General features: G+C 38.0%; 1 protein-coding gene across 4 annotated transcripts; it reads right to left on the bottom strand.

Moving 5' to 3' along the window:
* Positions 1-45,360: 45,360 nt before the first annotated feature.
* On the bottom strand, positions 45,361-109,410 carry LOC117411476 (SPARC-related modular calcium-binding protein 2-like). 4 transcript variants are annotated; one of them, XM_034019059.3, is made up of 14 exons: positions 108,640-109,408; positions 98,933-99,098; positions 86,443-86,549; positions 85,815-85,914; positions 83,898-83,942; positions 81,696-81,779; positions 79,467-79,541; positions 68,844-69,030; positions 65,080-65,162; positions 52,342-52,441; positions 50,882-51,129; positions 48,430-48,484; positions 47,158-47,198; positions 45,361-45,850 (listed from the first exon to the last, which is right to left on the bottom strand). In XM_034019059.3, exons 1-12 carry the CDS (start codon positions 108,715-108,717, stop codon positions 48,435-48,437), a joined length of 1,323 nt encoding a protein of 440 aa, XP_033874950.1. In that variant the 5' UTR covers positions 108,718-109,408; the 3' UTR covers positions 45,361-45,850; positions 47,158-47,198; positions 48,430-48,434. The 4 variants fall into 4 exon arrangements, with proteins under 4 accessions (XP_033874950.1, XP_033874949.1, XP_033874951.1 ...); XM_034019058.3 differs by lacking the exon at positions 48,430-48,484 and having other exon boundaries at positions 108,640-109,410; XM_034019060.3 differs by lacking the exon at positions 48,430-48,484 and having other exon boundaries at positions 81,696-81,746.
* Between the last annotated feature and the right edge of the window lie 34,769 nt (positions 109,411-144,179).

Genomic DNA, 144,179 nt, shown 5'->3' with positions numbered 1-144,179 from the left:
AACGGATCATAGAATAGAATGGGAAACTTGACGTACGCAAGTATGGCATGATACTGTAAGTGGGTTTTCATTTGACGTACGTGCGTACGTCATGGTGTTGAAGGGGTTAATAGTACATGATTTAGTCATTCAGTCCTATGTAGATGAGTAAACAAAGAATATATTGCTTTCTTTTCACAGCACATTTCTATACATGTGATACAATACACATTCAGAAAGATAATAAACAGGGCAAGCGTTTAGTCATAGTCAGTTAAGGATTATTTTCCCACATCTGACATTTCTTACATTGAACACTTCCCTATGTATCCTCCAGTCTTCCCCTGGAGTTGGGCTATAATAATTTAAGATATTGAATAGACCACTGAAGTCATAAGCTCTTCAGACTGCAATCAGTGTTGTAGAGAACTGTAATTTGTAATAATTCAGGGGAATGTGATCAAGTAGTTTAAGCTGATGCACTGGGATCCTTCAAGAAGCTGCTTGATGAGATTCTGGGATCAATAAGCTACTAACAACCAAACGAGCAAGATGGGCTGAATGGCCTCCTCTCGTTTGTAAACTTTCTTATGTTCTTATGTTCTTAAGTAGTGAACAATAAAGAAAATGGCATCATGTTTGAATAGAAACAAATGGCATCATGTTTGAATAGAAACAAACATTATTAGAATGAAGAAACATTCAATTGATTTAGCAGATGATAAAGGGTAAGACAGTACATTATGCAAGGCTCAGGTTTTGTTTTCTCTATTGAATATATTTTGCTGAAGAACAACAGGCACATCAAAGATAATAGGCTGATAACAGCTGGAAATGTAAGGTGTATAGTATGTATGGCCTCTTAAACCAACTTTCCTGCCATTGAGTCTCAAACTGAATAAACTTCTAGGTGTTAAATACAATTCCTTTGAGATTGAGTTTGCGCAAGCAGTCCCCTACACATTGTTCAACACCAATTCGGTCTACTGAGACATTGCGTACACAACCCATGTGCATGCTGTACCAGGGATAAAGACCATAGCATTTTCTACATTACATACAGTAACTTATATATTCGTAAACTTGTGTGATATTCGGGGGGCATGAGCGAGGGTTCCTCCCACATGTTACAAATAACATCTGCTAAATCCCCTATTTAAACCCTAAGCTTTGAGTTGCTCTCCATCTTGCATTTTTTGTTTCCTCCATCCTCCATCCTCCCCCACTAAGCTTACTCTTCATTCGGCTACACCACCTCTGCAACTGTGCTTCTCCTCTGCAGAGGTCTCCCTCTTGGGGGTAAGTGGCCAAATTGATCTATCACTGTCAACACCCATTTCTCTCCTCTAGATCTCCTCTAGAATGGTTCGGTCTCACCTCCGCGAGGGCGGCTCTCCGTGAGCCAAGGGGAATCTCCTTACTCTTCTCCAAATTATAAGCACTTATCATCTATTATGAGGTCTCTTCCTCTACGCAGCCCTCGATCATGTCCTGTGAATAGAATGAAACAGTTCATAACATTCTCAAATAATAAAAAAAATGTATAATATAAATGTGAGCAATGACTTACTGGGGATGCTGGTCCTAGGAAGTCAGAGCAAATGCAATAGTGCACAGCATACTTGACAGCTCACTTCCTCATATGAAGATCAAGTTCTTGTAACTTTCAACTTGAAATATTTGGTCTGTTTTGCATTTAATTTGTCTTGTGTTATTTTCATAAAGTGCTTTATGAAATCCTGTTTACAACATTTAAAGGATTTAAAAAGTGTAGCATTTATGAATCTATCACTATGCTTGTTGGAAAGTAATTTATATATATATATGCAGACTGACAGTCTGTCTTGAGAGCGATATACATTATATATGGCAGTCTGGCTCTGGGAGAGAGATGGGATAATTAATAATTTATGAAGATGGCCTCATTTATCATATTTGTTTTTTGATGGAGTGCTACATAAAAAAAAAAAAAAATTAAAAAATAAATGCCCTCATTCAGAAAGTAGACAAACCCAACCTTGCACACCCAACAAAAGATCAGTTACACATCTCTTGACAGAAGCACTTGGAAATGTACCAGCTTTCCCAAACCCAGTACACATGATTTATGATGATATTTAAAAAGAGAACTACCAATATACTGTAATGACATTTACTTTTTAACACGTTCAACAAAGCAAATACAAACACTCATTTGAGAGCTGATTTATACCATTGTACAACCCCATTTGTCATGTATTTAAAAGAAAACATTCTATTATACACTTTTTATGTTTGCCCCATGATGTAAAAGATTGTGTGATGACAGACACAAGCAAATTGCATGATAAAAAAGGTCTTGCTTGCCTAGCTAATTTCTATGCGGCTGGAAGACACTTTTCTGAGTTCCTGCTCTTCTTTCAGCACATCCTAACTACTGATTAAGAGCATGACAAGGAACATCGTGACACAGTGCTGAGCCCTAGAATGCGCTTATGTATATGTACATGTATGTATATGTAGGGCTTAAGTATATGTATATGAGAAAAATTTCAGTAGGCTGTCTGTTGTTTATGCAATATTTTTGCATTACACGAATATGGATGCAACTGGGTTCAAATCAGGAAATAAACCATTGTGGTCGAGATCTTTGTAGCATTGTTTTGTGAAGTTTCTATAAGCTATTCATGTTACATACTGTATGTTGGCAAAAGATCAACTTATTCTGGCTTCTTATTAAACATTTTTGGTGTGTAATAACGTTAAAGCACTGAACAAAAAAGGTCTTCTAATTGTGAATTAACAAGAAGAAATTGTTTAAAAAAAGAGATCAGGGTAGAATTTTTTTGTAATTATTATTTTGGGGTTGACACTTTTGGTTCTGGTATCAACTTCTTTCACATACTAGTCAATATCTACAATAGGGGTGCCAAAGATGTAAGCATTGCACTACTTGTACAAATAACCTAATTTTAGATTAAAATATTGTGACTTTGTAGCTGATGCATAGTTCACACACCCTAGTCTCTGTAAGTCGCCTTGGATAAAGGCGTCTGCTAAATAAACAAATAATATTCCATCAAGAGCAAAACCAACAAAGAAAGAAAGAAATAGAATAAATGTTGAGAATTCTTTCACATTTAAGTAACTGATGCTTCACAAATAGAACACATAGATTGTCAAAAGGTACAGCTATGGCCAAAAAGTTTAGCATCACCCTATAGAATTAACTAATTTTGCTTCATAAAGTCGAATGAAACCTGCTGAATGTTATGTCAAATATATTGAGTTACATACTGCTTTGTAGTTTTCCATATACAGTACAGAACACCCCTCGGGAAACAAGCAAGGTGTTATTATAGCCAAAGTGTTCTCTTAGACAGAGTTAGCCACCAGGCACAATATGAATCATAAATAAATACCTGTGTATTTCTTGTCATGACGCATGTGCATCAACATATAAAATTAACTGAATGAGTAAAACAAAAGCAATAGGCAAGTGCATGTTAATAAAGAAATAAAGCATGACAGGGCGTGTGTTTTGCTGGGATAACATCAAGCCTCGGGTGAGTGCGTCCAAAACCCGAGAAGTGATATTATCTCAGCATAACACACAACCTGGTGTGCATTATTCCTATTATACAATGGCTCAGACTGTAAAAAATAGCAAATAAGACTAATTTCATATTTTTAAAGTGATTTTAAATTAGACAAATGTGGAAATAACATTCCGCCTCATAAAATAGTTCCTGTTTTCGATTTACAACTGTAGTAAAGTATTAACTATGATGTTCTAATAGATATACTAAAGTGTTATTTCTGTTTAAAGTGAGTTAATAACAATAAGACTTCAAGTTTTTTTTATGTATGCCGTGAACATGTTGTTGGCAGAGTTGAACTCTGATTTTGACAGCATATTAATGTTACAGCTCAGGAGCAGTTCATTTAAGTCTCTGTTTAAGCCCGTTCTGAACCCCATATAACTGCTAATGCCATATGGCTCTCTGGAGCTATTTCTGACAGAGGCATACAGTTGTCATAGGTGTTCTATTGTGACAGTTTTCAAAAAATTGTATTACTCTCAATCACCCAGTCATAAAAAACTTTGACTGCCCAGTTGGTTTGTTGTTTCATGGATACTTCATTTCTGTCAGATTCTATCTTGTCTGGTCCCTCAAAGTCGATCTCCAGGTGTCTTTTTTTAAAACGTTTCTTTTTTTCTCTCATTGAGAGGTGCTGTCTGGTCTCCTGGCTGCTTTGTGTTTGAAGGCTCTTTGCCAAATGAGGTTTCAACAGTTGTCAGTTGTCAGTTCTTTAAAGTAAAATTCACTTCAGGAATTGTGTAATTTATTCTGTTTTATTGACAGTTGTGGCAGGTTTGATATGTCTGTGTAGGTTTTTCAGTGAGGAGGTTGCCGGTACTAGATCCGTGATGTTATGCTAGGATAACATCATGGGTCGAGTGCAAGGCTGACCAATCAGAGTTCAAGATTTTTTCTTGCCATTGTATAATAAACTATAATAATAAAGTAACAGAAAAACTAATGTTAATAAACTAACTGTCAAACTAAATTAACACAGCACCATTACACACATTACAAAATACAGCAGCAATATACAAGACATGCACTTTATTTAACAGAATGGTGAAGCAACTCACCAGAACAGGAAAAACCAAATTGCTTAGCGACTTTTTTCAAGAGCTCGAACAATTTCCAACTTTTTGTAGCAAGACAAACAGCTGCATATTTTGTCAATGATGATGTTTGATGATGATGAGTTACAAAACAGTACTGTATCAGTTGTGAACGAATCACTATCAGTGCCAAGAAGGTGTTCTTTTAACTCTTTAGGGTCCACCCAATGTTAAATATCCTGCTGTCGACATGGCCATTTAACTCTTTTTGCTCAGGCACTGTGAGAGACAGCCATGCTTGCAATACGTCATTGGTTTTAAAACGAGGTCTTATTTGTGAATTTTTGGTAGAATACCATATATATATATATATATATATATATATATATATATATATATATATATATATATATATATATACACACAGTGCCGTGAAAAAGTATTTGACCCCTGTCTGATTTTCTGCATTTTTGCATATTTTTGACACTGAATGTTATCAGATCTTCAACCAAAACATAATATTAGATAGAAAGGACCCTGAGTGAACAAATAACACAAAAATTGATACATATTTCATTTATTTATTAAAGAAAGTTATGCAACACCCAATGCCCCCGTGTGAAAAAGTAATCACCCCCTTAGACTCAATAACTGGTTACGCCACCTTTAGCAGCAATGACTGCAACCAAACGCTTCCTGTAGTTATTCATTAGTCTCTCACAGCGCCGTGGAGGAATTTTGGCCCACTCCTCCATGCAGAACTGCTTCAACTCAGTGATATTTGTGGGTTTTTGAGCATGAACTGCTCGTTTCAGGTCCTGCCACAACATCTCAATGGGGTTTAAGTCTGGACATTGACTAGGCCATTCCAAAACTTTAAATTTCTTGTTCTTCAACCATTCTGATGTGGACTTGCTTGTGTGTTTCGGATCATTGTCTTGCTGCATGACCCAGCTACTCTTCAGCTTCAGCTCACGGACGGATGGCCTGACATTCTCCTGTAGAATTCTCTGATACAGAGCAGAATTCATGGTTCTTTCAATGATGGCAAGGCGTCCAGGTCCTGATGCAGCAAAGCATCCCCAAACCATGACACTACCACCACCATGCTTGACCGTTGGTATGAGGTTCTTACTGTGGAATGCAGTGTTTGGTTTTCGCCAGACATAACGGGGTCCATGTCGGCCAAAAAGTTCCACTTTTGACTCATCTGTCCATAGAACAGTGTTCCAGAACTCTTGAGGATCATCCAGGTGCTTTTTGGAAGACTTGAGACGAACATTCATGTTCTTCTTAGTGAGCAATGGTTTCCACCTTGCTACTCTGCCATGAATCCCATTTTTGCCCAGTGTCTTTCTGATGGTCGAGTCATGAACACTGACCTTAGCCGAGGCAAGAGAAACCTGCAGATCCCTTTGTCTAGGGTTCTTTGTGACATCCTGGACGATTTTACGCCTTGCTCTTGGAGAGATTTTGGCAGGACGGCCACTCCTGGGAAGATTCACTACTGTCCCAAACTTTCTCCATTTGGACAATATGGCTCTGACTGTGGTTCAGTGGAGGCCCAGAGCCTTAGAAATGGCTTTGTAACCCTTTTCAGACTGATAGGCATCAACAACTTTTTTCCGGAGGTCTTCAGGAATTTCTTTTGTTCGTGGCATGATGTGCCCCTAGAACCTGTGTGCTGACAACTTCACTCTGATGGTAAGGGCCAAAGTTAGTCAGATTTATATTGGGCAGGGCTGGTCCAAATCAGGCCTGGTTGTTGACCAAAGTACTCAAACAGCTGACCCTAATTATCCCTTTAATTGGGTTGAGTTAACAAGGGGGGGCAATAACTTTTTCACACCTGAAGATTGCATGTTTGATTACCTTGCACACCAAACAAATAAAAGAAACACCAAACTTTGGTGTCATTTTTTCTCTCAGACTCCCTCTACATACTACTACAACCCACAAAAAAATCTGGCCAAATACAATGTGAAAAATGTGCAAAAATGCAGAAAATCAGACAGGGGGCAAATACTTTTTTCACGGCACTGTATATATATATATATATATATATATATATATATATATATATATATATATATATATATATATATATATTTGTTTTCCGTGTTTGTGGATGAGATGCACAAGACCAGAGCTGTTTAGGGTTCTGTTGCCTTGGTCGCCACCTTCCTGGCCATTCAAGCCACAGTGAACAGCCCCATCTTGTGCCACATGATCAAGGTGCCTGGGATGAATATATATATATATATATATATATATATATATATATATATATATATATATATACAGTACTGTGCAAAAGTTTTAGGCAGGTGTGAAAAAATGCTGTAAAGTAAGAATGCTTTAAAAAATAGACATGTTAATAGATTATATTTATTAATTAAATAAATGCAAAGTGAGTGAACAGAAGAAAAATCTAAATCAAATCCATATTTGGTGTGACCACCCTTTGCCTTCAAAACAGCATCAATTCTTCTAGGTACACTTGCACAAAGTCAGGGATTTTGTAGGCATATAGTCAGGTGTATGATTAAACAATTATACCAAACAGGAGTTAATGATCATCAATTCAATATGTAGGTTGAAACACAATCATTAACTGAAACAGAAACAGCTGTGTAGGAGGAATAAAACTGGGTGAGGAACAGCCAAACTCAGCTAACAAGGTGAGGTTGCTGAAGACAGTTTACTGTCAAAAGTCATACACCATGGCAAGACTGAGCACAGCAACAAGACACAAGGTAGTTATACTGCATCAGCAAGGTCTCTCCCAGGCAGAAATTTCAAGGGGTTTCAGGGGTTTCCAGATGTGCTGTCCAAGCTCTTTTGAAGAAGCACAAAGAAACGGGCAACGTTGAGGACCGTAGACGCAGTGGTCGACCAAGGAAACTTACTGCAGCAGATGAAAGACACATCATCCTCACTTCCCTTCGCAATCGGAAGATGTCCAGCAGTGCCATCAGCTCAGAATTGGCAGAAAACAGTGGGACCCTGGTACACCCATCTACTGTCCGGAGAAGTCTGGTCAGAAGTGGCCTTCATGGAAGACTTGTGGCCAAAAAGCCATACCTCCGACGTGGAAACAAGGCCAAGCGACTCAACTATGCATGAAAACACAGGAACTGGGGTGCAGAAAAATGGCAGCAGGTGCTCTGGACTGATGAGTCAAAATTTGAAATATTTGGCTGTAGCAGAAGGCAGTTTGTTCGCCGAAGGGCTGGAGAGCGGTACACGAATGAGTGTCTGCAGGCAACAGTGAAGCATGGTGGCGGTTCCTTGTAAGTTTGGGGCTGTATTTCTGCAAATGGAGTTGGGAATTTGGTCAGAATTAATGGTCTCCTCAATGCTGAGAAGTACAGGCAGATACTTATCCATCATGCAATACCATCAGGGAGGCATCTGATTGGCCCCAAATTTATTCTGCAGCATGACAACGACCCCAAACATACAGCGAAAGTCATTAAGGACTATCTTCAGCGTAAAGAAGAACAAGGAGTCCTGGAAGTGATGGTATGGCCCTCACAGAGCCCTGATCTCAACATCATCGAGTCTGTCTGGGATTACATGAAGAGAGAGAAGCAACTGAGGCTGCCTAAATCCACAGAAGAACTGTGGTTAGTTCTCCAAGATGTTTGGGCCAACCTACCTGCCGAGTTCCTTCAGAAACTGTGTGCAAGTGTTCCTAGAAGAATTGATGCTGAAGGCAATGGGTGGTCACACCAAATATTGATTTGATGTAAATTTTTCTTCTGTTCACTCACTTTGCATTTTGTTAATTGATAAATATAAACTATTAACATGTCTATTTTTGAAAGCATTCTTACTTTACAGCATTTTTTCACACCTGCCTAAAACTTTTGCACAGTACTGTATATATATATTTTTAATTTAGTAGTCACCAATTGATTTTACCCAATTTTTCTCCCACTTTGAAATGCCCAATTGTAGGCTCAGCTCACCACTACCACCCCTGCGCTGACTCTGGAGCACCAGACGAACACACGCTGTCCTCCGAAGCATGTGCTGTCAGCCAACCTCTTCTTTTTACTCTGCAGGCCCACCATGCAGCCAACCCAGAGCTACATTGTTGGAGGACAATGCAGCTCTGGGCAGCTAACAGGCGAGCCCGCATGCGCCCAGCCTGTCTACAGGGGTCGTTGGTGCATGGTGAGCGAGGACACCCTGGCTAAATTAATAAATTAATAAATTGATTAATAAATAAATAAATAAATAAATAAATAAATACAAATTTATAGATGATTTAATTTGCCAGAGAAAGTTTTTTCTTTTTTTTTAAATTTACAGTTTTGTTTGAAAGAAACATTGGACAGACTTTGATGTACCCTTATAACAGAACATAACCCATATACGTATGCATTACTGCAGACTGGTAATATTTCAATGGGTGACAGTGTAAGACTATTCCAGATGTGTGAAATGAAACCTTTTTTTTTAAGTTCATCATAAAAGAAAAAAAAAGAAAAACAATGATCGCTTATTGTCATGTATAGAGCATATCTATCATCATTTATGGCTCCTGTTTTTTTGTTCCCTTATTATATTACAAAAGGCTTTTCTGTCATGTTTCCTAGTATTTCATGGATGGGCAACCGTCACATGGATCATTTATCAGTCTCAGTTCAGCTATAAGTAAGCATGTTCAGGCTGATACAGCAGATATATACATACAATTTAAAAAGACAAATAAAATAAAAAAATAAACTTCAAAGCACTTTCCCATATGCTAACCTACATCAGAAAACAACATCAACAATATGCCTTCCAAATTGGGGAATTGAATGCTCAACATTTTATATCCCCTTCGGTGACACATTTTTGTATTTAACTTTTAGAAATTTTAAAAGTTTTTATGAACTCTATGGAGTTCGAAAGTTGCCCTGCCATGAAAAAACTAAACAAAAAACATATATGCATTATAAAATAGACACATAGACAGAAAACTTAACATGGTACAATTATGCAAGGGGATATGGTAAAATTACCAAACGTGTTGTGAAAACTTGTCAGCCTCACTCAACAACTTACCTGTAATTCCTGTTGGGGCTCAGTTAAGACAACTGAATTTGTTTATTATTATTTTTAATGCCTTGTTTTCACTGAGCCAAATACAATTTCAATGGGTGTGGATGTGTTTTACACAAAGGATGAAAACAATAGAAACACAGGTTTCAACAGTTGTGTCTTTTGCTTTTAAAGCTAACCCTCTTCAGATAATTCAGATATTTGGATTGTTTCTTCTTTTGTGGTGATTAATGTATAAGAATCAGTTTACTCATTGCAGCATCCTTCTCGCTCGTTAATACCTCTGTATAAGTGATAAATTGCAGATCTCTAAATGAAATACCTTTTCTTGATTTACCATCTGGTTTTAAACGAAGCACCAAACTTTTATAACATAGAAAGTGGAAAGGAATGGTTACAAGTCTACAGGGATTTATTTTTAAATCGTCCTTACAAAGAGCTCTCGACAAGCATCACGTTATTCTGTTCTAAGAAGGGCATAGTGCCAGCTACCAACTGACAAACTTAGTTTACCAGAAACTCAACTTTTCAAGCCAGCCATCGGCCAAGATAATACCTTATTAGTTGAGAAATTCATTTTTCCAGCTTGTTAAAACTTATTTTCACAAACCCATTATTAGTTCATTTTCAAACCTGGTCCTGTTTTGTCCTATACGTAATTAAGATGCATTATGGGAGGGAGTAGAAAGTAGAATATCCTAATTCAAACATACGTTCCACAACTCTCACTGTATATTCCTGTGTATTAAGTAAACACGCTGCCACTGGAACTCCACTCAACCATATAGTAGACACACAAGCCCCCACGCAGCGACGGATCAACCTGTCACCAGTTCCAAAAATCTGGCACGGCATTTTTAGTTGTGACTCTATGCTAGTGAATGGAGTCTGGATCGTCTGCTGTTGAACCATAAACCACCAACTGAATCTTTTGTATAAGGTGCCTTTTATTTCTGCTGACATGCATTTGTCATGTAATCGAGTTATATTATGCCTGCACACCTGCAAAACCTTAAGAGCAGTTTATTTTGATGTGCTCAGCTGGCATAACCTAATTAACATGAAAGATGGCTCAGTGACTAAAACTACAATCAGCAAAATCAACTTCAGAGCAACAAATGCTTCTTTTTTTTCAGGATGTGGTAAGAAAGAATGCTAACATATTGCCAAGATACTTTCTCTTGTGCAGGGTCTGTGCATAACCGTACCAGCTGCATGGGCTCCAGAAAAAAACATTATGTATGAGCAACACTCTTGTTTCATGAAGCATTTGATCTATTGACACTGTGAAGTACCAATGAGAGCACAGGTCTTCAGATTCCCCTTCAGTTCAGTGGGCTATACATTGTTATCACTTTATTTTTTGGGGGCTATGCTAGAAGTGTGAAGTATTAGCTATGTGCATCGATAGCTTGAGAGATATGGCACATGCATGGGGCAAGGTTACTGGTTTTAATAATCACCAGGAATGTCTTAGATAGACTTCATTATCAACCTTTCTGAAAGTTTAATATCACACTATGTTATGGTGCCCCTGCCATTAGCTTAAGTGAATGAAACCCAGCTAGATTTTAGCTCGGTTTTGTGTCTTAGTGTAAAATGCTACAGAATCTCCCATGACTTTTTTTTTTTGTTTTTAATATGCTCACTTCCTCCCTGTTTTTGTCTCCAGTGTTCACTTACACAGATGGGCCCTGCAATTTGACATTTGAAAGGCAAAATGGACAGTGAACAATAAAATCTACATTAATAGAGCAATGATTTAAAAAAAAAAACTAAAACTGTTTGTTTGTGGTTTTACTGTAATATTTGAACAGTGGTATTATTTAGATCCTCACTCTTTCAATCATTTTAATAGATCACCATGAATTAGCAACCCCAAATCTTCCACATTCTACAGGGAGACACTTTGGAAATGATCCCTGATCGGACCCGCTCTCTGGGATGTCATGTTCAAATAAACAGTACAAAAGCACTCTGTCATCGTTCTACTTTATAAGAGCAGAAGGATGTCAGTACCACCATGAGGGCTAGGTGAGAGAACAAGGTGTGTCTGACACTTGCAGTGTTGCTGCTGAAACATATTGCAAACCAATGTTGTTTACATTCTTTGACCTGAGAACAGAACTACACTTTTGCTGTTTGCTGAACTCAGTCGAGTGCTCATTGAAACAGTTACATGATTTGTGATTTGTGACTTCTTGGTATAAGTAACAGAACAAACTTAATGCTGGACCCATATTAAACTCATATTTACTGTTTCTATTATTTATTTTTTGTTAACAAAACATTGCTTGGTATTAAACTTGCATAAAGCAAAAAAAAAAAAAAAAAATTGCTTGTAATGACTTCACTACAACTGACACTCGATCCAGAAAGAGGATCCTAAAATAAATAGTTTATATATATATATATAACTTAGTATTAAGTGATTGCAATCAGTATAAAATATGATTTTCTGGGAAAATAATTTGATATTAAAGATATATTTTTTAAAATCTAGCCTCACAAACAGGGTGACCCTCTTTTTCTTACATTTGCACATGTCATCACTTGCAGCTAATCAATCTGTATACTGTGTGTACCTTCCAGAACTGTTTTGATATATTCTGAACACTTAAGTATATGACAGAAAATAAATAAATGCTTATAGCAGTCACCCCTTTCATCCAATTTGTAAGGCATATCTTTTGGGTTAAAGGATGCTTGAAAGGATTTATCTGTAATATGGCAGGATCATACTAGAGAAACACCCTGATACAGTCATTCAAAACTAAGTCAGATTAAGCAGCCCATGACAGAATGTGCAAATATCATTTTACTTCTGAGGTTATCCAAGGAGTGTGGACAACAATAATTCTTTTCATGTTCATTCACCTAGGATTATGCTCCCTAAAGTTTATTTAAGTCTCCATCTCTTAAACAATGTAAATAATACCTTGCTATCTGTAACCCTTTTGTTTTTTTTCAATGATCACAGTAACTCGGTTTTGCAAAAGCCAACATTTCACAACAGAGGAGACATGTATATTTGCCATATGAGCTATTTGTGAGATAAAGCTGGAGAACAAAATCAAACACAGTATGACTCTGAAAAGCTATAGCCTTGCACAGGATTTTAGCAGACCAAACGTATATTTAGGCAGTCTTAAATGTCTGAAAAAGGAGTGGGATTAGCCAAGGCATTGATAGCAAACCGGACATGAAGCAGGAGGTTAAGCCCTTTCAATTTTCTGATTCCTGGAAATGCAATCAATGAACTGAAATTAGATAGTAACATCTTTGTTTCTCACAACAGGAGTGTGATTGCGGGTGTCTGTTTCAAAACTTTGGATTGTATCAGGAGCATGTGCAAAATTCATTTGGCACATGGAACTGCCAGTTTGTACAGAAAACAAATTACCTGCATAATTTACCAACAGAAAATTCCCTTTGTAAATAATCTTCAGCTTGGACAATCTTGCGTTAAATAACCATCTTTATTGAAATACAAATCTTACAGATTTCCCAAAAAAAACTGAACCCAAACAATGGGTGAAGAAAAATAAAATAGAAAAAAAAAAAATAGTTGGAGGACAGCCTCATCTTTTTGAGCATCCTGGTACCGCCTGCTAAAAAAAAAAAATAGAAATGTATGCGACGTGTTCATCCTGGTGAACAAAATATATTAGGCAGAGGAGCATCGTTTATGCCCCCCTCCGGATGATGCTGGTGGTAGTTGGGAAGGATGGTGGTAAATCGAAAGCATGATAGGACTGAGTTTGCCAAGTAGGTTTATATACCTAATAGGTTGATGGGAACTTGCCAGTAATTGGCTTGTAGTTTGACCAATGAATAAATGTGATGTTCTAGGAACTGTATTACTATAGATTTCCTGCCTGAAAACCTTGCAAACTTTATAATATTCATACATTTTAAAGAAATACATTTTTTCTACCCATTTTTCTTTATAATAATAATCAGTCTTGTAGTTGGAACAGAAGTAATCATCCCTGTATGATGAAACTGGCCCCCTGGCAGCATATGTGTCTCTCCCTGCACAGCAGAGCGCCACTTTTTATTTATTTATTTTTTTAAAAATATATATTTTTTCATCCCAAAACCAAGTTGTCAAAAACAAAAATAAAAAGATATGTAAATAGCCACCTACACCACATCACACATTTAGCTGAATGCACAAAAAATCTAAAATAGTGAACTACCCCCCTGTGGGAGGGTAGTGGGTGGAGCTTTAGGGAAGGACCAGAAATGACAGCACACAGGAGCCGGAAGTGTCGTTTAGTCCTTGGAGCCCCGTACCTTCAATGGTACAGGCAGGATTTTATTTTAACAAACAAAAATAGAACAGTCCAGTATTCCAGAAAATAAACAAGAAAACCACCTGGAATACCAGCGATGGTAAACTCAGGTTTCAAATAAAAAGAATAAACAAAAACGTCCCGTTACACACAACAATAAAGGAAGCACTGGGTTTCTCTGTGCTCCTGCAGTGGGTTTCCTCTCACCGCCTCCTGGCCCCCTTCCACGGATACTGGCTTGTCCTGGGTTTCTTCCACTGCGGCAATCCACCAAAGTCCCTTAAGTTTCAAGCTTCTGCGAATTACAGCAGTTTGATAAAACAAAACAACAACAAAGCACAGCACGTGTTTTCAGTTCAGGACAGGGGGCCGAATGGCAAAACCATACTGCTTAAATACTGCCAAGTCCCACCCCTGCAATCAGCACGCTGCCTCACGTCAGCCAATCGATGAGAACAGCACAGCTGATTGCAATGATGGGACCTGACGGCCGCATGGTCCCACCTTGGGCCAAGATGGCCGCCTGACCCGGAACTTCCTGTATGGTCAGAGTTCAGCCTCCTGACCCAATCACGGTCAACCCTACACAGCACTGCCGGTGGTCGGGAGGGCGAATTACAACAGGGACTCCTTTCAATCCTGTCACACCCCCAAAAATAAATAACATCACATAATGTGATATCTAATTTTTAGTGACCAAAGGTAACGGAGGGAAGAAAAAAAAAACCTAAAAGGAAAAAAATCTTCAGGGGCCTTAGACCTTAAGCTGCCTCCCCTCCAGGCCTAACCCTAACCCCCCTAACATAGCATAATGATACATATTAACAGGTGGCATCATATTGGCAAAGGATACGGTAGGGTTGGATCCTGGAATAAAGTCCTTCATTAGTATGCAGGTTCCAGGTGTTGTTGGGCAATGAGAATGTCTTTATTATTGCTCCTTATGTAAATCTCATAAGCATCTGAAGACTACCGACTAAGCTTTTTGATGACATGTGCAGGAATGTACGCTGAGCAGCTGTGGTTGCAGCTCCAATCCTGAAGGAATGGCACAAATAGTTTGATGAAGAAAGGCCACCTTTTTGGAGATCTTAGAGTCTTGAAGAAAACCAGGATCTGGGGACTGGCAGGTTCTAAGATCTAAACTGAAACACATCTAGAAAGTTACATTTTTGCACAAGCGAGGTGTTGCAGTCCTTAACTTGATATCATGCATTTCAAGGAGAAGTAACACTGACTAAATTTACGTTCCTACCTTTGTGAATTGTGAACGTGTTGGAAAGAGGAACGTTCTGCAACAGAGTGACTGGAATGAAGGATTGCTGCAAATGAAACATTGCAGCATTGTGAGATGGATGTAGTTTTGGACTATTCCTGTCAGGATGTTTTCCTGCCGAATCCTGGACCTAGGTATATGATTGGAAAAGTCAAATCCATAATGCTAAGGTAAGAACAACATCGATATGACCGACAGGATACGGAACCAAACAACAGTCGTTCTGGGAACTGCCAAATATAGTTTCTGTTTAAATGTCTTCACCTATAGAGGACTAGTTTACCGCACAGATCCCACCGCTTCCTTGCTCTGATTGGTAGAGGGACTGCACACATCAAATCCAGGGTTCTTTGCTGTGGCTGCCTCACTGGACTACAACTCCCAGCATGCTTCTTGAATTTGTTTTCATTATTCCATATATCTGGAAATAAGCTATATTCGGTAGACTTCTTATGGGCGTGGTTAGCTACTAACACCCAGGGGGATAATTCCTAACAGTACATTAATAGTATTCATTAGAGCAAAACTTCTCAAACTTTTTGGGCCGTGCCCCACTTCCTCTTGTCTGTGGTACTTGACACCCCCCCACAACGCTTCCTAACGTGCACACCACGTACTAAGCCGATAAACAGCATACATTACCAGATGGCAGCGGACTTCATCCAAAAAATGTGCAAACTTAAAACACACCAATCAGATGCACAGCGTCTTCTACAAACTTTGACATGTCTGGAGGTGTCAGCAGAAAGATTTGTTTTAAGTTAATATACACTGTATAACAAGAAATTTTGGCTGGTATTAAATTCGGCAGATTTGCTACCTTGGGGGATTTATTCACTTAGCACGTTCTCAAAAAAAAAAAAAAAAAAGTCCCACAATTTTACATTTATACTTTTAATTTTTAAAAAAACATTCAAATAAATGTTTACTTAATGAAATATGTCTTCTAAAACAGTATCTCCTTTACAGTAACTCGTTATAGCATCTACAATGTAACTGCAGCAACTTGGAGAACAACAAAGAAGGCCTTCTAATCAATGACACTATTTATCGTTCTTATATGGCCCTTAATTTTAAAGTAGCAGTAAACCTTTATGATAAGCATTTGCCATCTCTCAGGTTTAAAACTTAGCTATGGTTCACAACATAACACAGTGGAATGATCACAGTACTATCATGCAGTAATTGTAGGGCAGTATTGCTACGTGTAAAAACTTTAACAATAAAGCCGAAACGAAAATGCTTTTATTTGCTTCGAAATCATGTCAACCTGGTTAATAGCCTAGCAAGCACTGGTAAAATCAGCTCAGTTTTATACGGTGCAGAACTAATTTATTTTAACGTTTTGTTTTGTTTCTGGACTTTGCGATACCTGCACAATGCCTGCACTAATAGTCGTATCAACAATGTATCGACAATAACAATCAACCAGTTTTTTACAGACTTTTTAGCAAGCCTGACACAAACAATTATGGCTGATACTTAATTAAACCCTTATAAAAAAAATAAAACAAAAATGCTTAACATAAAAAAGGACAGTCCTACTACAGTAGCGGCAGAGTTTACAAGGCCTCTGGGTTTCTGATTGCATTAGCAATTCCTGATTTTTCCAGACTGGTATACAGAACAGGTTAAAGAAGTGCTGGACAAGGGGAATAATGTGTCGGATGTCTAAGTGGATATGAGAATGGCAGTGATGAAGCCAATTTGCTTTTGACATTACAAAGCATTCCTGTCTGCTTAAATTAAAGCTCCTATGGCATTTGTCAAACATAAATTGTGTTTATGCATGGGAAATTTTAAAGTAGTCAACATGTCAAGGAGATGTGAACTGATGTATGATGATTAATGTTTAATTACAATGTATAGCACTGAATAAATTGAATATAGTGCTTGTAACTGTTTGCTGGCATAAAACATTTAACAATATAAAAGACAATTATAACTTAATAACACACCATGAACATCTAATGGAAAGCTTAGCTTACATTTCAAGATGTTGATTGCTGTAATTAAAGTGCTTTTTGGAATCAATTCTGCTTTACTCAAATGGTGATGCACGGTGGTCTGAATACATGTGCTGGGACTCACTGAATGTTACTCTTCAAAAAGCATTTTATTTTGTCAACAGAATTCACTTTGAATGCACACCATGAGGCGTGTGTATTCATGTAAACGTTCCCCCACCAATGTTTTTTCTGGCTTTTTTCAACTGTAGAAAACAGTGATCAAGTAGTTACAGGGTTATTTACTATAAATTACACCTGAAATAATATATTTGATTAAAAAATGTTGTCCCCCATGAGTGCATTCTGCCATGTTCTGATCCGTAATGGGTCTGTATGTGGTGTGACAACCTGGTACTTTAGGAACCTCTTTGCATAAAACTTTCCTTTCTATGCCACACCTGTGCTGGTTGTTTATGGGTTGCTAAAACAGAATAAAGACTTGCTCATTCACATTTGAGCAACACGTTTTCACTTAATATCACCAATTTACTGTAAGCCATGACAGACAAAGGTAATTTGCCAGTCATGAATAGTTGATGCCATCATGTCTGAGAGACACAGTAGAATATTAAACTTGATCCTACTCTTTTGTTTATTTTAATTTTAATTTTATTTTTAATTTTTTTTGGGGGGGGGGCACATTTGCCCATTGGCAACATGGACATAAATTTAATTTTTTTTGAGAGAGCTAGTTATGTATTTTTATCCTTTATTTTATTTACGATCTACTCCACAATAGGGTTCATCCAACACATACGCATATTACTGAAAACATGAAAAACTATGTGATTATTGCAATGAAGTTAACAATCACAAGCTATCAAGCTAAACCTGGTTCAGTAATCTATGGGTGCTGGTTTAGCCAGTGCAGAATATCTCAAGTTTCAGTTTTATTTTTTTCACCAGACGGCAACTAGGGAAGATGACATCTATCTAAACCAGCATGACTGTTGTGCAGATCGCCACCGTTTTTGGGCTATAGAAAACGAGGAATGGAATTAGAATGAAATGCAATGCTCTGTTGGTGGGTATGTTGGAACAGGCTTGAAGAGCAATTAATCACATCCCTGGAATAATCACTGCAGTCTATGGTAGTAAGGTAGTCAGCAGTGCTGTTTCCACTGTCCACAAACTGATAGCAATTACAGATTTTCAGAATTCCTTCATGTTTGTATTTACTTTCCACAAGGAAAAAAATATTTAATCTTATTTAATTTTATCCTTGCGGCTTTCCGGAATACTGGAAAAGTTAACAATTGTACTGGTTATATCACTGGGGTTCAATCAGATCCCACTGTTGTGCAAGGTGTCTGTGAAACACGTCCGTTATCCATTTATGCAAATTGACAGATTGTACAACAAGTCAGTACCCGTGTCAGACCTATCTGTCCTGTTTCCCAGTGAATCAGCCTATAGTCCCATTTGAAATTGCAGCTGGAGAGCATTTTTATTTGCCTTAGTTTGAATAGTCAATTGGTCTTATTCATGCAGAACTCTGTTGGTTTAATAATATAAAGTTGACAGTGAACTTCCTTATACAAACAGCTTCTCCACTATTTCATGTCTCATTATGTTATTTCTCATTACTAAATCTAAAAATGAAAGCCTGTCCAACTTTTATAATTCAGTCAGCTTTATTTAATGCTCATGCAACAGGTATGCTTTTGTATTAATGTTTTGGGTTATTTACTGTATGTATCTTGTGTTTTTTTTGTTTCTTTTTAAACATGCACATGCGTTGCTTTGTATTCACTATTTAACTTGCACTGCTACTTTACAAATCGGACAAAGAGGCCACTCATTTAATTCATTGCTGGACAGACAATGAGTGAGAAATGCTGGTTTCAGGCACAGGAAATCTGGGATATTTAATTCACCTGCTTGTGAAAGCCAACATGAAAATGTTCCCAATTAAAACAGAGTAAGGGGTACGCAATGAAACTGATCAGTGACACATGTTTAAAGAATGCAGAGGTTTTCTTCAACAGTGCACCTCTTTTGAAGCACTGAGGGCTAACCCTTTCCATTTTCTTTATCTTCATAAACACTGCCCATACATCAGAGATGCATCACTTATGTCCTTTGTCACTGCTGAAAGAGAGTTTCAGTGCAGGATTAATCCTGTGCTTTAATCCCACAATTCCATAATGACAGATAATCCTGTTTAGCTCTGAGAACCTAATGATCAAGGCTGAGATCTGGACTGAGAATGAGAATTAAAAAGACAGGTTCCTAGTTGACATGATGGCAGCATATGGAATATTACATGATCTTCCAGTAATACAACATTAAAACATACTGTACATGTTATCATAAACCCAAAGTGTAAAACATCATTTAAAAAAGGCTCTTTTCAGCATATGAATTCCAGTTCCATAATTTTACATGGCGTTATCAAAAGGTGGAAAAACAAAACCATTCCCACGAGAGAGATGGTGTATTTATTTAAGACAAAACTCCTGTGAATCTCTTGGTTCAAGTTTAGCAAGCTATAATGTACATAAAATATACAATCAGCCTATAAGTACAGTGTAGAAGGCAATTTGGGGATGCTGTAGGGTGTTTATCATGTCGTGAGGGTTTTCTTCAAGGTGTGAATTATTTGCATTTTAATTTTGCAATGTATCTACATAATTATGTGACTGTGTGGACACAACTCACTAATTGTGTTGTAAGTACATGTATTAAACAATATAACAAAAGTGTAAGTGGTACAGTGTAGTTAACATACCTGCATTGTGAAGTCTATCTGCAATGCTTATTACAGTCAGTGTATTAACATCCTGCCCAGTTTAAATGATAAAACGGGGCGTTCCCCTGTGTTCTGCATCTCTGTACTGAAGAGAATAATTTTAATGAAGATACTTAACCCTTTTTTAGATCATTTAAATAGTGATTACATATTTTAACGCATATAAACAAATACTTAAAAAAACGGTAACACTTTACATTGTGTATGTACACATAATTACAATGTTATTATGCATTGTTACAATATAGTTAATGTGTACATACTATGCTATGAGATAGCTGAGGACCAGACTTTACTTTTTTTTTTTTTAATCTTCTAAAAACATGTCAGTCAGTGAGCTGTCTTCTGTTTCCCAGGCAGGCCCCTTGAATCAAAGACTTCTTGGATCTGAGAAAATATGATACGCACTAAACCCACTGAACCTGAGGCTGTTTGGTGAAAATCACAATCAGATAAGGTGTGATCTGTCTGTTCTTATAAAGTCTGTCTAAAAAGCTTAATTTCACCTGCAGTCTGCAGTGAGAAGCAGACTTACTTGGTCCTGCAGACTGTGGTACTTGAATCTTGTCATCGATCCCAGCTCGAGTGAGCCCCAATATCAATGCAACCACAACGGTCCTGTATGATCATTTTATCATCCCGCTTTCTGAGGCCCTGAATGTGATCATGTTGGGGGTAGTTTTGAACATTGATGATAAATACATCCCATATTCTTCCAGGACAATCATCCGATTGTAATGATTTTATGGTCACTGTGGTCAACACTATAAGTCTGAACGGACAGCCGCTATCCATTCAAATCCAAAATACAGGAATATGATTGAACACATAGGAAAGTTCCCTGTTTTTTTTCAGCTTTCAAGAATATTTTCTCATTGTCTAAAACTGTTGTGAAACTCCCCTAATAGAACAGCTATAACTCTAAGCACCTGTCAGCTTATTCTTCTTCAAAGAGAGATTCATATTTTGTTGCTCTTTGCAACAATGAATGTTGTTCATTTTCAGAAGGGGCCATGCACCTGTCCAAAAGGCCAGATGGCCACACATATTTGTCAGCAGAGCATCCAACAATGCATTCCAGCAAATAGCTGGTCTAATCCCCAGGATTTAAAACCTGCCGGCCAGCCGTGCGGAGAGACTTGAGGGAAATGTTACACCAGTCCTGCTTTTAAATGATAACCAGCTAAAGTTTTGTTATATGAATGGGATGAAAGGACCCCCTCCCTTACCTGTGGAACTAATCCTTGTAAAAATTCAAGTAAGAAAGCCGATATTGTCTCTTTGTAAAGCAGGATGAACTAGACACCTGCTCGTCATTTTCATTAACTTTTTATTTGATTTCTGTTTTCATATATTTTAAATATTTGCTTTCTATTGTCTAAATAAAAACAGGAGTCATAGGACTTCAGGACCACCTTTTAGAAAAGTACCTTCTTTATTCAGCAGCTGAATACCATTTATTTGCTTGTAAAAATAAATCGCTGTGTCCCTTTGTATAGGAATGTACACATTGCTTGTTCATGAAGGAAAGCAACACCTGGTCTTCTTGTCTTGGACTCTCCGACAGTAAAATGAAACCAAACTGTAACATTTTTTCTCTTTAAGTTACTACAAGAGCAGACATAGAATTATACAAGGTTGAAATTCTCCAGTCTGAACACTTCAAACAGTGTGGTTATTTGCTTCTATATGTCTTTCTTAAATAAAGAAAAGAAAGAGAAATCATCTCATTCATACTCTGCAGAAAGACAGACGCCTCTGTTTTGTGGTAAGAGAAGAGATTATGTTAATTGGCCAATATCCTAAAATCTTTTTGCACCTATTTGACTTTTTAATCTGATACAGACAAGAGGCTCTTTTTAAAAAGCAAGAAATGCTGATGCTGGTCCAGATGTTATTTGCTTGCACTCACTTAACTGGAAGTGAAATGGAGCTGCACAAACCTACCAACAAGACGCAGCACAGTTTTGGACAAAGACTTTCTCAGGCTATAATGCAGTTTCTGGGATTGCCTTCAATTAAACAACATCAACAGGATGAAAAGGCTGATGACTTTCTAATTAATTGGGTTATAGTTAGAAAGTATGGCTTTTGGGCAATCAGGTTCACTTTCACTGTGTATTGAAAAATAATAAAATTAGACAGTGTGATAGGATGCGAGTGGTGCAGTGTACAAAGTGAATGTCCAAACAGTACTCTCAATGAAAAACTTCTGTATTTATTAAAGAAGTAAATAATAAATCAGTCGCCCCTTTACCAACAATGGTAAATGGGAAGCCAATACGGCAGGTTACAGTCCCAAACAAAAAGTCCAAAACCACAATCCTCCGTGCACAAAACTGTGCTCTGTAGGTCCCGGGGAAAGCGGTGTTCGTGTCTGTGCTGTGCTTGTGCCATAAAGGATGGTGCTCAGGGTTTCTGTGCTGGCTCTGTGGCTGCAGCTCCTGGGTCGCTCACTCCTCCTCTGCAAAAGAACAATAACAAAACACAGTGCTCCGGCGCTTTAGAATCGTCACCATAAGGGGATGTACTCATGCTGCTGCATCCCCTTTGTACCACCAAACTCCTCCCTGCAACCAGCCTTACACAGCGCCTTTTCTGGTCGGGAGGGAGATTTACAGTTCAAAATACCTTTGTAAATATATTGACACGTGTCTCTGGTGTATAAGGAAGACTTTGTTTTTTTATATGTGTTTTGATATAATTTTTGAGTGTGTTAGAGAAAAGTTGCTCTCCAATTCATGTATTGATTTATGGAGACAGGGATCATGACACACTCCTGGATATGCTTTACAGACACTGTTTACTGATCAAACAAAGGAGTTGGTGTTTCTCGATTGATTAGGTGTCAACGTTTCTCATCGCTTGGATAGGTAGTTGTGGACCTGTGGAATGGCCACCAAGATCATCTGATCTCACTCAGCTTGATTTCTTCCTATATGCCATACTGTATCACTACAGTACATCACAGAACACTGTATCACATTCAGGTTCTACAGGTATCAATTTAAATGCATGATTGTCACAAAGACGGCCGGAGTGGGTGGCGTCAGACCAGAGCCAGGAAATAAAACGAAAGAGAGGTGTGGTTTGGTGGAGCTGAGCGAATGGTTTTGCTCAGCATTTAATAAACAAACAGAACAGAAAATAAAAAGGGTTGAACACAAAACAGGATACGGCACTTCACGCCAAAATAAAGAGACAAACAAAACGGACTACACAGACAAACACGATGAGCTTCTATTTTTCACAATTACCTCCGTCTCCAATCCCGTTCTCCACTCACCGAACACACAACCCTGAGTGAAAGGAATGTGCATCTATATATACTGTTGTGCTGGGATCCAATTATTAATTAATTATTCACTTGAATCCCAGCACGTGAATTAATTCTGTGCAACCCCGTGCTCACATACTATACTTTAACACGTGAAGTGATAGTGCAATCCCGTGCCTAAATATAATTATACAATTTAAATACTCATGCTGCACACACCCATTTATATCCTGTGTACCAACTACAATACACCAACATTTAACACACCACACGCAACATACAACATATAAATGCACACAAGGGCAGGGCACATTGCCACAATGATGAATCGTGCCTAGCAGTCAATGTGTCTCATTTGTAACATATCTATTCACTTGTGGTAGGGGCATTACTTTGATAAAAACACCTGTGTAGCTTATGCAGAGTTCGTTCACAATGGATATAATCCCAGAGTCATTTATATTAAGGCAATCTTTGAATAATAAATCTATAAAGGAATACATAGCTTGCAGACTAATTACTGATGACATACAGTGTATTACAAGTAGAATATTAGATTCAAAAGGGAGGTGCTCAGTAAGCCAGTGGAGTTGGATGAATATCTTACTATTCTGCCAAAAACTATTATGCAGGATACATTTGAGTGTGCCACAGAATTAAGGCACCTCAATTGGAAAAAAGGATGAAAAGAAATTAAGGTATTCCTGTCAGTAATTAGTTGCAGTCATTTTTTTTTAATCTGACAAATGCATGCACCAAGTGTTCTAATTCTGATGTGGTCTGGTTATTTCAGAGCCAAGTCATTCTGGATGACTATTACATGCTGAAGGCTGTGCAGCTCAAGATCTGTCACAACACTGACATTATGTCTGATAGGTTTTGGTTGGAGGTTGTAAGTCTGGCTCAGCTAACTGAATACTATGCCTTCATGCTTGGATCACTGCTCACTTAGATTTCAGTAGGAACCTTTAATGGCTGAGGACAAAACCTTCTATTCAGAATTGTTTCGCGTTGAAAGCTCAGTTTTACAATACCGTAAAAACAGATTGTCCAGGATCATAGTCCATAATAACCCTAATCCAAGAGAATGCACAGGCACATTTTCAACTATAAAATCACGGGTCACATTTTGAAGTGATTACAAAGACCCACATTTTAATATTTTAAAAGAAAAAAATATATATAGCAAGAAAATTGTCCCTCGTCTGACAATTTGAATGCTTGCCGGAGTAATTTAGCTTCATTAACATTCCCACATCTGACCTATGTCTAACACGAGGCAGTGCACAAGTCCACCAGTTAGTTACACATACAAAGTAATTCTAAATGCTTTAGCATCTGAAAAAGGCAACAATGGTAACCAAGAGTTGTTTCTGAGCTTTGTAGTGCCCAATATGAAACTTGAAAATGAGACAGAAATCATCCCAGAAGTATCCCATTTCTACAGGCAGCCTTTTCGTTTGGTATGTTGGATGAGTCTCAATTCATATGAAATACTATCTGCCACATTTTTTTTATTACTATATAAACACCACTTTGTAAATATTTAATCCAGTCAAAATTAGAAAATCTCACCCATAATAATTAAATAAACATTGGTTAAATAAGTATTGTTATTGTATTGTATTTTGAAATGTCTGGTACAAGGACTGAAGCCAAGTCTGCAGCATAATCAATTCGTGCCAATGGTCCGGTCAATTATTTCATGTATTATTATAATTTTTTTGGTCTTGACTTTTTTTTGGCCTTTGTTCAGTATTTTGAACAATCCTCTTTTGTTCACTGTTGAGGCTATTTTTATTTCCTTTGCTTGTAGTTCAAACTGCACTTTTGTTTGTTTATTTGTAAGTGTTTCTATAAACCAGCAGTGTACCATACAGTGTATTTAACCACAGACTTGGAAACACAATTTTTTGTAATTTGTCACATAATTACCCCATCTCCATACCTAGTCCTTCACCATTGAATCAGCTTTTTAATACAATTATATTCCACACCTATAGTGCCATTAGTACAGGTTTGGACAGCGGAATGTCTTGGTTTTCTTACTCTAATGGCTTAATACTGCACTGTAGATTTGGACACAAGGCTCTTGATTCAGAATGATAATCCTTTATTTGTGTTTTTAAATGCCAGATGTTCAAATATATTATTTGGTGCACTTCCCTTCCCAGAATCCTACTGGAAAATGACATTGTAGTGCAATCGAGAGTTCACAGGTAAATATACCAGTACGTATGATACAGTCTGTGCCTCAAACCAGGACCAACCACACTGACAGCAGGTGAATTAATGAGAAGGGAACTAAATTAGATTCAAGCGCCCACACAGATTTTAGGAACAAAATACAATTCTTGCTTTTGACTCTTCTCTGGAGGTTTTCCGGGTTTCTATTGCACTGCAATGTCATTTTGCAATGGGAGGGCTCAGTGGCAAAATATAGCAGGTACCTGCAGTACATACAGACAGCTGTAAGAAGTAAAGGCAAGCAGTCATATTTGATTTACTACTGAAAACCAATACATTGTACATTTATAATTGATCTTAGAAATCCCCAAAAAGGCTTCCCTTTTTAGTGCTTCTTACAATTCTTCAAAGAGAATGGTGGAGACCTCGTCATGGTGCTTTAACACAGACTGCAGGATTATCGAGTGATGTGTAAAACCTTTCCTGCAGAAAGACAAAGGAGGTTCAAGCTGGGATATGTGGAGAGACTGAATGATGTTGGAACAGAGAAGGTAGCATTGGGTTATTGATAATAGGTATCTGATGCATCCATCTGGCTCTAAACATGGTGTCCGTCAAGTTTATTTGACTCAAAAGGGAATGGCAGAAGCAACAATTACACACAGTGATTTATGTCTGTGGCAAAGTGGTTGCAGTGCGCAGTAATAACAATTCAACAACAGTTCAAAGGTGAAAAACCAGCTTTATTATTTGCTTAAATAATAATACTGGCTATACACAGCGATGTGTAAAGCCAGTCAAAACAATGGGGTTCAACCCTGAAATAATAACAGTAATCACACGAACAAGACACACACAAACACAAACACGGTCACAAGTCCAGGGTGAGTGCTGTTAGTGTAAGTGGTGAATTACAAGTTTAAACGTGCACAATGGTGAAGTGTAGTCAGGGTTTGTTTGCTGGCTGTTTAGCTACAGCTCCCAAAAGTGACACTGTAATAGTTAGACAAAACAAAACACAAACACTCACGGTTTCTTTTTACAACATTACGTCCTTTACAAGTCTTTCCGTAACCATAACAAAGGAACAGATTCCTTGGCCACATCTCCGGATATACCCTCAGTCACGCCCCCGTCGGTAGCAAGTGCAATCACGTATCCTCCAATCCATGACTGACACATCGCCTACCACATTAAGACGATGATCTCTGGTATTGTGACTCTGCCCCCTTTCTGGACCTGGACAAAAAACTGGACCACTAGCACCCGACCAAGTAAACCGCAAGTTACTCTGAAATAATACTTTGCAAACAGAGTGTAAGCTGATATAAAATCAGGTCCATCTACAATAATGGTGAGTTGGTATCACTAAAACTACCAATAATATATAGAATATTCTGTACCAGTATTCTTTTTATGCCTGTTTAATATTGTTATAATAATATTATAACAAAGTAAAAAAAAAATAATTAACTTCCATCTCTCTGAAACAACACATATCTATCACACAACTAGCACACAAAACACATATCTATCTATTTATCTATCTCTCTATCTACACACAGACATATATATATTTCAACAGTATGGGTTATTATTATTATTATTTTTAATATTGAGATATCAGTACGATCTCCATAAATTAAAAAGCCACTTTTGTTCTTCGGGGAAGAAAACCTATGAAATTTTCCACCAGGGGTGAACATATATCCTCTAACATGCCTAGTATTTGAGTATTTGGTGTTTTTTCCCTTTGTTCTTATTTAAATAGCTTTGAGAATCTAGCCCTTACTGGCAGTATACAAATACAGCACCTCCTAGATTCCTATATATGCAAGTGCTCTGGAAATGTCATTACAAAGTAATTTAAAGCTAATGAGAAGCTGTACGCTTGCTGGGGGCTTTTCCCCTATTATTATTATTATTATTATTATTATTATTATTATTATTATTAATAATAATAATTTATTAGCAGATGCCCTTATCCAGGGTGACTTGTTGTTACAAAGTATCACATTACAAAATATCACAATTTAGAATATCACATTACAGATAAGAGCAGTTATAAAATACAATACAATTAGTAGTAAATAAGAGCAAATTCAAATAAGAGAAAATAAAAAGAAATACAGTAAATAAACACATTTGAGGGGGATTTCGACTAAGAGTAGTTAAACTTTCAAATATTTGGTTATAAGAGTAAATTCCATTAAGAGCAAGTAGTAAGTACAATAAATGGATAAGAACGATTTCAAATAAGAGCAATTACCAAAAACGCGAATATGGTTACCTTTAAGAGTAAAATCAAGCACAAGATACAGAAAATATAATTATGATTGAGAGCAGTAGTATAATACAGCAACGTGTGGAGCAGTTAAGTGCAAGTACAAGATGATGCAAGTCCTGATAGTCCAGTGCCATATAATCCAGTATACCAATAAGAGTCTCAGAAACCCCACGGAATAACCCCATAGGCAGTTCAACTGTTTGTATTTCTTTAATTGCTTGATATCAGAGATTAAAAAGCAAGCAACGGCTGGAAATATGGGACCTTTGATGGAGATTTATGATATTTAATACCTACGATTTCAAGACAAAGCGATCGCTGCCAAGATTTTCAACTTTCATATTAATGCCGTGTTTCACATCGCAAATACCTTTGAAAAACACAACATGAGAGTGCTTAAGGGAAATCGGTACTCCTCTGTGCTTAAAACCAAGAAGTGTAAGCCAGGCTGGATGAAGTTATAAAGGCATAACTCGACTTGGATAAACTTAGAAATAAATGTAACTTATACAATTCCAAAAAGACTATGAATTAACTCTCTTAACAATGTGATTTATATTTCAGTTGTTAAGTATCTTAAAAGAATGGATGTTATGTTGCTTCACAGTTAAACATTAAGGCAGATCAAAGTCTGCAGGCTTAAAAAGGGAGTTTATACCTGCATGCTGATTCAGACTTGGAAATTACCTGGTTGCATTAAAAGCTTAGATTTTAAATTCAGGAAAGTACGACGTATTGTTGGTAGTCTGAAGATTATGGTATTGAATAGCACGTTAAATTTCACTTATACAGCATTAGGCATTGTATAATTCATAGTTTACTGTCTATGTTTCCTGTCTCATTTTTTTTGTAATGAGTCCTCATAATTCGTAATGAGGCCCTGATAACAAGATAATACTTATTAAGTGCAAATGGGACTTAAATAACATTTCTTGCATTCTAAGTGGTTGAAGACAATTAAGAGTTTGATAGTATTTCAGACAATGCAGCCCAGCTGTTGCACATTTCACAAATCAATAAGGTTCTAATATGTTCTTAAAAGGATTTAAATAGTCTGGAAACAGACAGAAGGGTATTCTAGCAATTTTATATATCGCAGACGCTACTATAGTTTAATGTACTTTAAATATTAAACATACATTCATACTAATTTCTGGCTCTGAAATAGTGTAATTCTATTTTTTGTTATTGGGATAAACTGTCAGAAAAAAAAAATATATAAAAAAATATATATATATATATTAATAAAGTTAGTCTTCTTCTGTATGGCTGTTATGCTAAAACTGCTTCAGTACAAAGCATCTTCCCATCCCTAAGCATAGTTTACAGTAATGTGCCTCTGAGATTTGTAATGGCTGGCTACAGCCCTGGTCATTAGAAGTGTTTACTGCATGTAGAATGATATGGACCGTGCACTAATTCAGGTTTTATTTCCCTTTTAAGATCCTTGCCGAAATGACATCATGCAGTTAACGGGTGTCATTTTGCCCCATGTCAAAAATACAATTCAAAGAACATGTAATTACAACACTTAGCCACTGAGTGCCACTGGCTGCTATGAAAACATTCCATTAGAAAGAGAAGTGAAAGGTAAAATGATTTTAGCCATAATAATATTTGTATATCGCATACCTTCAAGCATAAACCTGCTTAATTATCTTTATATACCTACAGTTACGTTGCTGGTGGTAATATGATTTTTTTATCAGTCAGCCAGTACATCTACCTTGCAAAAGCTTAATTGTTGTAAAACAGATGATGCATATTTGTGCTTTAGTGTGTGTTTTCCCACAACACTGTGATCTCAATTCTGCTTAGTTTCACTTCGATTCCCCTGAATGTGAGAAGAAGGTACCCCTGCTTGGTGTTGATATACAAATGCGTCAGTGGTCACACACACACACACACCCACCCTCCCCCATATCTTTCCTATTTTGGTGACTGGAGGAGTGCTCTACTTGATCGCTTGGTTCCAGATCATTTGCAAATCTCTCACCCCAAGAAAGTGGAATATGCCTTGACTAATGCTGTTAAGTTTGCAATCTCTCTACTAAAATTTAAGACCAAGCAACTTGCTTTTCTTAGATCCTCTGTTAGTTGCCATTGCTGTTTGTTGTGCATTGTAGAGCACATATTATGGGCATTTATGGATCATTGTTGTAAATTAAGCAAAGCGATGGTTCTGGCAGGGAACTCACTTAACCATAAATCAAATCAATCAAATCAGGAAAACAAGCATATTTTAGGCGCTTCCAATACCAGATCAAATAGTCACTTTATATCTTAACTCAATCCTTTACTTACCTGCTATGTGTCAGAGTTTGACTCTTCTTCCCCAGACTCCACCTGCTTTTTGACTTATTCTATCGGGGCCCCTGCCCATGGCTTCCCTATGGTCAACCTATCCACTTATGCGCAACATAATTCATGGGCAGGGGTACCTTGAAAGGCCAAATAATGTAGTGTGAAATATGTATAATGTAGAGTTGTCTAGCAGAGTTGGAGTCAATTCCGAATTGAATTGCTAAATGCAATAAAAACAGAACTTCTGATGTCTGCGCCCGTTGTGAGAAGGCAGTCTGTGGCAAATGCACTGGTACAGTTGCGGCAGTTGTATGTAGTCCGAAATCTCGGCGGTTCTAGTGTTAAAAAACCTGAGGAATAGTATTCCAAGTGTAGCCCGGCTCAATAGTCAACACACCTGTATGTAATTCACACAATCACAACAACAGGTGTCATGACTGATGAGCTGATTACAGCTTAAGTTTCCACATGGAAGAGGAGCCTGAGAGAGGCAGATCACAAGTAGCTACTTCTATGGATAAATTGCTTGTCTATTAGTATGACAATTGTGATGTGAATGTTAACTCCTGTTCTCAATTCATTGGAACAAGCAAACCTGCCCTACAGCTCTATTTAAGGCCCAGCCTTAAGGCCTTTGTACACTGGATCTGTTCCATCATTTAGAATACGTCATCTGAAAAAGTCGTCCGTCAATCCATTGCACACTAGATGCGTTAATATCGTACTTCAGAGTGCTGATTTGCAGTAGAGACTTTGTAGTAAATATACCCAGTTTCAGTATTGTAATAAAAAATAAATACATTCTGTTAATTCGTACATTTCTGTATTTTTGTTTACGACTGTAAGTCGCCCTGGATAAGGGTGTCTGCTAAGAAATAATAAATAATAACATACTGAAGTCATTCACTATATTCCCACCATTGGATGCCCAAGATGGTGATAAAGACAATGATGAGGCTGTTGATATTGACGTGGTGAGTGTGAGCGACAAACTGGATTATTTTCCACCCGAGCGTAACCCCAGTTTCGCTCATACTCTACAGCTGGTTGTTCGTGATGCTCTGGAGCAGGCTGGCCCTGTAAGACAGGTGATGGCAAAGGTGTCCAGAATAGTATCTAATTGTCATACATCTACCACAGCAAGAGTTACTTGAGGGACACTACAAACTGCAAATTTCAAATGCCACAAGGTGGAATAGCCAGCTGAAGATGCTGAGATCAATTTTGAAAGTTCCTGTAGAGGTCCTATCCGAGCTTCATAGTCCTTGCAAGCTCACACCATACAAATTGAAAATCATTGGGGGACTCTGTGAAATACGGGATCTCTTTTGAAGAGGTCACTGAGAAGGTCCAGGGAGACCAGATAATCACTGCCAGCTATGGCATCGCATGTGTCCGAGGTTTACGTCATGCGATAGCACACATCGGTGAAATCTATAGCAACAAGATGGTGATAACCATGCAGTTATCCTTGGAGATGCAGTGTTTCAAGATGGCTGCAAGTCTGGATCCTTGTTTCAAATTGGACTGGTGCAAGGATGAAGACGTGCACAGCATGAGGGAACTGCTGACTAACAAGGTCATCTCCCTGCTACCAAGGGTTGATGACATGGCTTATTGGAAAGGAAAACATATGGAGTTCCCCCATTTAGCCCAACTAGCCTGCAAGCATCTAGCCATACCCGCTTCATCTGCACCTGTAGAAAGACTCTTTAGTGTGGCAGGCAAAGTTTTCAGGCCTGAGTGGTGCAACCTAAAGGATGCAAAATTTGAAGAGCTTAGAATCAGGTGTAACAGAATTGAGAAGTGATGATAATCTTTATGTCTGTATGCATAAGTTGATACTTTCTTTTTGAGGCAATACACACTACAGTACAACATTGTTTGTCTATGGTTTATTTTCTTTTGTATTTCTTGGATGTGCACATGCATATTATACTGTAATGTAAATTATCATTATTGCTGTTAAAAGTTAAATACACGTGAAAAAAAGTGTATGTTGTGTGAGTGTCCCTTATCTTTTAATACAAAATTATAACATTTCATAGACTAGAGGTAGAATTGGATTTGGAATGACAGAATTGTAAGGGAACTGAATGCATACATGGGTGGAATTGGAATTGACTAGATTGATTTAAAAAAAATGGAATTGGAACTAAAGGAATTGATCTGAAGAGGGAATTGAACTGATGTGGAGAGGGAATTGAATTGATGTGAAGAGGGAATTAAATTGATCAGAAGAGGGAATTGAATTGATCTGGAGAGGGAATTGAATTGAACTGGAGAGGGAATTGAATTGATGTGCAGAGGGAATTGAATTGATCTGGAGAGGGAATTGAATTGATGTGAAGAGGGAATTAAATTGATCAGAAGAGGGAATTGAATTGATCTGGAGAGGGAATTGAATTGAACTGGAGAGGGAATTGAATTGATGTGCAGAGGGAATTGAATTGATGTGGAGAGGGAATTGAATTGATCTGGAGAGGGAATTGAATTGATGTGGAGAGGGAATTTAATTGATGTGGAGAGGGAATTGAATTGGAGTTCAGTTAGTGGAATTGACCCCAACTCTGTTGTCTCGTCTATGTTTTAATAAATAACCCATCACATGAGTTTCCAGACTGAACCCACTGTTCTCCTGAATAGTTTATCCTGGTGAGTAATTTGGGTAAAGTGGTCTTCCTATTCAAAATACATGTTTTTTTCAGTGTTGGGTATACACTGTATCTCTCTAAAACAAATCTGTATATATTTAAAAGTATATGTTTCAGGGATTTTAAATGAATTGTGACGTCATTTTTCCTGTGACATTAATCGGACGTGCCGCATAATCGCTGGTATAGCCTGTGTGGCTTGTTCTAACAACATTATAATTGTTATACAGATGATTTCATTCAAATACAATTTGCTTCAGCTAATAAACTTTCCTAGATCTTGTAATGAATACCACACCGTAAAACTTGATGAAGCCACTTAAATCACCACCCAGGTAATTCAAGAAATGACATAATAGTATTTTCATACTTTTATCCCTCTTTATGCCAAAACTACCACAACTGCTGCGTACATGCCTGTAACAAGATCTAATGACCTTTTGCAACAGTATAAAGGGATGCACATATGACTTGTATTATTAGGATAATTATGCCATTCCGCTGCCAAAATGGATTTAGACCACGGAAATTGAATTGCTAAACTTTACTTTGTTTCACTGTTGCCCTGTTGCTGTATATTGTAGTCAATTGCTGATAAGATCATGTTTTTGGGATTGGGCCACATTTTCTAGTCCTTTTCTACACATATTGTATTCATTATTATTTGGAATTGCAGCAAGCAAGAATAACTAGTTGCCAGTATTAAAAATGAGATATTGTTGATCTTGACCAATCTCTATCTTCTTTAATGGCACGCTGAAATTTGCAAAGACCTATATAATGTAGGTGTGAATAAATGGCTCTAGAGTTGCAAATGCTAGTTTCCAGAAAATAACACATTATAGTAACTTTCTAAAATTTGCTTTAAGACCTTCCTCACCTTTTTTTATTTATTACTTTAAACAATTGCTAAACAGCTGCTAAATTACAGTTGCCTCTTTATTATCCAAAACCTAATTAAATGATGTTCTGTATAAATGTAAATATATACATATATCATATATATCATGTTGCTCCATAAAGTCATCAATGCAACCTTGATTATCCAAACAAAATGTATGTGTGAGAGGTGTTGAGATAATTGCATTTTTTCCTTTCTTTTGGGGTCTTAATGATGACAGCTTTTCATCATTTGAATCATTTACATGTTCTGCAATAAATTAAAGCATTTTGGAAAGCCAGTTGACACGAAAGTTCAGTTGGCAGGAAATCTGGATTGAAACTGGGGGTTGGGCCTACTTTCTAGTCGGGTTATATATTTATTTTTCACATGTGTTGGAATTCTGGGTACTTAGTGAAGAATTTCATCATGTAGGTCTGCCATGAAGCCGTTTCCCTCATCCAAGTTCTGTTTGTTTTTGTTCCAAAGTGTTTTTATAAGTTAACAGTTACTCCACACTGCTCTTTTTATTCTGCAGTTTTAGTCTCTGTTCACTATGTCAGTGGAACTGAGGGGCCCACTGTGCAAGACCTGTTTTACAACTGGACTTTAATGAAGAAAAATAAAAATCACTTAATTACTATAACAGTCTGTTAAAATTAGCTGAACATATCATATAAACATATATGGTAAATGTTTTCTTAAGGTCAGCAATGACCAGCCATCACCTACACCATCAATAACCACTTCAGGATCAATCCCACTGAATGCCTCCTCAATTTGTTGTTTACTTAGCACCTTTCTGTAAACTGTGGATTTGACTCACATGACTAATTTACATATTTAAATAGCAGTGAGTTGTGGGCTAAATAAAAAACCTCAAAGATTGTCATTGTACGATGTTGCTTCTTTTAAAAGTGTATAGTATTTACTAGGTAAGTTTACTTTCTGGAATGTAAATGTTCAGCAGTTTAATCATTTCGTGTTTTATTGCCTGCGTGCAGTACTTTACACTTTTCTCTATTAAATGTCATTTCCCATGTGTCTGCCCAGTTCTGAATGCTGTCTAGATCATTTTGAATGACCTTTGCTGCTGCAACAGTGTTTGCCACTCCTCCTATTTTTGTGTCATCTGCAAATTTAACAAGTTTGCTTACTATACCAGACTCTAAATCATGAATGTAGATTAGGAATAGCAGAGGACTTGATACTGATCCCTGTGGTACACCACTGGTTACCTCGCTCCATTTTGAGGTTTCTCCTCTAATCAGTGCTTTCTGTTTTCTGTATGTTAACCACTCCCTAATCCATGTGCATGTATTTCCTTGACTCCCTACTGCGTTCAGTTTGAGAATTCATCTTATATGCGGGACTTTGTCAAAAGCTTTCTGGAAATCTAAATAAACCATGTCTTATGCTTTGCAATTATCCATTGTTGATGTTGCATCCTCAAAAAAGTCAAGCAGTTTAGTTAGACACGATCTCCCTTTCCTAAAACCATGCTGACTGTCTCCCAGGATATTGTTACCATATAGGTAATTTTCCATTTTGGATCTTATTATAGTTTCCATAAGTTTACATATAATAGAAGTCAGGCTTATTGGTCTGTAGTTACCTGGTTGGGTTTTGTCTCCCTTTTTGTGGATCAGTATTACGGTTGCAATTTTCCAGTCTGTCGGTACAACCCCTGTGTCAAGAGACTGTTGCATGATCTTGGTTAGCGGTTTGTAAATAACTTCTTTCATTTCTTTGAGTACTATTGGGAGGATCTCATCCGGCCCAGGGGATTTGTTTATTTTAAGAGCTCCTAGTCCCTTTAACACTTCTGCCTCTGTTATGCTAAAGTTATTTAAAAGTGGATAGGAACAGGTCGACATGTTTCTCTGCTGGGTAAAGTTTAAAAACAACCCAGGAACTCCTGACTCAGAAGAAAAGGAATCTAGCAAGAGCAGTAGCATCTGCCAATGAAGAAGTTATTGAGGCCACCGAACGACCACGTAAAAGAGGACATAATGGATATAAAATAGCCAGGTACTGTACTTGATTTTGATATATATATATATATATATATATATACAGTACTGTGCAAAAGTTTTAGGCAGGTGTGAAAAAATGCTGTAAAGTAAGAATGCTTTCAAAAATAGACATGTTAATAGTTTATATTTATCAATTAACAAAATGCAAAGTGAGTGAACAAAAGAAAAATCTACATCAAATCAATATTTGGTGTGACCACCCTTTGCCTTCAAAACAGCATCAATTATTCTAGGTACACTTGCACACAGTTTTTGAAGGAACTCGGCAGGTAGGTTGGCCCAAACATCTTGGAGAACTAACCACAGTTCTTCTGTGGATTTAGGCAGCCTCAGTTGCTTCTCTCTCTTCATATAATCCCAGACAGACTCGATGATGTTGAGATCAGGGCTCTGTGGGGGCCATACCATCACTTCCAGGACTCCTTGTTCTTCTTTACGCTGAAGATAGTTATTAATGACTTTCACTGTATGTTTGGGGTCGTTGTCATGCTGCAGAATAAATTTGGGGCCAATCAGATGCCTCCCTGATGGTATTGCATGATGGATAAGTATCTGCCTGTACTTCTCAGCATTGAGGAGACCATTAATTCTGACCAAATCCCCAACTCCATTTGCAGAAATGCAGCCCCAAACTTGCAAGAAACCTCCACCATGCTTCACTGTTGCCTGCAGACACTCATTCGTGTACCGCTCTCCAGCCCTTCGGCGAACAAACTGCCTTCTGCTACAGCCAAATATTTCAAATTTTGACTCATCAGTCCAGAGCACCTGCTGCCATTTTTCTGCACCCCAGTTCCTGTGTTTTCGTGCATAGTTGAGTCGCTTGGCCTTGTTTCCACGTCGGAGGTATGGCTTTTTGGCCGCAAGTCTTCCATGAAGGCCACTTCTGACCAGACTTCTCCGGACAGTAGATGGGTGTACCAGGGTCCCACTGTTTTCTGCCAATTCTGAGCTGATGGCACTGCTGGACATCTTTCGACTGCGAAGGGAAGTAAGCATGATGTGTCTCTCATCTGCTGCTGTAAGTTTCCTTGGCCGACCACTGCGTCTACGGTCCTCAACGTTGCCTGTTTCTTTGAGCTTCTTCAAAAGAGCTTGGACAGCACATCTGGAAACCCCTGAAACCCCTTGAAATTTCTGCCTGGGAGAGACCTTGCTGATGCAGTATAACTACCTTGTGTCTTGTTGCTGTGCTCAGTCTTGCCATGGTGTATGACTTTTGACAGTCAACTGTCTTCAGCAACCTCACCTTGTTAGCTGAGTTTGGCTGTTCCTCACCCAATTTTATTCCTCCTACACAGCTGTTTCTGTTTCAGTTAATGATTGTGTTTCAGCCTACATATTGAATTGATGATCATTAGCACCTGTTTGGTATAATTGTTTAATCATACACCTGACTATATGCCTACAAAATCCCTGACTTTGTGCAAGTGTACCTAGAAGAATTGATGCTGTTTTGAAGGCAAAGGGTGGTCACACCAAATATGGATTTGATTTAGATTTTTCTTCTGTTCACTCACTTTGCATTTAGTTAATTGATAAATATAATCTATTAACATGTCTATTTTTGAAAGCATTCTTACTTTACAGCATTTTTTCACACCTGCCTAAAACTTTTGCACAGTACTGTATATATATATATATATATATATATATATATATATATATATTCTTTTTTTTAAAAAAAACACTAAGATTGTGAATTTGATTCATGTAATCTAGCAGACCAAAAGCGCAAACATTTGTCGCCGCAAAAATGTACCTTGAGGGTCATTTGCGAAATAAAGTGGTACTCAGTACGCTGCACTTGCTCGCGCATTACTAAACAACTTCCGCTAAGAAAGCATGGAAGCGCAAATTCTAATCTGATACGTTATGCTGTTTTCAGTCTTTTACATCTTTTTAAATTTAATTGATCATGTTTTTCCACCATTAAGAAAATAGTGTGAGACTATTTATCATATGCAATACATTGGGTCTCGTACATTTTATTTACTTGTGCAACTTTGCGGTGGACTTCTCGTGAATTGTTTTTTTCTTTTTAGAGAAATTAATTGTCTGATTCCAGTTTAAGTTTGCAAAAAAATAATGTATAATTAATGTAAATGTACCTCTTTTTGACAATAGGAGAACACGCATCAGATCACAATTGATTGCACCTGTACCAAAATCTGACAGCGAACCATTTGCAAACTGACAACGTACCACTTTCTGACATTACACAAGTGAAGTTTTGCTATGCATACTACATTCTGATGATGTACCACTTTCTAACAGTACACGGGCATTATAGTCCAGCTTCTATCAAAGTGGAAAACAACTTGAACATGAAGCTTATCTACAAACTTCAGGTACATTCAAACAGTATTCCAATTCCAATTCCAAAAGAAAGAAGATAGTGACAGACAAGTTGAAAAAGGCGTGCAAATAGAATAATCTCGCTAGAAAAATAAATCCATTTTTTTTTTTTGTATTTTAATTTTTTGTTATTTGTGCATTTTTCCTGAGGGATATCAGACAACGGCCATTAGGGAAACTGTACCATTAGTTGAATGAAAATTGATTTCGAGTTTGTTTCAAGGACTCAGACTCTGACTCTGACTCTGACTCGGACCCTGATGACTCTGACTCGGACTCGAATGATAGTGATTCAGACTCTGACTCGGACTCGAATGATAGTGACTCAGACTCGGACTCGGATTCGGACCCTGATGACTCGGACTCGGACTCGAATGATAGTAACTCAGACTCGGACTCGGACTCGAATGATAGTGACTCAGACTCGGACTCGTATGATAGTGACTCAGACTCGGACTCGGACTCGTATGATAGTGACTCAGACTCGGACTCGGACCCTGATGACTCAGACTTGGACCCTGATGACTCGGACTCGGACCCTGATGACTCGGATTCGGACTCGAATGATAGTGACTCAGACTCGGACTCGAATGATAGTGACTCAGACTCGGACTCGAATGATAGTGACTCAGACTCGGACTCGAATGATAGTGACTCAGACTCGGACTCGAATGATGGTGACTCAGGCTCGGACTCGGACCCTGATGACTCGGACTCGGACTCGAATGATAGTGACTCAGACTTGGACTCGGACTCTGACCCTGATGACTCGGACTCGGACCCTGTTGACTCGGATTCGGACTCGAATGATAGTGACTCAGGCTCTGACTCGGACCCTGTTGACTCAGACTCGGACTCGGACTCGAATGATAGTGACTCAGACTTGGACTCGGACCCTGTTGACTCAGACTCGGACTCGGACTCGAATGATAGTGACTCAGACTTGGACTCGGACCCTGTTGACTCAGACTCGGACTCGAATGATAGTGACTCAGGCTCTGACTCGGACTCGGACCCTGTTGACTCAGACTCGGACTCAAATGATAGTGACTCAGGCTCTGACTCGGACTCGGACCCTGATGACTCGGACTCGGACTCGAATGATAGTGACTCAGACTTGGACTCGGACCCTGTTGACTCGGACTCGGACTCGAATGATAGTGACTCAGGCTCTGACTCGGACTCGGACCCTGTTGACTCAGACTCGGACTCGAATGATAGTGACTCAGACTTGGACTCGGACTCTGACCCTGATGACTTGGACTCGGACTCGGACTCGGACTCGGACTCTGACCCTGATGACTTGGACTCGGACTCGGACTCGAATGATAGTGACTCAGACTTGGACTCGGACTCGGACCCTGATGACTCGGACTCGGACCCTGATGACTCGGACTCGGACTCGGACTCTGACCCTGATGACTTGGACTCGGACTCGGACTCGAATGATAGTGACTCAGACTTGGACTCGGACCCTGTTGACTCAGACTCTGACTCGAATGATAGTGACTCAGACTCTGACTCGGACTCTGACCCTGATGACTTGGACTCAGACTCGAATGACAGTGACTCAGACTCGGACTCGGACTCTGACCCTGATGACTTGGACTCGGACTCGGACTCGAATGATAGTGACTCAGACTTGGACTCGGACCCTGTTGACTCAGACTCTGACTCGAATGATAGTGACTCAGACTCTGACTCGGACTCTGACCCTGATGACTTGGACTCAGACTCGAATGACAGTGACTTAGACTCGGACTCGGACTCAGACTCTGATGACTCTGATGACTCTGACTCGGACTCGAATGATAGTGACTCAGACTTGGACTCGGACCCTGTTGACTCAGACTCGGACTCGGACTCGAATGATAGTGACTCAGACTTGGACTCGGACCCTGTTGACTCAGACTCGGACTCGAATGATGGTGACTCAGGCTCTGACTCGGACTCTGACCCTGATGACTTGGACTCAGACTCGAATGACAGTGACTTAGACTCGGACTCGGACTCAGACTCTGATGACTCTGATGACTCTGACTCGGACTCGAATGATAGTGACTCAGACTTGGACTCGGACCCTGTTGACTCAGACTCGGACTCGGACTCGAATGGTAGTGACTCAGACTTGGACTCGGACCCTGTTGACTCAGACTAGGACTCGAATGATGGTGACTCAGGCTCTGACTCGGACTCTGACCCTGATGACTTGGACTCAGACTCGAATGACAGTGACTCAGACTCGGACTCGGACTCAGACTCTGATGACTCTGATGACTCGGACTCGGACTCGAATGGTAGTGACTCAGACTTGGACTCGGACCCTGTTGACTCAGACTCGGACTCGAATGATAGTGACTCAGACTCTGACTCGGACTCTGACCCTGATGACTTGGACTCAGACTCGAATGACAGTGACTCAGACTCGGACTTGGACTCAGACTCTGATGACTCTGATGACTCGGACTCGGACTCGAATGATAGTGACTCAGACTCTGACTCGGACTCTGACCCTGATGACTCGGACTCAGATTCGAATGATAGTGACTCAGACTTGGACTCGGACTCTGACCCTGATGACTTGGACTCGGACTCGGACTCGAATGATAGTGACTCAGACTTGGACTCGGACCCTGTTGACTCAGACTCGGACTCGAATGATAGTGACTCAGACTCTGACTCGGACTCTGACCCTGATGACTCGGACTCAGACTCGAATGATAGTGACTCAGACTCGGACTCGGACTCAGACTCTGATGACTCTGACTCGGACTCGAATGATAGTGACTCAGACTCGGACTCGGACTCAGACTCTGATGACTTGGACTCGGACTCGGACTCGAATGATAGTGACTCAGACTTGGACTCGGACCCTGTTGACTCAGACTCGGACTCGAATGATAGTGACTCAGACTCTGACTCGGACTCTGACCCTGATGACTTGGACTCAGACTCGAATGACAGTGACTCAGACTCGGACTCGGACTCAGACTCTGATGACTTGGACTCGGACTCGGACTCGAATGATAGTGACTCAGACTTGGACTCTGACCCTGATGACTTGGACTCGGACTCGAATGATAGTGACTCAGACTCTGACTCGGACTCTGACCCTGATGACTCTGACTCGGACTCGAATGATAGTGACTCAGACTTGGACTCGGACCCTGTTGACTCAGACTCGGACTCGGACTCGAATGATAGTGACTCAGACTTGGACTCGGACCCTGTTGACTCAGACTCGGACTCGAATGATAGTGACTCAGACTCTGACTCGGACTCTGACCCTGATGACTCGGACTCAGACTCGAATGATAGTGACTCAGACTCGGACTCGGACTCAGACTCTGATGACTCTGACTCGGACTCGAATGATAGTGACTCAGACTCGGACTCGGACTCAGACTCTGATGACTCTGACTCGGACTCGAATGATAGTGACTCAGACTCGGACTCGGACTCGGACTCGGACTTGACACTTGGGACTCACACACGGACTCAGACTCCAGGTTTGAGGACTTGACTACAAGTCTGATATATATATATATAATGTTAAATGACACATTGGAGAAGGTGCAAAATACCCTTTCCATGCCTTTAACTTTGCTTTAATACCAAATAATTGGGTGTTCTTGTCATGGAAAGTTACGGAAAGTTACAGAAATAAGGAATTTAGTACAAAATCCAGTATTGCCTCAACCCACAACCACATTCAAATCACTGCCCCATAATTTGCTTTTGTTTGTCCGTGTTTTCTGTGCGCTGATTTAGTCAGCCAACTTGTTTACTTACGACCCGCCCCGTTATCTGATACCAGATACCATGTATGACTATTCATGAGATACGCCTTTTTTTTTTTTTTCGACTTGTCTCGGCTCTTGACGCTCCCACTCGGCAATTGAATGGTTTTCTCGGCTTTTTCCGGAGAAAAAACGACTAGAAACCAGTTTTTTGCGTTGCTATAATGATGTCGGACCCAGTCCGACAAAGGACCTGTGAGGAATAATTGCAATGTCGGACCCAGTCCGACAATGGACCGGAAAAGGTTAACACAGCGCACAGGACACTAATTGTGCATGCTAGCAATGTGGATCGTTTCCAGTAGTAGGCTAATTATTTTTATTTTGTTTAGCTAGCTAAGTGAAATAAATGGATGCTTCTAAAAAAGTTAAGTTAGACGTCCGCTCATTTCAGCCGTCTTGGAGAGAGGAATTTGGATTTATTCAACAAAAGGACCGTGCGGTGTGTGCTATATGCTGTGAAAGTGTTGTTTGCAGAACATCAAGTGTACGGCGATATTTTGAGACAAAGCATGAGAAAAACTTCAATGATGAAGCGGACAAGACTGATTCGATCAAAAGGGCACTGTCTAGGTATGAGAAACAAAGCAATCTTTTTAAAAACTTAAGCGTTGGCAAAGATCTAGCCCCAGAGGGAAGTTACAGAATTGCACAGTGCATTGCTAAACATGGAAAACCATTTACTGACGGAGAGTACATCAAAGAGGCTTTCCTTAGCAGTTCGGAGGTTTTGTTTGATGGTCTGCCGAACAAAGACACAATCGTTTAAAGGATAAGGGACTTGCCTGTTTCTACTAGAACTGTTGAACGGCGTGTTACTGAAATGGCTGACAACATAAACGAGCAGTAGACGGTTGCATTAAAAGACGCTGTGGTGTTCAGCATTGCACTTGATGGAAGTGTGGACATTAATGACATTCCACGTTTGGCAATTGTTGCGAGATACTGTGACTGCGGAGATACGTGAGGAGTTATGCTGCTTAAAATCCATGCACGGAACAACTAAGGGAGAGGACATTGCTAAAACATTTGGAAAACATTTTGAAGATCGAGGGGTCGACATCTGAAAAATATTCGCTATCACAACTGATGGAGCTCCTGCTATGGTGGGAAAACAGGGGTTCGTAAAGCTAATCGAAGATCAAATTGGCCACCCCACCGTTAAATTTCACTGTATCATTCACCAGGAAAATTTCTGTGCAAAGATTTCTAACTCCGATCTTAATAATGTGATGGCTACCGTGGTGAAAATTGTCAATTTCCTGGTTGCTCGCTCCGCATTGACACACAGACAGTTTCAATCCCTGCTTGAGGAGATGGACAGTGCATACAAGGACATTCCCCTTCACAGCAATGTGAGATGGCTAAGTTGTGGGAAGGTTTTAGAGCGGTTTGTGAACTGTATTGATGCGATCAAGACCTTTCTAATGGAAAAGGTCCAACAATACCCCAAACTCGAGGACATCAGTTGGCTGGTGAAACTCATGTTTCTGACCTACATTACAGCGCACCTTAACGAGCTCAATATCCGCCTGCAGGGCGCGGGGCAAACAGTCATGGATGTTTTTGAAACTTGGAAGGGGTTTGTCGCGAAACTTGCAGTCTATTCTCGGGACATTCAAACTTCAACTTTCCGCTACTTCGAGACACTTAAAGGAGCTTTCCGCACATTGCACTGTTAATGCTGCTGACATCCAAATGTACATGCGAGAGCTTGAGTCAGAGTTCGCCGTCAGATTTCAAGATTTCCAGAGATTCGGCCCCACGTTTTCTTTTTTAATTAAACCTGACAACTTTGAGGAGAGCAACATGGATATGTCTGTGTTTCAGTGGTTGGAAGTGGAGGAGTTTGAAATGCAGCTGATCGAGTTAAAGAGTTCTGATTTATGGGCATCTAAATTCCTAGAACTGCGGAAGTCGCTTGAATCTGAGGAAGGTAACGGGACCTCCATTCTGACCTGCTGGACATCCCTGCCAGTAAAATTTGACTGTCTGAAGAAAGTTACGTTTGCACTGCTTTCAGCATTTGGATCCACATATCTCTGTGAACAGATATTTTCACACATGTCAATCCTCAGTCCCTCTCGCAGCCGGCTGACAACGGATCACTCGCAGGCCTGTGTGCAACTCAAACTCTCCAAATATGAACCAGAGATTGGGCAGCTCAGCAAAGGAAAGCAGGGGCAGGGATTACACTAAATCAGTAAGATGTGCGTGTTATCTTTACTATATCTTTATTTAATCTATCAGAAAATGTTGGCATTGTGATGTGATGGTAATGTAAAAATGATCAATGGCACGCAGGCCCTTAAAAATAGTTGAAAAATAGTTTACTGGCACACTACTTATGAAAAGTTGCCGACCCCTGATATATAGCATAAAAAATATGTCAAAAGATTCATTTAATCATAAGTACTAGCATTTTCAGACTTAGCAGCGATGGATGTTTGTCTCAGTGAATATGTCCACTAGCAAAGTTATTGGGCTGTGAGATTGCGGGCCTTGTTTCACTTTCTGGAATTAAAAGGCTAAACCACCTTGGTCTGTATTCATGTTTTAGCCGTCCGTCAAATTATAAGCAACTTTCTCAAGTCTTTAAAACATGCTTAGCACAGTAGCTTAAAAACACACACATTGTTAGCACCTGTGCTGTGTTTTATGAATGCACGTAAAGATGACAACATAAAAAAACCTCATCTGGTAATGGGCCAGTATAAACACAACAAAGTGAAACCTAGCCACTCCAGCACCCCTTTGAACCACTGTTTTATATACAGAAAAAAAGCGGCGTTCGATTGCATTGATCATCCTCAGTTGTGTGCTCAGACATCCCCTTGCCTGTGCATTCTCATCCCCGGTGCTCACATCTGCTTATTCCTTTTTGCTTTTTTGTCCTAAAGGCACACTGGACAGGAATGACTGAGAATGTCTTAAAACCTGTACAAACGGCTCCTCGAGTTAAGGGAAGCAGCCCGGGGCAGGGGCTTCACGCACTGACAGAAGAAACAGCTCCTTCTTTAAGCAACTGCTCCCAGTCCATGAAAGTGACCCAGCTTTAGCATGCTGTCGGACCCTAAGCATGTCCTGGGGGAGGGAGTAGCCTCTGCCAGGTGTAAGCAAGAGACAGACAGACAACTCTGTTTAGCCTTCCTCAGCCTTCTCAGTAATTAGATTTACAATACTGAACAAAACTGTCTGTAACTGCTTTTACCTGACTGCAGAAACATGCTCTGGGGCTTGGCACAATACACATTGACAGGATGATGCATACCATTCGCTCTGTGTTTGTGCGTGACTAATCCCACTGTGAGAGGAAATAAAAGCCAAGCTTATAAATAAAAGGCCCTTATAAAACATATTCAGCTGATGAATAGAAAGCAAGTCTTTGAATAGCCAGTGCAGCAGGCTCAAAGTTTTCATATTCAGGTAAGGAATAGAAAACAATTCTTTGAATAGCCAGTGCAGCAGGCTCAAAGTTTTCATATTCAGGTAAGGAATAGAAAACGATTCTTTGAATAGGCAGTGCAGCAGGCTCACATTTTTTTTTAACCCCTTAAAGAATTACACACAGCCAACATTTTGAATCCATTTCTCTTTTTTTTTTTTAATATCAACATTGTGTTTGCAATGTTTCACAGATTTTATTCACACTTTAAAAACACTATGAGTCACCACAGCAAAAGCAGATCATTCTCATGATGCTAAGTTATTGCTTCTGAAATGGTTAAAATCCGGTGTCGAGCGTCAGTGTTTTTGCAAGCAATTTTTAACAAACCATAAAACAAAAATAAACTTACATTAAATGAAACCTTGTACAATTCAGAAAAGTATAGCTTTTAGACAAAGAAGGACACATACATTGTATGTGATAATATTCTTTAAAAAACGACAACAACTTACCTACGTCTTTCACAGAATCAAAAGTCTGTTTAAATATCTTGTTTCTACAAAGTGAATTTACATTTAAAGTACAAAGTGCAAATACTATGGTTTTTATTGCCATTTGGTGAGGAAATCTCCCAGAAACGAAAGAGTTGCCACAAGTAGTTCATCATTTCAGCCTTGCTTCTTTGAGGCATGCTGAAATTAAGAAAAACAGGGGGTTTAAATATATCAAGCTTTAACTCTGTTATCTAATTGAAAAAATCTATTTATACAAATCCTGTCAAATAGTAACTTGAATGGTATTACGTTAAGGGTACTATTTATTTGAATACACAATGATTTTTACATTCAGGAGTGTTTACCCTTAAACCCAAAGTTGCAGTTTCATCCAAACTCTTGCTCAAACCCTGTTACACTATTGATCACAATCCACTACCACATCCAGAGAGACTAATGTATTTGATCCCAGATCTGATCAATCAAGGTGTCAGAAAAGAAAGCTGCAGTAAATCAGATAATAGCTAATGAATTGCCAAAAAGAGTGATGTTGACATGTTTCCTTTTGGCTTTCTTCATTGAGTAACAATAGGAGGTATTCATTCATTATTGTTCAAAAATAAATATTTTTTTCCAATTTTACCTCAGAAAAGTTCTTACTACTATACTAATATAATAGAATATGATAAATAAATATATACATCTATCCATACATATGACCTGTTCATTAGCTTATAATAGCAACAAAACACTCCATTGGAAAGTGTTAGGTATTACAAACCAGTTTAGTATTTAATCCCATGTAATTCCTTCGGTGTTTGGTCTTATTGTTATTTTAAAATCATGATCTAATTTCCTGTTTATGCAACAATAGACCCAAGTAAGAAAATAGGAAGCTGTTGAAAACATTAAGCCAAATAAAACAATTATATCGGGTGTGTAGATCGGCTAGTGAATAGAGGTATTAAAATGATTTTGATTAGAAAAAATGCGCTCAAGCATACCTTTATTCAGGCATACAATTTAGTAAATGTTTTGTTTCCTGAAGAAAATTACATTTTTGAATTTGGCTGAGGTAATTTCAGTGATTGTTTATGATTCACATGCTTAAAATACAAGGCATTTGTAGGATTTAATTTAATAGTGAACACACTGCTTGTTAAAATTCAGTGTAATTTATGTAACAAAATGAGTTGTTAATAAGGTTTTTTTTTTAAAGCCACAGCAGATGCTGTTTGCCTTAGGAAGTATATTCACAACATCAAACACAGAGCTCACCCATTTACAGTTTATCAACAAATGGGAGTGTCTGGACTATGGGTATTACCAGCTAGACATAGTCATCCAAACTCTGTCCTCTCCTTAAAAATGAACACCATCTTATACCCTTTCTCCAAGAGATGAAAGCAAAACCTGGGTGGGTTGAGAAAGCTTTACTCTTCTGAAAGTGGGGTTGGGTGCAGTGAAATCATTATGAAGCTAATTAAAAGCAGACTGGTACATACCTGTTTGTTTGATGAAGTGCTTTCCCCAGTGTTTTTAGGCGCTGAAAAACAGAAAGGAATGCAAATCATATTTAAATGAAAACAGTAAAGAGACTTAAAACCTTTGTACACCCCTGAATAGAAAGAATCAAACCATAGAAAATAGTCTTGAAGTGTGATGATGTGAATTAATTTATATACCAATATAGGACCCTATTAAAAAAAAAAAACTTTAAAGACTGTTATAAAAGGACTGCTTTTTATACACATTCTGTTAACTTCTACACTTAACATCTAGCATACCGAATTGTTGAATGAATTAACAAAACATTCATTAAAACATTCCTTTTGTGAATAGGACTCACAGTATTGATTTCAGAAGTACCATAAGCAAATCAGTGCAGGTTCCCTTCATAGAGTGAAAACGGTGCTCAGAAACAGTCTTGTCCTTTGTCATCAGAATTGGTATAATTTCACATGCCCCTCTGCAGTACAGCCAGCCTTAACATTGATTTGCACGGTTAGTTTATAGGCCCATCTGCAGTGTGCTGTCTGTGTTTGTCTGATTTAATTATACATTTATTTTTAGTTCTACTGAATACCTTTGGAATGCATTTAGAAAGTCAAATGTCTAGTTAAGACAATATCTGCTTCATGCAGTCAAAATGTAATTAAACAATGAATCTGTAAATCAGTGGTGTTATAAGACTTTACATATCAATGTAAAATTAGATTGCAGTTAATACTCTGGTTGGAGTGGCCACATGTCCCTTACAGATTGTCCTCTGCAGGCATTTAGGAAAATACTGAAAAATGTTTTGATAAGTATGTCTCTTTTCCTTCAATCTCATATCCAGTTAAAAAATCCAACTGTTAATTTACGAAATAACTGTTAGAGTGTTTCTCTGGTGTCCTTAAAAGACATGTGTGCTTAATGTTTTTTGTTAAGATGTAATGATTTTAAAAAACATGTCTTTCATTTGCGTAACAACACTGCCTCGGATCCCTTTATTATTTTCACTTAAATCAAAGGCCTGGATTGAATACAAATTAACGTCAGCCATTATAATGTACAGCTATGGCCCAGCCATAAACTTTGATTTACATCACGCCAAAATAAATAGGTTAGGAAAATAAAAAGAGCTAGGGAGCAAAATAAATTCAATATGTGGTGGCTTTTAACAGAGGGCATATATAATTAATCGAGTTGTAACAGAGGGCACATATAATTAATTGAGTTTATTCCCTGTTGCATGATTGCAAACACACTCCTATGAATAACCTTTAAAGTACCTGTTTTAGTGATTTGGTGGGCTAAGTTCCATTTTGAAGGTCTGTGGGTTTCTTTCTGTATTGAAGAAGATATGAAAGCCAAATTAAATGGGTTCCAATAGAATATGGACTATTACATATAGTTTTATATATATATATATATATATATATATATATATATATATATATATATATATATATATATATATATTCATTCATTCATTAATCATAATTATTGTTTTTTTTTGGGGGGGGGATATTTACCTACAGATTCATATGAGAGTAGTAGTAGTTTTTTTTCATAGTTAAATCTGTCCCCTTATTTATTTATTTATGCTTGTTAAATATACAGCACAATGATTTCATTTCCTTATTGGACTGATCTGTTATGCCTCGTTTCCACTGCTTTTCCCCAGGTCTGCTGAGCTGCATGGTCTGGGTGAGGTGTAGCTGGAGGGTGTTTCCACTGATGCTCAGCTATACAGCACCTTAGCTACCCCTCAGACAGTACAGTTTAGTATCTCATACACAACACGGGCAAACTGTGCTGTACGGAAGTACGTCATTGACAGGCATGTGCTAAAGAGACTAACTGTTATGAACAATGGCGGCTCTAAAAGAAGGCTGTGTTGAAAACAAACCCGAATCCACCGCTATTCTCTTACTGTGTGATGAAGACGACTGACAGCTCTTTAAAGACCGAAAATAAAATCAGCCACAAATGATTGTTCAGCTTCATCCATCTTCACTTGTTTGCATATATTCAATCAGTCCCACAGTCCAGTATGACCTTTTACTGCTTCACTACTACTTCCTTGGTCGTGTATACCTGACAAAATTACAATGGAACGCAGACAACCATCTTTAACTACACCTCGTCCAGACTAGCCGGCTCGGCTATACCTAGGGAAAGGCAGTGGAAATTAGTCATTAGCCTGTGGTTGTTCTGTTGCCTGGTACTTAAATATCTGTCCTGATTTGCCAGCTAATCCTTAGCAACCAAAAAAGGTGTAGTTCCAATTAAGTGTAAAACCAGGGATTTAAAAAATGTAAACAATTTCAACCACCATTTCCTTCTGATAGAATGGAGAACTGTCAAAGAAAGCCGTCTCTCTCCAAATTAAACATGTTCTTCAGACTGAATTATTTTGTATCCATAATTAGGTATCTTGGCTGCTTCATATGTACCTGGAAACCACTGTCAAACTGTCTGTTTAAGACATCATGGTTTATTAGAATACATGTTATACTATTACCATATTAGTTGGATTGATATTGATAATAATTATTTCCACCAAATATCAACTGAATGTATTATAAATATATTCATTTGTAAAGCACTTCAGAAAATCAGTAAAGATTGTTTAGTTAATTCTTAAGTCAAGGTTCTGCCTATAGAAAAAACGACCAGTGTTTCAGTGCATTCTGGCGCGTTCCGACTCGACTTCACCACTGCTGTTAAGATTGTAGATTCCAGTAATTAACACTAGCTCAGTATATCTGACACGTGTTCATGGAACTCTACCCACTGGTTGTTGCCACTTGCTTGTTAAAATCAATTGGGTCTTCCATTCACAGTAAGCCACAGAAGCCCTTGACATCGTGCACACTCTCATATCCTGGGTTTAGCTTTATTTATCTGCATTCAAGTTTTTATTTAAGAAAACCCATATGGTTGTTTGGCCTTAAACCAGACTCACAAAGCTAAAATCAGGGATCATTTAAAAAGCGGGTTTAATTAAATAATAAAAGTTTTGAATGGATGGCACAGTTTCATTAATATAAAATATCTTCAAAACATTCTTCAGATAACTCATGAGTTAAGACCTTCAGGGTTTGGCCTAATGTTACAAAATCTTCAACAGTTCAACCAAAAATGAAACAAAAAATAAAACAGTAATGGATGAATAGATGAAGTTTCATTTGAATACAAATCAGTTGTTCTTTTTCTGCATTTTAACTGTTAATAATGTGTCACTGTCACAAGCTGTTAGACATGATTAACAAATGTACATCTACAGTTGATCTGCCCATCTGTGTGTGTATGTTCGTTATTTTGAATTGTAATTGTCAGGTGATGAGGTGATTTAGCATACCCTCCCCCCTCTGTTTAAAATGATTATCGATATTATACTCCATTAGTATATGGATTGTGAAATGTTCTCTATTGAAGTACTATGGGAGGTGTTATTGAAAAGAAAATTTAGCCAAAAAATAGGTTCTAACATTTACCTGGGTTTCAACATACAAGACTGTTAGGGTGTATAGACTCGCACTGTGTAGTTCTGTAAGGGTGCACATCTTCAGTGTTTTCTGACAAGTCTTTTGTAAATTGTTTATGGTATATCGTAACAGTCAGCGCTTTGCCTAAACGATGCAATTGTTACTGTATTTTGTGTCTCTGCTGAACTCCAGTTTATTTTGTCCCTGTTCGAAACACTTCTCTTGTTAGTAGACATGAAAATGCTTGTACCTTCTTCTTTAGTCACTCCTAGGCACCCCATGAGCTCCTGCACCGACAGCGCTTTGTCGTTGTTCACATCGCAGTACTCCACAAACTTCTTCACACATTTCTTGGGTTTGGATTTCTTGCGCAGGAATCGTTTGAAGGGCTTGATCTCTTTCTTGCCGATATCTCCACTGGAGTTCTTGTCCAGCTGGTTGAAGTACCAGTAGACCACCCGCTCTTCCAACGTGTGGTTAGGGTCCGGCTCTGAGATCCTGGAGTTCAAAGTTATTCCAGTTAATATGAAAGCATTACGAGACATGAACAGGATCAGAAATACCTGTCACCATGCAGAGCAAATATCTTTACCTTTTTTTTTACCCCTTCTTCTACCCAGTTTAAAATGCATCTTTTCACCTGCCAAACCTAAGCAATGGCAAGTTGCTGAGCCCTAGAAGCAAACACATTCTGCTTGGATTTGTCAGGTACCTGACCTTTTGGAGCATAAGATAGGGGGTGTAAATTGCATTGAAGATGGTGCAACCATACTTTAGTTACATGGTTAAAAAAAATACTTATGAGTGTATAGTGATTTAACTATTAGTTTTCTGTATTTATTGTAGGATTATTGCTTGTTATGCAACTCAGTTCTGTATTATTATTGCATATTGTGAAAATTATTTGAATGTACAACACAAGTCATTCGAACTACCATTTTTAAATGCGAGCTGCTATTTGTTTTAACTCTGTATACCTTAGGGAAGAACTAACATAACAAATCCCACCCATGTACACTCTCAAAGGATTTTGCAGATATCTTTTTATAACTAGAGGGAAGGTTTTCATAGTTTTTCTTCCAACAGTCTGCAATGCTGTCTTGTTCCCTTTGCACATAGACATATTCAGATCAATACAACTACCTGTTCACTTGTTATTAAAATCACAAGCTTACATAGAAGCAAATATCCATGCAAAAAACAGTATAGAAAAGCTCTCACACATTATGGAAAGATTGTTCAGTAGTATTTCTCAAAATCTTTGCCACATTTTCAAAGCTGGCATAGTCAAACTAAGAACTGGTTAGCAAAATAGTTCAATTTAGTGCTGCACCCTACTAGCCAAGGTAAATGCTTTAAAACTAAAATCCAGGTCTTGAACACAAATAGGTTTATAAACACCACATAGGAAACCTCTTTAAAAAAAAAAAAAAAATCAGTATCAGCAAAGGATTCTAAATGACAGCACTGCTAATTGTGAAATAGCGTAGACCAACCACATTCTGGGTTAAGGAAAGAGTAATTAACCTTATGGCTAGTTTGACCCGTAGGAACCCTCAAATCTAACTAGATTCTCTATCAGTCTCTCTTGTTCTCTCTGTTTATATATTTACCCCCCTTTGGAAATATTTTAGTTTTACTGAACCAGCACTTGTCTTGCATTTTGCCTGTGGGTGTATTAGGGCTCCTTCCAGAAAGCCGATTACCCACCTGCTTGCTGAAGATGGATCAGAGACTGCGTGCACCATGTCTGTTGACAGAGCATCCAAGACGCTGGTAAGAAACTCATTCTTTTTTTCCCCGGGGCAGCCTGAATAGGAAACAGATAAATAATTTGGCCAGGTATCAAATCCGATTTATAAGTCAAATGTCGCTGCTGAAGGGGGAAAAAAGAAGATAATCCATTCATGTTAACACATCAAACATAGCGGCCACGGGTTGCAAAATGAAGAGCACGACTTTGGTTTTAAATTCTTTCTATTGTTACTCAATAAATAAGCATGGTTGTCGGGATTATGAAAACAACTGCCAAGCTGACAGCTCGGCTTTGGGGAACATTAAGGGATGAAGTTTAAAGCACCGTATAATATGAGAAGGCATCTTTCACAAACCCTGCGGCTCTCAGTTGTTCAGTCAGAGACCTCCCCAGCCCTTCAGGGAAAGGGTGAATTTGTCAATCAGTAAGGCTCCATTATCCTATTACACTTTACGATGGCCCCCGTGGGCAGAGGGAGGGATAAGAGCAGACTGAAAGGCCTGTCTGGGAAATTATCACTTAATAGGTCCTCTGATGCAGGGAAACAGTCTGACAAGGGGGAGAGTTGTGCATGATAGGAGCCAGAAGCCACTGAACATTGTTAAAAATCCACACACACACACACACGGATTTTCATAATTCACTTAACAGACATTCACCGTGAGAACGGCACTGGCTGAATCTCTAAGAAAGTTCAGGAGCTTTGAAACAGATGGCCAAGCCAACCCAAGAAACGAAAACACTTCATTTGTTCCCATTTACTTGACAACTTCAATAAGTCATCACATTGACAATAAGTCATCTTACACTGTTTTATTTATGTGGTAATTCACTAAATATTTCAAGGCTACACAAATAATAGCTAAGCAAAACAGTAAGATGCATATATCTGCTTGAAAAAATGTTTACAACAGGAGTTGTTAAGGAGAGTGTAAAATGACACCATATGCATCAGTGTTAACACAGCAGTTAGTATTTTTCAGTCAATATTTGTAAATTTAAAGAAAATTTTGTAGTAAACTGGCAAAGATACAGAAGTTTGTTACAGTTAAACTACATAATTTTATAGATTTTTTTTAACAGTTCAGTAAGTAGTCTTTCAAGATTATTTTGGGCAAGCATGAAGGGCCCCTTACCTATATAAGCTTTGAGTGAATGGGTTTATTTACTTACTTGTCCTCAATTTTTGGATCACTACTGAGCTGTAATAAATTATTTCTCTCAGTTTCCATGGTTTACTGTACCACAGGCATGTGATTATACTTGAAAAAATAAAATAAAACACACATTATGAGTACAGGCCGGTACTTTACTCCAATGCCTGCCGCTTACAATTACACAAGGAACCATGATCCACACACAAACACACTCACACATACTTTGGATACCTTTTGATGGACATTTCTTTATAAACCACAGGGCTTCATGGGTTATTCTAACTTAAAAGACAGCAACTTCGGATTGTGAAAAAAAAAACAGGCACTTAAAAAAGCAAGAGGGCTTATCTAATTTTGCTCTTGTAAAAGCATTAGAAAGTAGTTACTCCTTTCTGTCTTTATGGAGATGCCTAAAGGAAAGATTGCTGCTGTCGCTAACATAATTACATGTTTAAGTTTTTCAACGAAATAAACAGATGTTGACCTATAGCTCCAAGAAACACTGAACAAATATACACTGTTAAAACACAACTACAGGGGAAAAAAGGCAGAATGTTACTTCTTCAGCTAATTATAACCTTAGAGGTTCACACAGATTCCTTGTTTATAAACAGAAAGCACAAAAAACATTATTTATCACCAGGGTCTTGTGTTTTACACAACTTGTCTTTTAACCTGTAATTTTGTCCTACAGCCACAAGATGTCGATATAGCCTCCATAGTAAGCCGCGTAATGAGAAATCATTCAACTCAGAGTTGGGTGGAAGCTGGCGAGCTGCCTAAGCAAAGGGTAGATGGATTATCCTTGAGAAATCATTAAACAATCATCCCATTACATTACTTTAACCATCTGAATTGGTCATCCCATTACAGAAGTGTCTGCATATAGGAACACCTCCTGAGAGAACACTTCGCCTAAGAGAACACCCTTGTGGTGAAACTGATTTTTCCCATTGTAAATGCTCTTCCTAAAGGAAGAGGAACTTCCCTTAAAAGAACACCTTTTTGGCATCGCTAGCGACTCCTTCACAACTGATACAGTACTGTTTTGTAGCCTCACAACTCATCATCATCAAACTTAAATTCAAATGGTTTATTCAATCTTTTCAAATGTGACTTATCATCGCGAGAGTGTCTTGAGGCACACTGATTAGTTTATTCAATCTTTCCAGATTCAGAAATTATATATCAGTTGTAAAACAAATCGCTAGCAGTGCCAATTCTTTTAAGTGCCAATTCTTTTAAGTTTCTTTAGGCAGAGCATTTACAATGGGAAAAATCTGTTTCAACACAAGGGTGTTCACTTAGGCGAAGTGTTCTCTCAGGAGGTGTTCCTATATGCAGACACTACTGTAATGGGATGACCAATTCAGATGGTTAAAGTAACACAATGGGATGATTGTTTAATGATTTCTCATTACATGGCTTACTGTGGAGGCAATTTCGACATATTGTGGCTGTAGGACTAACATTTGAAATGAGGTAGTAGTAGTACATAGTGGTTGCTTAATTATCAGGATGGAGCCGTGGATTCTGGCCCTCAAATTTCATACCAAGGATAATCCATCTACCCTTTGCTTAGGCAGCTCGCCAGCTTCCACCCAACTCTGAGTACTTGTTTTAGGCAGACTAGACTGAGTGACTGCCAGCCAGGCATTAAATCAACACAACAGCCGCCCAGTCCCTATGTCAGTTACTCTGTATGCTTGCCATTGTGCCACTCAGCTATTCAGATGTATGTACAATCTGTACTGCTGCACCATAAATAATGTGGAGAAGTCTGTCAGACCCTGTAACAGGGCGAGATCTGTGCTGGTTATCTGATGCATGCATGAGCCTGCAGGAGGCGCTCAGGAGCCCAGAATGGACAAGACCAAAGCGAGGCTCGTGACACGGTTCTATTGACTGGGGCTGGATGGCGCTGTCAGGCATTTTTGTGAACGCCGCGGGGAGTGTCAGAAGGCCAGCCCTAGAGCCATTCCATGAGCTCCATTGGTCCTGTTGCCACTAGTGGAAGCTCTGTTTGAGCATATTGGGGTAGATATACTGGGACCATTAGAAAGGAGTGCGGCGGGATACACTCACCTACTGGTCATTTTGGATTACGCTACACGTTATCCAGAGGCCCCTCCAATCTGCAGTTGCTGAATCTGTTGCCAACAAGCTTGTGAAGGTTTTCTCCCGAGTTGGGATCCCCAAGGAAATATTGACCGACAAAGGCACCAACTTTATGTCCCGGCTAGTCAGTCTGCGGAATATGTAAACTTTTGGGGATTAAGACCATTAGGACCTCGATTTTTCACCCTCAGACTGATGGTCTTCCTCAAAAACATGTTGCGCAGATCTATTGATAGTGACGTGCTCTACTGGGACCAGTTGATTCCTCCCCTTCTCTTTGCTATCAGAGAAGTACCTCAGGCTTCTATAGGGTTTTCACTATTCGAGTTGGTGTATAGGCGGAAACCCCGAGGTCTGCTGGATTTGGTCAAAGAAATGTGGGAGGATCTGCAGGATAATTCAACCAATACTGTCTGGTATGTGTTGGGTCTGTGCAAACGTCTTGAGTCTATGGGAAAATGGGCACTTGACAATTTGCAGCAGGCTCAATGCAGTACTGGTAGATACCCCTGGCCTCGGAATCCCGAGAGAGGACCGTGCTTTCGACTCCCTTTGGGTTGTACAAATTTAGGACCATGCCCTTTGGGTTGCATGAAGCACCAGTCACTTTCCAGCAGATGATGGATCGAATTTTGTGGCCCCATCAGCAGTACACCGCTGCTTACATAGATGACGTGGTTATCCACAGTGAGGATTGGCCGAGTCATCTGTGTAAGGTAACGGCAGTATTGAAATCCTTGCGGGATGCTGGGCTCACTGCTAACCCAAAGAAATGTGCCATTGGGAAGAGTGAGTCGGAGTATTTAGGGTATCGAGTAGGAAGTGGTCAGGTCAGACTACTAATTGCTAAGGTGAAAGCCTTGGCTGACTGGCCGGTCCCTATGACCAAAACCCAGGTGAGCTCCTTCTTGGGACTAGTGGGCTATTATAGGAAATTAATCCCGAACTTCGCCATGCTCGCTACGTCTTTGACGGACCTCACCCGGAAGGCTACCCCAAATACAGTCCAGTGGACGGAGCCATGTCAGAGGGTCTTTCTTGCTTTGAAACGAAGACTGTGTAGCAAGCCACTGCTATGCAGTCCGGATTGCAGGAGGAGCTTGGGAGCCCTGAAGGGTCCGCCTGTCAATCATGGTAGTGACATGGAGAGGTTAGGTGAGGGCTCTCTCTCTCTCTCTCTCTCTGAGTGGTCGGGAGGCGGGCCTTGAGGTGTGCTCGACCTATAAAAATAATGCTCTGCTATTCCTCAGACCTGCCCATCTAGGAAGAAGGACAGCGGGACCTCTAGTCAAAAACTGCGGCAAATAACAAACCACCAGCGTCTGGAGAAAAGGGAACAGACAGGCAAGCCAGGCTGAGGAAGACAGCCTGAACGGACATTATTGTTATTGTTATTGCTATTGTTAGCGATGGCCCCAAGGGGCACATGAGTAGTTAGCGGGGAAACCCTGGGCAACCCCACAAGTACTGTATGGAAGAGGAATAACAGAGCATAGGCTGAAGACCTGAGCCATATGATTAGCGACGGTGGGGGACGTTGCAAAAGCAGCACCTTTTATTTTGTAGTTTTATTATTGTGTTTTATTTTCCTTTTTGCTTTTGCCTTTTGACGCACGTGTGTGTGTGTGTGTGTGTGTGCACCTGGTAAACTCCTTTACCATCGTTGGTATTGAAACCGTTTTTAAACAATTAACACACAAAAAGGACTATACACAGTACCTTTTCCTCATATGATTGAGCACAGATTCAATCAGCCTTGAGCAGACTGGCTGCTTTCTTTAAGAACATGGCATGTATCGTTGATTACACCTTACTGAATATGACGATATTATTATTATTATTATTATTATTATTATTATTATTATTATTATTATTATTATTATTATTATTTAAAGCAAAAAAAGCAACTACAATATGCAGACTGACATGTCTTTATGGAGCATATAGGATCATACAGCATGCTTGTGCCATAATTATACATTAATGGCTGTTTATCAAATAATTTATAACACATAATTAAAAAGATTCTTTGATGTATACTAGAACCAGTTTTCTGACGTGATGTTCTGCGGTGGAACAGTGGAGGGCAGTCTTCTCTGCAGTAAATCATTGCAATGCCTGTATTTACTGTTTATCGTGTTTAAAATAATATATAAAATAACATTAGGGAGGTGATGATGTCACATTTAATACAGCCCTGATTGGCCAGGAACATCTATCGTTATCATTGTAGCAGGAAAAAATCGCTCTGAAAGTGATCGAAATGATAGCTATCGTTATCATTTACAATGATTGTTATCGTTATCGTTGTGGTGTGGCCACCTCCATTCATTTGAACTGGAACAATTTTTAAAAATCGTTATCGTTATCGTTCCAGGTGTGACTGGGGCTATAGTTTTACAAGGATATTTACATACTAATTTTCAGATGATACATCTCTACCACAAACCATGTGACAAAAATAAACACAACCTGCTTACCAAGCTTGTTTTTATTACTCTTTTAATCTCCTCCAGAACCCACAAGAGAACACATCACCCATGAGGAAAAAAAGGCACCTCCCTCTGTTTGCAGTCATCCACCATAAAGTAAATCAGCCATGTGACAGAGATATTAGAAGGTAATTAATGTATTGATAAAAGAGCTGACATCAATTCTGCAGGAAACACAACCTCTTAATTACGAAATGCTGTGGATATGAATGCCAATTCATAATATAGACGGATGCAAGTGTTTAAATGCACCTGCACATTTTTTATTCAAATCGGTCTTCATTAAAATAAAAACCATGGTAATCCTAACTGAGGTGATTGGTATATCAGGCCAACGTATAAGAAGAGGTAAAAAAACAACAACAAAAAAAACATTCATGAGTAAAATATGTGTTGGACGTTTAGGGCGAGGCCAGAAATTGCCATGTTAAGAACAGTCAAACATTTAGAGTGTAATGTCATAAATATGTCTAGCACTTTATTAAAAATTGAAAGAGAGAGTGTGTATATTACATGCACTACATTCATTATTATATACAAATTGATGTGCTCTGTAATTCATATACCACTGGTAACGCATTCCAACCAAGTGTAACGGGCAGCGATGTGTGATGCTCTGCCATTACAGATTTGGACCCTTCGTTGAAATGAGTTTAAAAGTTCTATAAGCTCACATGCAGATGAGTCTCTTTTGCGCTGTGGTTAAGATGCTCGCTTGCGGTGTGTTTGGTCACTGGTTCACTACCAAACTGACACAAGCACGCAAAAACTGGTGTGCTAACCACAGCAAATAAAAAAGATAACCAACGCACACGTTTCAAGAAGTGCTTTGTTACACAACATCTGCAATTCCAACACCTTCAAGGCTTCCAGAAATCTCTATAAGTGAGCAAATGCCAGCAAATAATACCACAGAGAACACTATGAAGAAATATAAATTTCAAATGAAGAAATGAAGAGAATAACAGCAGACTATCAGCAAAGGTCTTGGAGCTTAACAAGTTAACATCAAACTTCAACAATCAAGTTGCAAAGGAGAGCCTGTAAACATAAAAGCTCCTGGCTTTCAATGCATTTCATTGGAAAAGAAAGACGTAATTTGCCTTGACTAGACCAATTAGGTTGACTATTTTGAGAATGAAAAATTGTATCAATTGGATGCTAAGTAGCTAATTACATTTCATTAAAGTGTCATTCATTATTTTTAATATTACATCTCAATCATTTCAGCTGTCTGTCTTATTTACATTGAACAGCTGAACACCAAAAAAACTTTTCAAACCTTCAAGACGGTCCAACTACATAAGTTGTTAATGGCTCTCTTGGCGCAAAAAAAAAAAAAAAAAAACAGATTTACAAAATGCTCAACAAGTGGTTTATTATGAAAACACAAAATATTATTCAGCCGTAGGGTTTTTTTCTGCATACAGGGAGGATTTTAAAAGAAGTTTTTTTTTTTTTAAAGGAAAAATTCTACATTCCCCTAATAAATCAACACCTCCTGGTTGGACTGGGTTTTTCGCAGACACCTGTGTCTGTCAGACTAAATAACGAGGCAGTTAGATAAATATTACTGGGAACAGTAGACCCTGTGTTCATTAACGCTGTACATGTCTACAGTGCTATTAAAATGTTTACAGGCCATTAAAGGCCACTAAGTAAACATGAAGCAGTTGCGCTGTATGTTTCATTCTGTTCTCTAGCTGTTTGTTTCTTTCTCTACACTGACCGTAATGTTTATATGAACTACCCAACGAAAGTCACAAAGTCATAGACAAGTCCCTATCCAATCCACCACTGTAACAAGTGTCAGTGAATTCAATTCTATTAAAGCATCTAAATGCATTCATCTTCGGTTATATATCAAGAATTCTGTTTGAAAAACAAGGACACCGTATGCAATCTGAAAAGTGTTTCTCGACCACATAAGGACTGTGCTTTCCTCAGACTTGAAAAGAGAGACAATTAAACCGATGCTGCAGCATGCTCACAAGGAACATCATTTCTAAATATATAACTTAGAGTAAAGTTGGCACAATGTTTGCAGCATGTAACTGATAGCAATCATGATTTATAGGCTGAAAGCTCATTTCTTTCTGTAATCTAAATGTACTTCACTGAACAAGGTTAAAGTAAATTAATAGGAAGGGTTATCCAAGGAAATATAAATATACGGTCAGACATCCATAAATGGTAAACTACTAAAACCGAAGTTACTTTGCTCATAAAACACAATACAACGTCAATTAGGCAGAAATTAAGTTTTACTGACAGGGTTAGGACTCTCCTGAGTTAGAAATTAAATGGACTGAAATGAGCCTTGGCAGGAAGGTTACGATTTACTATGTTGTGTTTGGAAGTATTTGTGCAATACTCATATGGTATGCTATTTAGTAGTCTCTTGTATATCTTAGGATCTGGAATTTGGATTTTGCTTATTTGCTTCTTAATTAAATTGTAAAGGTTCCAAACAAGCTTAATTTTAACCCCAAATGCCCAGAACAAGGTGCATGTTTACATGATGCTGTAGATTTTTTTCAAGCACTGGTTCCCCAAAGGTTAATACACTACAATGCTGGACCGACAGGTGTTTACAACTGAGACAAACAGTTGCTTATGTCTGTCGAAAAGTTTTAAGCATTAGATCAAATACATTTTGAAAAGGCTGGTTGCATGTCATTGTATAGCACTGTTAATCAAGTCTTCTAGCTGAGAACCACAACCGACTGAATGGGTTAGAAATTACAAATTAATAAGCTATCTGCTTTACTACCTACAATGTGGTCAGATTTTAGTTTTATACATCAACTGTTATAGAAGAATTGATAATTCAGTGTGTTCCTTTTATGTTTTCTCTTCACTATTTTCATGTGTCAGTCTGTGCTAGTAATAAACCTGGGTTAGAGGTTTCCACAGAGCTGCACTAACAATCATGCCTTATCGCCTTCAGGGTTAAGGAATGTCCTTCCGCATTCCATTGTGTCATTGTCAGGTCTCTCCATGGTTAAAACTGCAGTTCAGCATCATCTGTGCTTGAGATGAACTAGTTGAAATGAAACTGTCATTAAAATGTTTTATCTTTATTTTAATATATTATATGTATTTGTGTGTGTGTGTATATATATATATATATATTGCATATCACATTGGATGTATAGTAATTGTTTGGAATTATTTTATTATCGTAATTTACCGAGTATGGTCTACTTAGGTCTTTGTATTAGTGCTTGCATTATTAAGATGTACCTGTGCTGGCCCTGCGGGCACAAAGTGAATAACCTAAACTAACTTAATAGATCTTGCATTAAAACCATGTTACATTTGCATTTATTAGAAGGTGAAAAGACAGACCTCTTTCCTCTAAAGCAATTCAGTTTGATCTGGACCATCTCAAGAACTGAAAAGGTCAGGAGTCGACCCCTCCTTAAGCCTCTCTCTCTCTCTCTCTCTCTCTCTCTCTCTCTCTAGACATACTAAAAGTTTGTGGAAAAAAAAGCTGGAGCTGATTGAAGAACCCCCTTTCCTCCTTGATATTCTCCTGTCTAGTTGCATTTGGCTAGCATGCATGCGTTTTTTATCTGAGCTATTCCAGAAATGTATTATCTCAACATGTCTCTCTCTCTTTTTTTTTTTTTGCTTTGTTGACTGATGCCTAATTAACCCCTACATAGACTAGTGTACATAAAAAAAGTATATCCAACTATTTCCATTATTTCTGATATACGGAAGTCAGTTCTGTTGGAGTGCCTGGTACAAATACCCACTGCCCCATTTTTGGCAGGATATTTAGACACATGACCTTTAAAACTTGTTTTTGCAACAAGATCCCTGGTTTATGTTGGGATGGAAGAATGCAGTTTTATTGAGCAATGCTGTCAGGATGCAAGTGCAATTGAGGTAATAAAAGTACTATGGAACCTTTATGGTCTACAAAGTATAAATACAGGCATTCATCCATGGGTTAAAGTGCCAAGTCAATCAAACTAGTCATCGTTTCACTAAACCGTAAAAAATAAACAAACATATAAACTGCTTCCAGAAGAGGCTAATCCCATTTATAATATACTAGCCTTCCTGAAAGATCCTGTGGAAACCACGGATGATGGTAGGTAATTATTATTATTATTATTATTATTATTATTATTATTATTTCATATCAAAGTCCTTATCTCCTTATTACATTAAAGGAAGGTAACAACCCTTATAGAATATGCCATCAGTGTTCTTTTACAAAACTGTGATTAATATCTAAGATTTATGTTTAATTCTACAACACAGGATTGGTTGTCGTGGGTTTGTCGTTTAGATTTTTATTTAATGAAGCTTGGTTGAAGCTTGATAAAGGACATTTTGGTTTCCTTTATCTTCTAACATGAGTCACTCCTCTAATAAAGCGGTTGTGATAAAAAACAGATCTTCCATGTAAAATAATTTCCCATTCAGATCCAATTGTGAGGGTTAAGCTCCCACACTCACTGTATATTTAACAATCATTCTGATTTTATTATTATACACAAAATCGCGTGTTTTCCATAACGCCTTAATTTAGGTTCCAAGTCAAACATGTCAGCTGCTCATGTGCACAATGTCCGGACAGAGATAAATAGCCACATGCACTCAGTGAAGTTAAAGAAGGCAACCTCCATTGCTTTCTGTTAGAGCGCACACTCTTTATTCTGTCCTCCTGCTGGGAAAGACCTTGGAGTTGCATTAGGAATTTGCAAAGCAACAGCAGATCCTCTCACTTCTTACTACTAGGGGTGTAAACTATTTGTTGTTGCTCACTCTTGGGTATGTTTTAATTATTTATTTTTTTTAGGATAATTACAGAGGACCTTATCCTCAGGAATGCCCACCACTTTTGGAAATTTATTACAGCAATATGGGATGAAGTTTCAAAGCAATTTCCTACAAATTGTCATTAACATGATTTTTTTTTCTGACAGTCAAAACTTACCAAACCGGAAATAAATAACTTAGACAGGGGCTTGTTACTAGTCTTTTTTGTTTTAAATTGTTTTGGAATTGTTAATGGTGTTTTTCTATGGAGTATGTATGTGTTATTGTATGAAATACATGCAGTGTATTATCGATGCCTTGCCTTCAGTATTAGTAAAAATATAAGAAACAGTGAAAACTGTTTACAGTACAGATAAACTGAGTGTCAGCTATTTACTCAGAATCATCATTAGCACATCTTTTTCAGAAAGAAAAAATGCACCCAATAAAGTTACCAAAGCAGAAATAAATAACCCAGACATTTAATTTGGGGACTTGGTGGTAATCTTATTATAGAATTGTATCACCCACAGATTATGTTTCTGTAATACTATAATTTAACAATGATCATTTACTCAAGCCTTACAATTATAAAGTATTATAATCTGTACTATTTACAAATTAGGTCGAGATCAAACAAAAATAAAAATGTTCTAGAATAATTTACTTATAATTTGCCTAATAATTTACTAAAAGCAGAAAGAAGATTTCAACACATTTCATATTTAAAAGCACATTCCATAACAGCTAATGGCAAATGGCAAAAGTATCTTTCTCAAACCCTATTACAAAAACAAAAGATTTATATTGAGCATTAGGATCAAGAACAGCAGTGTAATCCTGGCCTATTACCTGGCGTTCACATCGCAGAGGCAATAGGCAAAGCTGCATTTAAGGGATTAGAGAAAGAAAAACTTGAAAAGTATAAAAAGAACAGGGCAATTTAAATGAAAATACTCAGAGCATGGAAGAAAATGTGACAGTATGTAAAGGATGTTCAGCAAATACCCTTCAAATCTCTGGTCAATCAAGTTTCAACTCAGTTTCAAAAATACTTTCATGAAACAGGCATCGCTTTTGAAACTCGCCTCAGGGTAAACATTAGTTCATATTGAAATATATTGTATATTATCTACATGTTATATTTTCGGTTCATTTTTTAGTTCATTAACTAAGGTGTCCGTTGATTTGGAATTAGTGCTTTGCAAGGTGTGTTATTAGACACCCTATACATTTGTTACAAATATGTTGGTTAACCCTTTGCTGCCCGGTGTCCAATATATTTGACATTGAGAAAATAGGCATTAAACAGGTATGGGAACCAACCCAGGGCAGTAAAGGGTTATAAGAAAGATAATCCAGGAGCATCCTTAGGAAAGAGTTGTGGCATTTTTGGAAATGACGGGGCAGCAGTGTGGAGTAGTGGTTAGGGATCTGGACTCTTGACCGGAGGGTTGTGGGTTCAATCCCAGGTGGGGGACACTGCTGCTGTACCCTTGAGCAAGGTGCTCTACCTAGATTGCTCCAGTAAAAATCCAACTGTATAAATGGGTAATTGTATGTAAAAATAATAATAATAATAATGTGATTAAAAAAAAAAAAAAATGTAATTGTATGTACAAATAATGTAATATCTTGTAACAATTGTAAGATTCCCTGGATAAGGGCGTCTGCTAATAAATAATAATAATGATCAGATTTACCCTGGTTTGCCCTGGTTTTTTTAATATTCTTTACCATAGCGTATCTATGCGTTACCATTCTTTCACTATGCTTTATTTCACTTTGTTTAAACACTGCCGTGTTCAGCTCCTGATCCCAGAGCATTTCCCAGCAGAATAATTGATAACCTGTGACTTCAGCACACTCAGGTCTTACAACTATTTTCCCCTGGGATCATCAGGAGTCCTTGGGCAGCCACAGACTTTAAAAGTCCCACAGAATAATTGACCAGTAGTCAGTAAAGTATATGAGGACCTTTTCACAAAGCCAAAGTATTTAAAATATTTTTTCAGACTATTCTTATTGGCTTTTTAAACAACAGACATATATTCATAAAGAGACTCTGAAAAAACATTTACTAAAAGTGAGAAAAAAGTTTGTCATGGACCAAGTACTCATTTACACCCTCTTGTGTTGCACTTACCTTGAAGATGTCGGCTTTTGTAATGATCTTTAGGTTTTGTAGGATGCGCTCTTGCATTCCCATCACATTTTGGTTGTTCGTATCTACAAAAAACAAACATATTATTGATTATTATATTAAGTTATGATGTCAAATATATAGTCTTGCATTGAACAATTGAGAATGATACTCAGTTATGTAAGTCTGAACCGTGGGTTAAAACCCCACAATCTTCCTTGCTATTTTGTCAAAGACTTTGATTTAAACAACCGGAACAATATACAAATGGACCATTAAAATATCTAAACATATATGTTTTGATATATGGTATTGCAAGTGGTGTTTGGAAACTGGGTACATGCAATATTTTCCACACTGATTTTTAATATATACCAGGTGTGAAGCACCTAAAAGGAAAAGATACATATACTGCCCAGTCCCTGACCACATTCCGGCGCCTCCTTAAGACTCACCTCTTCAAACAGCACCTGTAGAACTCCTCTGTTTGTATCCTGGGACACTATAACCCTTCATGTAAATGTGCTTTATTTTGCTCTTATCTGCCCCCTATTTTACTGCATTTAATCCTGTACTTCAGAATACTGTAATCTGCCAAGTGTTTAACCTGTAGTACTTTGTATTTAATCACATCCTGATGTAACTATCACTATTTAATCATATCCTGATGTAACTATCACTATTATCTGCTGTATTATTGAATTTTGGTTTGTCACACTTGTACTTTGCTTGAACAAAAGTTATTGTATTTCTTGCTCTTATTGTATTACTTGTATTGTAACACTTGAAATGTATTTGCTTACGATTGTAAGTCGCCCTGGATAAGGGTGTCTGCTAAGAAATAAATAATAATAATAATAATAATAATAATAATAATAATAATAATAATATGTGATGGACAGATTTAAAATCTGATTGCACTGGCTTGAATAAATTAAGTTCCCCTGAAATACAGATAATCTTGGTTTAGGTCAAACCAACTGATATTGAACACAAGCAAGCTCTCCAAACTCTTCTTCCAACACACTGGCTATAGGAGTCTGATTGCACATTAGGCATGACCGGCCGTTTTGTATCTGATTCACAATAATAACAAAGTTTTCTGGCAATAAATCATATGAGATCTGGTGCTAAATGACTTTGCACTTCAGGGGGAAAAATGCTTTTGTTTTGTCCAATATCTGAACAAATTACAGACCTACTTGATTGCTGGGAGACCATCAGATATATATTGATACTTCATGCTCATGTTGGTTAAGTCCAGGCAGTGGGAAAGGCACCCTTGTTTTGGAACAGGGAGGATAGAAGCTGCTTTGATACCCAGTTTGGAAAGGATAGGATTCTGATAGTTGATGGATGACCTCTTAAATCAGCCAAGAAAAGAGTGAAAGAGAAATCTCGGAGCTGCATGCACTAATGTAGCATCTGGCACCCTGCCTGATCTCTGATTAATCTGATACCCTACTCTGCAGTTCTTTCAGTCATTAATAATTGTTCTGCTCATACTCTTTCCTCTTTGGCTACGCTTCCTCTGCCCAGTCCCCTTGGCATACACTGTGCACTAGCTTGTTAACTTGGTAGTTGATCCCTTGCCTAACACATTCTCCTGCTAACAGTACAATTTATAGGATGCCTACAGTATGTGCTTGTGATCCAGACAATGGATGGATATTATAATGACACTGGGTCTAGAGTAAGGGATTGTTACTATTAAAATTTGCACTGGCATGTAAGTTAAAGGTTTCAAAAGAATTCAATGAACAAGAACAAGACTATGTGCAGGGCTAAAACCCTGTCAGGCTTTTTTTTGCATTAAAAAGGAAATTTCTTAGGGGCTCCCGAGTGGCGCATCCAGTAAAAGCACTCGCTAGAGTGCAGGATGCGCTCTATAGCCTGGACGTCGCCGGTTCGAGTCCAGGCTATTCCACAGCCGACCGTGGACGGGAGCTCCAGGGGGCGGCGCTCAATTGGCCGAGCGTCGTCTGGGGGGAGGGAGGGTTAGGTTGGCCAGGGTGTCCTCTGCTCACCGCGCACCAGCGACCCCTGTAGTCTGGCTGGGCGCCTGCGGGCTTGCCTGTAAGCTGCCCAGAGCTGCGTTGTCCTCCGACGCTGTAGCTCTGAGGCGGCTGCACGGTGAGTCTGCAGAGTGTAAAGAAGCGGGCGGCTGACGGCACACGCTTCGGAGGACAGCGTGTGTTCATCTTCACCCCTCCCGAGTCAGCGCAGAGGTGGTAGCGGTGAGCTGAGCCTAAAAAATAATTGGGCATTTCAAATTGGGGAGAAAATAATAAAAACTAAATGGCAACGACTAAATTTTTTTTTTAAAAAAAAAGGAAACTTCTTAATGCATGCATTTATTAAACTTTTAACAAGGAAACAAATATATGAAATTTAGACGGGAGGGGTTATCAAATTAAATATGAAAAGCCATGGTTACTATGTAATGCTTTACTTTAACTTCCTCCTTTTAAACAGAGACAAGAGATACTTACATTTTAAACTTAAATTAAAAAATGTCCATTTAAATAACTAGGCTATTTTATAGCGATAGCCCCCAGCTATACTGTTATAATAAAGAGAAACTGCTATATATAACCCATGAACTCATTGATATGGGCTTTAAAAAGTTAGCTTCCAGTTAAATACCTGTAACTTCTAGTATTACAGAACACCCTGCAACGTTTAAAGAAACACATTACATTACCTTTGTCCATTCCCAACGTTATATTTTTAAGCATATTGCCGACTCTTCATTAATTTTGAGTCACACATCATGGGTCATAAAGAAACAGGGCAATACATTTCTCAGCAGTGCTCACCAGGATAAAAAAAACAAAAAAAAACAATGTCTTCTAAGGATCACAGTGTATTCAGATCCTGCAAAAATGCTGTTTTTCTGTTCCCAAAATACACCACTCATTTCAATCAGACCACCAGCATTGCTGCAGGAGGGAGCATGAACTGGATACACTGCGATGTTTAGAAGAAAAATGATCTTTCTCCTGGCGATTGTTTCTAAGTAAATGTTGAAAAAAATAATTCCCTATTTTATTTACTCTTAATGTATGAGTACAAAAAAAAAATCTAAACTATCTGGAAAATGTTGAAAAATGATGTGATGCATTATGAGAGCCTGAGTTGCAAATGTATTTTGTATTAGTGGGATATGATTGCATCCCTGTGGAGAGAAAACCAACAAAAATATTTGTGTCTTTTTTGGTAAAAAGACAAACAGATTATTTAGGATATGGTTGAAACAAAGGCATAGTGCTCTTGTTACACATCTCAGATTACTAGATTTACTCCATTACTGATGCCTGCTTGTTCCTCAGAAACACTTCCATCTGACTTGGACATGTTTGGGCATGCAGGTCCAACATACAGCACAAGCAGCATAGGCCAACAAGCAGGGGACACACACTTTGAATAGAGCCATGCACAAAGCATGAAGAACACGGCTTCTGACAGCATCACTATGTGAAATACACCACAAAGCTTGAGGGGGCTTCAGATCTTCCTGAGAACCTTATCATATCTGCCACGGCTTGATTTATAACTGCAGCTGAACTCTTTATTATTAAATGCAGGTTTCTTGGGAATCCTTGAGCGTGCCTCGTCTCAGTATCAGGGCAGAGCCCTGTGATCGCTGGGAATCAGAAGCAGCTGATAGGTAAAGCGAGAGGCTGTTGAGAAGCGGAGTGGGAGGAAATGCGAGTAAAAAGCAGATGTTTCGTAGTGTGTAAATGTACAGCAGGGCTCGTTGTTACCTCGTGGATGTGCCAGGGATGGGGCGCCCCGTGTCTACCAGCACACACCAGCAGTAACCGGTGGAGGGGTGGCACTGCACCGGCTTGTACAGGCCACCGTTGGCGCATTCTGGAATGAAGATGGCTTCGTTCTTGTGCTGCCGTGCGTCCTCCTGAGCCGACTGGTGCTCCTGATCACACGAGGACGCTGAAAAAAAAAACATTGAAAAGACACCAACTTTAGTGTCAATGTGTGGCACCAGTATACTTACCGGCAATGGGATTGCACCGAAACTTTTTTATTTTAATGATCTACTGTTGTCCTTTAACTCTGTGTGAATGTATATTTTACCCGAGGCAATTTATTCAATCATTACCATTAATAAATACAACATGAATACAGTGAAAAGAGGTCTGTGTTAAAGCAGGAGCCGTTTTTTAAGGTGCCTGCATTAGGTTTCACTAGTTTAAAACAATAAAATAGACCCCATGCACTATTATGCAGTATCGAGCAGCTACAACTTCTAAGAGGGTGCTGTTTTTTTTCCAGGAAGAAAAGAAAGAATCATTAAACATGAACTCATGTTTAGCTTTGCTTTTATTTTTTATGCTTTGTACTTCTTTAGCTCTCACTTCAGCCAACAAAACATAAGACAACCATGTATACAAATATTGCATGAGTATCAGGAAGAAAACCATTAGCACATTGTGCCTGGGAAAAGGGCAGTGTATTTCTCCAGGGGAACATACTGATTATCTTTCAATCTGGTGCACACAGGAGAAATACATTGCTTCCTAGGTTTGCACTTAGCGCCTGTTTTACCATCTGTTTGATAGCGATGGTAAGAAGGCTATACTGTATTTGATTTAAACATTTTGCAAATTCTTTACCCCTCCACCACCTCTCCTGCATGATCTCTCTAGTGATTACTGTTGGCAAAATCTTTGCTTTTTACGTCACCACATTTCAAAAACACATATTGACCAGATTAGGACTGACTCAAATTTGTGAAGAAACTATGAAAATCCTGTTGTTCTCTATTGTTACTCAAGGCCGCATTTCTTTGATCATCAAGTAGGGCTTTTTTTTTTTGTTTCTGTAGAAAGATTAGTCGGTTGACAAAAAATGTGTATGTGTGCAATACTATAGTTCTTAAACCATACTTAAACAATTAGATCATTTAAGATAATGGAAGAAAAAAAAAAAACTGTAGGCCAACTGGATAAACATGAAAGCTTTGCAGGAGGGGGTTGGGGGTTCCACATAACAAAACCACAACACAATTCAGCACAGCTGGCACATGGCAGTCTCAAAGGAAGCCAAGGATTGAATTGGAATAAGGTATTGAGGCTGAACAGATTCTGCTGGATGCTTGCAGGGTAATGTAGGGAAGCTAATGCTGATACTGAAAGTGCCATGTGGACAAATGGGCATGAGCAGAAACTGGTATACAGTATACAAAAACAAAATAGCAGTTTTAAATGATAGTCTGCATGTGATCTTCTGTTAACTGGCTAAGAATTACCAGTTATTATGATTGCAATAATATATTTGCATGTAATAAAGTTTGTGTCATTTATTACCAACACCCTAAAACTAATACTTATTAATAGTTATTATTATTGGAAACTGAGAAGATTATAGACAAGTCACTTATTAAGTTTTCAAAGTCCTGTTTATTCTGGCCCAGTGAACATAAAGTGTGTTTAGTCCCTACATTTAAATATGGTTCAACATTTAGGGAAATGTTTCAATAAGAAGCCTTGTGATATACAAAGCTACTGATATAAAAACCTTCCCCTCGAAAGGTGTTGTTTTAAAACAAACCGGTCTGTTCAATAATAACACTGAGAAAAAACATTTAATAATAGGGTACTCAGACCCAGACAGGTTTATGAAGCATTAGCTTGTGAGAGAATATTCACTTATTAAGTCACTTATTGTTTCAAAGCACTTAGTAAAAACATCGCAGTGTTTATTTCACTCCTCAAGTGTGCGTGCACCTAACTGATTCTTTGCAATTTTTGTTCATGATTTATTTTATAGAAAAAAAAGGCAGCACACATTGATTGCATTTGACAAAAATCTGGACCTTTTATATGTCCCTCCATTAGGATCAAAACTATGATCTGACAGCTGACAGGAGCACACTTACATTCTCCTCCTCACTGAACAGAGTTCAAGTGCTCTTAACTTTGTTGACAAGGGCATACTTCACTCGTTCTGATGGGCAAAATACCCCAAAAAGAAGATACAATGCTGCATTCGCCAGTGCTGTCAAATCATAATGACAGCTTTTCCTTTGCGTCAGGTAAAGGAATCAATGTTCCGTGAAGAATATGTTTTAGCAATCTCGGCTAATGTTAATCTATGACTTTCGTGGTCCAAACAGGATTCCTAGAAGCAGCGCTCCAGATAAGGTTTTGGGTCTGGGAGTAACCTACTTTCTAATTTTAACACTGAGAGATTAAAATGTATTTTCAAGGGGTAAAATGCAACATTACCTTGAAGTCATGAGTAATCTCGATAAATACTGTACAATCTTTAATGGTAATGGGCAGGCATTAAAAAAGAGCCTTCCATTTTAACTGCAATGTTACTTTGAGCTACTGTACAACCACGTGTGTGTTCTACAAGGTTCTTTATTGGCTCAGCATATTTTTTTCGAGGTATCACACTGACTCTGCTAATTAATTATTTTACTTTTTACATTTTAACATTCAATTCTTAAACTCAGTGAACATGTCAAAACTTCAATATAAAGCCACACAGATAAATAAAATAAGGAAATGCATTAATAAGTTATAAAGCAGTTTGTTTAACATTATAAGCCCCCTTTTTAAGCGGTTGTCGCTGACGATGTTTCCAGTTGGATTTGCAGCTGGACTGGGGTGTTTACGCTTCAACCTGTGTAGCTTTGAATTTCTTATTCTTACTGTGGCTGCAAAGAAAACAGGACTAGCCAGATATTGGATAATGTTTTTTTTTTGGGAGATGTAGTTATTAAACAGAGTTTTAGGGGAGGCGGGAGGGGAGGCAGACAAGCTGTGCAGCAAAATTGCTATGCATATTTTTACGCATAAAATTTAAATTTAGTGCGTATTTTGGATTTTTTAATGTGTAAAAACGGCAGGTACAGAGCTTATCTGGACTGCTGTCTAGAAGAGCTGTTTTGCCATCCAATAACAAATGAGGGGTAATGAATTCAAATCAGGGCCGTAGCCAGCCTGTATGGTGTCGCTGTAGTCTGCAATGACAGTAAAATATTTTGTAGAGCACAGAGGCTATAGATATCAGTGGGACTTTTAATGTATGCACACAGCAAGGGATGAAATGCATTTTATTTTGCAGCAAAGCAACGTGTAAAGCCTGAATAAATATTTAACTGAGGCCCGTGCCTCGGGTGCCTCATAGCTTGTAAATGGTTGTTCTTAAATTAAGACTGACAAGTTTAAAATGACACTATCCCAGCATGGAGTTATGCCATTATCTGAGTAAATTGATTGAATTAACCTTTGGCTTGGTTCTACATGTAGGTTGTAAATATGTAATTCCTGCCTATGGGTGGAATATCTTTGAATGTACTGTAAGAAGTACTGATATTTGAATATTATTTATTGCTACAAACAGAATAGAAAGAAATACAAGAATTTCTTTTAACATCAATTCAAAAGCCTCTCTTTGGCATTTTCTCAGTACTATGTGACCTTGAAGGTGGTTCACAGTCATATTCAGTAAAATGTCCAGAAATATGAACACCACTAATATTATTTCTTGTCTTGTGCTTGGAGTTTTAGCAAATTCAGCATGGCTGTGTTAGAAGGACTTTGACTTGCAACTGATTAACCGTTCTGCATTTCTCTACATGTTTCCCAGATTCAAATCCTTGAAATGAACACAGAATGGGGTCTATTCAATTGAACTTAACAATAGCAGGTCTGAATACTACCACTGTTTTGAGATTATTAATACAGGGTCCTTTGTGTGTAAAGGCTCTGAAAACCAAACATCAATTGTAACTAAGCATGTGCGTCTCTTCAGTGTATTTTTGGTAATAAAAATGTATAAAATTACTTAAACAACGGCGGTATTTATATCTGCCAACATGTAAAGCAATTGAATAGACACCAGCGTGTTTGATCAATACACTTTTTCAACTGGATTCACAAATCCTGTATTCGCACTAGTGTTACCTTGGATTATCAGTGTTAATCACAGGCTGTGAAACCAAATGGTGTTGTCGTATACAAACATTGTGCTGTCCTATAGTTCTGATCAAAGGCCTATTCATTTGAGCTAAATAGATAGTTACCGCTCTAATTGAATATTTTCGTGTCTGATTTTTATTTTTACGCGATCTATGTCAGGTCCCATGAGAATCCTCAAAGCCATGATGACCTGGTTACGTTGTGTGCTAATGGGAAAGCGTAATCAGGAATCAAATCAGACTGTGGGGCACAGGTTAAATAGCTTTGACGGTCTCAATTAATTCCCCTTTGGATAAGTAGCTGTTGCACAAAACCTAAGCATACTGTAACCGGGCACAATTTGACAGTGTTTGTTCAGAAGAGGCCCCATGACTGAAAAGAACACTTGAGACTGAAAAGTCCTGAAAAGTACTGTCATTCAAGATTAGACAATAGAAGAAAAAGATCACCTGCACCTTACCAGTAGTTATTATGATTCAGTAAAATCAATCCCAATGGAAAACGTTGCCCAAAAGATTATTTTACCATGGCAACCCCAATACAAATGAGTTGTAATACTTAATGCCTTACTATTTTCCTAACAGGTCATTATATAATTCTCATAATACTATTAATTCTAATAATACTATAAGTGATCCAAACTGTGTTGGGGTGTATTGAATTGTGAGTTTGATGTAAATTTAGTGTAAAGTAAACCACGATTAGCTTTCTATTGTCCTCTAACTAGGGGGCATATGTGTCAGTTCTGTGGTGTCCTGCACATATATTGAGAGCTATAACCCTGCGATTATTTAGTTTTGAAAAGCATAATCTGCAAACAGGTGTGGTATCTGCTTCTTCCCCTGGCTGGAATTCGCGTTGTTGTTTGAATCTGCGTTGAAATAGGTAAGTGGATTGTAGTTTATTTGTTAGAATCGTTGCTTGCTTAGGTAAGCAGCCTGCATTTAAATTTAAAATTTAAAAAGTCATTAAGTGATCCAAACTGTGTTTGGGGTGTGTTGAATTGTGAGGTTGATGCAAATTCAGTGTTAAGTGCACGGCTCCAGGCTGACAGGATAGTATAAATTGGCAATCAGTGTCTTAGAACACCAGCCATTCTAAGCTCCATCTGTCTAAGGGCCACAAGTCCAAGGGCAGTCTGAGCTGTGGCAGTCCGAGCGAGGACCTGTTGCTTTTCCAAATATCTCCCATTGACTACTAGAGGCCTCACTCCAACTCTTAACATTAGCTATATTTAATTAACATTATTAAGGTGGTGCTTTAATTGGGTGATCCACTGTTGTGCTTAGTACGAGGTGAGTGTGGTTAAATTGAATATAGGTGGATTTCCAATTTGATTGTTTTCCACACAGCTTTTATAGTTGTGTGATCTCATTGAAGTGCATTGAAACTATTGTATTGCTTAAGTATTGTCTTAGCGCAGTTCAGCAGCTGTTATCCAATTCCCTTGCAAAGTGAGGGTGCGAGGACAGGCTGTTGGAGAAAATCTGAACCTAGCAGCACTCTCGAAGAATGCAAAGTACTAGACAGGTCTGTACCCTCCCACTACTACTGCACCCCTCTGTCTCACCTGTCCTGCTATGACTGTCTCTCACATCCCTGTTATTCTGTCCTCTCACACCCGTCCTCTGTCCTCTCTCTGCTGCTGCTCCCCTAACCCTTCTAACCTCATCCCTCTGCCTCCCCCCCCTCCCACTCTCATCCTGCACTCTCTCTGGTGCCCTCTGGAACTGTCACTCTTCTGCTAACAAAGCTGATTTCATCTCTGCCTTTGCCTCCCATCTCTCTCTCGATTTCCTTCACTGAAACCTGGGTCTCTCCTGATAACACTGTAACTCCTGCTGCCCTGTCCGCACTCTACGTCCTGTTCCATACTCCACTCTGTCCAACTAACCTCTCCCTATCAACTCCTGCTAATTGTACTGTACGGTCCCCCTGGACCTCTCGCTCACTTTCTCGATGAACTCGACTATCTCTTCTCCTCTCTCCCCTCTCTGTCTACCCCAACTGTCCTGTTAGGTGACATCAATATCCATCTCTCCAACCCCACCCACTCTGCCGGATTCCTCCCTCTCCTTCACTCCTTCAACTTCTCTCTCTCTCCATCCCCTCCTACCCACAAAGCTGACCGTCAACTGGACCTCACCAGGGCCTGCTGCTCCTTCATCCTCTCTGTGACCCCTCTCTCCCTGGGACCTCTCTGATCATTATTTCATCTCTTTTTCTGTGTCTCTCCCCTCTCTCCCTAATCCACATAGCCCCACTGTCACCCCCCGCCATAACCTCCTCTCGCTCTCTGTCCTTGCCTCCATCACTCTCTCTTACCTCCCTCCTATCGACTCCTTCTCCCAACTCTCTGCAGACTCTGCTACCTCCACCCTCTTCTTCTCCCTCACCTCCTCCCTTGACTCCCTCTTTCCCCTAACCTCCCGACCTGCCTGCCTCTCCCCTCCCCTCCCCAACCCTGGCTCTCCTCTGTGCTCCGCTCGGCAAGAACCAAACTGCGCATGCTGAAAAGAAATGGAAGAGAACCAAACTCCCTGCTGCCCTAGACCTCTACCGCTCCCTCCTCTCCTCCTTCTCCTCTACTCTCTCCTCTGCTAAACGCTTCTAGTTCCAATCTATTATCCATTCCCCTACTAACAACCCTTGGAAACTATTTTCTACCTTCTCCTCCCTCCTCAACCCTCCCCCATCCTCCTCCTCCCTCCTCTATCTACTCTGATGACTTTGCCTCTTTCTCCTAAAATTTCTGATATCCGCAACCTCTTTAACACCTCTCCCTCCCCCCCACCCCCTCCCGCTCCAAGCCCAACACCCTCTGTCTCCCCTAATAACTCACCCTCCTTCTCCTCCTTCTCTCCCCTCCCAGGCTCTGATCTCTCCTCCTTCCTCCAGAGCCACAACCCCACCACGTGCGCCCTGGACCCCCTCCCCACTCACCTTTCAAGCTGTTGCTCCTGATCTACTCCCCTTCATCTCCTCCCTTCTCAACACCTCTCTCCTCTCTGGCTCAACCACACCTCACCCTCTCTCAACAGGAGTCCCCCAAGGATCAGTCTTGGGTCCTTGCCTGTTCTCTCTCTACACCCGCTCCCTGGGCCCCCTCATCGCATCCTATGGTTTCTCATACCATTTCTATGCTGATGATGCTCAGATCTTCCTCTCCTTCACCCCTCTGACCCCACGATCCCCTCCCGTATCTCTACCTGTGTGTCTGCTATCTCCTCCCCCCGATGCACTCGCAGCACCTCAAATTCAACCTCTCTAAATTTGACCTCCTTTTCTTCCCCTCCTCTGATCTCTCTATCTCCATTCCTCTGGAATCTACCACACTCTCCCCCTCCTACTCAGCCAAGAACCTCAGAGTAACCCTGGACCCCTGCTTCTCCTACTCCCAGCACATCTCCACTCTAGCAAGCACCTGCAGTTTCTTCCTGAGCAACATACGAAGAATCCGACCCTTCCTCACCAACTACTCCACGCAACTCCTCGTCCAGGCCCTGGTACAATCCCGCCTAGACCACTGCAACTCCCTCCTGGCCGGCCTCCCAGCATCCGCCACCCATCCGCTCCAGTCATCCAGAACTCCGCTGCTCGCCTGGTGTTCTCTCTGCCTCGCTTCTCCCACGCTACTTCACTGCTCCGCTCACTCCACTGGCTCCCGATCACCGCTCGCATCCAGTTCAAGACTCTTGTACTCGCCTACCGATGCCTTGACCAGACTGCACCCAGCTACCTCCAGACCCTCATCTCTCCCTACAGCTCCACCTGACCCCTCCGCTCCGCCTGCACTAGAAGACTGGCTGTACCTCCTCAATGCTCCCCTGTCTCCAGAGCCCGCTCTTTCTCCAACCTCGCCCGGCAGTGGTGGAACAACTTTCCTACAGATGTAAGGACTGCCCAGTCCCTGACCACCTTCCAGCACCTCCTCAAGACACACCTCTTCAGACAACACCTGTAAAACTCAACTCTTCCATTCTGGACAATTTAGCCTTTAATGCACTTTAACTTGCACTTATCTGCTCCCTATTTTACTGTATTTAATCCTGCACTTAATCCAATCTGTAGTATTTTGTATTTCACTTGCGCTCGTATCTAACCCTGATGTAACTACACTGTTATCTGCTCTTGAATTGCCCCGATATCAAATTGCTCTTATTAGGACTGAAGTCATTGTATTTTGTATCTTGCTCTTAATTACACTGTAATTCTTGATATGCATTTTATTTTGTATACAACTGAAAATCGCCCTGGGTAAGGGGTGTCTGCTAAGAAATAAATAACAATAATAATTCTTATTAAATGTTTCTTTGGTAATGGATCAAAGAGAAAATAATATGTTATGTTAATACTAATATCAGCTATTATTATCACCCAAAAGCTGATGCAAGGTTAAACTTAAGGCATGAATGTTTGACAATATAATCAGTAGTACAGCAATTACTTTGGATCATTTTCACAAAAAAATGTCTGAAAGGATTATTGCAAAAAAAAAAAAACAACATTTCAGGTTCACATACTGGGTTAGTCTGTTTTGGCTGAAAATATCAACCATAGTATTTTGATGACTACAGTATAGTTTTAAAGCAAACAGTTGCAGGGAACTTTGGGAAATTTGTAATTTGGGGAGATCATATTTTATTTCTAAACCAGAGCCTTCCACAAACATTTTTAAACAATTGCTAACAGTGTATAGACAGTGTATTTGATCAAGCAATTATGTTTGGCTGGTATTATCATCCCCACAGAAGTGTTTACATTTATTAAAGATGTTAAAGACTTGTTAATGCCTGGCATGCCAAAGTAAAATAAATATTTAAAAAGTGTAATGTTTTTGAGCGCGTCAATCTAGCTAACACGGACAATGTCACCCTGCCCAGTCGTTTCTCAGGCCTGCTTGTTTACTTGGCAGCCCTTCACGTAACCATACTGGAAGTCCAATGTGCGCGTATTGGCAAGAGAAGTAACAAAAATAAAATTAAATATTTTCCAAGTATGTGAATTTTTGCTGATAACTCACACCACACATAAATAAACAAACCTCCTAAAACGCAATGATTTGTAGAGAGGCTCTATCAAACCACAGTAAGACTGGCACTGTTGAAAAGTAAAAAAAAAAAAAAAAATAGCCTTGGTTTTCACGTAGTTTATGATCTTTTGTCTATGACCCTCAGAATAAATATATCTAGACCAGGCTACACACTCTAATCTACTATACACTACTGGACAAGCAAATAAAAGAACAGTACACAGATGGCTTAATTCCACATCACCTCTGCTAAAACTTGGATTTTTGGATTTGAGTAGTCTTGAATGCAGCATTTTCTTTAGAGTTTGCACAAGGCTGGATTGGGAATATTAGTGGACCTGGAAACCACTACTCAAGTCTTCATCATCTCAGAAGTGACATTTTTATCCCTCATTCCACTTGAACCAGTCACATTACACACCAGCTCAGTTACTGCTATTAAAACACTTTTTTTTTTTTTAATTCCTCATTATTAACTCGGAGAAGATGTTCGTTCAGCACTGTGAAAAAAGTAGCTCAAGCAAAGGAACATTCATTCCTGTTTATGGTTTAGCTTCTACAAATTGAAACAATGTCATAACATGTGTTTGGTCTACAACAATATATTGTATAAGGAAGGGTTGCTTGACTGTAAAAAAATAATAATATTTAGCATAGCTTAGTTTGATATTGCCCTGTCTGTCGTGCTTTCCAAGTAAATGTAAAGGACTTGAAGATTGTAAGAGAGATTTGCTACCATTTGACCACAAGAATGTTGTTTATGTCCATAGACCCTGATGTTGTTTAGTGGGTTTTGTGTGAGGCCTTAAGGAGAAGACGGGTTGGCTCTTTAAAAATCTCCATTTGTCTTGGTTGAGTGCCAGCAGAAAGGCCAAAGTCGCCTAGGGAAGTTTTGCTGATAAAATAGTATATCTTTTTTTTACCATGAATATAGACAGACACAATGTTTAAATGAGGTTATCCCTTTGATTTGACTGGGTAATCCATCAGCCAGTTTTTGTTTTCCTGTTACAAAAAAAAAAAGTTAATTCTTTGTGAATCTGGCCTCATTTGTCCACCCTCAGTACCCCGCTCTGCACTTGGTATCCAAGGAAGCAGTAATGGAATAAGGAGCTTCCTACTTCATCATTCAGCCTTTGGCAAGATGAGAAAGAATGTTGATTCAGAAACAGGAGAAATCAGATGTTCAGACAGGAGAGAAACCTAGAGAAAAAGTAACACAGACAAAAAACAGGACCTGAAAATAAATTCAATCCCAGTGTTGTTGTTTCTTCAGGCTTTACCAGCAATCACCCGCAGTTGTTTTTTTTTTCATGGAAGACAAAAAAAAAAAAAAGATCTCTGACTAGCTTTAAAATAATGCTAACCAAGGTTTTAAAATCCAATTTAAAATCATTTCATACCTGGATTCCTAGTTCTGTTTGTCTGTCTGCTTCTGACTCGTTCAGTCCACAGTGATGGGTAATGAGAGGTTATGTCTAAAAAGTGAAGAAACAATAATTAAGACCAAAAAACAGTGCAATTATTTTATTCTAACACTGTGTATAAGTTTTATTTTTTTGTATTTTTTAAAAATATCTACATTTCTCTTTTGGTGTTGGTGTAAACATAGCATATGTATAGCCCTACCAAACAACACAATTTCAGTCAGTGTTAAATTGTCCTTTGCCAAATGACTGTATAATATACATCTCTCTCTCTCTCTCTCTCTCTCTCTCTCTCTCTCTCTCTCTCTCTCTCTCTCTCTCTATATATATATATATATATATATATATATATATATATATATATAGAGAGAGAGAGAGAGAGAGACTCCTCAGCAGACATACGTATGTATGTCTGTTTATTATTATGAACTTACATTCATGGTTTGCATCAGACTTACTTTTGCTTGTGCATGTGATATATATATATACAGTGCCTTGCGAAAGTATTCGGCCCCCTTGAACTTTGCGACCTTTTGCCACATTTCAGGCTTCAAACATAAAGATATGAAACTGTATTTTTTTGTGAAGAATCAACAACAAGTGGGACACAATCATGAAGTGGAACGAAATTTATTGGATATTTCAAACTTTTTTAACAAATAAAAAACTGAAAAATTGGGCGTGCAAAATTATTCAGCCCCTTTACTTTCAGTGCAGCAAACTCTCTCCAGAAGTTCAGTGAGGATCTCTGAATGATCCAATGTTGACCTAAATGACTAATGATGATAAATAGAATCCACCTGTGTGTAATCAAGTCTCCGTATAAATGCACCTGCACTGTGATAGTCTCAGAGGTCCGTTTAAAGCGCAGAGAGCATCATGAAGAACAAGGAACACACCAGGCAGGTCCGAGATACTGTTGTGGAGAAGTTTAAAGCCGGATTTGGATACAAAAAGATTTCCCAAGCTTTAAACATCCCAAGGAGCACTGTGCAAGCGATAATATTGAAATGGAAGGAGTATCAGACCACTGCAAATCTACCAAGACCTGGCCGTCCCTCTAAACTTTCAGCTCATACAAGGAGAAGACTGATCAGTGATGCAGCCAAGAGGCCCATGATCACTCTGGATGAACTGCAGAGATCTACAGCTGAGGTGGGAGACTCTGTCCATAGGACAACAATCAGTCGTATACTGCACAAATCTGGCCTTTATGGAAGAGTGGCAAGAAGAAAGCCATTTCTTAAAGATATCCATAAAAAGTGTCGTTTACAGTTTGCCACAAGCCACCTGGGAGACACACCAAACATGTGGAAGAAGGTGCTCTGGTCAGATGAAACCAAAATCAAACTTTTTGGCAACAATGCAAAACGTTATGTTTGGCTTAAAAGCAACACAGCTCATCACCCTGAACACACCATCCCCACTGTCAAACATGGTGGTGGCAGCATCATGGTTTGGGCCTGCTTTTCTTCAGCAGGGACAGGGAAGATGGTTAAAATTGATGGGAAGATGGATGGAGCCAAATACAGGACCATTCTGGAAGAAAACCTGATGGAGTCTGCAAAAGACCTGAGACTGGGACGGAGATTTGTCTTCCAACAAGACAATGATCCAAAACATAAAGCAAAATCTACAATGGAATGGTTCACAAATAAACATATCCAGGTGTTAGAATGGCCAAGTCAAAGTCCAGACCTGAATCCAATCGAGAATCTGTGGAAAGAACTGAAAACTGCTGTTCACAAATGCTCTCCATCCAACCTCACTGAGCTCGAGCTGTTTTGCAAGGAGGAATGGGCAAAAATTTCAGTCTCTCAATGTGCAAAACTGATAGAGACATACCCCAAGCGACTTACAGCTGTAATCGCAGCAAAAGGTGGCGCTACAAAGTATTAACTTAAGGGGGCTGAATAATTTTGCACGCCCAATTTTTCAGTTTTTTATTTGTTAAAAAAGTTTGAAATATCCAATAAATTTCGTTCCACTTCATGATTGTGTCCCACTTGTTGTTAATTCTTCACAAAAAATTACAGTTTCATATCTTTATGTTTGAAGCCTGAAATGTGGCAAAAGGTCGCAAAGTTCAAGGGGGCCGAATACTTTCGCAAGGCACTGTATATATATATATATATATATATATATATATATATATATATATATATATATATATATATGTAGATGTAAATAAATAAACAGTCTTACCTTCTTCATCCCCCTGTGGTTGTGGATCCAATGAAGCAGCGGTTGAGTCATCTGAATTCAGAATGGAAAAGATTTGCAAAGAGACTACAATTATAAAAGTAAGCTATATATTTCTGCACTTACAATGAATTACTGGTGATTTGCACATTGCCCGGCCAATAGGAAAGAACAAGAAAGAAATGAGTGCAGTGGTAATACAGTGCATTGTGGCACTGGGTGTGCAGCTACACAAGTTATGGAAACGTGTTCCCATGTCAGATGGTGAAACAGTGCTTTCCAAAGAATGAGGCATCTGAGTCAAAGGGTGTACTTGATTAGCTCCGCTGGTAGCGGCTGGATGTAACAATGTTTGCTTCATTAGCTCAGTTGTACTCTGCTGGCATCAGCCCTGTCTCCTCTTGAACAGACAGAGACAGTGACGTAGCACTGTGGTGTGTCTGACATTCTGAATACGGTGGAAAGCACCACAGCGGTATGTATATATTCAGCAGTGTGCACATGTATTATAACACCCGGCTGCTTCTGTAGTTTTGATTGGTTGTGCATATGAAAGCAAACCATTGCATCTGAAAATCTTAGAAAATTATCAAAATAGGCAAATTAGCGATTGTCTAATTTAATTGATGACTTTAGTAGGCCTCACATGCAATTAATTTAAAATAGTAAGTGAAAATGTCCTGCTTTACCAGCTTTCAGCTTTGGGAAGGTAAAGAAAGGAAAGTGTATTCTGAAAAAACAGAAACCTAGATAAAAGGAAAAAAAAGGTAAAAGAGAAAATGAACAGTGCCTGAAAAAGAAAGACACTGAAGTATGCCAAGAGTACATTAGATAGTTTTCTGGGAACAATAATTCCTTTTTCTTCAGTATTATCAGCAACAAAAAAAAAAACTATTTGTAATAGTAATGCGTGTGTACTTCAGTGTTAATTTAAGTCACAATTGAATATGAGTAACTTCAGCTAGGAGTAAAATGTTGGCTGCAATCTGAAATGTTCAAACACAATGTTGTCCCCAGGAAGTACCTATGGTTAAAAAAAAAAAAAATGAAAAAAAAAGACAGCATTCCCCTCAGTCACAGGAATCTCGTTCAGACATAAAAAGACACCAAGAAACAGACCAGAGTTATTAAGGAAAATCTTCAGGAAATAACAATGTGATCAAGTTTAAATATCTGAAGAAAAGGAATCCTGCACATGGCCAACAAGTCTGTAAATGTACAAAAAAAGAAAAAAAAACACAATGTCGTAGAAATGCCCCTTTACACAATACCAAAATACCTGAATCATAGCAAAAGATACATCTACTTAATTGAATATTGTAGCTGTTGTTATCTTCAGCAACATAAAACATCTGGTAACTATGGACAGAATTCAATAAGAGAAGAAGAATGCTGACTGCAAAACCATGTTTAAATGGAATGCAATCAAGAAATACAATATTACCCATTCTCTTGTTTTCTTTTTTTACTTTGCCCAAGTTCAGGACTATTGGCAACATATGGATACCAACCTGCAATATTGAAAAGTCACTCATTTGACTTGTCTTAACTCCGTAGCAATTGAGGCAAAGCAAACCAACAAGTAAACATAGACACTTTAGCAATGAAAACATACTGCCAGCTATTGAAAAGTTTCTTTGCACACAATTTTGTTAAATCCTAAAAAAAATAAAGTTTATTTTTGAAACATTGAAAATGCATTGTTAATTTACAAATGAACAGGCTATAGAGTTTACAATAAAACATATTGCCATGCTGTGTTGTAAATATTAACAGAATATAATTCTTGACACAATCACAATTGTTTACAATCATATTCTTGATAATAAGTCAGTTTTGATCTGTGATTTTCATTTCAAAATGGGTGACACTTAATGTCATGGCTTTAGTTTAGGGATCAATGGTTGTATACAAACTATACATGTCTTATGAATTTTGCTATACAGGATTTATAATCATTAAAATTATTTTATTTTTAACAAACGTTCCTTGTAACTAGCAGATCCAAGCAGCTAGATGTGAGTACTTTAAAAGCACAACACTGACAGTTATGAACGTTTGTGGTCTGTAAACTCCAAAATAACATCTGACACACATTACAAATAATTGACTCTGTACTATATGTAACTATTGACGATAGAAAAGGTCCAAACAGAGGTTCTTGCATTAAAAAAAAGAAAAAATGTGCATGTTTTAGATATTTACCTGTTTTACCGGCTTCTCTGCGGGGTAACTTTTCAGGTATTGCCCCTGAAGAAAAAAAAAATTGACAATTGTATAGGAACTGAAACTGGTACAGAAGACATTCGTCAGTTACAGAAAGAGAAAAATAAGAAGTCACGCACGGCCAGAAATTAACTTACATTTCTCTATTATTTTTCTTTACTACAGCAGTGAATAAGCCAGTTCATATTTACCAAAAGGTAGATTGTCTGCTAACACTTTACATTAAGTGTCTCTTAATTACTGTGTATTTCCATAGTAGTTACTGGTCTGGAACCAACTTCCCCAGTAATGTTGTTGAAGCTGACACCCTGGGATCCTTCAAGAAGCTGCTTGATGAGATTCTGGGATCAATAAGCTACTAACAACCAAACGAGCAAGATGGGCTGAATGGCCTCCTCTCGTTTGTAAACTTTCTTATGTTCTTATGTTCTTACACATAATTACAATGTTATTATGCATAGCTAAAATGTACTTAATGTGTAAATATATGTAAGTATAGAATTGTATCACAAAAGAGTTACAGTTGGGGTTAGGATTATATCGTGCAAAAATATTACGCATTTCATAATATCATTGTAATTATGCATAAGTATACATGTATTTACAAAGTAACTACTATGTAAATACACAGTAATTAGAGACACTTAATGCAAAGTGTTACCGATTGTTTATATATGGCGATGTATTTTTTGTCAATATACTGTAGTCTACTGTTTTCATTTAGTTCTATACAGCACAGCAAATACATTCACCCCTCACTTCTGTATGTCTCCTCATTTGCATGTTGTAAAGTTGTACTAACACAAACAATAAAATAAAATAAATGAACACCCTCAATTTAATAAAAAAAATAAAAAATCAGTACTGTAGGAGAGTTTAAGCAGTTACTATAATATTTTTCAATATTTTGTTCCCATAAGTTTACGTAACTAGGAATACATTTTTATTTATAGCAGGCCTCTGATCTTCCAAAATCAATGTAATAATTTTCTCCGGTTTATATTTGAAAAATCCCTCAACATGTTTTTGGACCACCTTTTAAACAGATGTTATTGTCTAAGTTGTTGCATGTTACATTGAACAATTCTGTTTTCATGTATTGGATGTAATAGCTTATGCAGGGGCCAAATCTGCTAAAAGAAAAGCTACACTGCAGCACACTTTTAAAACAAAACAATACATTCCCTGGTTCATATTCTCAAACCCAAGTAAGCAAAAAAATCCAGCATGGAATAACCTGCTAGATAATTAACAGCAACAACAGTGAAGTAATACATGCCATAAGCAAGACAGAATTGCTGGTTTAAATATATTATATACAGTAGCCCAGAAAACAGACTGAAAACCGTAAAAAATATATATATATACAGTATATATATTAATGAAGTAACAAAGAAAAACCATGTACTCCAAATGCATAGGTACACATTTAAATCAATATGAGAAACATTACTCACACACTTACGAAACATTTACCTATTTTGTTTTGGGTTACATAAAAATATATTTGTGGCACACATTAAGTAAGTGTGCTAGTGCTTCCTCCTTTGAATGAAATATGTCCTTGTTTGCAAATTCCATTTCCTCCTGCTTTGGTAAATAAATTACACAACAGCGGAATATGGCCAATAGATGTCGCAAAGAATCCCGCAGAATTCAAACTGAGACGTTTTTTATTATTATTATTATTTCGATGTTTCCAGTACTTAAAAAGGATACACGTCTACAGATCTGAAGGGACTAAATGTGTGTGTAATATATAATATTTAAATATGTATCATGCCCTTAAAACATTAATATATGTGATTTTTTAAAAAAAATATTATCCTGGTATTTTTCACAGCGGGTACCCGGTTCTGGATTTTCTGCCGGGGTGGTTGGAAAGGTTCTCCCTACCTGGGCATCGAGGTGTTTTATTGGCTACTGCTGTGCCACTGATGGGTCTTCCATTAGGAGTAACACACCAGCAGTAACCGGTGTAACTGTGGCACTGAACCTGGAAAAGGAACATATTTGAAAATGAAAATGCATTGCATGCACAATAAGTACATTTAAAGTGTTTTATTTCCTATTTTTTTTAAATGGACAGCAGTTACATATGAAACAAAGATGTTTCGAATGCCCTATATTGAATTTGGGTAGCTCTAGCTAATTTGGGGACCATGGCTTGTGGGATAGTGAGTATACATGTATAGTCCAGTGCAGTACCTGCTCCCATGATTCACATCACACAGCTGTGAAGTTGACCTAGTATCTTGAATTTCATGTGACACATGCAATTGCAACCGCAAAGCAGTATCCTAATTGAATATCTCTGTCTGAAAAACGTATCTGCTCTGATAAGCTGTTCCTTTACTCTAAACACAACATAACACACCCTATCTCAAATGGTTTAAGCTGGAGTAAGAGCGTTCTTTTGGCATGCATTCTGACTTGGGTCATCACTGCAGTGTAGTTAAGAACTTTTATGTTCTTTAAAGAAGTCATCCTCTTACATCAAATAATGAATATGTACTGCAGATACCTGACTGTATGTGCCATCTTCATTGCATTCAGGGACAAACACTTGTGGGAAGACTTTCCTTGCCTGCTGTTGGGTGTACTTCCTCTCTGCCACACATCTGGAAACCTCTAAAAGCAAAACAAAATTATAAGACGTAGCTCAGGTTACTCTTCTATGAGCAACTCGGAACAATCCAAAATGTTTCAGATGTGGCTATATTATCCAGTGTCTGGGAAAATACCCAAACACCCTGTTCTTATTTGTGCAGCAGACTTAAAAGCAGTATGTTGTTAACTGCTGAGTGATTAAACAATTAAGACACACACACACACGCACACACACACACACACACAAATTCATTCTGTGTGTTGTATCAACCAAAGAGGCAGATGTGTATAAAAATAAATGAATGTATAACATGGCAGTACATATAAACCGTTGTTGGAGTAATTGCTCTATATTAGAATACTAGTAATATATGGATGTTTGGTATTAAAAAACAAACCAAACAAGTTATTTATTCCCTCATCGCAGCAATCTCCACAACAGCTCAGGAGAAATGGGAATCCTCTGATCCCATTACCAAGCCAATTGCCTCTTTACACCCAGGAATTGCAGCAGATATCAGTGAGCGACTGTCCACTGGCGGATAAAGGCTAGCCCTGCAGGTGTCTGCTTTGAGCTCTCCGGGCGCCTTTCTAGTAGGGGCTGCTGTAACACATGGGACAATATTTCCTCCCAAACCCAGAGGAGCACCTCATCCAATGCGACGCTCTCTATGAAATCCCAATGCAAAATCTGCAAATTCGCTCAGCCAGGATCTGAATCTGCACTATCTGACTGTATGACTCACCCTGCACACCACATTAGCGTGTCTATAACAGGTGAGCCACTCAGGGACCCCCTCTATTGTATGTTTAACACAAAAGAAAAAACAACTTTCCATTTGTGTTCTCCATCATGCGCACAATAACAGTTTCTTCTAAAACAACTTTCCTTTCCACAGGAAAACAGTCACATCCTTTGTGATTGCTGAAACAGTCAAATAAGACTGGATGACTACAACGTAGCATTCTTTTTTTCTTAAATTGCACAGCATTTGCATGTCATTTGGTCTGGATTGAGACCATAAAAAGCTGGAAAAATACTGCTCTGGATTTATGACAATTTCTTTTTTTTTTTTTTTACTACTTACAGTATAAGCATAGTTTAAGCCTCCATTTCCATGTTACATTCTGCTACAATAACTGCTTTTAATTAATCTGCTACTTAAAACAAAATGATGTAACATGTATCTCTGGACTGATCAGCCAAACATCACTTGGAGTTGGGGCATCAAGGTTTGCAGTTCAATGCGTGCTCTGAATTCAGTCAGGAAACTATGCGATAGGTTATTTATTAAAACATAGACTAGGCAACACGACTATACGCATTCTACACTTCATTCTTTGGCTTTTGTCCTCGCCTTTCAAGGTACCCTTGCCCATAAATTAGCTCACAGATAAGTGGAGAGTCTGACCGTAGGGAAGCCATGGTCAGGGGGGCAGGATAGCTGCCCTCCCCGTTAGATGAAGCCAAAAAGCAGATGGAGGATGGGGAGGAGCAGGACAACTCTGGCACACAGCAGGGACGTAATGGATTGAGGTAAGATATAAATAATTTCTTGCCAATCTTTGGACATATTATTTATCAAAGAACTAATAAGATGCTAGCTATTCGATTGGTATTGGAAGCATGTCAAATATGCTTGATGTTTACATGATTTGATCTACAGCGATGGCCAAATGTTTTGCATCACCTAGAATTTTAGGATTCAAACATAATTTAAAAAAATAAACTATATGAGCATAATTTAAATCTTTTATTTAACATCATGTAGTCAAAGAAACTACTAAATGATATTGGAAAAGTCTACCAGAAGCCAGGTTAAGGTTAAAGTGAGTTTCCTGCCAGAATGCGTGAAATTTTTGTGCCCGAGCCCTGTTGTGTTCTCCATTGAGTTCTGCTGCAGCTTGCAACAAATATTGTAAACAAGACAAAACTAATTATGTGGTAAAATAAAATAGCACATTTATCACCACTGATTTTCAAGATATACAGTACGTAAAATACACAAAACCCTTGATTAAAGTAACCATATACAACTTTTTTTCTCATAAAACACATGTAAATAGGTCCAGCGATCTTTGAAAAAATGCAGCTGTGTTAGTGTGGAATCATCAAGGGTACAGAATTCTATAGGGTACAGACATCTACCATATGTAACACCAAAACTTACTTGTATGCCAAAACATTGGCGATTTCTCTGCTCTTGACAAAAGGACATTTTCTCTAATGAAGCAAGTCAAAACCCACCCGATCAACAAAAAAACAAGGAAACATCGACGATTTTGCGTGCAGTAAACTGGAACGTATTTGATTACACAACAGTGTATAGGCATGTTTATTTTATTACTATTTAATTTTGTGGACTATTGTGGAGCTACCGTTAGTGAAACAGTTTGAGCAGCCTTGATATATTACCTTTTTCAACTTCATATGGTGTCCATTGTGTGTTTGAACTGCTGCCTTTTTATTCAGTAAATCAAGAAAAGTCATTGTTGAGCTGTGCTCCAGGATTTAACGCAGGCTTCAGTTTTTTCAGGTTTTATTCTGAAATGTATTTAGCATACTCCCTACAGTTTTCATAACACCCCCCCCCCCCCCCCTTTCAGTCATTCATAATAACTTCAAACTGAGAATTATAGCTGTTGTAAAAGGGTGGAGGGCTAGTTATAAAGGCTATAATGTATATAGAGGTGTGTATGTATGTGTGTGTGGCTGTTCAGGGGTAGGGGGACCGCAAGTGTATGCTTGTCTAGGGCCCAGTGATGGGTTAATCCGGCCCTGAGCAGAGGAGTACTTTTTTCTAAAATGATTAATAAAGTTGTTTCTCTTTAGATGAGATTCATGATCAGTGTCATTTAACATGATCGAATTGGGTTTGTTGTTTTAAGTAGCAGCACAGTGAAGCCTGTATTAGAGACCAGCTTTATAGATATATACCTCATGTAAAGTAAAGTAAAGAGCTAATCTAAGGTCCTCTGTCAAAACAGGAAACCAGATTCTTTCTCATTTTTAAGTCACTTTGTGGGATATTTAGAACAGTATTTTCTTTCATAGTTCCTATCTTGGATTTCAGGCAAACTCGACATCAATATACACCATGGGTTTGGTTTTCCCCTGTGGGCAAATTGCCCATGTAATACATTTAATATGGAGGGGGAAATTTGCCTGCGATTAACCCATAAGGGGAAAATATAGGCCAAGGGCTTTTTTATTGCAAAGCTGGACTTCCAGCTTCAGTGGAAAGTAGAAGTGTCCACTTCCTTCGGAATCCTTAAGCATCAGTGGAAAAAGTTACAAAAAGTTGAATCATCTGACTTATAGCTGTGCAACTTCAGGGATCAACTGGCTACAAAACAAACCTTCTGTGTGCTTTTAACCACTATAACAGTTATAATAATTTGACTTAGGGCTTGCAAAACTCCCATTTTTTCCAAGGATGTGTGTGTGCACTCAAAAATCAGTTATTGGATTAGCAGCCTCCAACAGACGAAATAACTTGTATTCCTTCCTCTACAGCTTCTTAGCTGGAATCTTCAGAACTAGTAAGCACAAGTGCCAGATGATACGAGGGTGTTCCGTTGTCACTATGGTACTTCATTAAGGCATGTAATCTTAGTTTTATACAAAGGAAATTTTTCATGAACAATTATTCTTTTTTTTAAAAGAATATTTCAATGTGTTAACTGGGTGATAGAGCTCATTGTTGTTTCTGGGCAGAGACATGCCAAAGCATCTCCCGGCAGCCTCAGTATCACTGAATGCCCTGACCTTTCTTTATTAACAAGGTCGTCATTTCTCAAAAAATATAAAACAAGCAGCTGCATGGAATCTGACAACATTGTTCATAATTTCACAGCTCCCAAGCCCTTCTATTGTGTAGCATGAATGTGGGATGAAGTTTTGCAATAAAAATGGATTTTTTGTAAATAATAGAACGATGTGAGGTAAAAATCACAGGCTGGGTGAGAATAGTATGCTAATGAATTTTGGGACAATAGAGTTGTACTGAGTGTTTATAGTTATACATTCCCTTTAAATATAGTCAAGACATTCCCTTTAAATATAATAGTTTGACTACAAATTTTCAGCAACTGGTTCATTAAAATATAACATTGATATCAACGGTAAACAATAACTTATTTCTATGCTTTTGATTTATCTATGTATTTAATTTTGTGATAAAAGCAGACACATGTTTCAGCTTATGATAAAGGACCATTTGTGAGTAATTATGGAGGAAATTTTATAACCCTTAGGTGTCTCCAATTACTGTGTATTTACATAGTTATTACTTAGTAAATAAATGTGTGTGCACATAATTACAATGTTATAATGCATGGTTCAATGCACTTAATGTGTAAATTGTTACATTTATGAGCACGTGTTTAAAATTATGGAATATAGATTATTTTGCATATCTGTATCAGAAGTATATAGTTTAAGAGATTTTTTTATTTTTTATTTTTTTTATGTGGGTGACGTAGTTTCAATCAATCCCTCTATTAAGCCAGCTAAACCACTGAGGATAAGTTCTCATTTAGTGGTGGTATGGCCAAGACATTTCCCAAGCTGCAGCAGTACACAAATATGGTTTCAACATTTCAAGGCCATTTGTTAATAAGATTTTAATTGTTTGACAAAACAATCCACACAAAGAAACACACAGCAGAATTCAGATGTGTTCAGATCTGAGCCCTAGTGAAGTGCTTTCCGGGGATCTTGGGCATATTCCTCCTATCAATCAATCAATCAATCAATCTTTATTTTATATAGCGCCTTTCATAGCGGACCACCATCACAAAGCGCTTTACAAGATGCAGTAATAACAAGAAAATCCATAATATTGTAAATACAGAGAAATATATAATACACAATATACAGTAAAAAAAAAAAAAAAGCATAATACATTAAATACAGTGAAAATGCATAATACATGATAATAGCATACTACATGAAATAGTAACAACAACACAGCAGCTAATAGCAGATATCAGGCTTAAAGAGCATGGAAAGCAAGAGAGAACAGGTGGGTCTTGAGAGTTGATTTAAAGCGGGCGACGGTGGGAGCATCACGCACCAAAGCTGGGAGAGAGTTCCAGAGTTGGAGCCATGAAGCTAAACTAGCATTCTCCAAGTGTGGTTGGGGATAACAAGCAGGCCAGAGTCGGAGGACCTGAGCTTGCGGGCAGGGATATAGCGGGTCATCATGTTGAGGAGGTACTCAGGACCTGTGTGATGAAGGGCATTGTAGGTGAGCAGGAGAGTTTTCAAAATAATCCTGAACTTTACAGGTAGCCAGTGCAGCTTGGCAAAACAGGGGGTGAGGTGTTCACGTTTTTTACATCTTGTAAGGATCCTGGCAGCGGCATTCTGAACTAGCTGCAGTCGGTTTATGGTGCGTGCCGGGAGATCACCATATAGAGAGTTGCAGTAATCGAGTCGAGAGGAGACAAATGCATCACAAAGTATCTCCACATCCGGGAGGGAAAGGTAGGGACGGACTTTGGAGATGTTTCGAAGATGGTAGAAGGAAGATTTGACCACAGAGGAGATGTGGGCATCAAAGGAGTGGTTGCTGTCAAAAAGTACACCAAGGCTTTGTACTGTGGGGGAAGGCAGCAACAGACAGTTTCCGAGGTTCAGGGCAGCTGTATTGAGATTTTTATGTTGAGTTTTAGATCCTACTAGAAGGAGTTCAGATTTGATAGTGTTCAGCTGAAGAAAATTGTCAGACATCCAGGCCTCAATGTCTTGAATGCAAACCGAGACCATGGCAGAGGGGCTACCAGGGCCGAGTTTTAAGTAGAGCTGGGTGTCGTCAGCATAGGAGTGAAACACTCCAGGGAGTTTGTAGCACATTTGACTTCTTACAAGCCAGATTCCAAAATTATTTTATAACCCCAAAGAGAACTGCAGAAATATCTGAAGAGGATGGATTTGTATTTTTTCAAGAACACTCAACAAAGCTTCCCAAGGTTTTTTTTTTTTTTTTTTTTAAAACAACCTTAGATTGCTTCTAAGTTTGACATATGGTTTAATGCTATGTGGTTTTAATAGAACAAACTTAAAATTATTATTATTGTTTTTTTAATATTGTTAAATTGCAAATCTATATTCTGCCATAAAAAAATAATAAATCTAATGTAAAATGTCCATATTTACAGTACTGCTATTTTTTAATAACGGTTATTATTTGGAGACGTTACTGGAATTGGAACTACGGTAACCTGTCTGAAAACCGACAGTGGATGTTATCTGCAATAAAAAGGCCTCTAGTTATATTATCGTTCAGTCCTCCCTAGTACACACTATGTATACGAGAGAAACAGAAACGTAAACCTTTTATGACTCATATGAACAAATTAATTTCTCATTTGAGACCACTTGTAAATAAAATTCAAATGAATGGGTTTATCAAATCAAATCAATGTGTTTGTCAAATTGGATACAACTTTTAAATAAACATAAAACTAGTCTATACAGAATGTATATTTCCATTCTGAAGTAGATGATACATGCATGTATTTACCATTTGCTTCTTTACTATACTCATTTAGTTATGTTTCAACACTGTACTGTACGGTAACGCTAATTACCTGTGTGTGATTGGTAATTCCTTGAAGCTTTTTTAGTACGCTGTGACAGAAAGACAATAATTCTTGGTGGTAAATCTCTCTCTAGACCTGTGAGGGCGCTAAGTAACGGGAACAGAATACTCTGGACTACGTGGCCTGACACTTCATTCCGAGGGGTAAAAGGAAGTTGGTCATGTAGAAAAGAGACAGAGCTTCGTTACACTAACTCATTGACCCAGAGGGGAAATGATGTGGCAGCTGCAGATCATAAAAAGCAGCTGCAATCGTCTACCAAGGGGTCATGAGTGACGGTATAAATAGGGGTCAAAGCGATGTTATCTGTTCCTTCGTTTTGGTTATTATAAAGTGACCCGGAAGGACTTGTGTTTGTTGTGGAGATAACCGTGAGTGTTTTGTTTTGTACTGTCTATTTGTTACTTGTATCACTAGAGAGCTAACACGTTCTGGAGCTGTCGCCAGAGGCCAGCACAAACCCGGAACAGCACTTCACTTGTCTCACAGTAACTTGTATTGTACCACAATCACTAATTCATGCACTAAAGGGACTTGTGTATGTGTTTTGTGTTTAATATGAGGATACAATAACGGGACTATTATTTCGGGACCAGCTTGGGGATTATAAACGTAAGTAATACACACCGCTGTATTACTTACCAGCATTATTATTTACTGTTTGTTTCGTCGTCAGGCACTGGATAAAAGAAATAAAAACAAACCTTTGCACCTGGAGTACAATTGTCTGTCTGTTCTTTAATCACCTGCACCTGCACACTATTAACCACTTTGCCACAGACGCCTCAAATACTTGGCCTAAGATAAACCATTAATACCTCACTTTATTTCCTTATATATGTTTTTACACTCCTTCTATTTATTAGGTTCTGTGAGTGGGATACGATGTTTATGTTTATTTTAGGGATTGAGAGCCAGGGTTCTTATGTCATACTTTAAAATCAATCAAGACCATTTAGTGTTTTATAAGGGAGATCCCCGTGGAGGGAATCTGAAAATATAAAACATTTTCAAAATTAAATTATTACTCATGAAGGCAATCCAAAAGAGGTATTTACAGAATTCTAAGCACCGATAATTGTCTCCCTTTCATCTTGTTAAAGTGTTTAACATGCTGTAGGCTTTAAAACACACCACATTACTTAACCTTGATTCCTGCTTTGTTGTGGAGTCGGGAACCAATTAAATGTTTATGATGGAACAGGTTGGGTTCAACTGCAGATTCAGAAGGCATTTTGAAAGAAAGACCCAATGCATAACCAACGTAAAATGAAAATAACTACTCACAACTGATTTATGACCAGGGATATGTTAATACAAATATCAAAACAATCATGAATGTGTTAAAACAGATATTGCAGGAATGTGTACAACAAAGCACGACACTGGGGAGAATAATGCATTATGTTTTAAACCCTACAACCTGTTCAGTAACACTTTAATTATTATTTGACAATTTTGTAATGTCTTACTTAATATCATAAGATGTGTATGATTCTCAATTTTCCTAAGAGCCCTTGTTAATAAAGTGGGGTCTATTAAATTGATCTTAACAAAGGAGGATCCAAATACCACCACTGTTTAAATATTAAACTAGGCATTGTACGTACTTTTAAAGCCAAAATGATACTACTCACACACACTTTTATAGATGTTGTTTTTTAAAAAGTCCCCTCTTTGGATTGTTTATCTGTTCCCATTTAGATCAATTGAATAGACCCATCCAGGACCCTGAGGGATTCATGGAATCAAAGCCCATCCCTGATGTTTTCGCCTTTCTGCAGGCCTTTTTAGTGAATATCGATAGGTTTAAAAAGTTAACTTGCCCTGATTGCTCTGACTGAACAACCAAAGCTAAGGTTTCTAACTTTCTTTTTACAGTCTGAAGGCATTGATCGCGCCTTGGGCAATTAACCACATTAAATAATAAATGTTTCTGAAAGCATGAAAATAAATGTAAAAACGTAGAAAGCGATTTTTCTTTGCACAGAACATTTTTAAGTCCTACGCAGTTACTGATCAAGTCCTTTTGTGCGCAATCAACAGAGTAGCTTTCATGTGGAATTCTTGTCATATTTGAATGTATTTCTGTGCCTAACTTCGACAGTGACAGAAGATAGCGCCTTTGTTATGTCTACAACCTTCTACAACACTGGTGTTTTACACAACACCCAAGTGTCTTTAAGACACACACAGACAAAAAAAATCATTCAGCTGAACACAAGTAGATCATGGTTTGCAACAGAAGAGACAGCTTTATGGAGACCTTCTGGAGTTCTGTTACAATGTTAGCATTTATGTACTGGATTCTGCCACGTCAACGCCCCATTTTAATGCTATAATGCTACTTTGGATCCTATGTAAAGTTATCATTTAGTGTTGTGTTTTCACTCCAATGTCTTACTTAAAGAAATTATGTAAAGCCATTTATTTTAGTGGACAGAACATGTTATATATTTTTTTAAATGTAGCAGCTTTTATTTCAGTGTTATTCATCTACACATTTTCATGATGTGCTTTTGCACTGCACATTGTAGCTTTTTAGTTTAATGTTTGTTTTGTGAAAATATTTGAAATGGCAAAACAGTGGACATACAGCAGCAACTTTTAATTGTATTTCACAAGTCAATAAATATGTTAACTGCACTTGATTCTTTAGCGTGATTGTGTGCTGTGCTCTACTTTGGAATTTTAAGCTATCCGCTGAGTTATAAATGTAATCTGTCTACCTAATGTTAGTAATGCCTGTAATTTCGCCTCTGCCTGAGTCAACCCCCCCCCCCCCCACACACACTTTTGCCTTAATGACAACTTTGCGCCCCCTGGGTAATTTCAAAATTGAGAAACGTCATAACCTTGAGAAAATGTCATAACACTGGGCACAGGCCGATTGCATTGAGTTTGTACAGTATGTGTGTGTGTGTGTGTGTGTGTGTGTGTGTCCATAATTATGTGTAAGTGGGAGTCTTCAAGTATTATGTTCATAAAATTTGAAACTGAGAAATTCATTAAAGATGCAAAGAAATGACTAGATTACCCCAATCTGCATGAGTATCCTTGATTTTGCCCCAAATACAAAATATAAAAATCCAACATTTATCAAACCATTCTAAAAGCCATATACACATATATATGGTGCTAGCAATCACATAACCACAATCACATAATCATAACATTAGATAATCTTAACAGTTTCTACATCTTTTGTCATTACCTCTTATAGCTCAGTTACAGTCCTACATTTAGTAAATACCTGGAGGCAAAACAGATGAGATCCTTAAAAAAAAAAACCTCAGCATGAAAAAGTATTAAAACCACATGGAATACCTCCCTATGCAAAAAAATGACACAATATCTCACTCATTATATTTTATATAAGACAGCATTGAGAAGAAATAAAACACATTGTGGTATTTTGTCTCTGGTATCCTATGGTAAGGATTAAACAGAAACAGACCTTCATTTGGAATAACACAAAGAATTATCTTGGCAACTGAAATATATAATAGGTTAAACCAAATTATGTAAATTCTGGTTTGGTCTAACCCTGGTTTTGGTTTTAAATTAAAAAATGCTATTGATATGAAATAAATTAAATTGTCCTCGTGCAAGAGTATTTCGGTTTTGTATCGGACGATGCTCAAACAGCACTGAAAGTTGCAAATGAATTCTTTTTCATGTCTATTTCAAATCTCCACAACATGAATGGTGTCCATGATATGTAGGCCTTTTCCAGTCCATTCAAAGAGTAGTCAATGTGATGCTCAATTTGAACTTAAATCTAGGTGCCTTCCAGATACTTCCAGAGACATTGATTAAACTATATTATTGGCTACTGTCCTGTGAGAACATAATACCAAAAACCTCCAAAAGCTTGCATGTGTTATGAAGGGCTTTATTACTGCACACCATTAAGGAGATTGCTACCAATATGGTGAAAGCCATGCATAACGACAGACCAAGATCCCTAGATTATCAGCATAGAAACTCTTTTGATCCTAGTTTCAATCTTGTTGATATTTAACAAACAATTATGTGACCAAATACAATATAATTGATGTCACTATGTCTGAACCCACGGAGCGCTGCTAACATTCTTTAGCAGGTTCAATTTGTGCTTCACATTCAGTTTTAGGGATTAGTTTTTGTCTGCCTGCGGTCATTGCTGTATAGTTGCAGTATATGTGCTAATGGTGGCCAAACGAGTGAGCCATTGGAGGAAATGCAAATGCAAATATTCTGCTCTAGACATACTCAGGCAGTCAGTTAAATGTGCCTCATATTTATATGACAGGCATAATAAATCTGTATGCAATAGAGCCATCTGAGGTATTTGGATGGGGTTCCTGTCTGTCATTAGCAGACTCTTAAAAGTAGCTTCATGGACTCTGTGGTGGGGAGTGTGTTTTTTGTTTGCTGGTACTTTTTAAATCAGCAAGATCCACTGTTATCTCAAATGTTCATCGGTTTATTTCAGACCCCACACAGATATGTAATTATCATTTAAACCATCGTACTGAATGGAGGAAGTCTGTGGCTTTGATTCTGTTTATTTTTTTGGCAAGTGGAGGAACTGTATTTACGACAGCAGTTTAATGGTTAAAACAGAAAGTGGTTCTTCTATCCCAGCTTTTTAAGCAAGCACCTTTGATGTGCTGTAGGTACCATTCGAGATGCAGTAGAAGTAGTATAATTGGTTTAATTTTTTTAATATTAATTGCCCATGAAAAATCTATTTCATGACCATGAGGATGGGTGTGTTTTCGGGTTCATGTTTTAGTAAGCTGAAAAAATTAGACATGTTAGTTTAGCCTAAAATTCTTCAGAAAGTGGAACATTAGTGTCGAGAAGGTATCACTGTATTCATTAATACAAACTCATTAAAAAGTTTTCTGTGCAAAGTTTTTTAAGCTGATCCCACGATTGTATGTCAACACTTTTTCAGATGAATGACAAAACAGACCACAGGAATCACATGTGGAAGAATACCAGCATACAATTGCATTACAATCGTCATGATGTCTACAGTATTCACACAGACACACACACACAGCCACTAACATGACCTAATTCCTTGGAGAGTTATCCATCCAACTACTGACAAGACTCAACTTTGCTTTGTCTGTGAGAGCTGACAAAATCAAGTATACTCCACTCATGGCACATCAAACTGAAACATGTTGACAAGTTTGTATTGTGTGTTCTGTCAGCGTGTAAGAGTTAATTACAATGTAAATTACAAAACTAAAATAGTGATTAACTGTTCCTAGTTTCTGTAGCATTCAAACCCAATACATGTTGAAGGTGGGAAAAAAACCTTGATGACTTACTGTCTGCATAGATTCTTGAGGGCCTCTGAAGACACATATATTTCTAGGAAGAATTCCACAGTTTAACATTTGAAATACGTTTCATTGTTCTCAAAAAAAGGCTCTGTTCTAAGACCATGAGCTGTCACTATTTCTGTCTTTCTCCCAACCTCTCCGAGCTTTCTCTGCCCAAGCTTGTGGATTTGTCTCAGTAATGAAAACCAGTCGAGTGGGATGGAGGCTGGGGTTGCCCCTTCTTTATGCTTTCACTTTTATCAAGGCTTTTATCCCTGTAAGTTTGTTTTTCAATTCCAGTAAGTTTTACTTTTTGTCATTTTTAAATACTTATTTTATGGATGTATTTATATGTTTCCTGTCATGATCAATGATGTATCAGAGTCCCTACTTGCAAAAGAAGCACTTACCTGGGTAGCTGCAACAATTTACAGAGATATATCAACAACAGTATCTCTCTAGCACTCTTACCTTTGCAGCTGCCTCTGTACGCTATCTCTAGCTGAGGGTCTCTGCACTTGGCTCTCTGAAATTCACACCGAGTCATGAATGTCCTTCCATCCGAGGCGCAGAGTGTCTTCTGTGGTGAGCCCGTGCACTCCACATTGCATTCCTTATCTTGGTCAACTCGTAAGAACTGTGAAGGGAGGTGGAGGGCGAGAAATAATTTGTTAAGCTGAAAACATAAACAAACCATAATCCTACCATAATCAAACAGCATTTATTATAATTTGTCACCTGTTAAATGTATACTATGGAGTGTTTCATTGCCCTGTTGTTGAAATTCTTAACAATAGTAAAACAAAATCGACTGCAATGATATTATAGTGATGGTGTAGCTTTAGGAGCGGGCTTAGTAACTTAGTAACTTAGTAACTGCTAAGAACCAGTGTAATAAATAATTGTCTCCGGTGCTTGCTTTTATTATAAATATCAATGGTACTGCTGCAGCAGACATTCCCAGATGGTGACCAGTGTTAACCATATAGAATAGATTTTTGTCTGACAAAAGCTGGCTTTTATATGTGACTAAAGAGCTACAAATATGCCTTTGATAGGACACTTGCCAATACATCTAAGAAGTAAATGAAACACTAAATGTGTGACCAAAATCTGGATGATTTCCAAATTATTTTATTATGAATAAATTCTAAATAAATAGCAGATATATATGACAATTCTGCAATCTTAAGACTATTTAAAAAAAAAAGACCACTCATTATTATTATTATTATTATTATTATTATTATTATTATTATTATTATTATTATTATTATTAATCAATTTTGGACAAAATTGTCTACCTCTCACTGTAGTCGAGAGAACTTTACATACTAAGTCCTATCTTTTTTCTTTTTTTACATAGTCATTCAACATACTGTAATATATGACTCTTACAAAAGATTTATGTTAGTTTCTGGGTCACTTTGAGATGGCCCATTAAGATATTGTTTTGGAATCAAGAAATATATGAAAACCCAATCGACACGCTACAGTATGCTTGTGGAATACCATCAAACACTTTTTTTGGATGTATCACACTGCTAGGATATAGGCCAAAATATGTTTCCAGTTTTGTAACATGTACTTGGTTTCTGGAAATGTCTTCATCTCAATAAAGATATCTAAATGACAACTGTTAAATTTGGTATTACCAAATGCATTCTCATGTTGGTCATTTTCCCGAACATTCTTATTTGATCGGTTCGTATTTCTAGCTATTTTTTTCTGAGAATTTAAACAATACAATTGCATAAGCTATTCTAAAAAAAAAAACTAAAAAAAAACTTCTGTTTAATCTAAAACATTTCCAACCAAGACCCGGACATTGTAATCCCCTGTTCCCTTTCATTTGGTAATGTATAATAGCATCAACAGTCACAACATAGCATTACAGCACCGAAGCATGAATGCTTTTATTCTTTATCTCTGCACCTGGATTGCATTACATCAGACACTTGGTAGTGTATATTACCCATTTAAAATGAATAAAATAGGAAAGTCCCTATTTAAATCTTTTAATTATATCTTTACTTCCCTCCCTCTAAATTAGTGGTTTTATTTATTTACAGAGTTGGTTTTTCTATGACAAAACCATATAAATCTGCATTTGAAATGCAGGGGCTGAAGCAAGGCTAAACCTTAACTATGTGTAACAAGCCCTATTGTACCCCTTTAAGAGACACTTAATGTTCCCCATTTAGGAGACGCCAAAGATTGGCAGTTGTGGAATGATAACATATGAAGTAGATTAAATTAAAAATTACAAATTATAATATATGGACAGGAATATTCGTCATTTATAAGTACTGCACATGGATAATTTTGTCTATCAAACTACAGGCGTACTTTACATGTCCCCCTTACTTTTTTAATGACGGGGAAATGTAGCAGTACTAAAACTTTAATTTCTCAAAAATTTATTCAGATAATCACTAGTCAGTACAGAAGTCTCCACTAGTACCCAATGGAAACACCAATCAACTGAGGTAGAGTTGGCGCAATGCATTATGGGTGATATCAAGCAGAGAGGAGAAAGCAGAGCCTGATTGTAAAGAACAGTTTTCTTGTCCTCCAAAGAGGGAGTCCACAACCGCAAAGGCGCCAGTCTGAATATAATAAACGTTTATTTTTAATTGTTTTAATATATGTACCAGCTACAGAAACTGCCCCCCCCCCCACCCCACGCACACACTTTTGAAACCAAAGTTATGCCACTGTATCAAACGTTCAAAATAATCTGAAAGCAGTTCTGTGCTCACCGTCAGTATAGAGCTTGAAAAGCTTGAAATTCCGTAATTTCTTAAATTATGTTATTACATTATATGACTTTATCAAACCTATTATATAATAATGAACATTCAAAGTATGGGTTGACTTGTGAACCGACCTGCAAATTGATGGGTTTTCCCCTGGTAAAGTATGTTTTGCTGTATAAAATTAGAACGGCAATTGTACAAAATTACAAAGTTCTTTAAAAGGCAAACAAATCAGCATGGCAAAATGTGCTCTTACAAATTAAAAAGCATTGACGTCAATAATGTCTATTGAGATCTGGAACAAGAGTACACTATCTACACCTGGAGAGGTACGATTCAAATGGCCTACAGCTACTAAAGTAGAACCTTCTCCTCAACTGTCATCATAAATCTTTAAAAGGAATAGCCACTTGGAACATATAAAGGGATGTAGCCAGCAGGGAAATTGGTTGAACTAATGGCCTCTGAATTCTAGATGTTTTAGTTGAATTGGACTTTAAAGTAAAAATATATTTTCACACAGTGGATTTTCTGGGCACGGAAGCTCAGTGAGACCGTACTCCTCTACCCTGGGCGACAAAAGAGTTTCCTTTAGGAAATACCCCTCTAGCTTTCCACGAAGCACATCAGAACATATCTACTTTCTCATTGGAATGAAGGTTGCAGCTGTTGTATTTGTACTGCTCCTGGTAGGAGAAAGTAAGTACCAAGAATAATTGCTGGTCTACCCCAGTCAATCCCGAAAACTGTTGCACTATACATTGTAATGAAAAATCATGTCTGACTAATTTTGGGGTTTCTCTTTTATTCTATAAACTCGGCACATTGTTTTTTTTTGCCATCCACTTGAACCAAGAATGAGCCCCAAATTCAGTATAGTTCAGGGTTTTGTAAAAATATCTATACAGTACTGTATTGTGTTATTCATGGATATATCCTTTTAAAAGGCATGTTATTATGATGATGCCCTCCTTCTTAGATAAACTGCTGTAGTAAGCATGAATCCAGCTACTGGAGAACAGATAAGTATAAGTTACATCTCTGGCTTTTTTTATGAATACAATACAATTAGGGTTTCACTTTTTATGCTTTATCTTACGATTATGAGATTGTATATATAACAATATCGTATCCATCTCTCTCTCTCTCTCTCACTGTCTTATATTGTAATTAAAACATGCAATCCACCGTAACAACATGATAAATACAAGTTGAAATAGTTTACCAGGTGAGATTGCAACAGCCTAAACGGGATCAATTAAATACTGCCCTGGGGCAGCGTGCTAGTCTCAATGGGCCGAACAGCGTCTTCCCATTACCAACATTTCTTATGTACCTGTGAGATTAATTAAAAAATGAAAACATGTTTTGGTAAAATCTTTTTTTTTTTTCTTAAACTGAATTGCACACAATTGTATTTATTTGTTAAAAACAGGACTAGAAAAAAACAAAGAAAGAAATTATTAAATACATAAATAACACACCTGCCTATCTATTAATAATTAAAAGGGAGAAAGCATTCTCTGTATAGCAGTTGATACAATTGTGCAGGAACGCCACATTTTTGGGCAAAGGGGTATGAAGTAAAAAGAGAATGTGTTGATGTCAAGACTAGCCTACACTTCAGTATTCAGACTTTACATCCTTTGTTTTAATATGCCAAGATTTGCTTTCGGAATGCTGGTGCAGGACAACTAAACAGATTAGATGTTCTTTATACCTGAATAGACTTTTTTTGTTTTGTTTTTGTTCTCATATGATAGACTGAAACAGATTGGTGTAAGAGAACATCCAGTATTGGCGAGTTAAAATATTCCTTTATCTACCACCACTCCTAAAAAAAAAAAGTTGGATCAGACTGTAAAACAATAAAAGGCTGAAGTTAGTTATTAGTCATTAATATTTGGCAGGTGGTAATGACAAGATTTCATGCCAAGATCAAGCCAAACTGCTGTTGCTAAATGAAGACATGGTCTGGCTGAAACACAACCCCGTGTTAATTGACAATTTTGAAATGTGTCACATTTTCTTTTAATTCTGCGCAATTCTGGGACACTGGCCACCAATATCCTCTGAAGTCCTCAGAGCTGCCTGGACTCTTCTTCTGCAGCTGTGACCCCTGTGCTCACACCCTTCTTCGTTCACAACTCGCTTCAGAAGGAATGAAAGACCTGTCAGAAATCTGGGGCTCAGCTCAACCTAACTGGGCCAACATCTTGCCAGGCCAAACTCATTCACTTCAGCCGCTGCACCGCCCAGCAAATCCATACTAAGCTGTCTGAAAGTCAGTGTTTTTCAGAGGAGGGAAATAAGGTAAGAGAGAATGTATTTGTTACACGATCATTTATGTTTTTAAACATGCAAGCACATACCACTATAGAACAATACTATTCTTTAAAAATGTCTAAATAAGGTACTATTCAAAATACAACATAAAAATGCACAATATAGCTGTTTAAGAAGACCGGTTTAAAACAGATACATTTTAGGATAGGTAGAGGACTAAAAGCTAAGACATTTCGCTGACATTAAGTGAACCTCTGTTCTAAGCTCCCAACCTTTCTTTTCCCTTTATCCTGTGTCATTCTCTACAAACTCTGTTATTTTAACTCAAGTTTGAGGATAAATGTGTGGGGATAATTGTACCTTTAATGAGTTTATTCCCAACGGAATCATAACATCTGGGTTCAGAATTTACATTTTTTGTTCCCATTTTAATTTACTTAAAACTGGGCTTGGTTCAACTCTCAAAACCAACTGTGGCTAAGCTACTAATTAGAAGTCAAGACAACCTTTGAATTGGATTTCGAATTGGAGAAATTTCTAAAGAATTATTGAATTTAATTCAGTTAGTGGGCTTGTAGCTCCTAGATTTCACAAAGTTATTCCACTCCACGCTTAACGGAAAAAAAAAAATCCTCTCAAAAATGCAGTTATAACCAGGGCAATACCCAAGTTGCTGCACACTGAGGCATTTTGAGACCCACACAACTTTGCTGTGCACAAAACAATGCAATACAATACTTCCTGTGTTTCAAATGAATCTTGATCCAGACACATCTGCCCTTCTGTCTTTCATATAGCCCTTCTTCCTTCCCTTCGGGAATTCAGCTGAAAACACTAAATAATAGCTATTAAACAATTCCACATCAGTGCCTACTAACTCTGTGAAGGGACGTGGAACCTCCTTGAGCAAATGAATTGTACCACCCACATATTTAGATGGAATTCTTGAGGCGTTAAGAAACTGTAAGGAATTCCTCACTGAAGCTGAGCTGAATTAAGGTCTTCAATTGAAATACTAACAGGCAGTAGTTAAAGTGTCTTACCAGTATGTGCTGGTATGCATACTGGCAAGAGAAAAACGGACGGTATGACATAACGGCAAAGAAAAAAAAAATCATAGAGGGAAAAAAGAATATAAATGTTACACTGCTGCAAAACACCCTACCCGCTCCTTAGTTTCGCACAAAAATACGGTTTTAGTATCTACAATTATATAGCACGAGTATATTTCACCTCAGGTTACTGCCCTTATTCTCCAGTAGCACTTCCCCTGTATCTGCAGATCTTACACATTACTGGTGTGTGCTACAACGGTCTTCCTCTTTTTGGAAATCGTACCAGTCAAATCCTGTTGAATTTCGTCTGTGTTTTGTTTTTGTTTACTAGTCGTTAAAATGAAAAGAGCATCACAAACTAATATAAGTTCATTTTTCGGCTCGCCAAAGCAATCTTAGAGTAGTAAGACTGAGCAAAAGCAATCACAGAGAGACGAATCCGACAGTTTGGACAAAACAAAATCATCAGACCTACAAAAAGGCACCAAGCCCGAACCAAATCAGAAATTGTTTTAAGTTTTCATTGTAGAACATTAAAACAATAACAAGTCATTTAAAAAAGCTAAATAATAAAATATTGTAGATGACATTTAAAAATGAAACATGATCTGTAATCCTTATCAAACAACCCTCCCTCCCCCCCTTCATAGACTTAAGTACTTGGCCCCCACGCCCCAACAAACAGACTCTGTATTTATAAAGCATGCATGTGTGAATATAATCTTTTATGAATATCGGTCAGTGATGTTTTAGAAATCAATATCCAGATTTATTTTTAAAACACGGTAGATTCTCTGGGATCCAAAGACCATGTTTTTGCAACCATTTTTGCAAAGAAAACATATGGAAATAAAGTTAGAAGGACTCTGAAAAAAGTAGAGATAAAACACAGTGAATTTCAGTAGCCAATCATTAGTCACTGCACTTACCACATTGTCTTTAATGAAGTATTGTCCATATCATAAAGCCCCAATACAGTATGGCACAATTGTTAAGCTTCACTCAAGCATCAGTATATTCACAGTGGACCCAGGGCCATGCATAATTAAGCAACCTTCTTTCTTATTTCACAGGCCTGTTACTTTCAGACATGCTAATTAAAATCTCTTAAATCAGCTTTTAAGCTTCTGCCATATTGATTAAACTCTCTCTTTTTTAATACACACTGGGAATATATTGTGTTGTATTATAAAAATGCAAAGCAAAAGCCATGATGAGTATAGGGCTAGGAATAATGGTGAACCTTTCAATAGCACACCAGTGGAGCTGGAGAGATGGAGCGTGAAATTTTCACCCCATGAATTTCCTGCTGTGGCTGTGTGATTCGTTGGTTTCCAGCTTGATACAAGGAAAACACTGACAGGCCTTAACCAATCTATTAACTCAATCAAAGGGAGAAGCATAATAAATAATTGCTTTGAATAATAGGACTGAGCTTTGAGATTTGTGTGAAAAAATAACAGGACATTATTGGACATTAAAGGTGTATGGTGTTTTTCTTGCTTGAATGAAATGTACTTAGGAAGGATGTTTTAAACACACCCTAATAAATAATACTTATTTTTAAATACCAAAATGTGGTAAAGTGACTCACAAAGTAAAAAGAAACTTTTCTGCATCTGTTTTTTTTCCAGGTATGGCTAATGAGGGCTTACTGCAGATCCATGTGCTGCCTGCTTTACTGAACTGCATTACCCTGTCTTACTTAACGAAGATCAGAGTGTGTACAGACAGAAAGAAATGAGTAAAATACAAAATATAAACAGATTCAGTAATCAATGGTTTGTATGTGTAATGCAGTCTTTCCCTACATTTAATTGTATATAGAGAAAAACTTGGTAATTGATCTCTCTCTCTCTCTCTCTCTCTCTCTCTCTCTCTCTCTCTCTCTCTCTCTCTCTTTCTCTCTAATGGTTATCTATTACCATTAGGGTAACTCTTTCCAATACTTCCTGCATTCCATAGTGTGAATGTGAAAAGCCACCCTGACCTTCAGTTAACAACTTTAGCAATTGGTTCCCATTTGGGTGTCAAGACTTCTGGATCATCACATAAATAACGTCCACGGGTACGGCAGCTGTCACTCTCGCTACTAAATCATCAAAGGCCCACACAAACTGGGTGCATGCCACAAAACAATCTTTAGAACTGCTTTCATTCTGAAAATCTCACTGTAGTTTTCCAGTCTGTTTTCATTATTTCAAGTTTGGTATTCTTTAATCTTGTTTTTGTTTGTTTGTTTGTTAAATAATGTACTCCAGCATTACACAGAGTTTCAAACAACCTTCAAATGAAGTACTGTTATACAGAAGTGACATTATTCTCTGTATCTGGAAACATATTACTATGTCTTATTTATTCATTGTGAAAGGAAAAAGCTTTGTTATTTAAAGTCTGGTTATTTAATTCAGTAAACTTTTCTCTTGAGTAGAGATGTAGTCATGCATAAAGATGCAAGTTTGCCGTCACTTTGTAGTGTTAGTAATACAAAAACAACACAAAACAAAAAACAAATACATTCTGTCTGACCAATAACCTGAACAGCAGGGTTTTAAATATACTTTGGCTGTTAGTGGGGACAGCCATGTGTACATATAATTTTAAATGTATTGATTAATTAAAAGCACAAGACCGGTGTGTGAGAAAAAAGAATAATGTCAATGATTTGTTTTTCATTTGGAACAAAAATAATCTTATACACTTAGCACAGGAGAAAAGCTGGCCCTAAAACAATTATTTAAAAAAAAAAAAAGAAAAAAGAAAAAAGAAAATCGGACTCAGTGTAATATTACTCAAGCTAAAACAGGCGGACAGAACTGTGCTGCCTACATGAGTCCGCACATGACTCTCTGGCTTCCACACCATAATCCTCTAGTTAGTTTATTTTGCTGGTGCATTTAGCACTTGGTAGAATTATAGCTTCTGCAAGCAGTACAGAATGAATAATGTAATTTGTCATTGCAGCTTAGCGACTGTGGCGCTGGCACAGATTGGGGTTTGGAGTTTAGCCTGGGGCACAATTGAACACATTTTGTTTTTGTATCCCTAAACTGTCAAAAGCATATGTATTGGGTTTTTATGCTGCTCTTTAGAACATCTAAATATTTTATATACCCCAGCCCCACACCAAGCTTTAACTGAAGAACATGGAAAATAATAACTTATTTAGGAGTTTGAACTATGGTATGTAAATGTAGACGACTAGATTTAAATCAAATTGGACTCACAATGCTACAGCAATGAAGAATAGAAATATATGTACTTAATCCCCCCCCCCCCCAAAATGCAAACTGTATTACATTTTTTTTTTTGTAATCCTTTTTTTTCACAATATTGTTTATTATAAAGAGCCCTGCTGCACAGAATAGTGACACAAAGAACTGTGGAAGGTTTTAACTTCCATGTGCCAAAATATCTTTCTATTCCTAACTTCATCTTTTATTCTTAATTCTTTTATTTTTCATTTTATTCTTAATTCCAGAGTATTGGATCATTATCTAAAATGATTAACATCAAACCCTTCTCGAGTCAAAAGTAGTTGGAAGTCCAAATGAAACACTACCAAAGCACTGTCTGAATATGTATGATCAATAAAGACAAAACTGTGAGTATCACATGTGTGAGCTACTTCGCATAGCACATAAAATACATAATATGTTAAATACCCCCAAATCATAATCGAATAATCCTTTCTGGCTGACTTTTTCAACATCAGTCCCTCTCCCATTCCTTCTCCCCTCTCCGTTCTACTGAAGAATGTGTCAGCTTTTTAAATGTTTAAGCTCTCCAGCTTTCCAGTTGACTTCTTTATTTAGGCACTACATAAATCCCTCACTCTGCCTACTCCTTTTTCTATGTATCATTTTAAATGTGTCAGCTTTTAAGAAATGTAATATAAGAAACAAAAAGTCACACAAAAGAATCAAACAAACAAGTTGTTTAACCCACAGAATAATGTAAACACAGTGTAAATAGTAAACCCCCCCCCCCCATAACAAACCACATTAAAGCAGTTATACTATACATGAACAAACACGTATACATGTGTGCAATAATGAATATCAGGATGTTTTCTTACCGTGAGTGCTGAGAATTTCTGTGGATATACTGTGGGGGCATGCTGGATCATTAGCAGGAAAAGCCACTGAAGTAGCATCCTGATAGCACTAGAAATGCTAAACTTGTCAGGTTCCTCTCCAGGGTTTTCCCCGATTAGTTTTCCTCTGTGAGCTTTTCTTTCTCAGAGAGAGACCCTAAATCCTCGGATCCGTTGACTGGATTGGTGGTAGGTAGCTCTCAGAAACTCAAAATAAAATAATTAGGCTCTCTTCCTTCTTGCTCTGCCAAAATCAGCTTCTTTTTTTCTCTCTTCCAGCTTCTTCTTCTTTGGCGTGTCACTCCAGATTGCTCCCCCACCCTCTGCTCTTCTGACTTTTCTGAGCTTTTCTGTGACCTCTTTCTTCTTCTTCTTCTTCTTCTTCTTCTTCTTCTTCTTCTTCTTCTTCTTCTTCTTCTCTCCCACCCCCCTATGTGTCAGTCAGATCTCTTATCAGATGCTGGCTCTCTCCTCTCTTCTAGGTAGGTAGGTTTTGTAGAGATCTCTCATCTGCTGGTAGCTAGCTTAAAGGATTCTTGTGTGTGTGTGTGTCTGTGTGTGTGATGAAGTACCGCAGGCAATGCTTGTTTTATATATATATATATATATATTTTCAATAAAAATGAAGGTAGATAAAAGAGTTCCACGGCGTGCACTTGTGTGTTTGTGTGAAAATGAAGTGCATGCCACAGATCCTCCAAGCATTGACTGAAGTCTTTCTCTGTTTCACTGCCCCACTCACTCACTCACTCTCTCCAAGCTCTGTCATTCCAGCCAGCCTCCAAAGCATTTCTCCTCCCAGACTTGCTGATACTCTGTTGATTGATTGATTAACCCCTTGACACTAGATTTACTCTCCTAAAATTACTATCCCGAAAAGAAAAAAAAAAGATGAGAAAGATTTACAACCCAAGTCTGGTCTGCCTTTAAGAAAAAAAGAAAAACTTAAGAAGAAGAAAAAATATCCACGGAAAAGTTTGCTACTGTTGTACTACTCGTGACAAGTTAAAAGTATTGCTTTGTGTAATAGAGGCAATACTGCTATCATGTTATGTAACATCTTATTTGTATGAAATAACAAAGGTGGCATTCCTTTAATTAAACTGTATTTATCGAAGTACAGGGAGATGGACACACTTTATTTGCCATTGTTTTTGTAATTCTCTTTGAGAGGGAGGCAGTGTAACCTAGTGGTGAAAGTTTGGGATAAACTGTAGCTTTCCTGTTTTCAAATCCCAGCACAACTGCCAGCTTCTTGCATGACCCATGGAAAATCAGTCTACCCAACTGTGAAATTGGGTACATGGAGAATCCTAGCAGTAAGTAAACAGTATCTGATTTTTTTATCACCCTAACAAAAAACAAACAAAATCACTTTGACCTCACGACTAGACACTATAAACAAGTGTCGGATTTCAAGATATATGATCTATAAAAAAGTGTAGCTTTTGTTTAAAGCATTCACCGTTTTCAGTAGCATGAATATTTGTTACCTCTTTCAGAACTGTTGTGGTATTACGTATGGCAGATTTAAATGAAAGTGGACTTTTTGTTGGTGTCTCCAATTCCTTTTATCCATGAACCTAATCCAAAACTCTTTCTAGTGGCTAGTTTAACCCATGTCATTTCCAGAGACAGTCCTATAAGCCAGGACTGTCCAAAGTCGGCCTTTCCACTCTTGTTCTTGTTCCAACCTTGTTCTAAATTGTTTAATTGAACCAATTAGATCTCCATCCAGACCCTGACGTTGTTCATTATATCATTGTACCTGTTAAACCTGGAGTGGAATGGCCCTCCAGGACTGCAATTGGACATTCCTGCAATAGGCCCTGTACTTTAGCTTAATGGATTTAGATGTAACATAAAAATTAACTTCAAGTGAAAAAAAACAGACACTCATATTTGTTTTTAATACCCTCAAAATAATGTAATATAGGTACAGCAAGGTATTAAAACATTCCCAAAAGTGTTTGCTTATACAGTACAATCAGTTGTTTTGGCACAAAACTCAATAAATGACCATGAAATGCATTAATCTTGTTTTTTCGTATTAGTATTTCACTCAGCTGATATAACAGGGGTGTGCAATTTTTGAAAACAACTTGCTGTCCAAAGGACAAAATGCTAGAAAAATCTATTTGTCCTTCTTAAAAATGTACAGGATCTGGGTTTTATTTAACAGTGAACACAGTCAATCACTTAGTGATTAACAGGGGCGGATCTAGCCTTGTAGCTTGACAGGTTCACTAAATTCTTCAAGATGCACAAAAGGTTCCCTGTGACCCCACCTCACCTCACAAATTTATAACATACTTTAAGGAAATGTTCCTTTGAGTGAAGTTTGGAACACATCTGCTTGTAAACATACTAAGAGTACAACTATAATAAGCAATACTTGATAGATATTCAAATATAAAAATAGCTTCTCTATACGCTGAATCCAACTCCTGATGTTACAGGTGTTTTAGTTTGTTGCATCACAGATACAAAATCATTGTCAACTATTACTGCTACTTTGTGGAATTCAGATTTTTGTTGACCTTCTTTCAGTTTTGTAACCGCTGAACCCCAGATTTTTAAAGGACTTGTGTAGAACCTGCAAGACAAAATATGTTTTTTCTTTTGTTTATTTCTATTATGCACTTTTTTAAAAAAACAGTGTACATTTTACAGCTATTTTTCCTCATCTAACATCTTGTCCCACGATGGTTAACTGGTACACTGCTGCAGCCGGGTGATCCTGGTTTCATACCCTGATGGCTTTTTTTTGGGGGGGGGCAACATTCTTTCCCTGCACTACTCTCAATAAAAAAATATATACATAAACACATTGCCATAAGATTTACAGTCTGTTTTATTTTAAAATAATAATAAAATATTGAATAGATAATCTCATATATAAGCATTCATTTATATTATTATAAACATATTTGACAATCTTCATGTTTTAATAGTTTCACAAATCAATGGATTGTGCATGTCCAATAAATAACTAATAGCGCTTCTGTTCAAATGTAGTAAAAATAAATATAAAAAGTATATATATATATATATATATATATATATATATATATATATATATATATTGTAACAAATCAGGAGAGTACGCCCGTAAATGACTCTCCTTTTCTTCCACCGACTGGCACAGACACAACGAAGGTTCAGGTAAGTAAATCTTTATTTACAATATTTACACCAATTATCACTTTTTCTGGGTTGAGTAAAGCCCTGTACGGGTCAGTAACTAGCTCACTTCTTCGTCCCTCACTAACTGATTCAGAAGTACCGAGTCCAGCTGGCCGAGGCCTTTGCAAGTCCTTTCCCTGTGGAACGTTCCGGCTACACAGGTAAGTGTGGACCCGGTGCCTTCTGCTGGAGTCTCGGCCCCACAGTAACGATCACGCAGCCTCCCTCGGCTGGAGTCTGGCCGCAACACAGGTAAGAAGAAGGAACGCCCACTGCCGGAATGTCTCTGTAGCCCAGGTCAGGACAACGCAGACTCCCTCTGCTGGAACTGGCTAAAACACAGACAAGAACAGAGAGATCCTCCTCCCCCTGTTGGAGTATCCTTAAACACAGGTGACTGGAAAGAACAACGTGGACACCCACAGCTGGGTATCGCTGTAAGACTGGTAATAATCCACAAGAATGCAAATGGAAATTGTATCCTGGTTGTGGGGGTGAACCCCTGCAACCAATGTCTCAGTGCTTCACAGAAACACGGGGTGTCCCAGAGTTCAAACACAACATCCTGGTTTGTGTATCCCACCTGTGCAAACTGCAGTTCCTGTCTGTACCATACAAGCCACGTCCCAAAACTCCAGGCTGTTGCCTCCGTTGTTATTATTACAGTTCGCTAATTGTGCTGCGTCTTCTTGCGCGCTTCCCTCTGTGTCCCGAGACAAACAAACACCCATATACAAACGGCAGCTGTGACGGTTCCCAACCGTCACGGAAACTGCGGAATTGTTTTAAATTCGTCGCCGGTAAACAGCGTCTCTTGAGCGGTATTTCATAAGAATAAATTAGACTTTAACAAAACAAAAGACTACCTCACAAAGAGGATAACCGCCACAGTAAAACAAAATACCGCTTTACTCAAAACGGAACGTTCACTTTACCTTCCAGTAACTCGTAATACAGTTTCAATTCTCTGAGCCCTGTTCAGCAGTACGCACGGCGGTGCTTCCCCTGGTCACCCCCGTCTGTACCGCTCCACTTCCCTTTATACCCAGAAACCCCGCCTTCCTTATTAAAGGTAAGGTTCCTGGGTTGTATAGTTTTTCAAATGGCGTCGCCATTTCTTAAAGGCGACGCCGCTCTTTCTACAATATATATATTTAATATAGCGTTTAAATTTAAAAAAAAAATGTAAATATGATAAATAGCAAACTAGGTTAGCAACACTAAAATCGAAAGAAAAAAATTATTACGTTTTTTGCCAGGGAAGGTTTGTCTTAAAATGCTTCTAAACAGTAAACTTGAGTTTTTTTTTTTTTTTAAAACATCTCAACAAGTACTGTACACGCTTGACCACAAGGTTGACATTTTTATAAATTACACTACGTGATTCTTTCTAATCCGCTAATACCTTAGCAACTATGGCGTTTTTTTTTTTTACTAGATCGCTGCATTTAAATGTCAAGTCCGTGCATTAAGAAAGCAGCATCACTTATTTGTTAATTTACAAAAAACGTAAATAATACCTTACGTTTGAAAGATTAATCTGTGCCTTGCCAAAGGCTCTCTTGGCAGCCATTTCTGGGTTTCTTTGTAACCAATAGAAGATCAGCTCTTCCCACAGCTAGCCAATCAGAAGTGATAGGGGTGGGGTGTAAACACTTTAAAATGTTTGTGTGTAGGTGCTAGACTTCCACAATTCAGTTTTCAGAAACTTGCGTGGCTCTCTAAAAATATACCCGGTGTCGTTCTAACAACAGAACGAACATAGAAAAAATAAATAAATAAAAACTTCTTGTCTGACGGGCAAAGTAGAACGGCATAACTTGTTGTCCCTCACACAAATCTTGTTGTCCCGGGAGTCAGGTGATACGAATTGTACACCCCTGTATAATCATAAATATAAAAAGATTACCATTTTGGAAGGAGCTAAAAAAGGAAAATATACAAATGAACCTTTAACTATTATAATGTAATAAAGACGCTTGCAGCAGATTTACACAGGGAAGTGTTACACCAGTCCTCAGATCAGAAGTGTTTTTGTTCAATGCTCTTTCTACTTAAGTTACCAATATCAATGATATATAGTCATAGAAAGATGTGTCTTTCTGTCTGTGGTCTTATTTAACCCTTTATGAAATGCCATAACATTTCATCTAAAGGCTTTATCACTGTTATGATGATGTAGGCGTTAGCTGAAAGGTTTGTCTACCTGAATTAGATTCTTAACAGATTAACTTCTGCTTTAGAGAGTTCCCATTAATTGTTTTTTGATTATCTGCAGGCTAGACTACACGTGTATATTACGCTAAGGGCATTACTCTTTTTTTAAATTAAATCATATTTGAAAATAAAAACTGAAGATACGGCACCTTTACACTTAATATTGCCCTTCCATTACAAAGACATTTGGAAATGATGTTGTAAAACATTTTGTGAGGTCATCTATGTCCATTGGAAACAAGAGGCCACATGCTGTAACTAAGAATTTAGCCCTTATTTGCTCACATTCTATACACGCATTCTTCTTTTCTACCACTTCGTGAACTTTACTACATAATGCATGCAAAGAATGTGCAAAAAACTGGGGTTAACGTGATGCGCTGGCATCCATCTATCTATCACCCTAATGAACTTGTACTCATTTATAAGCTGCAGTGGTCGTTGATATTATTTTAATACAACAAGCAGAAATATTTGGCTAATCCATGGTGTATACTAGTTTATTTTTAGTATTTCTTAATTTTTTGTATTGCCCAGCTCGAATTCTGTAAACATGAGTAAATAATTTAACAAATAGTGTTGTAGAAAGCGTTTTGAACTCCGACTTTTACATTCACATGAAAAACGTATAAATATGGGAGCAAAAACAAGCAGCAGCAGCAAATGTGCTGGACATGAACTGTTTTTACACTACGTGTGTGTGTGTGTGTGTGTGTCTATCTGTGTGCATTATGCACATAGGTGTTTATTTATTTTTATTTAAGTGATCACTGCCCTTGGAAATACAATTGTTTTCACTCTTTAAGCATACCAAGGTGTGGTAAACATAGAAATAGACAAGGTAAAGCATGTTAAACCACTAAATATGTATTGTAACATTGCACTGTGTATTATTATTATTATGTATTTCTTAGCAGACAACCTTATCCAGGGTGACTTACAATTGTTACAAGATATCACATTATTTTTACATACAATTACATTTTTTTTTTTTACACATTATTTTTTATATACAATTACCCATTTATATAGTTGGGTTTTTACTGGAGCAATCTAGGTACCTTGCTCAAGGGTACAGCAGAAGTGTCCCCCACCTGGGATTGAACCCACGACCCTCCGGTCAAGAGTCCAGAGCCCTAACCACTACTCCACACTGCTGCCCTATGTTAGTGCTCACATACAGTACTGCAGAACAGAGAAGACTCCAACAGCATTGTGGTTTGGCTTAATGTCTGCATGACAACGACAAGCATCTCTTTTGTTGATTAGGTTAATGTAAACAGACCTACATCAGCGTGAGACTATTTGTTTTAGTAAGAATTTCATTAATTCACTTCCATAATCTAGCCAACAAACTTTTTCTATCTGTCAGTGGCATACATAGATTCTATTTACATTCCAATTTACTTTAATTATAGGTATTTGATGCCCTCTGCTGGTCATTCAAAAGAAAGGAATCTTACATGTACAGGGTGGTTAATAAAGTCAGCATAGCCACCTTACTCTACTTGACTTACATTCCAATTTGATAGAGATCATATGTTCCAAAATGCTACATTCTGGTTTTGATCGTATCTTGATGACAGAACACATTCTAATGACAAAGTGTGTCCATATTAAAGTAGCTGCAAATGTCGTTTGAATGGCTTTTTTTTTTCTATGTTATGGTGTTTGCAATCATCATGAGTGGTTCTGGCTCCAACTGAGCATTATCATCATGTCTCTAAATCTGCCTTTACCTGGATTTGAGCTGCTTTGAGCTTGTCTGGAGAATCCAAAGTGCCAGAACTGAACAGCCTTCCCCATTCCATTCAAATAACGTGACAATGTGACCTTTCAACCCTGCCAGCCCCACCTACTCTGATATGGAGCAAATATAAATGCGCTTTCTCTCTATCTCTCCGATGAACAGTGGGCGGAGCAAGCACAGGGTCAGTATCCTCTCCTAGCTATCCCTTAAAGATATCGGGATCCTTATAACAGGGTGCAGTTATTGCAAAATGCAAACATGGAGCTGTAATTAGTTCAGTTTCTATGTCATTGGCAGTTTGTGGAAGGTTTGGGGAAAAAAAAAACATACTTCATCGCCTAGCTGGACTGAGGCACTCCAAACTCAATTAATCTAGTCTCCTCTCCCCATGCCACTCAGAGAAAATCACTACACTACCACACTGACAACTCTCATTAACGCTGCACAGAATGTGCATACAATGTATCCTTCATTATGTGCAATACAATAACCTATGTAGCACATAGGTGTAAATGTGGCAAATATTTGGGTACGGAAAGGTATTACAGTTTAAAGTAACCAATTCTAGATTATGTATGTACATATATATTTTTCAAAATATCTTAAAACTAAAGAGTGCATGCTCATTTCATTTATTTAAACTGCCTAATACTGCTAGTTGCCACTGACAGATACTGAGAGTTTTTTAAATATGGTTCCGGACCTTAGTCGTATCTGACTTTTCCGTTTGTTTTGTGAACATTGTCTCAAGTTATTGCAGTAACCTCATCAGTGCTAACGGACGCCAGGGAGGCGATGGACGTACAACACAGTGATACCTATATGGACACTGTAGTATGAGTAGAAACTGGATTGAACAAGTTTACTACTGCGCCTGCTTCTTTAGCCTTTTACTATTTAAAATACAACAGTAGACATTTAAATGTGAATAGAGCCTTTCACATCACACCAACAAGATGGCAACAGTTTTCAGCAAGAACTTTAACAATCTTTTATTTCAGTCTGAGGCGCCATTTAAAATTGAAACCAACAGAAGAAGAAATACAGTCCCATACAGATACACAGATACCATTTTAGAATGAACAGAGGAATATATATATATATATATATATATATATATATATATATATATACTGAGTAATCCAGTTGTATTTTACAATTTTTGATATGCTGCAATATACCGGTAGACTAGATCAGCCAGTGTCTTTAGTAAGTGCCAGGGCCACCTAGAATAGAATACAGGATTACCAGCAAAAATAAAGGGGCCAATCATTAGATGTCACTGGCTCTTTCTTCTAGAACAGAGAAGCAGCTTGGGAACATACCTTCTAAATAAACACAACATCTGAGTAGTTGCAAACACAACTTCTCAGAATAACTGGAAACATCATTTTTTAAAAAAAAGTAACATTATTTCCATGCCAAGGATAATAACGCTACTAAGTACCTCTCAAAGATAGTTTCAGCTTTGGAGTGTTGTCTTCTACTATTTTAGACTTAGACAAGATATTTAACTGAACTTTTTATGACAGCGAGTCCAGTAATCCTCTCCAGCACCATCTGATGGTAAGCTTGAGGAAGTACATGAAAACAGAACTGTATTCCTTCTAGCCTGCTCTTAGTCAAATTTTTTTAAAGACCTTGATAGCTCTCCACTGTTTCAAACTGGATGTCTGTCAATATTAATTAACATTGTGCATGACTTACAAATAAGCTTTATTATTATTATTATTATTATTCTTATTATTATTATTATTATTATTATTACTTCTCTTGTATGTATTTATAAGGATTATCCATTTTTTGGCAAACAAATCATGACATTTAAAAACCCAAGACACACATGTACTCAGTTTCTTTTTTTCATGTTCATGGATGTATTATTCTCCAAGAGCTTTAGGGAGGGTTTTCTAAAGGTGGTAAATGATAACTCCTGTGTTAATGAACAAATAGGTTCGTAGCGTTGATTTTGTCATTTTCAAGTGGTTTTTATACCTATTTTGTTATAAATGATCGTGCTAATGTGATTTCCGAAATGATGTTGATTTACTAAATAATGTTAATATCATAAAGAGCAGTGCTTCTTGCGACTATTTCTTTTGTTTGCATGTGAATTTAAAAGGAAATCTGTGTTAATTCTCAGAATTTAATAGGAGTTAATTTGCACTTGGAAAAGGAGAAATAAATAAACTACAGTATGGGTTTGCTGGGAGTGGCAGAAGTTGCAGCAGCATCAGGTACATGTGTTCAGAGTAATGCATGAAGAACAGTTTCCCCCAGTGTTTCTCGGAGTGACAGCACTGCAGTGGATTCCATAACAAAGCTACTGGAACGATTAGTAGCCTCTACTAACAATCAAAATCAGACATATAGTACAGTGCATGTTAATAATGCCACTCAACCCACTTTTGCCATATCTGTAAAACCAATGCCCACAGTTCTAAGACACACTGTATAGGTTATTTTTTAAATGTTATTCAGCTGGTCACTCAAGCAAATACTGTTCAGGTAGTCAACGCAACAGCAACCAAGCAAGCAGCCCTGCTGCTAACCGAGAACAGGGAAACTAGCCTGCCTGCACTCAGCAGGGGTATGTGTGGGGGCGAAAACAATGTTCCCCCAGTTTCCAATGATCGTGAATAAAACCAATATATCTTGAGATACAGGGACTTTGATCTTAAAAGCCTTACTAGACAGCGGTTTAATGGCATGTATTATATGTGAACAAGTTCAACAGGAACTGCTGTTGAGGGGTGCCTTACCTGATGTCTCACTAAAGGATCTAAATAAAGGATCTAAATATACTTCAAGTGCAACCTACAGCAGTGTATGAATTAGAACTAAACGTACCGTACATAAGTGTAATCTGCTGGTACCCATGTTAGTTGTTCCAGGCCAACAAGAAGATTTAGTTTTTGGTACCAGTGTTATCAAATATCTGCTGGGTCCCTTTAAAGAGAATGGGAAGTTGTGGGAATTACTGCAAACAGGCCTGACTGGGAACTCAGATGAAAATGAAGCATTTCTATGTTGGCGAGAGGAGACCACATACCTGACAAAGTGGGGATAGTAGAACTTCAACAAGCAGTGACTTTGCAACCTCGTGAACATTTAGTGTGGAGAAAACTCTCAAACACAACAGAGCTGTCCATGGCGAGCACTGTGTTAACCCTTTAAGGACCGAGATCATGTTAACACAATCATACTGAAGCAGGCTTCAAGGACCGCGATTGTGTAAACATGATAAAAAAAAAGCACTTAGTTTTGATGACATTATTGTCTGCTCAAACTTGTTTAGAGGTAAGAAAGACACAGAAAACGCTGTCAATCCAATGCATTTGGGCAGCAGTGTGGAGTAGTGGTTAGGGCTCTGGACTCTTGACCGGAGGATAGGGGGTTCAATCCCAGGTGGGGGACATTGCTGCTGTACCCTTGAGCAAGGTACTTTACCTAGATTGCTCTAGTAAAAAAAAAAAACTGTATAAATGGGTAATTGTAATAATTGTAAGTCGCCCTGGATAAGGGCGTCGGATAAGATATAAATAATAGTAATTTGACATAGTTATATTAGAACATTTGTTCTGTCTCTTGTTTTTTAATATATATGTTTTTACATCACTTATAAATAAATATCAAGAAACGAGTAGATATAAGCAGATACTATTTCATTAACTATATTTATCAGGTATGTTTTTTTTATTATTATTACTGATAATAATGGAATGAATAACTATTATTTTTATATATATATATATATATATATATATATATATATATATATATATATATATATATATATACACAGACGTGCTCAAATTTGTTGATACCCCTCCACAAAAAACGAAGAATGCACAATTTTCTCTGAAATAACTTGGAACTGATAAAAGTAATTGGCATCCGCCATTGTTTATTCCATATTTAATAGAAATCAGACTTTGCTTTTGATTTTTTATTCAACATAATTTTGTAAATAAGAAAACAAATGAAAATGGCATGGACAAAAAAGATGGGACCGCTAACCTAATATTTTGTTGCACAACCTTTCAGAGGCAATCACTGCAATCAAAAGTTTTCTGTAGCTCTCAATGAGACTTCTGCACCTGTTAACAGGTAGTTTGGCCCACTCTTCCTGAGCAAACTGCTCCAGCTGTCTCAGGTTTGATGGGTGCCTTCTCCAGACTGCAAGTTTCAGCTCTTTCCATAGATGTTCGATAGGATTCAGATCAGGACTCATAGAAGGCCACTTCAGAATAGTCCAATGTTTTGTTCTTATCCATTCTTGGGTGCTTTTAGCTGTGTGTTTTGGGTCATTATCCTGTTGGAGGACCCATGACCTGCGACTGAGACAGAGCTTTCTGACACTGGGCAGTACGTCTCGCTCCAGAATGCCTTGATAGTCTTGAGATTTCATTGTGCCCTGCACAGATTCAAGGCACCCTGTGCCAGGCGCAGCAAAGCAGCCCCAAAACATAACCAAGCCTCCTCCATGTTTCACTGTAGGTATGGTGTTCTTTTCTTTGAAAGCTTCATTTTTTCATCTGTGAATATAGAGCTGATGTGACTTGCCAAAATGCTCCAGTTTTGACTCATCTGTCCAAAGGACATTCTCCCAGAAGGATTGTGGCTTGTCAATATGCATTTTAGCAAATTCCAGTCTGGCTTTTTTATGTTTTTCTTTCAAAAGTGGAGTCCTCCTGGGTCTTCTTCCATGGAGCCCACTTTCGCTCAAAAAGCGACGGATGGTGCGATCAGAAACTGACGTACCTTCACCTTGGAGTTCAGCTTGTATCTCTTTGGCAGTTATCCTTGGTTCTTTTTCTACCATTCGCACTATCCTTCTGTTCACTCTGGGGTCGATTTTCCTCTTGCGGCCACGCCTAGGGAGGTTGGCTACAGTTCCATGGACCTTAAACTTCTTAATAATATTTGCAACTGTTGTCACAGGAACATCAAGCTGCTTGGAGATGGTCTTGTAGCCTTTACCTTTACCATGCTCATCTATTATTTTCTTTCTGATCTCCTCAGACAACTCTCTCCTTTGCATTCTCTGGTCCATGTTCAGTGTGGTGCACACAATGGTACCAAACAGCACAGTGACTACTTTTCTCCATTTAAATAGGCTGAATGACTGATTACAAGATTGGAGACATGTGTGATACTAATTAAAGAAACCAATTAGTTTGAAATATCTCTATAATCCAATTATTTATTATCTTTTCTAAGGGGTACCAACAAATGTGTCCAGGCCATTTTAGAATATCTTTGTAGAATAAGCAATAATTCATCTCTTTTCACAGCTTCTTTGCTTTATTCTATGACATACCAAAGGCATGCAAGTACACATCATAAATAGCTTTTAATTTCATCACTTTTCAGGAGGAATGAAGCATTATTTCAATGAGCTGTAAGGGTACCAACAAATTTGAGCACGTCTGTATATATATATATATATATATATATATATATATATATATATATATATATATATATATATACAAGTATATATATATATATATAGAGAGAGAGAGAGAGAGAGAGAGAGAGAGAGAGAGAGAGAGAGAGAGAGAGAGAGTAAATAATTGAGAGTAGTGTCCATTATTGCTTATAAAGACCCTGAGAATAAACGTGTATTATGTCATTGCAATCACTCAGGTGAAACAATGTCTTGTGATTTGCCCCAAAATCAATATTTTTTAACAAAACTTTCAGGAAGCATTGTAAGGTCCCTTGTGTCATAGAATAACGCTCTTTTATACATGAATCTCTAAGTAGAATACATAATATAAAAAATACTTAACTTAAAAAAAAAATTAATTAATAAATAAATATTGTGTTGAAAAAAAAAGCGAAAAGTTTATATGATTTCTGAAGTACTTTATAATGTTCCCCAGAGTGTTCTGAAAAAAAGGACACCATTTCCAAGATGCTACTGTAAAAAAAATGATTTTTATTGAATTTTTATAGCAAGAGAGTCAAATACAGCCAAAAAATGGCTGGTCCTGGGGGAGCATCCCTCTGAAAAATGGCTTCCACCATCCATTCTACCTCCCTGTGTCCAAAAGCAGCCTTTTCATCAGCATTAACTTATTCTTCCCCTGCTCTCAACAACACTCCTTTCTTCAGGACCTGTGCGTGTGCAGTTTCTCTTATTCATTCTTCAGCTCCACCTGCTTTTTCAACAAGCAAAGATTCTCATGGAAGATCCATCAAATATCCCGGCAGCAGACAGCTGTGCAATACTTTCAATTCATCATTCTGTATTTCCAAAGGATGTCGTTTTTTTTGTTTTTGTTTTTTTTTTCACCTATGTGCAGTTTGTGTGATGATGCTCATTCATGTTCCATCTGCCCTCTTTCATCAACATCCCAACTTTATCAGATGCTCTTCAATATCACCCTGATCATTTTTTTTTTTTGTTAATTACATTATTTCTGGCTTTTCTAATGTTTTTTTCTACCGGCTTAAAACGCATCCCTTCTTCCTCTATGGTTTGTAAAAAAGAAAAAACTTCAATCTGCTCTAAGGGAACAAGAAGTCGTCGACTCTTTCATCAATCCCTCCCCCTCAAAGGTCTCTCTTCTCAGTAGCTGCTGTCCCCCTCTCAGAGCTATAGCCATCAGTCCAGTACACTCTTGAGTTCGTAGGAATAACATTGGATACCATCCGATTTAAAGCCAGACTGCCTGGAATGCATTCGCTCTCTCATTCAATCCTTTTAGATCAACCATTCCATTTCTAAACGGAACACTCCGGGGACATTTCTATTTTGCAACTTGCAGCATTCCTCAAGGTAGCTCTCTCTACAACAGCAACACATCTCAACTCTCACATTAATATTACAGCAGAAGACTGACAAGACATTGGCACTGGTACGGCCTTTCTCTGTTTTACGATGACTTCATTTCTGCCCCCCACGACCTCTCACTTCAAACAGATGCTTCTTCTGTTGGTTTTGGTGGAATCTTTCTTAATAAATGGTTCTCAGATGTCTGACCTCCATTTTGGCAGAAAAAAATCTATCTTAATATTCTGTGATAATCAATCTACTGTGCATATTATTAATAAAGGCCGTTCCTCTTCCCCTCTAATTATGCAACATATTCGCCGGCTAGTCTGGATTTCAGTTATTAATAATTTATTTTGAAGCCCAACACCTTCCAGGTATCACTAATAACACTGCTGATGCTCTTTCTTGTTTACAGATCGCTCAATTCAGACATCTGGCAACTGGTTTTCAACTAAATTCATACAAACTTTTGGCCATAGCTGTAGTTTCCACAATATTGAACTGTGTTTAACTCATCAAAACAGCCTTTAATAATTTATACACCTGCTGCTATGGGCAAGGGGCTTTTGTTAGCATTGGCTTGACTTTTTTAGTTTTTCAAATGAAATCAACTATGACCTGTCAGCCAGTCTCCAGCAAAATGTTCAGGAGGACCTCCTGTTCGCTTATTTTTAGGCAAAACTGTAATTTTACTTTAATTCTAGTGTAGAGCAGGAGCATTTGATGTGAATCCAAAGCAAGAAAATAAAGGTACCAACCGTGACAGAGAGCTAATGAATCCGAGTCCCTCCTGACCTGTGAGGGCATGGTATAACAGGAACAGTGTGCCCCGGACTGGATGGTTTGACAATTCATTCCAGGGTCAGTCCGAAGTTGGCCATCCAAAAAGGGGGCAAAGCCACAATACTAGAAATCAGCGCCTTACTGCGGTAGGCGATGTGTCAGTCATGGGTTGGAGGAGTGTGATTGCACTCGCTACCAAAGGGGGCGTGACTGAAGGTATATCAGGGAATGTGGCCGAGCAATCTGTACTTGTTATGGTTATGGACAGACCTGTAAAAGGAGTACAGATATAAAATAACTGTGAGTGTTTAGTGTTGTGTTTGTTTTGTTGTTCTAACTGTCATATTTTGTCATTGTTAGATGGCTAACACTAGCTGGGAGCTGTCGCTAAAGGCCAGCACCGAACCCGGACTACACTGCACCACTGTTTCACAATTCTGTCTTTCTCAGAGCATATAAAAACAAATATGTTTGTCTCACCCTATATTCAAACACACACATACCCTCACGTATCATTGGTTGCACTCTAATAATCAATTATCAAATTAGCTATACAACCATACAATTATTGATCTCGACATGAATAAATAAAATATAAACTTTTAATATATTGCTGTGGATACTGATATTCAAATAGGCAGTCCAGTTTCCTCCAGTCATGGATTTCTACAGGAGGAGGCTCTATTAATATATATATATATATATATATAATTTAATCTGTCTGCTCCAGCTCTGCTTGTCTTCTATTTTTGTTGGCCAGACAAACTGAGCACTGAAATGCTAAATCAGGAACAGCAGAGACTGGGGAGATGTGGTGCCAGACACAGGATGGGAACTGTCAGAGCAAAACGAGAGATGCAAATGCAGCCCTGGCGAGATCTATTGGCAGCCATGGCTTTCAAACTTGTCATACAGGTGTCAGACAATGCTGTGAAGAAAAATAACAGCTAGGGCCAAAGTACATATCAGAACAAGACTTCAGAGAGACTTCCAGCCTAAACAACTGAAAGTGTATTAAGTTTCTTTTAGCATTTCTAAAATAGTCCCAGTGTGTTGCTTAAACAGTGTTTTATTATTATACACATGTGACTTAAGTCTAAAATATCAGGGTTATTATGGTTACAGTACCTTTCAGAGCAGGCAATCATTTATTACATGACCACTAGAGGGCCCTGTAGTCACAAAGCTTGCTGACATGATTTCAGTACCCAGATGTGAACATGGCAAGCTAAGCTCTGCTTTTTCCTTGCATGTCTGAAGTGTGAATACTACATGCAGAGTGGCTGTGGACAGAGAGTTTAATGTAGTGACTGCACGAGGAGTTATCAGTATTCTTTGAATAGGTTCTGTTTTGCTGCACCCATGCTGTTGCAGAAAGACAGTATAATGGCATACTGTACTGTACTCCCAGGAGAACACCAGTTCCTATCATTAGAGGTTGGAAGACGCCCAATCACATTTACTGGACAGATGAGTCAGGATCTGGCTGTGTTTACTGCTGTTAGGCGGGTTAGTTTTATACACAATGCCAGCTTCCAGCTTGTTTGGAGACATCCGTTTTCTAAAAGCGATTTGCGCTGAATCGCAGTCTCAGGCACCTCAAAGATTAAAATTTGGGTTTCATAAAACTTTCACAGGGCTGCGTTACTGATTTTGACTGAAATTTGCAACAGCCAGACAGCAACCGCAATTAGCAATTTTCATCGCAGATCCTGTTTTAGGACATACCATGCCACTTATACAACTAACTGGGCATCGATATGGAAAAAGTATTTAGGGTGTGTCCATTCCTCTTGATGCACATACAGACTCAGAATTAATATCAAAGTACCGATTGTCAAGAAGGGAGATAACTAATCTTAGGGCAGTCAAACGTATTTTTTGATTTAAACAGAAACAAATCTAAATGGATTTTATTAATCAGTTTAAAGATATTTGAAACAAAAACTTAAAAAAAGCCTTCTAATTTAAAAAAATTAGCTAATTATTAACCTGGAAGTCTTGTTAATTACTCAACAGTTTACTCAACAGAAAACAATGCAGCCTCTTGGTTTCCCTTGTTTACAAAATGATTGAGTATCAATCAATACCAATCTGACTGTGTTATTTAACACAGAAACTGTTGTGATCAAACTAACTAAATCTCCTTTATATTTTATAAGCAATTTTATTTTATCATTTTAATATTAAATGTTTTTTGTTTTTTTTGTTTTTTACTTAGTTTCCTCAGAAATTAGTTATCTCTGTGGGATTGTAGTCCTGGACAAGGTATAATCACTGCAGTGAATTGTAGGATTGTTGTCCTGGGCAAGGTGTTATCTGTGATTAAACTTGACAAAGGCATACATTTCCTAGTTTCCACAGCAGTCGCTCGTATTAGGTTTAAGGAAAGGTCATGTTTGCACGAGCAATAAGCTGCATTTGCAATGTTTGGAACATATTTTCAAAGTCACTTTCCGGCTTCAATTGCCATTGATTGGTACTCAAATGTAAAGGTGAGGGAAGGGCATCATTGTTTTGAATTCAACATATTAATAAATAGGTGTGCTTTGATTTATTTCATAACTGCCGACAAAAACTTCTTAAAGGCAGTTACTCGGAAAATACGATTGTCAGCACACCCATACTTATTACATCTCCTGGTGCCAGTTTATTCTTTACAGACACACATTTTTTACACCGGCTTGACATTTCCAGAAGTAGCCATCTGTCAATGTCTGATCATAGATCATTCCTGAACGATGGCTTTCACATGTATCAGTAAAAAGTCACAGCAGTTCTCTGAGATCACAGGATGCGGGGCTACTGGTTATTCGTAGGGTGAACAAAATCAACACGAGAGGCAGGGCTTTTTCTTGTAGAGTTCCTGAATTATGGAATGCTCTGCCTGAGTTTGTCAAGGAAGCTGGGACCATTACAGTTTTCAAGTCAACATACTTTTATGTAATGGCTTTCTTAGTGAGTTTTAATGTAACTTTTATATTGCATTATTATTATTATTATTATTATTATTATTATTATTATTATTATTATTAATGTGTGTATGTATATTTATCTATGTATGTATGTGTGCACTGTATATGTGTGTGTGTGTGTGTGTGTATATATATATATATATATATATATATATATATATATATATATATATATATATATATATATATATATATAATGTGTGTGTGTGTATTTTATACTGTTATTTAAATCTGTTATTTAAATGGTATGTAGAAGTGTGTGTGTGTGTGTGTGTAATATGCTATACAGATGTATTGCAGTTTTTTGTTTCTGCTATGTACTGTACAGTGCTTTGAGATACTGTTATATAAAAAGCGCTATAAAATGCAAATAAATAAATAATGTGAATTTGCTCTACAATGGGGTTTTCCCGAAGATTCCATCATTCGACTGTGAATGGAAGGAGATTCATTTGATTTACGTGGTTACAGTATTTTGTTGACAACTGGAACCATAGTTAATTATCTAAACGATGTCATATATATATATATATGTATATATATATATATATATATATATATATATATATATATATAAAACTCAGTTGTTGGGGCTCCCGAGTGGCGCATCCAGTAAAAGCACTCGCTAGAGTGCAGGATGCGCTCTATAGCCTGGACGTCGCGAGTTCGAGTCCAGGCTATTCCACAGCCGACCGTGGACGGGAGCTCCAAGGGGGCGGTGCTCAATTGGCCGAGCGTCGCCCGGGGGAGGGAGGGTTAGGTCGGCCAGGGTGTCCTCGGCTCACCGCGCACCAGCGACCCCTGTAGTCTGGCCGGGCGCCTACAGGCTTGCCTGTAAGCTGCCCAGAGCTGCGTTGTCCTCCAACGCTGTAGCTCTGAGACGGCTGCACGGTGAGTTTGCAGTGTGTAAAGAAGCGGGAGGCTGACGGCACACGCTTCGGAGGACAGCGTGTGTTCATCTTCGCCCCTCCCGAGTCAGCGCAGGGGTGGTAGCGGTGAGCTGAGCGTAATAAAATAATTGGGCATTTCAAATTGGGGAGAAAATAATACAAAAAAAAAAAAACTAATTGGCAACGACTAAATTTAAAAAAAAAAAAAACTCAGCTGTTTAGATATTTAAGTTTTGCAACTCTAACGCCTTGTAAAGAAAGTAAATGACGATCCTAAAATCAATCACATCTATAGTATATAGAAGCATCATGGCATTCCTTCGAATAAAAAAAAAACAAAAAACTAAAACGATGTACAATGAGGCTGCCTTTTTTGATGCGGCTGCAGTTTTTTAGATGTCTCCATCCCTTTCTCTGATGTCACCGCCCTGTTTCAGTCTCTGCATCTCTGTGTAGATTTGTTACTTCTTTGCACTTCTTAGCCACCATACCAATCCTGTTCTGAGTTCTTTTAACTGCCTCCATGGTCAGTTATCTAGCAGGCAATCACTGCTGAATGGATATTAACAATTAATTAGATTGTTTTAAAAAATGGCAATAATTAAAAGCTACACATGGATGTATTTTACATGATTTGATTCCTGTTAAGGTTTTCAATAATTAAGAGAAAGAGAAGCTTCAGTACCATTGATAAGTGACATCATAAATAAAGCTAATGAGAGAGGAAGTACAATGTATTTAAAACACATTTAAGATTTGAACACTTGATGCTTCATGCTTTTTATTGTAATATGCCCTCCTCCCTTCCCCTCCCCCTCCCCCTCCCCAAACATGCCAATCGTAATTGCTACAGGCAGGTTTCTATATTGCTTCAGAAGTTCCATTAGCATGACGTTAACTAGAAGTTATAATTGTTGACATGGTTTGTATTGCAAGACGCCAATAATAAAATACAGGTTCCAGCAGTCAAAAATCCTAAGATGTGGCATTAAACCAAGTCTACATTTATACTCTGAAACCAGATAACACATTTTGAAGTGCATTGTCGAGTGTCAAAATGAAGACAGTATCTTCTTGGAAAGAATCTAAGCGATTAGTTGTGTGGGAGATCATTCATTTGCAATGCACCCTGGTTGTCTCGCACTTTGTTTTTCCATGTACAGAGCAGCTTGCACCACAGATGTGTTGTAAAGATGTATATTTTATATGACACTCACATGATTATGAAACCTGTCCAAATGATCTTTCAGAACTTGCTGTTCCAAGAATTCTTTCCATGTTGCATGCTCAAGGTTCTGACCTAAACACAGTGGCATTTAAAAGATTAAGGAAGGAAGTACTCTTTTGCCTGTTACTAAAAACTTTCTCTTGGAAAAATGGCAATAGCTGCAAATATACCCTATAGTAGTTCCAAGGTGAAACAACCTCCATAGTAAATATTTGTATTTCTCTTGAAGACAAAATATCCATCTTATGTAAGTACTAGCGTCATCCAGCTAATATTACAAAAAAAAATAAAATATATAAAATAAAGCTTTTGCCCTAGAATTCACTGTATAGATTTCTGCATTAGCCCTTTCAGTCCTGGCAGGACCTCAAGGTCTTGTCTTATCTTAGCATTGTTTAGAGTCCTTAAAGTACTGACAGGACTTTAAAGTTCCATTTACCAAAATATACGTACAAAATATTTTTTGTCCTGTTCTCGTGTGTACTCAATGATTTAACTTAATTTCAGCTCAACAAAAATAATTCAGGACTAAAAGGGTTAACAGAGACTTTTAACCATGTCCATTTTTGGAGGGTAAGTCATTTTAAGCTGCTAGAGCACAAAGCATTGCACAGCCGTGCATAGAAGAGGTATTCTTTTCATTGGTTATTATCACAGTCATGCCAGTAAGTTAAATCATTCCTGGTTACTTTTTCAAATAACTCCAGCCTTTATTTAAAATTAGGATATTGCAAACAAAAAAATCTATTTTTATTTCAGAATTTATTGACCTAAATATATTACATCTTTTCAGGAGATGTCTCCCCCAGTTATGTAGCTAGTTCTTGGTATGTTCATATTCATATTATTATCTGTTTATTTAGCAGACGCCTTTATCCAAGGCGACTTGTGATTCATGGTGATTGGAGAACACCAAAGTTAAAGATTACTCTTTCTTCTCACAGACATAAAACATATCCCAGAATTGACTAGATTTTTTTTTTATCTCTCCACGTATACTTATTATTATTTGTTTATTTAGCAGACGCCTTTAACCAAGGTGATTTACAGAGACTAGGGTGTGTGAACTATGCATCAGCTGCAGAGTCACTTACAATTACGTCTCACCCGAAAGACGGAGCACAAGGAGGTTAAGTGACTTGCTCAGGGTCACACAACGAGTCAGTGGCTGAGGTGGGATTTGAACCGGGGATCTCCTGGTTACAAGCCCTTTTCTTTAACCACTGGACCATTTAATAAATATTCAACTAACATCCATGTTCCATAAGGCTCTACCAGTGTTTATTTGTGTACTTATTTAATTTACCATTCACCAGGATATGTCCATTAAAATTAAAATCCCAGTTTTCATGCACACTTTACAAATCATATATCGTCACGTACAAAATATAAAAAAATAAATAATTGAAAAAGCCAAATCGGTGTATAATTTTAACCTGTCAAAACCCCAGCCCCTCACAGGCAATTTCCACCTGGGGGGCTGTGCCCTTAAATAAATCACAATATCTTCCAAAGTATAGACAGCACAGGCATGGTTCAGGGCTTGAATTCAAGGTAACCCCTTGGGCATCAAGACTAAAACCTCAGGTGTGATAAAAGTCTTACTCAGTACCACACTGGAAGGAGATATCCAGAAAAAATACATAAAAAAACAACAAACGCTTTTCATTTTTTTTATGTTCTATAGTCATTTTTTCAACTTGTAGCATATGAAAAGAGCCAGATTTTTTCCAGTGCTTCGCCAACATGTCTACTATACTGGGTAAAAATTTGGAACTGTTTGAACAAAGGGATCAAATTCTACAGGAGCTTTTACAAAGCTAAGCCCAAGGGTCCCCAAACCTCTCCAAAAATAAACATTGTGTAAATCTTTATGTCCAGTGATACACTAAGTTCTAAAAGGGATGTTAACTTCTGGCACCTCACATGCTATCCATTGTCACATGCATTAGCCTTTGTAAGGCTTTTTTTTCCCCTTATCTCATTCAAGAGGTGGGCGTGTTTGTTTGCACATCGATTACTCTGTAATGGATTGGGCTACAAACAAAGTAAAGGTATGAATGGAAAGCTTGTGACCTCCCCTACAACGTGATTAGGGAGACTTCACCGTCATCAAGGTTGTAAGACCAGAGCAGCAAAACGCATTTGTTTTGGAAGCATGGGGGTACTAGACACATTGCGAATGGGATATCTCAGCGGTGAAATGACGGATTCGAAAAATTCCTTCGCGGTTTGATGGTAGGAAAACAATGATTTTAATATTCATCAGCTTTTTTTCTCTTTTACTTTTGTAATAATATTACAAAAATGAGTAATATAATGTTTACGTGCAGTTCCGTGTTCCGCCCGCGGGACTATTAAAGTGCTGAAGGTTTCTGTTGTTTGTCATTTGCAGGCTTGAGTCGTTTCTGGGCTTGAGCTGCCATCACCCGCTTCTCCAGTGGATTTTTGCTTTTTAGTGGTAGTTTTCCACCGACAGTGCCATTCAAGAAACAACGAGGGGGCTATCATGATGGACACGCTGGTCAATGCAACCCCTGGCGGAATGAGGTTGGACTCTGATAGGTCATTCAGTGTTGTGCAGTACAAAGAGTCATTGAGAATAAACAATATTGGAAAGGGTGAATTTAAAGTATCAGGTGATACATTATTTTATTACATCCCATTTAGACTTTTTACTGGCTAGCGGGAATTAATTTAGGTTGTCCGAGTACAATGCTAACTGTATAACCTGAACCTGTGTCAGTGATATCAGTCAACAGCCCTGAAAGAGGTGCCAACCCTCTGTCAGGGGATCATTATCAAACTTGAATCACACTTTTTAAAAGTATTCCTAATTACACCCAATAAAGTAACACTTAAGAGTATCCAGCACAGTTTATTCCCAGCTATGAAATAGTCATTCCCATTTTCGGTAATGTTAGCTCAAGTAAAAAAAAAACTAAATACATGAATAATAAAAATAAAACATACAGGTAGTGGACAAAAAAATGGAAACACTAATGTAAAGTCACTTAATAGGGCGTTGGGCCACTATGGTATCCTGCTCTGTGGAGTTCTCGGCGGACCGTTTTTGATGAAACTGGCTGCTCGCGCCCCAGGTTGAAATTTGCAGTCAATTGATCTGCAGTTGCTCGCCTTTTTTGCACTTCGAATTAATGCACGGATATAACGATCCTGGAGTATGCGCTCCACCCACTGTTGTCCTTTGCTGATGATGTCTTTCCCTCGGAGTTCCATGCCGACATCACCTTAGACACCGTTGCTCGTGAAACATCAGCAAGTTGAGCTGTCTTGGTCACTGAAGCTCCTGCCAAACTCGCCCCAACAATCACCCCTCTTTCAAAGTCACTGAGGTCTCCTCTTGCAGCCCTGCTAGCCATAATTATAGGCAACCAGGCCTGTCCAGCATTTTTATACATGACCCTAAGCATGCTGGGATGTTATTTGCTTAATTAACACATGAGCCACACCTGTGTGGAAGCCCTTGCTTTCATTATTATTATTATTATTATTTATTATTATTTATTTCTAAGCAGACGCCCTTACCAATGGCGACTTACACTCGTAAACAAAAAATACATTTCAAGAATCACAGTACAAGTATTAATACAATTAAGAGCAAGATAAATACAATGTCTTCAGTTCTAGTAAGTACAAGTATATTACAAAATACGAATCAATATCAGAGCAGTAATATATCTGAAACAGATCCTACCTGGTTAGAAGCTATTATAATTTTTATATTGGCCACCTTTAATTACATTCTGTGCATTCTGGGGTTTCCCTTTCATTTCAATTAATGGAAGTACATCAGTACATTAATGTTTTTAGCCACACAACTGCCACTTGTTGGACGCATTCCTTCCTATTACATTTTTTTCTAAAAAAATAAAGATCAAAAATCATTAATGGAAAAAATTGATATGTTCTGGAAAGAATAGTATCATTAAATAAAATGTGCAGATAACATTGAAATTTTTTTTAATGGTTTTGGGTTTCCATGCACCGATACCTTGGAGTTCCCTTGGAGCTACCATTATGTTTTAGTTTACAAGCAAGAAGAAAATATTACATTTATTAGCAAAAATCCCAATTTAAATTATACTTAACATAATTTGACTTCCTAATAGTGAGCTAGGGGACAGGATACAGAGAATAGCAGTGATGTAACCACCTCAGATGTCTAACACTTACGTGAGTAGTGGTGAAACAGATGTTGTCTATATGTCCAGAGAATAAAATAACATCTAATTCAGAGCATACTTTGACAGACATTTTGTTTGCTTCTTTCTGGGTCTACAGGTATAGATTATCATAAAGCAAATAGGGTGTGATGAACCTGAAACCCAAGCTCTGGATATTTCGTTTCTAAGGTAGCCTTGAAACACCACTCCTGAACATTTAGGGAACTCAGCCTCACTCTCACCCTCCTGGGTTTCTACAGGTACAGCCAAAGAGAGCCAAGAAAACCAAAACAAGCATTCAACAACAAACAACAAACAAGGGGGAACAAACTGGATAAAAGATGGATGGTATTAACACTAGGACCGCCATGGCAGTCATTTTGACGGTTTGAGGTTTTCAAATTTAAATTACTCTGCGTGTCTGCAAGTTATTCAGTTGTCCGTTTATGACCTGTGGAGAGAGCTCTGTGCTGCTCATGATCTTTGCTGTTTTCAACTTGTCGTATCAGTAAAGCACAGTGTTTCTGCATTTTTTAGAAGTATAAATGCTCTGGTAAACATAAACAGTGTAAAATTATATATTAAATAAACGAGAGAAAAAAGAAATGTGTTAACCAGATTATTCTGCCTTTTATTGCAACTGTTGTACCATTCAGTGAGCGAAAATTGTAAAGTGTACTTTAGTTGAAACCTCCCGACAGAAGGGGTACAGTTTCTAAAAAAAGGTTGAAAAACCCTGGTCTAGATGAAAACATAAACTCCTAGATCTTTTTCATCGATTCCTTCTTCAATTCCAGTATCTCCCATATGGTATTTATAATGCACATTTTGATTGCCTGCGTGCAGTACCTTACACTTTTCTCTAGTAAATGTAATTTGCCATGTGGCTGCCCAGTTCTGAATGCTGTCTAGTTAATTTTGAATGACCTTTGCTGCTACAACAGTGTTTGCCACTCCTCCTACTATTTTTGTGTCATCTGCAAATTGAACACGTTTGCTTACTATACCAGAATCTAAGTCATTAATGTAGATTAGGAATAGCAGAGGGCCTAATACTGATCCCTGTGGTACACCACTGGTTACCTCTCTCCATTTTGAGGTTTGTCCTCTAATCAGTACTTTCTGCTTTCTACTTGTTAATCCCTTCTGTGCTCAGTTTGAGAATTAATCTTTTATGCAGGACTTTGTCAAAAGCATTCTGGAAATCTAAATAAACCATGTCATATGCTTTGCAATTATCCATTGCCGATGTTGCATTCTCAAAAAAATCAAACAGGTTAGTTAGACAGGAACTCCCTTTCCTAAACCATGCTGACTGTCTCCCAGGATACTGTTATCATATGGGTCATTTTCCATTTTGAATCTTATTATTAAGGCCCTGTGAAAATCACGGAAATTTTCTTTAAAATTCACTGCAGTGTCACGGGTAAAGTACCGTATTTCGCGGAATGTCCACGGAAATATAAAATAAATTACATGTACAGATTTTTTTTTATTTTTAAAACAGCAAATATACAGATGAATGCATTGACATTTGTGGTCCTATGTTGGACCGTTCCAACATCACAATTTAACCTTACAAGCATATCTAATGTCATTGTATAACAGATTATTTTGGTGTCTGAATTTGGTGGTCCTTTGAATTTGTGTCCATTATTGTGTCCTATATTGATTCTGGGTTGTTTTTTTATTCCAGATTTAAGACTATTTTTTATGTATAGCGCTACCCCTCCACCTCTTCTGTTCTGCCTGTCATTCCTATATAGTGTATACCCACTAATATTATATTTGTCTTCATCACTCTCGGATAACCAAGTTTTTGTAACACCTGTCACATCATAGTTACTTGTTAGTGCAGTAGCTTCAATACAGGTTAAGTGAATGTCTATCTCAAATTCTGTGACTGTAGTCAATCTACTCTTCCCAAAGTAAAAGCTCATGCAACTTTACTTTGACTGTGTTCTTGCTAATTTAGGTCTTCATTTTGAAATCTCTTCACTTATCAGATGTATTACTTATGATAGCCTAACACTCAGTATTGGTTAGTAAGTATTTCCCTATGTGAAAAATGTATTGTAGTTATTAGTAGAAGCATTTGTTAAGCCTGACTAATAGTGTAATATGTTGAAACTACTTATTTTCTCAAGAGTATAACCCTCTATTAAACCCTGTGCTTCCTCTTTTGTGAAAGGCTTGGGAGTGGAGCGACTGGGTTCAGTTTAAGTGCACCTCTTGCCAACACATTCTAAACAATATCCAAGAGTTGTCACATACAGTAAATGTTTCTAAATTATTCAGTTTACAGTCCAAAAAAAATATTTTTTTTGCAAGTGTTATGGGTTTATCCGTCAGACTTTATGCAGGGAGATGTGTAAAAACATTTTTTCTTTTTTTTAATGTATTACTGTAATTTATGGAAAGTGATTCCAAAGTTCTAGCCCATCAAAATGAATGCATTAAATATAATAGGACAGAATAATTAGTTACCTTTCCAAATTCTCAATAATGGCCCTCTGGAAGTGATATAGAAAATCCACATGTGGATTTGCTATTGTGGACTGGGAACAAGTGGTTTTCATATCGGTGCTGTGATTTACATGCATACATTTTATTTTATTTTATTTATATGGTTTATCTACTTATTTATGCATTTAATTTCATTGCATTCTCATTGTTTTATTGATCTTATTTTTATTTACTTCTCTTTTATCTATTTATTCATGCATTTTCTCTCCTGCTCATGTATTTTCATTTACTGTGATTATTGTATTTCCTGCTTGTATTTTCTGTTTTAGCCACGTAAAGTGCTTTGAGGCATTGCTTTTGTGAAAGGCACTATATTAAATAAAGGTTGATTGATTGACATTTTAATTACAATAGATGGAGTCCACAATCCTGTCATGATGTTCACATGTGCCTCGTACAGACGTGTTCAAATTTGTTGGTACCCCTCCACAAGAAACGAAGAATGCACAATTTTCTCTGAAATAACTTGAAACTGACAAAAGTAATTGGCATCCACCATTGTTTATTCCATATTTAATAGAAATCAGACTTTGCTTTTGATTTTTTATTCAACATAATATTGTAAATTAGAAAACAAATGAAAATGGCATGGACAAAAATGATGGGACCGCTAACCTACTATTTTGTTGCACAACCTTTAGAGGCAATCACTGCAATCAAACGTTTTCTGTAGCTCTCAATGAGACTTCTGCACCTGTTAACAGGTAGTTTGGCCCACTCTTCCTGAGCAAACTGCTCCAGCTGTCTCAGGTTTGATGGGTGCCTTCTCCAGACTGCAAGTTTCAGCTCTTTCCATAGATGTTCGATAGGATTCAGATCAGGACTCATAGAAGGCCACTTCAGAATAGTCCAATGTTTTGTTCTTATCCATTCTTGGGTGCTTTTAGCTGTGTGTTTTGGGTCATTATCCTTTTGGAGGACCCATGACCTGCGACTGAGACAGAGCTTTCTGACACTGGGCAGTACGTTTCTCTCCAGAATGCCTTGATAGTCTTGAGATTACATTGTGCCCTGCACAGATTCAAGGCACCCTGTGCCAGGCGCAGCAAAGCAGCCCCAAAACATAACCGAGCCTCCTCCATGTTTCACTGTAGGTATGGTGTTCTTTTCTTTGAAAGCTTAATTTTTTCGTCTGTGAACATAGAACTAATATGACTTGCCAAAATGCTCCAGTTTCGACTCACCTGTCCAAAGGACATTCTCCCAGAAGGATTGTGGCTTGTCAATATGCATTTTAGCAACTTCCAGTCTGGCTTTTTTATGTTTTTCTTTCAAAAGTGGAGTCCTCCTGGGTCTTCTTTCATGGAGCCCACTTTCGCTCAAAAAGCGACGGATGGTGCGATCAGAAACTGACGTACCTTCACCTTGGAGTTCAGCTTGTATCTCTTTGGCAGTTATCCTTGGTTCTTTTTCTACCATTCGCACTATCCTTCTGTTCACTCTGGGGTTGATTTTCCTCTTGCAGCCGCACCCAGGGAGGTTGGCTATAGTTCCATGGACCTTAAACTTCGTAATAATATTTGCAACTGTTGTCACAGGAACATCAAGCTGCTTGGAGATGGTCTTGTAGCCTTTACCTTTACCATGCTTGTCTATTATTTTCTTTCTGATCTCCTCAGACAACTCTCTCCTTTGCTTTCTCTGGTCCATGTTCAGTGTGGTGCACACAATGATACAAAACAGCACAGTGACTACTTTTCTCCATTTAAATAGGCTGTATGACTGATTACAAGATTGGAGACATGTGTGATACTAATTAAAGAAACTAATTAGTTTGAAATATCACTATAATCCAATTATTTATTATCTTTTCTAAGGGGTACCAACAAATGTGTCCAGGCCATTTTAGAATATCTTTGTAGAATAAGCAATAATTAATCTCTTTTCACAGCTTCTTTGCTTTATTCTATGACATACCAAAGGCATGCAAGTATACATGATAAAATAGCTTTTAATTTCATCACTTTTCAGGAGGAATGAAGCATTATTTCAATGAGCTGTAAGGGTACCAACAAATTTGAGCACGTCTGTATGTGTTTCAGTTGGGTTCACTTTTTGAAAAGGGACAGTTCTTAGCTACCATAGGTTTTCAAACCCAGATTCAGTTTCAAAATGTCATTTTGGTAGAATAACAACATGCATATTTAAGAAACAAAAACTTTACTTGGATACTTCTAATATTACATTGTGGCAACTTGTGTACAAATCATTGCTACTATTCTATTTTAAACTGTGTCTGGACCAGAAGGTCTTGTTGTGACATCTGTCATTGAATTCAAAATGTACTAAATCACCAGTTAACCCAATAAGAACGTGAGCCTTTGCACCTGCCACTCAATTATCTCATGAAATCTACCGTTAACGGTTGGACTGAGCTGGCTGGTTTGGGCAAGGTGTAGTTAAAGATGGCTGTCTACGTTCCAGTGGAATTTTGTCAGGTACAGCTAATGAAGTGCGCCAGTAAAGATCATAGTACAGCAGTAAAAGGTCATGTTGGATTGTGGGATTGATTAAATATATGCAAACAAGCAAAGATGGACGAAGTTGAACAAACATTTGTGGCTGTTTTTATTTTCAGCCTTTACACAGTTGTCAGCAGTCTTATAAATTAGGTTTTGTCACACAATAAGAGAAAAGCAGTGAAAAACAGCCGCCAATTTTCAAATCTGTATGCCTCTTTAGCACACACCTTTCGATGACGTACTTCCTTTCAGCACAGTTTAGCCCCGTGGGTATGAGATAGAAAGATGTAGTGTCTGAGGTGTAGATAAGGGATAGCTGAGCATCAGTGGAAACATACTCCAGCTTTACCTGCAGTATTCTGTGCTTCTATAACAAATTTATCTTTACTTTTATTCAAAACAATAGAGCACACTTTATCTAAAAGTTGTCTGTATAAACAGGTGTCCAGATAAAGGGGTGTTCATGGCCCAATTATGTCGATGAAATGTTGAAAGTCCCACTCCCTGTTCGTACAAGAGGATGTTTAGTCAGTAGTAAATGCAATTCTTATTATTTAGAAGCATATATTGGACTATGTTAGTCTTTTGGGATGACATTTAAAGCGGTTGCTGCATGTTGGACACCCATATGTGGATGAAGTAAGCCCTGTAAATATTGGAGTAATCACATGTTGGCATGCAGATCAATGAGGGAAGTGAAAGGCATAATGAATTGTCAAAGTCTATGATTAATGGGCACAATTCCAACCTTTGAAAACACATTAAATAACAAGGAAAGGAAATGAGTGAATTACCACCTAGAGATCTGCAACACGCTTCAGAACTAATGAGCTTTTCAATCAAGGAAAAACACAGGTGTGCATACCCAATGTATGCACCAAAAGTCTGCCCAGCTTCTTTTATAGTTCATTATAGTGCACATGAGTGTGATTAATTAATGCTTATACTGTCAAACATTGTATATAATTGGAATGCCTATTTTTGGTAAATGATTAAATATGACAGGAAACCAATGAGACTCAACAATACAAGGTGAGGTCACTGCACACATTAACCAATCAACTGAGGCTTCAGTGTGTATAGCAAATGAGAGTTGCACACTTTTAACTGCCCAGTGAAAACACTTCTCAAAAAAAGGCTGAGTGCAGAACAGTCTCTTATGGTAAAGTGTTGTAACGACCCTGGGTCTGCTGTAACCGCATTCTGGAAGATTTTGTGAGCCAGGGTCAACAGTTAAATGCAGCAGGTGTTCGGGGACATCAGAGACTAGAGAATCGCCACCAATCAGGGGCGGCTTGCTGTGCGAGTGGTACCCAGTTGCAACATTGTGGGCAAAACCAAGGGACGAGATTCTGCAACCATCAGGGGATGAAGAGCGGGAAGCCGTGTCTGCTTGGGATTGGTGGCTGGTGCACCGAGGATGCAGGAATAAATAATGGGTTGCTGCTGCTGCTGCTGGGATACTGAGACAGAGAGACAAGCTGGATTAAGAAGAACAGAGCGACAGAGAAGAGCAGAAGAAACAGCCGAGGAGAGCCAAAGAGAAGTGGGACTAAAAAGGAACCAGAGACCGCATTTAGTTGGCTGTAGTACATGGCAAAAACAGTGTGCCGTAGACTTTCTTTTACAATTTGTCACAGCCTGAGTAGCACTATGCTGCTCAGCTGTAAGTGTACCAATGGCTGGTAAAGCAGCCCCGGCTTAATAAAACGTGAATTTGAGAACCTGGAAATCCTGAGTGACCCTCCTTCATTTCCACACATTGGTACAGTATATTATACCTATCCCAGAACTGTTCTACAGGGAGCATTTGACATATGGAGGCTGCCCACTCCTAGTACCTCATGGTAATTTCCTGGTAATTTACACTGAGATGATGATTATGCACCATGATGATTATGTACCACTGTCCATGTGTTGGAAGCACAACAAATGGACAGTGTTTTTATCGCCTGTTGAATTTGTGTATGTTTTAGTATATTACAACGATCTCGGTTAATGCAGGGAGGCACATCACACAAGGCCAACCTGCATAGCACCGATACTGCTGTACAAAAGAGCCGACTCCTTTGCAAGGAGCGTATATCGGGCTTATGTCCCTGTGTGTGATTACATCACCTACCAGCCCTGCTGCTGCCTTCCCCCATGCATGCTACACTATCTTGCCCAAAAAGCACAGGACATACTGTATAAACAGTTCACCACAAATAGATATTATTCCTTTGTTTATTTTTATAATCTTACCTACCCTTTGATGTCTATTGTACCGTACCACTTTCATCACTGCTCCAATTTTAACAGGTTTACTTTATATTTAGCTTTACTTTCTTTCCACTGGAAAAGTGCCATTTTATGGCTTCACATTCCCCTGCAACTGTAGCTGGCAAACGTCCGTACAAAACTGTCTGTTGACCTCATTCCTCTTTGTCTTTTAACGTAAAGTCAGACTAGAAAGTATTTTTTACACCAAACTGAAACTTATAGGCTTCACATTTTATAAATGCGATCTCTAGGTGATATGAACATAACCACACATAAACCTCACCGGAAAGCCATTTGAAAAAAACACAAAAATGGTCTGTCCTCAATTTACCTTATATAGTTTTTTTAACTCCCATTCCATACACCCATGTGTAAAAAATTATGGAGGCACACGACATACTTTAAGTTCAAGTTCACAACTCAAGTTAGCAACTCAAGGTCAGTACAATACAAAGAAAATTAATAGGGGACATCATAGAGCAGTGTGAGGTTTATCTCACCCAGGAACAAACTCAGTTTTGGAAGTGCTCATTTTCTTATTTTTTTATTATATCTGTAGACCTGACTAGTAAGGATTGGCTTAGTAACACACAAGTGCCATAGCCAAAAGTTTGGTATAGCATGCATGTGAGAAAAATGATTAGCACATAATGTACCAAACCATCTTTTCTGTACTACAGTACATGAGGAAAAATAAACAAAAAACATGCCTGTAAAAGAACATGCCTTTTTTATCTTCAGAATGATACACAATAATTACAGCATCACACATACAGTGAGACTCCTTATAACCTGAATTGTAAGGTACCCTTTTAAATACAATCTGCAATTAATACCCCGTTTCTTTTTTTTTTTAAACAGGTAAAAGTTTAGGAATGAGTTATCATGCAGATGCATGGTAGTCAAGAAAGCTTGTGGTTGGGTTCTAGTTCCAGTTCTATACTCTATATAAGGCAAAGTATAAAATAAATGTTGAAAGAAAGAAGCAAACTCTTAAACTAAAGTTTAGCATAAGTTGTTACTTTGGTAACACTTTACTTAGTAATTACATGTGTACTTGCACATCATTTAACACAATAAATTAGCAATGACTTGCACTTCATTCCAAAGCATTAAAAAATGTATTTATGCTCATTGCCTGGGAACGGCTATGGGCTGAACCATTAATAACACAATAATCTTGACAGTCATTTTATTTTTCACTGTTAAGCCTAATTTCTTTGAAATGTTACAGTATTTTCCAGATATTTTGCCAAAGAAAACATTTAACTGCTATGTGATTGTCAGCATAAATGCAGTTAAGACCAGAGGTGCTGATGTTGAAATGGATTTGACACTTAACATAATGCATTACAAAGTCCAGAAGTCATGTGTGCCTAATTACAAACAAGTCAATTACATTAGGAAATAATGACATTGCTGCTAAAAAGGCTCACGATAATTATCTTTCAACTTAAATATGTTGATTTTAATTTCATGGAATCTTGCCTAAACTTTTGGCAAAGTAATGCCAAAAAGTAATGCCATGACCTTTTTAGCCAGTCTGTGTGTCTGTGTCTCTTCCCTGAAGGGCAAAGATGAAATGCATCAATACATTAAAAAAATAAAAATAAACTATGCCTAACCTTAATCAAGTTTTTAAAAGGGGCACCATAAACTTCATATAACTAAGCAAATATTACAGGGCAATAGGTGCTCAGAGATGTAGCCTCATTAAAGCTATCCTGTTATAAAAACACTGATGAGGTCTATTAAGTTGATCTAAACAACTGTTTTTTATAGAAAGAAATACACTAAACACACTCACATGGACTGGTCGATGTTTCATAACCTTGGACTTGGACAAACTGGATCTTAGGTAATGACAAAATGTGTGGCTGTACACATAAAAACTATCCAGCATTCATATATATATATATATGTATAGTAAATGGGCCGTCACTCAAGGTTGTTTGTTGCCCCTTTAAATTAGACCCAGCACACAGAAAATTGAGTTTTTAAACGCACTGACGAGCTATTTTTTAATAAACAAAAAATAAACAAAAACAAAAACAAAACCTAACTCTGTTCGGAGTACTAACTAAACACAGGACAGAAACCTAACTATCAAACAGGACAGCTAAGCTGTTTACCTGTAACACAAAACCAACGTTCTCAAAACACGAAACACGGTTTAACACTACCTTCTTACGGTTGCACACAATCTCAAAATCTTGGGTCTCTCAAGGTGGTAGGTTGGCATGGCATATGCGGGTAGGGTACAACAGGATTGTAGGTTGGCATGGCATATGCGGGTAGGGTACAACAGGATTGTTGTACCCTACCCGCATATGCCATGCCAACCTACCACCTTGAGAGACCCAAGATTTTCCAAGGGTAAAAACAGATAACTGCCTGCTGACCTTATTCCTATTAAGCCTTTACTAGAATTAAACATGCAGGCTGCATATTTTATAAATGGGATCTCTGGGTGTTATAAACATAACCACACAGAAGTCTCACTTGAAAGCCAGAAATAACATCCCCAGTTGACCTTAATTTGTTTTGCAAAAACAAAAAAAAATGTTTTTGCAAGACAACTTCCCTTTTTACTTCCATGCCATATCCCCATGCACATATAAATGAAGGTGGCACACAGCATGCTTCATGTTCAAGTCCTTAACCCTTTGCGGTCCATTTATTCAGCACATCCCCGGCGCGTCAGGTCCAATTTATTTTTCACAGTAAAATATGTTTAAAAGCAACTGCATATCAACAGGACACAGTACTGCATCTCCAGCCCCACCCCACTTCTTGTTCGCTGTATTTTTCACATACCTCTCCATAGTCGTGCATACTGATAAATCATCTCATGATCACTTGTTTTATCACCAAACTCCTCAATAATGCAATCCAAGTCATTATTTTATTACTAATGTAACACGATGGAAGGGTGAGAACAGGCAACCTTGCCCACCACAAGCGAGGCAAAAGAGTCGGGCTTGTCTGCATTCGTGGTTTTAGAGCCTTTAACCTCATCTCGTCTCACTGACGGGACACAATCCGTAACGGCAGTGTACCACACAACACTGACAGTTACACAAACATACCACCTCGAGATACCTGGGAATACATCCGTAAATGCAAATGCAAAGTAGTTTAATTCAATAAAACAAAACTAACTTGTGCATAGAGTGGGATTTTTTGTTACTCTAGATGAGAATAAGATATACTGTATTGCCTTGGGTAACAAGGATGGTGGTTCTTTTTCCTAAACTGGATACAAACATTTAGACATCATTTTCTGTATTAGACACATAAATATAAAAAAGATCAAAGTTAACAACTGCTTTCACTAGACCTTTTGGCAATTTGAGAAGATGGCTGAAGGTTACTGGTTTCTTTCTGCATTGCAGTGAACCATGGTATCTGGTAGCTGAACTCAATCTTCAGGAAGTAATTTTGTTCCTAGATTACATCATTGTTTTCTCAAGCACATTGTGGAATATATATGAGGTAAGACTAATGGCACTGCTAAATGGACTTTCTCAATTTAGTGTAAAATGTCACCTGCAGATTACACAATGTATTAAACCTCAGTAAAAATATCTAGGTCAACAGAGCCTTAGCACTATAAGTAATTGTGGCAGTTTGGTTTGTAATGCACAGGTGTAGAGGTGATGTAGTGCTGAATAACAACAGGTCAACAACAGTTCCAATGGTAAAAACTAAGCTTTTATTTGTTGCTTTAAATAATAAGACTGACTATACACAGCAATGTGTAAAGCCAGTCAAAACCACGGTGTTCAGTCCCGAAATAAAAATAACGCACACTATACACAGACACGGTCACGAATCCCAACAGTGAGTGCTCCTTGTGTAAGTGGTGAATTATACAGCAACAGTGAAACAGTAGTGCAGTGTAGCCCAGGGCTGATGCTGGCTGAATAGCAACAGCTCCCAGATTTATTCTTCAATGAATGATAAGGGTGACAATTAATAGACAGACAGATACAACACGAAAAAAAAACTCACGGTTACTTTCGGCTTTTACCATCCTTTACAGGTCTTTCAGAACCATAACAAAGGAACAGATCGCTCAGCCACATCCCCTGATATACCTTCAGTCACGCCCCCTTTGGTAGCGAGTGCAATCACACTCCTCCAATCCATGACTGACACATCGCGCCAGTAAGGCACTGACTTCTAGTATTGTGGCTTTGCCCCCTTTTTGGATGGCCAACTTCCAACTGACCTTGGAATGAACTGTCAAACCACCCAGTCTGGGGC

The sequence above is a fragment of the Acipenser ruthenus genome, chromosome 6 (assembly GCF_902713425.1).
Source record: "Acipenser ruthenus chromosome 6, fAciRut3.2 maternal haplotype, whole genome shotgun sequence".
Lineage (NCBI taxonomy): Eukaryota > Metazoa > Chordata > Actinopteri > Acipenseriformes > Acipenseridae > Acipenser > Acipenser ruthenus.
The sequence above is the reverse complement of the archived record's forward strand: the minus strand, read 5'-3'. Positions and strand labels throughout refer to the sequence as shown.

Excerpts from the sequence above, each read along its gene's own strand:
- LOC117411476 (XM_034019058.3), bottom strand. The coding sequence starts at position 108,717 with ATGCTACTTCAGTGGCTTTTCCTGCTAATGATCCAGCATGCCCCCACA. Across the intron at positions 99,099-108,639 it reads AGAAATTCTCAGCACTCACG|TTCTTACGAGTTGACCAAGA; the intron begins GTAAGAAAACAT and ends CTCCCTTCACAG. Across the intron at positions 47,199-50,881 it reads AGGAGTGACTAAAGAAGAAG|CGCCTAAAAACACTGGGGAA; the intron begins GTACAAGCATTT and ends TCTGTTTTTCAG.